Raw genomic sequence first — 144179 nt, forward strand, 5'->3', positions numbered from 1 at the left:
GTTCGAGATATGAAAGCTAGAATATGTGAGGTGGAAAATACCCTTCATGGCATGAAGAGCTGATCTGATGTTTTAGAAGAAAAATGAGTGAACTTAGGGAAACTACCCAAGGTAAAACACCGAGAAACAACAACAAAGAAAGAAAGAAAGAAAGAAAGAAAGAAAGAAAGAAAGAAAGAAAGAAAGAAAGAAAGAAATAGAAATGCAGTGTCACTGAGCTCCAGGGCACACTTGAAAGGCCCCAGATATGTGGAAATGGTGTCATGAAGAGGAAGGAGCAAAATAATATTTGAGGAAATATTGGCCAAAATATTTTCAAATGTAATAAAACTATAAACATAAGTTTAAAAAGGGTGATAAGCCTGAAATATTAAAAAAAAAAAAAGAAAAGAAAAAAATACAGCAAGGCCAAACATCAAATTTCAATAAACCACCAGTAAAAAGATAGTCCTAAAAGAGAAGGGGGGAAAAAACATAAATAGAAAAGGAATCATGCTATGTACAGAGAAACAGAGTTAAGGAACAGAAGCAGATTAATTATCGAAAGAATCCACACTAGAAAACAGTAGTGAAAGACCAAAAAAAAAAAAAAAAAAAGTCATCCAAAAATTTTAAATTCAGAAAAGTGTAAAAATATTCTTCAAAATCAAAGCTGAAATAAAAACTTTCATCTATACCAAAGCTGAAATATTCCATCATGGGAAGACTCGAATTATTAGAAATGTTAATGTCAGTCATTCAGACAAAAAGGAATGATGCAACATGGAAAGATAGGTTTGTAAAAATGAATGAAAGTACCAGAAATGATGACTACATGGGAAAAATATGCATATATAAGATTCAAATTATAAAAAGATATATATAAATATACTAAATATTTATTAAATATATGTCATATATTTAATTACATTATTAATAGAATAAATATGACATTTAATACTATATGTTATTTTAAAACATTCTTTAAAGTAAAATTGATGGCTAAACTAAAATAACATTTGTGAAACTATAAGTTAAATTTGTACTTTATAACCACAGAGTTAACCCCTAAAAGAACAAAATAAAAAAATTATACATAATAGGCAACAAAAGACAGAAAATAAATCATAAAAACACTCAATCCAAGAGAAAGTAGAAAAACTATAAAGAAGAAAAAAAGAATACATAATACAAGTTTTACGAAGTAGTAAAATAGGGGCCCCTGGCTGGCTCAGTTGGTAGAGCATGTGACCCTTGATCTAGGGGTCATAAGTTTGAGGCCCATGTTGGGTGTAGAGTCTCCTTAAAAAATAAACAAATAGATAAAAATAAAAAGTAGCAAGATAGATTTAAACCTTAACATTATAAATAATTCCATTTATTGTAAGTAGTATAAACACACCAATTAAATGTTAGATGTTATGAGATTGCATTAAAATATATATATATATATATAATGAAACAAATAGGTTAAAAATAAAATGATAGAAAAAGTATATCATGGTAACACTAGTAAACAAAATAGATTAGATTTAGATAAAGTAAATTTCTTATCAGAGAATATTACCAGGAATAAAAATGTGTATGCCAGAAGGATGATAGGATAAATCCAAAGGGAAAACATAAAAATTCTAAACATTCAGACAGTTAACAGCAGTTTTAATATATAAGAACTCAAAATGGATAGAACTGCAAAAAGAAATAGACAAATATACACAGCTAAAGTCAGCAATTTCATTGACCTTCCTTCAATAATCGATCAAAAAAGGGCACAAACAAATCAAAGGAGACAGACAAAATATAAACAACATAATTAAACAACTTGATCCAATTGGCATATAAAGCAGCCTGGTCAAAACATGTCTATATAGTTTTAAAGTAATTCCAATCATACAGAATATGTTCTCTAGCCAAAATGGAATAAAATTAGAAGTCAATAATAGGAAGGTCTGTAGAAAATATCCAAATATTTGATATTAAATAGTATACTCTAAAGAGCACATGGATCAAAAGAGAAAATAAAATGGAAATTATAAATCAATTTTAATTGAATGTAAAAATTAAAACACAAGATACTAAAACACTAGCTGTGGGATGCTAGTGAAGATGCATTTATGAAGAATGTTAAGCCCTGTACGATCAAATGAGTAAACAAGCAATCTCTCCAAACAATGACTTCATCTTCCACCTTAAGAACTAGTTAACTCTTTGAGGAACCTCCACACAGTTTTCCAGAGTGGCTGCACCAGTTCACATTCCCACCAACAGTGTAAGAGGGTTCCCTTTTCTCCGCATCCTCTCCAACATTTGTGGTTTCCTGCCTTGTTAATTTTCCCCATTCTCACTGGTGTGAGGTGGTATCTCATTGTGGTTTTGATTTGTATTTCCCTGATGGCAAGTGATGCAGAGCATTTTCTCATGTGCGTGTTGGCCATGTCTATGTCTTCCTCTGTGAGATTTCTCTTCATGTCTTTTGCCCATTTCATGATTGGATTGTTTGTTTCTTTGCTGTTGAGTTTAATAAGTTCTTTATAGATCTTGGAAACTAGCCCTTTATCTGATACGTCATTTGCAAATATCTTCTCCCATTCTGTAGGTTGTCTTTGAGTTTTGTTGACTGTATCCTTTGCTGTGCAAAAGCTTCTTATCTTGATGAAGTCCCAATAGTTCATTTTTGCTTTTGTTTCTTTTGCCTTCATGGATGTATCTTGCGAGAAGTTACTGTGGCCGAGTTCAAAAAGGGTGTTGCCTGTGTTCTCCTCTAGGATTTTGATGGAATCTTGTCTCACATTTAGATCTTTCATCCATTTTGAGTTTATCTTTGTGTCTGGTGCAAGAGAGTGGTCTAGTTTCATTCTTCTGCATGTGGATGTCCAATTTTCCCAGCACCATTTATTGAAGAGACTGTCTTTCTTCCAGTGGATAGTCCTTCCTCCTTTATCGAATATTAGTTGACCATAAAGTTGAGGGTCCACTTCTGGATTCTCTATTCTGTTCCATTGATCTATGTGTCTGTTTTTGTGCCAGTACCAAGAGTTAAAAATATACCTGCCCTACCACCCAGCAATTGCACTCTTGGGGATTTACCCAAAGATACAGATGCAATGAAACACCGGGACACCTGCACCCCAATGTTTCTAGCAGCAATGTCCACAATAGCCAAACTGTGGAAGGAGCCTCCGTGTCCATCAAAAGATGAATGGATGAAGAAGATGTGGTTTGTGTATACAATGGAATATTACTTAGCCATTAGAAATGACAAATACCCACCATTTGCTTCAAAGTGGATGGAACTGGAGGGTATTATGCTGAGTGAAATTAGTCAATCGGGGAAGGACAAACATTATATCTTCTCATTTATTTGGGGAATATAAATAATAGTGAAAGGGAATAGAAGGGAAGGGAGAAGAAATGGGTAGGAAATATCAGAAAGGGAGACAGAACATAAAGACTCCTAACTCTGGGAAATGAACTAGGGGTGGTGGAAGGGGAGGAGGGCGGGGGGTGAGGGTGAAAGGGTGATGGGCACTGAGGGGGGCACTTGACGGGATGAGCACTGGGTGTTATTCTGTATGTGGGCAAATTGAACACCAATAAAAAATAAATTCATTGTTAAAAAAATAAAAATAAAAGCAATTACATAAAAAAAAGAACTGAAGAAGAGTAAATGAAAAGAAAATTTAGAACAAGAGGAGATACCAGAGATTGGGTTGGAGATTCATCAACTGGAAAACAGAAAAGGAACAGAGAAAGCACATGGAATCAAAAGATGGTTCCCTTGGAAGATTAACAAACCAGATAAAACTCCAAGCAGACTGAATAGGAAAACAGAGAGACACAAAAAATATTATCAGGAAGGAAAAGCTGACATGGCTATGATTCTACAGATGGTAAAAGGATAACAAGGGACTATAATTAACAAGACTATGCAAATGATTACTACAACTTCTATGAAATGGATAAATTCCTCGAAATACTCAGGCCATTAAAACTCAATGAAGAGGAAATAAATAACCAAAAGAGCCCGATATAAATTGCACAAATTAACTTTGTGCTTAAAAAGATTTCCACAAAGAAAACTCCAGGCCCAAATGGCTTCAGTTTTGAATTATACCAAACATTTCAGAAAGATGTAATAGAAATTTTGTCTACACTTGTCCAGATCATTAAAAACTAAGAAATACATCAGAATGCATTTTATGGGACCAGCATTTCATGCTAACAATACTGGATAATGATATTATAAGAATGGCAAAATACAGACAAATATTCCTCATGAATGTAGATGTGAAATTCCCAACCAAAATTTAGCAAGCAGCTCCAACAGTATTTTAAAAAAGCAAATATCTCATGACCCTGGAGGGTTTATCCCCAGAATGCAAGGAAGGATGGAAACCTATGTGGCCATTTCAAGACACAGAGCAACCATTTGACAAAATCCAACAACCCTTTCTTATAAAAGACCCTCAGCAACCTAGGAAGAGAACTTTCTTACAGTGAGGGAGAAGGCCTATGAAAACTCTGCAACTAATATATCTAATGGCAAAAGACGGAGTACTTATCTCTGAGATCAGAAATGAGACATCTGGACACTTGAGTCTCTTCTGTAAAAATGGAAATAACAACAGCACCCATCTGGTGGGCTTGAGGCATGAATTTGATGAGAAGTTCCATACAAATCCCCCTGCACAGGTCCTGGCATAAAGCAAGTGTTCATGGAATGAAGGCTGTTGTCAGCTGGCACAATGGTGAGGAGAATAAGTTACACACACATGTATACACGCTCACAGTCCTTGGAGAAAGAAACATAAATAAAGCAAATACAGAAAAGTGTTAACAACTGGAGGTGAACATAATGTTTATTTTAATTTTTTTCTTTGTCTTTCAAATTTTCTGTATGATTGAAGTAAACCTCATAATAAATGTTTTGGGGGAAAATATTGGAATCCAGACTTAAACATATAAGGGCAACTGGTTTTTGGCAACATTAGGAATGTAAACCAGTATAGAAGAGAGTGCTTTCCACGAGTAGTGCAAGGAAAATTGGATGTCCATATGTAAATAATAAACTCCTGTTCTCTGTGGGACCATACATAAAAATTAATCCCAAATGTAACTGAGACCTAAATATAAAACCTATAATTATAAACATTCTGAAGGAAAAGTGAGGAGAGAATTCTTTGTGACCTTTGTTTATGCAATTATTAGCCATGACATCAAAAGCACAATCTCTTAAAAATGATATATTTAACTTTATCAAACATAAGGTTATTTCCTCATCTAAAGACATATGTAGGAGAAGAGACAACTCTAGATTGGGAGAAAAGTTTTAATTTTTTCATAATATAAAAAGAACTTCTATTTATAACATGTAAAACTTTTATTCGCAATATATGAAAATCAAAGAACACTCAATATTTAAAAAAAAAAAACAAAACCCTAAACTAAACAAAAACAACCACAAAACTTTGAACAGACAGTTCATTGACACAGAGTGCAAACCAAAAAAGCTTGTGGCAAATCAGTATGTGTAAAGGTTTACAAAAGTCATAAGGAAAAAGCAAATTAAAACTGAAATGAGGGACAGCAGGGTGGCTCAGCAGTTGGGCGGCTGCCTTCAGCTCAGGTCGAAATCCTGGGATCTGGATCGTGTCCCACATCAGGCTCCTGTGAAGAGCCTGCTTCTCCCTCTGCCTATGTCTTTGCCTCTTTCTCTCTCTGTGTCTCTCATGAATAAATAAATAAATCTTTAACAAAAACTGAAATGATTAATAATGAACACCTTTTAGAATGGAAAAGATATGGACACTTGGCACTCAGTCAACCAAACAACTGGTTTCACCACTGTTAATCCTCTCTTCTGAATGAAGGTCATCTCTAGGAACCGATGCCCTATGCATGTGTTTGCCTGGGTTGGTACCTGTGAGTTAATTCCTATTTGAAATTTGGTATACTATTTATATCCTTGCCTCAGTTTATTTTGAATTAACTTTATTTTTTTTTATGAATTTTTTTTATTGGTGTTCAATTTACTAACATACAGAATTAACTTTACTGTGGTATAATTTCACATAATAAAATGCATCCTATTTTAGTTGTAAAGCTCAGGGTACTTTGCTGAAAGTACACACTATCAAAGTGTAGTTGCATAATTTCCTTTATCTTAACAAGTCCAATTGCAGTCAATTGCATCAACCTGAGTTCCAGGAAACTCCTGATCTCATTTCTGTAACCATACATCAGCTTTGCTAGTTCCTTCTTTTCATGTAAATGGAATCAGATGGCATTACTGTAAGCGTGTTGATCAACAAAATATTTTTAAGAGTTTTCTACTTCGATGCATATAGAAGTAGGTAGTTCATGTTTTTAGGATATGAACATTATTCAACATTATGCTGTATCAACATGGATCAGTTTATCCATTCACATGGTGGTGGATATTTGGCAACTTGCAGATTTTAACTACTGTAATATTGTATCGTGGCTTCAATTTATATATTCCCAATAATTTAAATTGTGGAACATCATGTACATGGCCGTCTGTGTATCTTTGCTAGTGTCCACATCATCCCCCCACTTTTTTTACTGAGTAGTTTTCCTTACTGAGTTGTAAATATTCCTTAAATATTCTTGCTACAAAATCATAGCCAGATAGATGTACTATAAATACTTTCTTTCAAGCTATTGCTTGCTTTTTAATTTTCTGAATGGTATCTTGAGGAGCAAAGGTTTATAAAGTTATGATGAGTAAATCTTTTTTTTTTTTTTTTACATTCTTATGTGGGCTGTGATTTTGGTGTCCTGTGCCATGAGGTTGAGCTGTGTCTCACTTTCTGCTCTTAGACTGTATCATACTATAATCTTACATCTACAGTGTGTTTACTGTGTTTACTTTAAGCACCAAAGAATTGTGCTTTATTTTTTATAAAACCAGTCTAACAGTCTGTGTCTTTTATTCAGAAAGTACAGGTAAATTATAATTAATCATTTAAGTTACAAATTTAAATTATATTTAATATGGTTCAGTTCAAAACTGACATCTTGCTGGTTGTTTTCTACACGTCTTCTCTGTTCTTATTCTTTTTTTTAAGATTTTATTTATTTATTCATGAGAGACAGAGAGAGAGAGAAGCAGAGACACAGGCAGAGGGAGAAGCAGGCTCCATGCAGGGAGCCCAACGTGGGACTCAATCCCGGGTCTCCAGGACCACACCCTGGGCCGAAGCAGGTGCTAAACTGCTGAGCCACCCAGGGATCCCCTCTGTTCTTATTCTTGCTTCCTTTTGATTGTTTCTGTTTAGTATCTATTTTGCTTCTTACCAGCTATACCAGTATTTTTTAGAAATTGCTATAGACTTCACAATATGCACCTTTAGTTTATTACATTTTACTTTCAAATATTACTCTTATGTACATACAGTTTAAGTAGCTTACAAAGATATATTTATATAAGCACAAGCTTGGGGACCAGAAACCAGTATAAACACCTTGTACTCCTTACCTTTCCTGGACTAATACAGACATATCTGGAACTAACAGAGACATATTTGGGACATGACAATGCCAAAGCTATTCTTCATTATGGGAATTATGCCTGAGCAGCTAGGGCCACACCTAGCCACCTCTCCACTCTGCAGAAAATCACAGCAGAGTAGTCCTCATGTATCTATATCCTGGAGGGAATGTACCTGTCTAGCGTGATTCTTAAAATCATTTTGTATTCCAATAATTCTTGTTATTAAATTAACTGAGTATCTACTGCGTTATTTATTGTGAAAACCAGTTTCCCATAGGACTAGGATTAGGGTGGTCTGGAGAGCACAGGGGAAAAAGAGGAGCTGATGAATCTAGTTGAATAAACTGCAGTGCACTTATGCCACTATAGAGGTTCATCTGCTCCAAAGTCAGTAGCCTGGAGTTCTTCTAAGACATGCTACCATAGGTGTCATTCATTTCCTCCTCTAAACTCTAGATTCCCATTAGTTGCTTTCTTGTGGCTTTAATCTCAAGTAGCAGTCATGGCATGACTCATCTATAGGATAGTCCTGATCTAGTAGCCTTACCACATGCCCAACATTGAACAGTTTTTGAGAAACTACCCCCATTTTTAAGAATAAGCTTACAATTATCATTATGCAGCCCAGAGAATGGAATGAATAGTTTGTGTTATCTTAGTATAGAAAGTGTAAAATAATTTGCAAGTTAATCTTTGCGTAGTGATTTGTAATGACCTGGTCCCTTTGCCCTGGAGGATATCTCTTGGGACTCGCCCTTTGTGTTATACTCTCTTTTGTTCCAGGGAACATTCAACATGGAGAATTTGTTCCCATATTTTATTGCTCCCATATTGCTATACATATAGCAATAAAATATATCTATAGCAATAAAATATTTTATTGCTCTCTCTTTCTCTCTCTCTCTCTATATATATATATGTAGTTCCTTTTCTCAAAACCTATTATGCTAAATCAGCATTCTGTTTAGAATTGGAGAAAACATCTTTAGATATTTGTAGGAAAAAAAGAAGAAAAGGTGTTGCTAATGGTGTGTGTGTGTGTGTGTGTGTGTGTGTATAAGAGAGAGAAAGAGCAAAAATACAAAAACAAGATAAAATTAAGGAAATAAGGGGGTAAAGAAAAGAGGAATGACAAAATTAATAAGAAAGGACATAAAGGCTTATTTCCTATGGTTATAATCATCTGTGAGAAAACATATATGTATGAAGAACTCACAGTCACTAACTTCCTAACTCAGCAGTCTCTGGCTGTAGCCTTCCTAATCAGTCTAGATCCTGCTCATAAGCTCTAACACTAATTTTTGTCTGCCACTCACTATATTATGTAGTAATTATGCACCATTGTGTAACAAATTGCCCCCAAAATGCAGTGGCTAGACATAACGAGGAATTGTTATCTCACTATTTACATGTGATAGGAATCCGGGCAATATGTAGCAAATAAGATGTCACCCAAGGCTTTTATCTCATCTGAAGTTCAATAAGAGGGTCAGACCTGCTTCCAGACTCATGTGCATGGTGAGCTGAATCTTGCTCACCAACTGGCAGGGTTCAGTTCAGCACTGGTTGTTGGCCAGAAGCTCTGCTCAGTTCCATAGCATGTGAGTTTCTCCACAGGGCAGCTCACAATACGGCAGCCAGCTTCCATCACAGTGATTTAAGTGAGAATGAAGAGAAACGGGCACGATGGAAACCAGTCTTTTGGTCGCCTAATTTTGCAAAACACACCTCATCACATTTACTTTGCTCTGTTTATTAGACTCAAAATACTAGGTTCCGCCTACCCTCAAGGAGAAGGTATTACACAAGGGCACAACGCTGGGAAGTGTGCCATATTAGTGGCGGCCAGCTACATACAGCAATAAATCATTTCCTAGTTAAACCAGCTAAAGTAAAAAATAAATAAATAAATAAATGAAATAAACCAGCTAAAGTGGTTTCTGTTGTATGCAAATGAGCCATAACGAGAGCACTCACAAGCATCCTGAGGTTATATTCTGCACACTCCGTGACACCATAGAAGCCAGTTCCAGAATTCTTCATTCACAATTTCATGAGAAGAGAGGCACAAATGGACTTCTTACCATCCTATTCATAATCTGGATTAGACCAGCCTGGAAGATTTTTGAAAAATAGATCTCTGTCCTTTTCTTTTCTTTTTTCTTTTTTTAATCCTCTTCAAAGTGGGAACAATAATGTGCATCTCACAGGGGTGTTGTAAAGCATTGGCCTTCTTTGTGTTCATCACGCTTGAAGAAAGTTGCCTTCTCTAGCTGTGGGTCTGTATATTTCAGAACTCCAATATTCTGCACTCTGACATGATGCAGGAAACTTCTCTTTAGAAATCATCTCTTCCGGGCAGCCCAGGTGGCTCAGTGGTTTAGTGCTGCCTTCAGCCCAGGGTGTGGTCCTGGAGACCTGGGATCAAGTCCCACATCAGGCTCCTGTACGGAATGGAGCCTGCTTCTCCCTCTGCCTGTGTCTTTGCCTCTCTCTCTCTCTCTCTCTCTCTCTCTCTTTCTGTCTCTAATGAATAAATAAATTAAATCCTTTAAAAAAATCATCTCTTCTGGATGAGAGGTGATGAATTTTGGCCTCTACGATTTTTCACACCTTTGCATAACAATTGTGCATAAGTAATGTTACATAGCTATGAGTCTCAGTGGCTATAGTAACAGTGACTTAATAGTGACTGATGAATTGACTATAGGAAGACCATCCTGGATTATCTGACTGGGCCTAATGTAATCATATGAGTCCTTGACAGCAGAGAATTCTCTCTGGCTGGAAGCATAAGAGATATAGCAGAAGAAGCCAGAAAGATTCCAAGTTTCATAAGGTTTTGAAACACTATTGCTGTTTTTAGGCAGAGGACCATGCATGTGGGCCAGCGAGAGATCACAGGGAGCTAGGAGTATCTCCTAACCAACAGCCAGAAAGGACACACAATCTCAGTCCTACAACACAAGGAACTGCATTTACTAACAACCTGAATGAGCTTGGTGGTAGATTATTTCCATATATTGCAGTAAGAAACCCAGCCCTGCTGACAGCCTCGTTTTAGGCTAGTAAAACTTGTGTTAGAAATTTAAACCTATAGAACTGTGAAATAAATGTGTGTGTGTATGTGTATGTGTGTGTTAAAGATTTATTTATTCATGAGAGACACAGAGAGGCAGAGACATAGGCAGAGGGAGAAGCAGGCTCCCTGTGGGGAGCCAAATATGGGACTCAACCTCAGGACCTCGGGATCATGACCTGAGCCAAAAGTAGATACTCAACCACTGAGCCACTCAAGTGCCCTAAATGTGTGTTGTTTTAAGCCACTATGTCTGTAGTGATTTGTCATGGCAGCAACAGGCTACTGACATTGCTAATATACTAGGCTTTGTTATTCTAACCTACCTATCTCTTACTCTCTCCAGGAGTTTCCACCTCCTCATTTCTATTGCTGGATTCTGCAGAGCTTATATGCATTTATCTCACTGTTCAACAATCCATCATCAACTGTGTGTGTGTTTATGGATCTCACTCTTTCACCATTCTCTACATTAGTCATCTGTAGTTTTTATCTGAATATCCCAACATCTGGACTCCTTCTGACTCTAAATTCCTGATTTCTTGTTTCAGCTGACTTCCATTCATAGGACTTCTTTTCTAGAGTTGTTTCCCACCCTACTCCCCTGGTTCTCTGACTCTATGTTCTTAGACAAGAAGCTTTCGTTTCCCCATTGACAAAGCTGCCTGCACATGTCATGTTCCTGGTAGTGCTGGGCAGGTAAGAACAGAACAAATCCTTAGACCTACTTCTCCACCCTCCCTCAGTAATATTTAGATACCTACCTGCCTACAGGTTCTGGCAGCATGTCCTACCACCTATGTGAAAGCTTCCTGTCTGCTCCAGACTACATTCAATGCCACCTTCTCTGAGATCTTATTGCACTCTCAGCCTGCGTTCTTCTGTATTGCCATACAACAGTTCCCTGTGCTTATGCCTATCATCCTCAAATTATTTTGAGCTCCTTAAGAGTGTAGTCTGAGTTCTATGCTACCTGCAGATGTTTTCCATGTTTCCTACCAAGTGCTAGGCTGGGGAGCAAGTCACACATCACATAGGGGGCCCCTTCTGCTGAGCAAGTCTCTGAACCACTGAAACTTAGAATTCTTCCTCATAAAACAGAGATAGATTTATTTAACATAGAGAGGCATGTTAAAAAGAAAACATGGGAAGCCTGGGTGGCTCAGCAGTTGAGTGTCTGCCGTCGGTTCAGGCTGTGATACTGGGATCCGGGATTGAGTCCCATATTGGGCTCCTTGCGGGAAGCCTGCTTCTCCCTCTGCCTGTGTCTCTGCCTCTCTCTCTGTGTCTCTCATGAATAAATAAAATAAATAAAATAAAATAAAATAAAATAAAATAAAATAAAATAAAATAAAATAAAAAAGATTAAAAAGAAAGAAAGCATAATAAGGGATATGAGGACTTGTTAAGTACTTTATATGAATAAATACCTTCTTGCAAGACTATCACCGGTCTGATAGCAATCTCTTTCATTTGTAGCCAGCCAATGATTTTATAGATATTCTACTGAACTCCCAAACACAGATAAAGGAAATGATACAGATGAGGTAACTATATAGATAAGGCAACCGAGTCTTTGATGACTTACCTAACTCATTCAGTATCATACAACTGTAAAGTGTACTTGAAACAAGGATGATTTGACTCCAAATCTGGGGAAAGGGGACAAATTCTAGAAAAGAAAAAGTCTTATATTTGATTGATGCTCTGACTAAGATGTGTTCACTAGATCTAGCCTAGAAGGTCAATACCTAAGAATAGACAGAGGAATGACGGATGAAAGACTGGGTCTCTCCAAGAGTTATGGATGATTCAGATAGGTCTAGGGACCTTCTGTCTGCCCTAGAACAGCCGTTCCCTGCTCCCATACAAATCTGATCACAAATCTGAACTGTCAGCAGCAAATCAAACCCCAGAAATAGGATGTGGGCCTAGATTTAAATTTTCAGGTCATTCATTACCTGTCATTTAAAACACTGCTTATTGTTTACTCCATCATTCACTTATTGTATGATCATTACATCTGAATCCAAATTATACTCTGAATCCAAGTCTGTATCTAAACAGCGGTGGGTAATTCCAGTATCAGCCATTTACAGGAGCCCTGTCCTCTTCTTGTATAGTCTCACTGGACTTATTTATACATTCTTGAGTGGTCTCCAGAAAAATGAGGAAAAAAGATTCAAACATTATCATCATGGACATTTTTACTTGTAAAGCCAGGAATGGACTTTCATATCTAGTAGCACCCTACTAAGCTTTCAAAAAACTGAGAACCATGCCTGACTTTGGCAATCCTGGTGCCTATGGTTTTGCTTCCTGTTTAAGTACGATCTGACCACTGCGATGTAAGGACATCACCTGTGCTTCCAGTGTGGTGTGTTTTCCCAGCTGGATGGGACAAACTCATACACCTCTGACTCTTCTCCCAGTCTATGAGAAACTCTATTATTATGACAATATTATTCTTTTATGTTTTCCACAGTGCCATTCCGAGTATGCACATGCTCCTGCACCTTATCTTTCTCTGGATGCCAGTGTCTTCCTGGACATTACTAAATTCTGCTTTGCCACAGTATTCCCTATGACAAGAAGACACAGAGACTCCTACAAGTTTAGTTGAGGAAGTGGGAAGGGAAGAAAAAAATACTTTAAGAAAACCATCCATTAAAGGTCCCCAATTTTCTACTACACATTGCTGAGACAGAAGATCCTATTCCCAAAGAAAGCAAATGCCATTCTTTGCCAAGAGCACAAAAGACAAATGTGAACCACACACAAGCTTTTTTTCATCTGCATAGTGTTTTAAAACAACAGCAAACCAGCTGGATTTTTTAAATAACATATAGAATACACACAAATGTAAGATATAGTAAACTGGATTTTAATTCTCCTGGGAAAAATCAGTTGGGTCTAAGGAGTCTGGGCTCTTCAGAGAGGACAAGCCTCCTTAGGTGGACACAGACCTCCCCTCACCAATCTTTCCCACGTCAGGTGAGTACACTCCTCAGCTCACAGGCTGTGATCTGTGGCCCCTGGTACAGATTATAAGTACACATCAAATTATGTCATACATATAAGCTATTAGTGAAAAATGTAATTCCTTAAATCTTCTGAGATTCTTTTCCCTTTAACTGTTAAAACATCTATTAAGTGTTGGGAACTATCTGTATTAGCATCTAGATTGCACTCCAGCTTTCAACAAATATATTGATGAAACATATGACCACCCTGTGTTTATTTTTGAGATTCTTAATTAAAAGTGTAATAAAGGGATCCCTGGATGGCTCAGCAGTTTAGCGCCTGCCTTCAGCCCAGGGCGTGATCCTGGAGACCGGGGATCGAGTCCCACATCGGGCTCCCTGCATGGAGCCTGCTTCTCCCTCTGCCTGTGTCTCTGCCTCTCTCTGTCTCTCTCTCTGTCTCTCATGAATAAATAAATAAAATCTTAAAAATAAATAAATAAACGTGTAATAAAGATCACTGACTTTCTCCTTGCCACTTTCTCTGGTCTCTCAATACATCACCCAATCTCCCCAACATTCCCTACCTCCGTTTATTTTCTCCTCCTTACATGTAGCACTCTTAACACAGAGTATTTTGTGTGTGCTCAATGAGTATATTTGTCTCTCTCGTTAAAATGTACATTCTGTTGCAGCAGGATTTTTTGTCTGTTTTGGTCACTACTCTATCCTTAGCATTTATGATAGTGTCTGGCACATAAATTTGTCCTCAGTATATATGTCGGATTAATTAGTGAGATGAATAAGGGCTGTTACATGGACACACACAATATTTATCCAATGCTTCCTCTAAGCTAGGTACTATGTTAGTGACTTTTAAAATACTCATTAAATACAGAAACACTACAATATAGGAATTATCATGAAACCCATCTGTCAGATGGGGAAAGCAAACCACAGTTAAGTTCCTTGCCTATGATGAGCAGTGAAAATGTTATTTCAACCATTCTGGCTTCAGAACCCATGTTCTCAGTCTCTGCTATACAGTGTCCCTTAAAATGGAGCCCATCTGAAGAGCAAGAGCCTTAGATAAAAAGAAAAACCCATTTTCATTCCTAGAAGCCAAACAGCTTCTGAGGGACACACAGCCGGAGGTGGCCCTGAGCTTGAGTGAAGCACAGTACAAAGGAGTCATGATGTCTCTTCCACTTCACACAGGTTAATATGGGTGCAATCAAAACAAACAAAACCCCAGAAAACAGCGGGCCCTAGTGACAATGTGAGAAATAGGCAGGTGCTCTGCATCATTGGCAGAAATCTAAATGGTACAGCCACTATGGAAAATGGCAGTACAGTTCCTCAAAAAACTAAAAATACAATTACCCTATGATCTATGCAGCCACATGACACCAAAGCAGAATTTTCTTTTTTTTTTTTTTTTTTTCAAAGCAGAATTTTCAAGAGAAATTTGCACACCTGTGTTCATGGCAGCTTATTCACAATAGCGAAAGGTAGAAACAGCCCAAGTGCCCACTGATGGATACACGGATGAGCAAAATGCATTTGCGTACACACAGTATTACTCAAACTTAAAAGGGAAGGAGCTTCTACAACATGGGTGAGCCTGAACGGCATTATCCTGGGTGAAATGTCACTCACTAAAGGACAAATACTGTATTATTCCACTTAGCCGAGCTAGCTAGAGAGGTGGAATTCAGAGACAGAAGGGAAGCAGCTGCGAGTTGCCAGCAGCTGGTAGAAGGCAGACATGGGGAGTTGGTGTTTAGTGGCAGCTAACTTCAATTTTCTAGGATAGAAAGAATTCAAGAGGTGTGGTGGGGATGGTTACACAACACGTGGATGCACACACTCAATGCCACTGAAATTAACTGAGCATCCGGAGACGGTTAAGATGGAAAATTTTATGATTTAGTGTATTTTACCACAATTAAAGAGAGAGAGAGAGAGAAGTCCTAGTACTGGATTTAAGTGACAAAAATTCCAGACACTTTAGTTAACTGTCTAGTTAAACCTCAGTGACATGAAGATCCTTTAGTGCATATATTTAAGTGTGTGTGTGCCTTCTTATTTTTGTTCTCATTTCCTTGCAATGGTGAAGCAAATGTCTATGGGAACAATTCCTGCTACAATATAAAAGGTTCAGTGACCTGAAAACATCTTGGGAAGTGAGAATAATTTAAAACTTCTTAGTACATAATAATCATTAACACAGATATGTAGGTGTCATAGTTATTTCTCAGTCTGTGCTCATGCCCCACCTGAAAACATAGTGCCACCTTGATGCCATTTCAACCCCATGCCCAAGATGAGGGTGAGATGTCATGGCTGGCGAGTCTTGTTCAGCTTGGGAATGGGCTGCTGTCCTCATCAAGCTTGGTGAAGACTTATATAGGTGACCTTGGAGTGGAGGGGGAATAGAAGGAGGAAGGAAAAGAGCTCAGAGGGCCTTTTACAGTGTTTTTGAGATACACAGTATAGATCAAGAAGATTCTGAAGCTCCAGTGGTGTCCTGCTATTATTTTTCTAGTCCTACTTGAACTTGAAGCTATAAATCACCTGCAGATGAGAATAGGCACAGGAGGGTACCAGCAGCTTTGTTCCCAAAGGAAGCAGCCTGTCCAACCCTCCAGAATCCAGGAGACTGGGGTGTGTCAAAGAAGAGAAGAGTGGCCTGTGACCTTCAGGAGGCTATCGGAAAAATCAGGACGTGCAGCCTCCCGGTTCACCCAGTGAGCATACGCAGGTGATGCAAAGACCAGGAAGAATTATGGGCAGATGATGCCTCCACACCTTGCCTGCCAGAGTCCAAAGTAGTAGACCATTCCTCAAGACTGCTGACCCCACGGACATGAAAGTTTGGCTAAAAATGGTTAGAATGACTGCTCCCCTGTTGGCGAAATGAGAGGGAAGCTGAGCTGTGTTTAGTACTTGAAGTGTCTTCGTGCTTCCAACAGACAAGGTCCTGAGTAAGAGGGGGAGGTGAGAGCCCAGGAAATGCCCTGCTGCCCTGATGACCTAGTAGTGGATGGATGGATTTGCCAGGAAGAGGTGGATCAAGGGAGAGAGGAAAATGCCAGAGTCATGTCATGGATAAGGCTTGAGACTCCAGTGGTGCTGTGAGAGGAAAAGCATGCCATCTCTGCCGGAAACTCACCACACATGTCTGTGAAGCCCCTGATCATGCACAGGCCATGTGGCTGCCCTCAGGGAAGGTCCAAAGGCTTAGATCAGGGTTCTGGTCATCTCACCTTCAGACTCCATTATTTTATTATTACTTTTTAAAGATTTATGTATTTATATGTGTGTATGTGTGTGTGTGGTGAGAGAGAGAGAGAGAGAGAGAGAGAGAGAGAGAGAGAATAAGCAGAAGGTGCCACAACAGAGGGAGAAGGAGAGAGAATCTCAAGCAGACTCTGTGCTGAGTGCAGAGCCCAACCTGGGGCTTGAACCCATGACCCTGAGGTCACAACCTGAGCTGCAACCAAGAACTGGATGCTTAACTAACTGTGCCACCCAGGCACCCTTCACCCCATTCTTCTATGTGTGGCCCTAGTGTGTTCTCTTATCTCTACACTTCTGTGCCCTTATGCCTTTTCAGGGCTCCCAGGGCTGATCACAATTCACCAAGATAGCAGCTTGTCTCCTATAGTTCATTCACACAGTCTAGATGTCTTCATCCAGAAGCATTGATGCAGTGTATGACAACTGTCCTCCCTGAGCTCTAGGAACTCATGCATTTCCTAGAAGGGAAGATTTTGTACTCTTCTTCTGCCCACCTCCTGGCCTATAGCCGGTCTCCCTATTCATGTGCTTTTCAGAATATATAGTGACAGTGGAATTGTCAAAGAACAAGCCAAGTATGTACATAAAACTAAATATGAATAAACTAATTACATGTGCATTAAATCACACATGGTTTCTGTTTTCTAATCAACTCTTGCTTTTTATTTTGTGAAACATTGCCCACCAGCATAGAGCCAGTCTGTGGGTAGTTCTCTGAGGCCTACCACCTTTCCCTCTGATCCTCCTAAGAGCCCCAGTCTAGGTTCTGGTGTTTGAGCTGGCCCACATTGGTGGACTTTCTGCAGTTTTCCAAACCACTTCAAAGAAAGAAGGCATTAATGTAGGAGAAAAACAATCTGCTTCTGTGAAGCTGACAAATGTTTCCAGTGGTCATCTGCTTTGAATAAATCTCTCACTCTGGTAAGATGCTTGCTTCTCATCCTCCTGTCCCCCATCTAACTCCAACAACAACAGCGATGGCTCTGGATGACTGCATTCTCATTGAGAAAACTGCTCCCCCTTCTCTTTGCTCATTGTTCTGTTCTCTTTTAATCCAGCAGACATGCAAACAGCCTACTTTGTTGCTTTTAGCTCCTGTTTTAATGGGAAACAAAGTCTTCAGTCGGCCTTCAACAGCATCATCTCTTGGTAATACACTCACCTGTTTTGCTAGTTTTTCAGAGCCAAGTTTATGACAATTACCCAAGGTAATAAATATCACTTCCTTGCTAGGAGAGGACCAGAGAAAACCCATGGACAGGTACTCCATTGCCAGAAAGAAAGCTTCCTCAAACATGTTCATCAAAGTACTGATAATAAATATGTCTCTCAGGACCAAATGTGCAGGGTGGAACAAGATGTGGCTTGCTGCCTGAGGAATGAAGATTTGTAGAATCACCCCAGTGTGATGGCACGTCATGGCTCTGCACGCTTCAGAGCAGGGAAATGGTCACTAATTCCAAGCACGCAGCATTTTCCTTGTGCATATAGTAATAAATAATGAAGTATGGTCTTCCAGAAACCTTGGGAGGGTTTCTATTTTGTTATCTCATGCCACTAACTAAAATTTCTGACAAAGATTGTAGCAAAGGATGAAAGACCAGGAATTAGGACAAAAACATTTATTGAATTTTCCAGGTTTGTACACTTTTGAACTTTTGATGAGTTTCTTATAAAGCTAAACTAAAACTTCATGTGGTTCTTTTACTTCTAGAATTTGTTGGTCATAATTGCTGGGGAAAAAATATACTCTGGGTGGATGCCACATACAGCAGGTGAAGATTTAAATTGTCTCCTTCCCCTGAGGAGTATATGCCACTGATGGAAAGTGTGTATTTGTGAGACACCAGAGAGTGGGGTTAGGGTTCGTAAGTCCTATTTTCATATGTAATCAGAACCCATACCTTAATAAGTCCAAAAATGAAAGGAGTAGGAGGAGGCTTAACAATACACAGATCTTAGTGAAGACATTTAGGTAGCTGAAATGAGTGTATTGGTTTTTCCAGTGATTTTTGCATGTGTTTTATGTATTCCTCTTTCTACCATCTCAGCTACCACAGAACTTATCCATAGCAACCAAACCCGTGTATCCCTGCCACGTGCAGTTTACCTACCATTGATTGATCTCTGCAAAGAGCAGTGGAAAAATCAGAGAGAAAAATGTAGAGATTCCCTAGACAAACACAAAAGGAAACTCAAGCAACAAAAAGCTTGTAGTCTGCCTAGGAGAACAAGACAAAGACTTCAGGGATTATTCAGCAGCATGGTTTGCCTAAAGTTAGTGAATGAATATTGCAGACAGCTGTCGGGAGTAAGTGTGATAGGATGTATTAGTAACACAGTTTCAAGCTTTAAAAGCCAAAGCAAGAAGTTTGTACTAACCTAATCTGGATATGTATTCAAACCCACCTTTGTTTTCAAATGTGTGACTGCATAGTCCATTAATCTTGGCTATAAATTTTCACTGCTAATCCCACAGTGCAGTCGGGTTCCATGAGATGATTTACTAGGAAATGAAGCACAGCCCTTCCACACAGTAAATGCTCCACAAAGATGAGGATGAGGAGATTGACAACTGGGATGGGGACCCCAACGGTCTCAACTAAGATGCTCCTGAAAGCAGAGGTGGAGTCTGGGACTTGCATGCACACCTGGCTTATTTAGAAGAGGTTCCCAGGAAGCAGTAGGGGAGAAGGAAAATGCAAGGGAGAAAATTACCCAAGAAAAGTCTCATTAATGAATTTATTCTTATTCTGAGTAACCAGATTTCAATCCTCTTGAATTGCATAGAATCTACCTTAGCAGAAGGTGGGAAATTGGGAGACACTTATCAATAGCACCCAAATATCTGGGTACATGTACTCACAGCTGAGCAGCCCTTACCTTTCTGCTAACAGTCTCTAGGAAGCAGAGCAGAAAGAACCAGAGGCATGGAAACTTGCGGTGGGACACTGACTAGGTGCCAGGCTCTGCATTTCAGAGGTGCTCTGGCCACATGGGCTCCAGTTCTGAGTGTGTGATAGTGATTTTCTCAGATTCATTGCCCAAATCTGCTCCGCATACCACACTGCTTATGAGGCCTGTATTGTATTATGGATATCTTAAATTTCTTTTCTTTCTTAATCAACATAACCTCCATGCCACCTTCCCTCCACCCTTGAAGTGGCTATAATTGCTCAATCTTTGGAACTCCTTGCGGAAATACACTGTTTCTCTCTTATGAGAACTTTTCTCTTAAGACACTTGATATTCTACTAGCCTTCTAGATACTTGAAGAGTTATATGAAAGTAATAATTAACATTACTGGACACTTGCTGTTCAATAGGTGATATTGATTTTCACAAATTAAATTTAATACAACAACTTCTCCAAGGCAGGTAGTTTTCATGAAGGGAAATTGACACTTGAGTTGGATAATTATCCTGTCAATTGTGGCACCAGTTAAGAATGGCTCAGTCCAAAGTATGGCCTTTAATCTCCTCAGCAGAGGCCATAAATGCAAACACCCCACAGGCTTGGCAAGAGATATAAACTACATTCATCAAGTTATGTGGGGACAGACAAACTGAGAGAACATCTGAATATGAGAATGTAGCATATGGACTCAGTTCCAGGTACTTACTGTGCTGTGGAAATTCAGGCAAGGGAAGCCTGTAATCCAAGATTTTATTTAAAATCTCGTAATTTTTAACTTCTGATAAATAATCAACACCAAAAGAAACCAAATCTGTGAGGATCACAGAAAACACATTCATACTCACGATGGGAGTCTGGGGGTCACCGACATTTACCTTCTGTTCTAACTTGCAGTCTCAGCTCTGCTATTAAAGTACAGACCCTGGGGGCTGTGCCTGCTTCTCATCCACTCTCCCAAGGAGCGCATTGCTCTGAGGCTGTTTGCATAAACTTCATCTGTCAGTACAGTTCTTCTTTAGGTAGAAGATCTGGAGGCTGAACCTGGAAAAGAATTCCTTCTGCTTCTGCTTGAACACACCAGATGGAAGACCTTATTCATCCCTCCTCAAGGACTTGGCCACAAAGTTATTTTAAGGTCAGCCTTTCTACCTTATGGAGGTCCCATGTCAATATTTTAATAATGCTGTTGGTATACAGATCTGAAACATGGAGGACACACCTCTCCTGACTGTCTGCCAGCCCAGACAAGCTCATTGCTGCTCCACTCTGACTCACAACCTCTGCAGCTTCTTTTCTCAACCAATCCCAACTCCCATGTACTTCCATTTCATCTCTGGATGTCAAAGCCTTGGCCACTCAGGGGCTTGCTCCTGGTTCTTATGGGACCAGCAATGCCTCTAAGGACATGCCCTACTGAATCCCCATTGTTATGGTATGTGGGAGTCTCAGACAGCTTCTGCTTCCTCCTGACACTTTTTCGGACAGTCAGTAGGATCTTTAATAGAGAATATACATCACAAACACTTGGGATTATCTTTATGTATGTATAAACCTAAGCCTCGCCTTTGGAGATTCTCATTCAATAATCTGGAGTAAGCATAAATATCAATATTTTCAAAAGTTTCCACCAGCAGAACCAATGTAGATCAAGTGCAGTCATATCTCAGAGATATTGTAGGTTCAGCTCCAGACCACCACAATTAAGTGAACATCACAGTAAAGTGAGTTGAATGAATTTTCTGATTTCCTAGTGAATGTAAAAGAAGGGAGGGTAGGGTGAAGAAATTATTAGCAGAAGAAAAGAAAGGATTGTTCTAGGTTAGGTCATCTTCCCTCAGGGAGAAGGGAAGGGAGTCTAGGTAGATTACCTCAACTTCCTTTGGAGGAAGGAGAGGGAGTTTGTGACAGATTGCCTCATTGATGCTGATCAGAATATTCCTGACTGACCTGTTAAGAGAACATTTCTGGGGAAGGCTAGAACTGCAATCCAGTTAAGTATTAAACTCCAGTTTGGTGACTTGTCCTAAGTAATGCCATTGTGGGCTGGTAGTTTTTCTTTGTAACAATTTCCCCCCTTTTTTGAACATTTCATTTATTTGAGAGAGAGAGAACATAGCAGTGGCAGAAGCGGATTCCCCACTGAGCAGGGAGCCTGATGTGGAGCTCAATCCCAGGACCTGGGATCATGAGCCAAAGGCAGATGCTTCACTGACTGAGCCACCCACAGCACCCCAAATCTCCCACTTTTGGTCAGATTCTCTGTTTAACTGAGGAGGGTGATTAACAATTTAAGGCATTAGCACCACTTTCAGCTACTGCTCTGAAATTCTTGAAATGTTTGCTGTTCCTTCAGGGTGGCATCTATAGGTCATTCCATTTTTGCTTAACCCCTGTAATATAGGGATGTCTAGGTGGCTCATCGGTTGGGCGTCTGCCTTTGGCTCAAGGCGTGATCTTGGGATCCAGGATCAAGTCCCACATTGGGCTCCCTGTATGGAGCCTACTTCTCGCTCTGCCTGTGTCTCTGCCTCTCTCTGTGTGTGTCTCTGATGAATAAATAAATAAAATCTTAAAAAAAAAAAAAAACCTGTGATATATACAGGTCACAGTAGTCAGTCATTCTCTTTGCTTCTCCTCCAATATTCCAGTCTTAAGGAGATCATTGGTTTGGTAGTTAGTGGCCATAAACATGTACTAGAAGCTTTTAAGAGGACACAATGCAACAAGGAGAGCTTTATGATAACTATAAGCGGATATTTCCCAATGTTTATTGTACACTTCAGAGACATGGTCCCTAGGAGCCAAACCAGTTAAAGAAAGAGCCCATTGAAAGAGTCACTCTTTTAAGCCAAGTGATTTGCTCAGTGATCTTATATAAGAGAATTTCAATTTCGCCAGAAGTATTGATCTTAGTATAGAAGGTAGTGTTGGTCAAGCACAGATACCTCTTTGCTTATCTAAAGGATATCCTATTTTCAAGAACTTGGCCAGAGATATGAAGGATTTTTAATGGGCAACTATTGCTTTAGCAGTGGATTCTGAAATCACAGGAATTTAGAAGATCCTGATCATTGATTGACTCATTTACATCCATCCCTAATCAGGGAAGTAGGGACCTACCAAAAGAGTGAATCCTGGATCATGAGAGCCTCTTTGGTAGGTCTTCTCTAACTGGACAAGGCAAGGTCAGAGGAGTTGACCAATAAGATGTCTTACTTTGCTTTTGAAAGATGGGGGGACACAGATTGTTCCCTAGCCTGAAATCTAAATTCCAAGTGCCACTTCCTTAGCAGTAGTTTGAGATATAGATGAAGGTGTTATCTTTCCAGAACAATGCCAGAGTAAAGGAGATAAAAAGGAGAAGGGTTTAATGATCAGTTAAAGTATGAAGTCTTGAGCAGAGGCAGTTTACCTGGTTATCAGCTACTTCCCTTCCTCCACAATTTGATTCTGATGTCTGCAGCATCTTGTAGTTTTTAGCAGCATCAGTGGCCAGGAGCACTTGGTAAGGTCCTTTCTAATGGGACTTGAGAGCTGTCTTCCTCTCTCATCATCTCATTCCTGACATTTCCAGAATACTCAGTTCACCCGGCTCTAGACTGGGACCAACAAGGTCCTTTGAATTGAGATCTGGGAAAACTTCTTTAGCCTGTTGATGAAACACTTGAGTGTAAGGCATTAGAGATTTACAGGAGCTGGTCATTATCGCAAAAGACAACAGGGATCAGCAGAAAGTTGTATACCATTAGATACTGGTCTACAGGTGCCTATCTCATTGTGGAATGAGTTTGTGTTTCCCAATAGGGGACTGTGAACAGTCAGCAAGATCAAAGGCAATGCCCTAGACCAGGGAAGCCCAGTAGTTTTGGCAAGTTTAAAAATTTTAAGTTGGAAGATCCCATAAGTCCTCTCAACCTTGTCTGATGATGGAAGTGATTGGTATCGTGGTAATTCTAAGAAGCTGGTGGGGTTTTCATCATATTCATATCATTTGCCCAGTGAAGTGGGTACTTCGATCATTGGAGATGATGGAAAACAAGCCCGAAGTGGGAAACAGATTTTCTAACAGTTTCTCTGCCACATAAGCACAGCAGCCTCACAGAAGGGGAAAGCTTCAGTCTGTCCAGAAAACACATACACAATGAGAACATACTGAAAACTCATCCTGAGTGGCAGCCAGATGAAGTCTAGTGGCAGGTGTTCAAAGGGTCCAGAGAGGTAGGAGATGTGAATGACAGACAAAACAGATCAGATATTGCTGGTTATCAGTTTTCACAACTTTACAGAAGTCTCCTCACCCACATTTGTACACAATATGAGTCATCTTAAATGTACTACACATTTAATGCGAAGGATTACAAAAAAAAAAAAAAAAAAAAGGAGGTCTGCCAAAAAGCCAGGAAGAATCAAGTGGCCATCCCAGTTTTCCCACAGCCCTGTCTGTTTAATTTATAGGCCTTTCTGTCCACTTTAATTTCTCTGGTGCAGAAGCAGACTGTTACCATGTTGCAAGAATATCAGAATAGCAAAAGCCTGGTACTTAGGGACTGCTTTTTGCAGAAGCAGAATGGATTTCATCCACATATGCCACAATCTTTATAAACTCTGCACAAAAGTCAGCAGGAGCATTCCTTAAGACTCAGGTTCAGTCCTTTCACTGTGAGCCTCAATTTTGATGACAGCAGTTTGAGAAGGTAAGGGCATAATTACAAATCATTACACTATACCAGGACATATCAAATTTCCAGGAATTTCACAGAATTTCTAGAACACTTATAGACCTGTGCAAATACAACATAAAGAGGATCTACTATCAGTTCTTATTTTTCAAAACCTCCCATGTAATTTAACATATCCAAGAAGCCTAGTTAGTTTAACAAATCCTTTGAAATGTCCCAAGGACACTCTGGAAAAAAATCAGGTCAAATGATGTAATTTAGATTTTGGTTTGATAAGTGCATCAAAAATACCAAAAAATTAAAAAAAAAAAAAAAAAGAAAGAAAGAACGAACACTTAGTCAAAAACGATCATAGGTCACTGAAACAATAAGTTATCTACTTAACCATAGTGACAGTTAAAGATTTTTCAGGCAAATACAGGAAGTTAAATAGGTGAAAAAGCAAACAAAAAACATAAAACCTGCACTTTTCTTAACAGATTTCAACTTTCTTAAAGAGCCAAAGACCTGGTAAAAACATGAAAAATCAACTTGACAAAATCCAGAAATTTTGTTTTCAAGGCATATTATTAAAAAGAAAACAACAAACAAAAAATGTTTGCAATCTCTTATCAAAAGCAGGCCAAGAGTCCAAGAAAACTTTGTCCTCCTGGAAAGGAAACCAAGTATTAATTTTGTAGCAACCTACATTTGATATTTAAATTTATTTTAATCTTAGCTTGCTTGACTACACATTAAAATTCCTTTTCAAAAAATCCTTTCCCACCAACCTTCTACAGCTTTCACTTTGCACTCAGATTTTCCCCTTTAATACAGTAACTACTATTTCATTATTTTATCTTATTTGGAAGTGATCTAAATATTCAATAAATTTCCATCTTTAATTCACAAGGCTCTAAAGTTCTTTACCAAAAGTTTTGGAAAGCCGTATATAAGCACATGTATGAAAAAATTAAATTGTTGCTAAAAAGTTTATCTTTATACTTTTACTCCACTCATAGCCAAATCATTTGCTCTCAGAAATATGTTTAGATTACCCAGGAAAACTTCACGAGACATCAGACAAAATCAGCCATTGTTCTAGTATTTTTGCTGGTAAATTATAACAGGAAACATGAATGTAACTAGTAAATTCAGGTAGAATAAAACTTGTTTAACTGCAATATATTCAATGTTGATAACTCTAAAGACATGACTATTTTAATTAAACCAACAAATGAAATTGACTTTAATTTACCTAAGATTATCCCAGGACGTGTGAACTTGGAAAACATTTGGGTTAGTTTCTGTGATATCTTTGAGAAAATTTATAAATACTGATTTATATAAGTGCCTTTGTGTTTAAGACCATTAAAGAGAGCCCTTTTACAAGATGTTGGCAATACTGTCTGGAGGTAGAAAACACCACACATCTATAACACATATTTATAGGAACATATGAACATACAGATAAATAGAAATCGAGATCTCATAGCTTCTGTTTTAAAGTCACTGCCATGAACAAAACTCACTCATTATAAAATTTGGATCTAAATGTGTTTTTCCAGTAGATAGAAAAAGTTATAATTACCTGCCTAGATGGCTAAACTTTTTTCTACTAATATTTGTGGAGAAGACACAAGATCTGCTAAAACCAGATAGATCATTTACATTTCAAAGGCACAGGAGAAAAATAGGAGCCCTTCCTAGAAGGACCTGTGTTCCAGTAAGGCCAGAGTTTTTACAAGGCTTGCAAGCCTTGTGAGATTGCATAGGGAAGCTTGGGATTGGTAAAAAATTATTGGTGGACTTTGAATTGTTTCTGGGGCCACACCCCTGGTGCTGCAAAGATGGGAATTGTAAAATAGCAGTCTTACGGTATTTGTATTTTTTCTCTCTTAAGTTTTTCATTAGACTTTTGCAATAAATATTTCAATGAAAGTATTTTGGAATTATGAAGCCTTTGGAGCCATCTACGTGCCAATTTAAATAAGTATCCCATTCTACCTGCTTGGGAACCCTTGTTTTCAAGGGCATTTCTTAAAGGACCTTATTTAATTTGAGTGTTCTCCGCAACTGGCCTTTGTAATTCTAGGTTACCTTTGGTAAAATTTTTCCATCTTGCTGGATGTTGGCAACTTTCTAGACGATAGTTCTTATGCATAAATAAGCAGGTGTGCGACAAGGATATAAATCACTGCATTATCTTCTCATTGGGGCTTTGGGTTTCTCAGAGCCAAACTAAGACCTAAGAGGGCCATGTCATTAGGGCTGGGGACAGGGTATTTTACAGGGTACCTCTTTGGTCTCAAGAAAACCGAGGTTTTCTTGATTGGCAGGTAACTTAGTGCTGGTCTAACCCGTTCCATGACCAACTCGTCCTATCACAATACTCTTGAGATGGCGAGTGCTCTAACCGCCTTTAAATGCTGACCTGGTCCAATCAGTGTTTGTGGCTTTATTTTTGGCTTCCAGGATTCCCTTTAGCAGCAAGTGGCCTTTATATAAAATAATACCAGAGGCCTCGCACCGGCCCCAGTCTGGCTAAAATCAAACCCAGTCTGATCCCAGGCCACAGAGAGTTCTGAGGTAAGACCCAGACCAGTTCTTACTTCTGACCCCATCCAGTCTTCTGGTAACTATGAGCAATTCTCAGTGTGGACTAAACCAGCAGACTTCAGGAAATGCAGACCACAGACTAAGACTGAGGACAGGACCAAGCCAGGAAACCCTTGTTCAAGGAGACAGAATACAAGTGCAGAAGGTTCCAAGGCGGCACCATGGACCGAACTAAGGGCTGAGGGCTGGCGCTCCGCTAGAGCCTCCTGCTACTCTACCCTGCCCTGGTAACCCTGGGCTACAAAGCCAATTCAAGCTGGAGCTCAGATACAAAAAGACTAGAGCTCAAACTGACAGGAACTCAGCAATGGCCCTTGGAAATGGCAAAAAAGACCGTGAACTTGAAACTTGTTTGTAGGCCACCGTGTCTGTTTCTCACTGTACCCAAAAGCTGACAGGGGTTGGCTTTGGATCCTAACACCGCCACCAAATCTGTTAAAGAAAAAAGTTCAATTGAGTGAATCTGAGGATCTAACTACCTTTATTAAGCAATTCATGAAGCAGATAGTATCCCATCTGGCCAGTGGAGGGGAGCTCTGAGGAGGTGCACAAAATGGAAGGTGTTTATGGGAGGAAGCTCAAGACAGTCATCAGCAAAAGAAAAGAAAGAATTGCTCAAGGCAAGGTCACCTTCCCTAAAGGGGAAGGCCAGGGATCTTCTCAGGTGGACTACCTCAGCTCCCTTTGCGGGGATGGAGAGGGTCCATGTGACAGATCACATCATTGAAGCAGCAAGTTCTTTGCTGACCAGTTAAGACAATATTTCTGAACTTGGTTTAAACTGCAATTAGGTTAGGGGTGAAACCTTAGTTTATTGGCATGTCCTACATGACACTATGTTGGGCCTGTGATTTTCTTTTTAGCAGTTCACAATTTGGCTAACTATGTGGTCAAGAGGCTTAGCTCTCAACCTGTCTTGGCTTTTGACAGGCTTCTTCTCTGAGCTTAATCATCTCTAGCTTCTAGTTGAAAGTGAGAGAACTGTCACTTGAACTGTCAGAGGTCACTGAGGGTTATGCTGATTGGTTATGAGGTTGGGCTGATTTCAATATTGCTATCTCTCAGAGAAGAGGCTGGGGGCCAGAGAGACAGGGGCATAGCTGGCTGTTGGAGCAGTGAAAACACACACAGCATTTACTGATTCACATTGTGGTCTGTTATGAGCATAGTTTGTGGTGCCCAAAACTATTATAATAGTAACATTAAAAATCACTCATTACAGATCACCATGACAAATATAATGAATAATAATAAAAAAAATCTGAAATATTGTGAGAATTAACAAAATGTGACAGAGACACAAAGTGAAAATGGGGAAAATGGTGCCCATGGACTTGCTTGATGCAGGGTTGCCACAGACCCTCAGTCTGCAGAAAACATAGTATCTGTAAAGGTAACCAGACAAGATATGCCTCTACTCATCCCAGGGCCTAGTTCTTGTTAAGCACTCAACAAAAAAATAGCTATTTTGGAGCCATGTTCATATGACTCTTCTACTCAGGAAACCACATTGGTTCCCCATTACCTGTCACATCAATTTATATTTTAAATTCTTCACTGAGGCTCACTGTTGTACATCCCCACAATCTAGACCTAATCGGTGCCTCAAAACTCACCTCCTCCTGATCCCAAACACCCTTTAATTCAGGCAATTGTGTTTTTCCCTCCTTCTTATGATTCTGGCCTCAGCATTTTGTTTATATTATTCTCCTCATTGGGTGGTTATGGTTGCACATTTTTACTTTTTGTAGATGATAGATAGATAGATAGATAGATAGATAGATAGATAGATAGATGATAGATGACAGACAGTAGACTTTAGAGTAAAGCAATCCACTGACACCATGGACTCATGGGCTCTGCGATTGAGAAGACTTGTCCACTCTGAGCCTCACTGTTTTGATCTTTAAAATTAAGCTACTAGTAATAATTTAGCATTCTGAGTGGGTGAAAGAACCTAGTTCAGTACCTAGAACACAGAACTGTGTCTTCTCCTTCCTCCATTGCCAATCCCCAAACCATCCCTCCTGTAGCTATAGGGTATGTCCTGTCAGCCTCTGCAGACTTCTTTAATTATTCCAGGTCATATTTAATTGCCTTTCTCCTGCTGGCTTGCAGCACTTCTATCTATGCGTTCAATTATTGCTATTTTAGTTCTTCTCAATGCTTACGATTTATCTCTTCAAATGATCTACAGAGACCAATCCTTCTACTCCCCAGAGCAGAGAGGCTGGGAGTAACATGCCACCTGAGCAGGTAAAATGGGAGGAGATCTGTCTTCCCATTCAAGCTCCATGGTGCTTGCTGAGTCTCTGAACCAACTGTTTACTTTGGTCTTATCATTCATAAAATGGAATCCATGCTTATGGAACTTGTCTACTGTACACAATTGCTGTGACAGGCCATGAGATTAAAAAAATAATAGAAGCATTTTCCAAAACAGTTATTTTGACATGACCTACCTTCTGGGATATAGTTCATGATTACTGTTAGATGGGAGGCACTGGGGTCTGATCTGTACTCATGCCATTCCCTCCTGGAAAGTAAGAAAAAAAGCCTTCTCTCCCCATGCAGGTAAGAAAACGGAAGCTTAGAGATGTTAAATAAGTTTTCCAAGGTCTACAGCTGGAAGTTAATCCCAGGGCTATTGGACCTCAAAGTCCATGATGATAGGATGCAGAAAAGGAAAGGTTTTAGATAAAGAGAAAATAACATTTTATATTTGTTCCGCACTCTTACTGAGATGTATTAATCCTGATGTCCCAACAGCTCTAAAAATATAAAGAACACATGATGGATAAACTGAGGGAGAAGTGGCTAGTGTTGAAAATGGCATGGACGGTATATAAGCACAGGGATCCTCTGCCTTCTGTGTAGGAGCTTTCCACATGTACTATTCTTAGAAATGGTAGTGTTATGGTCTGTACATATCTAATGGTAGGTACATATCTGTACATATCTGTACATATCTAATGGTAGGTACATATCTTGGTCTTCAAACTAATCATCTCTATAAATTATCTCCATTCTGTCTACAAACCCACATTCAACTGTGGGTGACTCTGCTTTGGTCACTAATGGAACCTCTTTTCTTACCACTTTTGATGACTTTGTGAAGGCTTGAGTGCATCCAGATAAAAGGGAAGAAAATCCTTTCCAAACCAAGCTATTGTCATAGCCACTGATTTTAGTTTTTAAAAATCAATGCTGTCATGGTATAATTTACAGGAAATAGAATGTATCCCTTTTAAAGGTACAATTTAGTCATTAATGATAAAGGTGTGTTGTAGTATAAAATCATCCCACTCGGGATGCAGAACACTTCTGTCATGCCAGAAGGTACCCTTGTGCCCTTGACGTCCTCTTCGGGCCATTAATAATCTGATTTCCAACTCACTAGATTAGGTTTTCCTATTCTATGACTTTATATAAGTGAAATTGTAAGGTAATCATTCTACCACACATGGCTTCTTTGAAATGCAATGGAAACATAATGTTTTCATCTGTGTTACTGGGTGTGTCAGTAATTTGCTCCTTGTTTACTGCTGAATAGTATTCCAGTGTATGCATGTAGCATGCTTTGTTTACTCATGCATGCATCTATAATGGATATTTGGGATGTTTCCAGTGTTTGATCTCTTCATTTCTGAGGAAACAATGGGCCCTTGCTGTGGAATGGCTCTCTACTCAGGTTCTGGGGATGGATGATTCCAGTTCTACATCCCTAGGTGTATCGCTGAGCCTCCTTCCTGTGGTCTGGATACCACCCTAGCAGGCTTACACTCAGTGGTATGTAGCACTGGCTGGTGGAGAGACTCTTACACAAAATCCTCAAGGTGTTTCAAAATTAAATAAATATAAAAGTAGAAGGGAAGCAAGGCACATTTCTGCTTTCTTCCCTGCAATGTCTCTCTGTGTGGCAAGGAGCAAAAGATGATGCTGCAAAATGTGTGGGGTAAGTAGCTGTGTAAAATCAAATCACCCTGAGAAAAATCTCAGGTTGGAATCTACAGAGTGCATTTTATTCTAATTAATAGAAATTTAACACTTATCCTAGAAAACAAGAAGCTAAACTGCCTGACTCACATGTCAAAAGGCAAGTTTGTTTTTTATTGTACGGGGTTTTAGAACAACAGTAGTACAGCTATGAATAGTTAACATATGTGCACATAGCCACACACCCACACATGCACAGGATACTTTAATAGCTCTGGGTCCTTATTCTCTTAAGAGAATAAGGCAATAATCCCAGGAGTGTTTTTAGGATATAAAGAAGTATGAAGGATTAATATCTGCATTTTTTGTTAGTCTCATTATTAGCCCACCTTCCACCAACTATAGCTATAAGATAAATTGGCTAGATTGAGTTTGTTTCTGGGACAAGCAATTGAATATGTGCTTATAAAAAGCAGTGGCATCTCTGGGTCTTCTTCCCAGGCTCCTTATTTTGAAGAGTCCTCCATTATTTTACAATCCACTTCTCCAATAAACTTTTGCTGGCACTCCCCACACTCTGACATTCTGAATATCCTGGTTACAGGTTGTTTTTCACATTTGTTTCCTTCTCTAGGATCTGAGACCATGGGAGCGAGGGACCATCCTCTGGTTCACCTGAAGCCCTGGCATCTAGAAACAGTGTCAGATGGAGTAGGTCATCCATGTATATTTTGTAAATGAGTGGAGGAGATGCAAGAGGAGTCCCACCAAAAGTACATGTAACTCAACAGGAGGAATAGGCACTGCATGGGGAATATGGTCAGTGGTGCTGAGGTAGCGCTGTGTGGGGATAGACAGCAGGACACTTGTCGACAGCACAGCGTGATGTGTAGAGACATGGAGTCACTGTATTGTACACCTGAAACTAACAATGGTGTCATCTATATGCAGATAAAAAAAGTTAAAAAGATAAGCTCAACTGGCTAAGCTGACAATAATTAACCTTCTCTATTTTTCTAGTGTCAAACATCTCTATTTAAAACAATAATACTGCTTATTGTATGCTTACAACATGCCAGGCAGTGTTCTCCACAGTGTCTACATTTTCACTGACTTAATGCTCAGAACTCTTATGGAATTATTTTACAGGTAGAAGGACCAAAGCTTGAGAAAGTTCAATGTCTTGCCTGAGAATCAATGGTTAAAATGCCATATCAGATATTCTGAATCTGAGCCTGCCTTTTAGTCTTTATGGGGTCCCTAAAAACAGAGCCACCTGACATGGGAGAGCAATAGAAAAGAAAACTTTTGATGCAGGTGCAAAATGTTCCCATTCCTAAAAGCAACACAGCTTCACAAGAGCTCAGAGCTGTGGCATGGGATACAGGACGCAGGCCTTCAGCTTCTGAAATGCTGTAGACCTACATCTGTTTCCCCCCAGAATCTGGGTGCCAGAAACCTGTTGCCCAAGGGGAAAGCAGTAGGGGGTGAGGTCTTTGGAAGCTGATTAGATCCAAGGGCAGAACCGAATGAGAGTCTCACCCTTAGAAAAGAGGCTCCAGGCAGACTCTTTGCCTTCTCCACGATGTGAGGACACAATGGACACAATGATCTGTCAGCAGCCTGCAATCCAGGGAGGGGCCCACACCACAGCCCCACCAGAGCTGTGATGAGTAGGCCCCTCTCCTTCACAAGCATCGGTCTGGGGTATTTTGTTTTAATGGCCAGAACAAAGATGCCAAAGCAGGAGTGACTTTTCCAGATGACACTTCCTAATTGCTCATGAACGGGAGAGTCAACATGGTGTAAGTTGGACCCTATGTGGACATTCCCACTTCTCACATATTCTCCAATCTTTCCTCACTTCCTACTCTGATGTCACTCAAGTGCCAATAAAGGCAACTTTGGAAAATACATTCCCAGCGCAGACTAGGCTTCAGAGAACTGAGTATTTCTTGGTTGGTGTTGGGGAACAGGATGTGTAGGCACCAACTGTGGGTATTTCTCAATCAGTGTACACGCCCTGCTGAAAAGGAAGGTGGAATATGCTTTCGGTTTCATAGCACACATCAAGGCTGACAGAGACAAATCATGGCCGGTGAGTTCTTGCTGACTATAAGGGAATGTCTTGGGGAAAAGCTGGTTCTGGTTGGCCTTGAGTTATGTGACTGTTCAGGGGAGCAGACATGAGGGCTAGGGCTGAGGAACAGGCAGGGGGGCAGGGGAAAGGAGAGGGCTTGGGAGATTTCCACAGCCTGCAGAAAGATGAGGCTGGACCAGGAGGGAATGGGCTTTGCTTGTCAATGTTTTGCAATCCTAATTCAATTTGAAAGGCCCTGGTCTGACAGGGGATGCCTAACTGGCACAGGACAGGTACCAACAGTTCATGTCCCCAAAGGAAATTGGACATAACTGCACAACTCTCTGATGCAGAATTGAACACCCGTGGGGCTGTAGGGCTGGTCGGCGTGACCCCTGGTTTCCACATGCAAATGGCAGGAGTGCACATGGTCCTCAGGCTGCGGGGCCAGAGCTGCAGGAACAGAGTGACAGTAGGGTCTCAGGACTCCTGTGCCACCTGCAGAGGGTTGGCCTCCTGACTGCATGTAGAGCAGGTGACTCCTTGTTGCTGACCTGAGAGGGAAAGAGGCTGTTTTCATGACTTGAGGAATCCTTATCTTCACCAGACAAGGTCCTGAAGGACAAGAGAAGGCTGTTTGTCCGGTCAGTAGACATGGGGACCATCAATGGTTTGCTGGATGAACTCTTTGAGAAAAGAGTGCTGAACCACGAGGAGATGGAGCGAGTGCGGTGTGCACACTCTACAGTTATGGATCAGGCCCGAGTTCTGATTGACTCCGTCCTTCGGAAAGGGCCAAATGCATGCCAGATTTTTATTTCTAATATTTGCAATGAGGACATTCACCTGGCACAGACGCTGGGGCTCTCCTCAGGTAAGGATCAGGGGGTCTAACTGCAGTCCAGGGAGAACCATGTCCTTGTGCCCAATGCTGGATTTCCTCCTTGGTTGGTTTAGTTTGCAGACACCTACCTTGTTCCTGGCTCCAGGGCCCCATTTCTGTACCCCAGCTCTACTGAATGGTTCCTGTTTCTTTCTTCTACTTTCTGGTCCTTTGGCCTCAGGAGCCTCCTTTGATTAAAGTTCATTCTCCATCCTGAATATGTGGTGGCTCCTTTGTAGAAGTTCATGAGGACAGTCTGAAAATCTTCATACTATGCTCTCCACTCATCCTAGCAAAGCCCTCACTCAGTGTCTCTCTTTTTTCATTTATCATATCCCCCCCCAAATTAAAGACAATCAATAGCCAAAGACCACATCTTTGCCCCATTCCTCTCCAAGCACAATCCTGGAGCTCTGGAGGCACTTGTACAACCCACTGAGAAACCCTCAAGCTGTCACATGATGCTCTTTGTCAGGGCTGTCATGGCTTTGTCTCTCCCTCTTCCATCTGCCAATTTTTATATGTCCATAGATTATGACAATGAGATGTAGTATCTGGATGCACTTGAAGGGGAGAGACCTTCCTAAAAGAAAGTTCTTGGTCAGAAGAAGACCTATTGCAGATGCCATAGATAGGTCTCCTCCAGAAAATGTTCTTGAATTCACTGCTGGTTAATTTATTGCAGCAGTCTTGATGGAAATGATGGGCCAAACAGTGGTATGCTGCCTTTGGCTTGAAGCTTTGACTCCCCTCCATGTAGAAAAGGGAAATGGACCATATTTTGTCTATGGATATCCTGTCTTCAATAAGTACTGTGAAATGAAGATTCAGGAGTATTTCTCATTTGTTAGCTTATGCCAATTCCAGAGGCTTCCAGAATAAGCTTCTTGGGTTTTGTCATACTGAGATCCTCATAAAACAAGAAACAAATTGATTCCATTTTTGTCTTTAAAACTGACAATCATAAAAGTGAGCCAGGAGGATCTATTAAAAGGTTTGAGTAACTCTATGCAACTAAACACTGTAACTGTGGCTTCCCATTGTTTTTCTCTTCTGTGTGAGGCTTCTTCCACCTAGTAGGGCAAGAGTGATGGTCAGGGGTCTTGGCACATGTGTAATGAGACCAGGCCGTTTGTAGGATGGAGGCGTAACATACTGATTAGGAGCCCATGGATGATTGTGGGGACAGTTTGCATTTGTATCTTGGCTTGACCACCTTCCTGTCCCATGACACTTGGGAAACTGACTTATCACTGCTGAGAGTGGACCAGGTGGGCCACCTCACCCTCATTCTCTGCTGTCATAAGTCTTAGCAGAGCTTAAGTGCACATGTGGCACACACCTGATGGCAGTAGTGTTCATCCCAGGAGCCACCTTGAAACATGAGAATTAAGAGGCTTTTTGGTTCCATGTCTGATGCTGTCTCAATTCCCCTTCATCATAGAAAGCAGAAATAAGGAGACTTCCAGATACTCCTTTGCTTTGCCTCCAGTGTGAAAGTTCAATTACTCAGGCATAGTCACTTTGGCTTCCCTGTGATGGCTGTAATGCTAAGCCTTGAACAGGCCTGCAGGTGTGTTCAGGAGGGTTGTCCAATACAGCAGGTGAGAGTCTTCAGAGATGATAAGTGACTATTTTAATGTCCTGAATCTTTCCTCAGGTTCACCATCTGGAAATGATCATACCAAACTAGACTCTCAAGTAGAAGTTCCTTCTTTACCAGGTAATGGTATTTTCCAAATAAGAACATTTTTTTGAACTTCATCTTTTTTGACATTAATTCTAGGTTCACGGGATGACCCCAGGGTGAGAGGGCAATGGGTTATTCTCATGGATTGATCCTATGTCTTTTTCTGTTAATCTATGTGTTATAGCAGAGGCCATCCCTGCAGCTTTACTACCATGTTCATACTCACAAATCTAAATGTGCCCCAAACCTGACTACCCACTTTAACACCACACTTCACTATTCTAGTGCCTTCTAAACATATGCACTCATGTCTCCTTTAGAGAGTTTTATCTCTATGTACCAGAGAGCTGAGCTTGTCAACCTTCCCCTACCTTGCTTCTTCTCCATTTTTCCCCGTCCTCGTTAATGTCCACTATTACCCAGTTATTCAAACCAGAAATCTGGATTATCTTGGGGTTTCTTTTCCTTACTTCCAACATTCAAGCAGTGGCCAAGTTTACTGATTGATTCCTCTTTCAGATCCAGATCCTTCTTTCCACTTCTATTTTTTGCTACTATATTTCAGAATCCCTACTCTTACAGTGGCCTATGATTCTTCCAGCCATAACTCTTACTATACTTTTCTTGTCATTAAAAAAATAAATAAATCTATCCTTTTCCCCCACTGGACTTTAATCTTTATGGGGAAATGAGACATGTCTGAATTATTCATAGGTAAGTTCCCATCACAGTGGTTGTTGACTCAGTATGCATGCAATAAATGTTTGTTAAAATACTATTTAACTGAATAATTTCATCAAAATTGCTAATATCTAGGCCATGTGAAAAATATTTGACACATACCAACTGTGTTATAGATCTTGCTCTATGGACTGTTCAGAGATTAATGGACAAACAAGGTTCCTGCCTTTATTCATCTTATAAAGATACACAAATATGAAAGATTAGGTATTTAAGAATTTCCACCATCAAATTAAAGCTAGCCAAAAATTTGGGGGTAGAAATGACACTTATATAACCATATCTGCTAAGATGATATGGAATGCTATCCCAGATAGTAGTAAATTAACCAAGTGTCAAGTTAATCTACCTTACTGAAAGAACTCTAGATGTACTAATTCATGTATTCATTAGTTTATGCATTCAACAAATATGTAAGTGTTTGTAAGTATTTTAAGCACAAAGATATGGGAATGAGATGTGGGTACAAAGATATGAATTCAAAGACATCATGCTTTTACCAAGAAAATTAAATACAGGCAAAAGAAAAGATCCTCACAGTCTAGTGGGAAAAATGTACAGTTCTAGGCAACAGCATGGACTTTCTTTGGAACATATATTAAAAATAGGACCATCATCATCACTATGAGAAAGAGAAATAGGGAAGCAGTAGGTGGCCAGGAAGTTAGCATTAGGCCTAGCGTCACAGAAGAAAGATGAGAAGCTCCTCCCAAAAATCGTAAGTGGGGATGAATCATTAAACACAGCCAAAAAAACAAAAACAAACAAACAAACAAACAAACACACAGCCCAGTATGAACAGGATGGGCCAAGAGAACTCCATGAGTACGAGAGAGGACATATTTTACAGGGCAGATGATGAAAGAGAAGGTGTTTTTAGGGGTATTTCCCATAATGGGGAAATTGCTAGAGACGGCAAAACTTACGTAGTACCCATAGTTGAAGGAGTCTTTGTATTTCTGACAGAAGACAAACACGACAAAAATCCATTTAAGATTTTGGAAACTGTGGGCAAAGAACTCATTACTGGTGTTTTGCATGGCTTGTTGGAAAAAGATATCCTGAAATTGGAGGATGCAGAAAAGAAAACATTTTATGATGCCAAACCTGAAGACAAGCCCTGGGTCATTCTGAACTCTGTGCGACAGAAACGCCAGGAGGCAGGTCAAGCCCTTGTCCATACTTTCATTAATACGGACAAATATTCCACCAGTGTAGAAGGTAAACTGAAAGGACTTACAATGGGTGTCTCAAATTTTCCAGAAATTACTTAACTCCAAGGTCCCTCTAGGATCCTCCATAATCCCACCATCCTTCCAGTACTAAAGTGTAATTTTCACTAACTCTGTCATCATCGTTTGAGAGTCCACCTTGTCTTTTATAGAAGGAGATCCAATTTCCAATTAGCTAAGAAGCTGAGTCCTCGTGCTTAGATTGCTCACAGAAAGAGCTGACTGTGTGAACTGTGCAGTAAGGCATACGCACATGTGAGTCCAGGTTCTATCACTGTGGATGCTCTATGATTTCATTCTAGCTTCCTAACCTCCCTGAGCATCAGTTTCAGCATCTGTGATATGGTCACAATTTTGGTAACTTCTTCACAGGGTAGGTACATCGTGGCAGGCACAGGCTAACAACCTCTAAGACAGTAGGAGCTCTTACCCAGAATTCTCCTCTGGGCTCCAGATACACTTAGCACCAGAGGCACATTCAACATTTTTGCCCCAATACTCCACTGACATCACAAAACTACATCTACAGAGTTAAACGCTTAATTCCTCCCATCAGATTTGTTCCGCTTCTAATCTCTTTCTATCATATTAGGCAGGACTACATGCCACCAAGCTTCTTCATCCAGAGCACAAGTGTTCTCTTCATGAGTGAATAGTAGCTCTCAGCACAGTGCCCGCCACCACAGGCATGTAATAAATATAGGATAAATACGACAGTGGAAGGACAGGCATGCAGTAAATATTAGTTATCATAATTATTATGATAAACCTTTCTAGGGCTTATGTATTTCTGTAAGTTACGAAATATGGTCAGGGGCACACCTGTAAAGTGTCCAATCTATTGAAACATTTTAAAACTTCTGACCTAGATTAAATTCTAAGTATTACTAAGGCATAAATATATACACTCTTGCCCAAGTTCATCAGTGACAGACTTAATTCATCGTAGAAGTTAACCTCAAAACCCAGCCCTGAGATCTCAGGGTTTATTAATAAGAACAATGGCAATAATAAACAAAAGGCAACTGTAGGGACCTCACTATAGCATATATGCTTTTTCAAAAAGTTCTGCATGGAGAAGGGACACTCTGCCCAGCCGGGCATACATACTAATCTGATGGGTGTTCAGTACCGTGGCCTAAGCTGTGTTCTCCTTAATATTTAAGTTTGTCCTTACGCAGTTTTATTACTTTCTCTTAAATCTGAGGTAGAATGGAAACAATTTGGATTAAAAAATTTTCAGAGATAATTCAGCAAATGGGAATCAAAACTGAAGTCATGGGAGCTTCAAAATAATTTCAGCAACCCCAGGAATCACGATGAGCATCAAACTGAGATAACAGCGGGCCATTGACAGAGTCTCGCAGTCAGAAGGCAGGTGGAGGTCCTCTCATCATGTGTCCAGTGGCTCCCTGGGCTCTCTCTGCACACAAGATCTCTGGGGGAATCCCAGGGCACCCGCAGGCAGGGAAGCTGGGTGAGCTGGGCTACTGGTGAACGTAAAGACCTGGCCTTCTGAACATGGATATGATTCTGATTTATTTCATTTAACAAACTCCTATATGTGCATGCTATGTGACAGTCACTTAGTCTGAGGAGTAACTACTCAGATTCCTACCTGCCAAGGAAGACGGCTTGGTCTTACCATGTACAAGTCTCTTCCTTTTCGTGTCAGTTTAAGGGGCTTCCTGCGTATTTCATTAAGTAACAGATAAGACAAACGTTAACATTTCTATCTAAACTCCTAATTCTCTCATTTATTTCTGTGTGCTGCCAGATGAACAGAACCCTCTTTGGGCAGCAAGCTGCCCTGTAATATTTATTATGTTGTAATGAAAGGATTCATTTTCATGCTTACTATTAAATGTGAGATAGAAATCCTATCTAACCCCCAATTTTATCTGCAAACATGGTATCTGTACACAGATAGAAAATGGTCATTAGGAGCTGATGTTTATTAAGTTGGAGGGTTCACCAAACCTGGACACAACCTGGAAACAGAGACTTTTGAAGCGAAAACATATCTTCTGATCAGAGACTAGCCCAGGACCCTGGATGTCCTCACATTGGTAAAATGTTCTGGAATAAAAAGAAAGAGCATGGGTCTCTTTTTAAGAAATGTCTGGAAAACTTGGTTTCCTTCATCTCCAGAAGTCAGGTTTTTAGCATTCAGTTTAGAAAGACATTTTAAAAAAATGTTATTTAAAAATGAATGGTAACAAATGAGTAAAATAGGGAAAAAATATAAAATACAAAAACTGAAAAGTTTATACAGGATAACATTGCTTTTCTCACTTAGATAAAAGAAAACCAGAGCAGTCTTGGTTGGTTTGTGTCACTGAACACAAAGGTTAATTCCTTTCATGAACAAAATCCTTGTTATATTAGCTCTTGGCAAACTGCTAAATTCTGTTTATGAATTCCTCTTCCTCATTTCTCCAAGGGCAGGCTCAGAGCTTTCCAAGCTTCTTACGCAATCTCAGTTAAGTGAGAGCATGAAGGGTCGGAGAGTTCTCCATTTCTCTAGGGATTAGGTCAGGGTGAGTTAGACAAACTTCTCCAAGTTGGGAGAGGTATTTCTTCATATTTGAAAACGTGGGTTGAAAACTTAGTACCAATTGTTTCACACTTTGGGGAAAGGAGACCCGGGGCATGTGAAAATCCCTGACAGACAACTGTCCCTTTGACCTTGGACGCAGGATATCATTTCTCCTTTAAGTTGCAACTCTGTTAGGAGCCACTGCGGCCTATCTCCTCTGCAAAGGTCAAGTGTACCAGCTGAGAAATACCTGGATGGTACACAATTCAAATTTTTGTGATGTGTCTGGTATGTGCGTGTGTGTCTATATGCACTATATGAAATAGGAGTGGACTCAGGATTGTACAATGTCCTACAGGGTAGCTGTTGGCCACACCGGGCTACTCAGAGCTTGAGTTGTGATTAGAATACATGTTGAGAGGATGCGATTTCAGATATATCATGCAAAAATATATTAGTAATATTAACTAATTTCACCTGCTTCCTTTTAGTTTTTTAACAAGGACATTTTGAATTGCATATGTGGATCAATTATATTTCTAAGGGATAGCAATTCAATAACATTAACCTAGGATGTTCGTGCTCAGAGACAATGGAAAGTCCACATGGATGAGTGAGGACTCAAGAGTAAAACCATTGGAAAAATCTAACTTTTTGCTGAAAATGTAAAAGCTAAATTTGACCCCAAATCATCAAGGTGTTTTCCTAAAAATTATCAGAAATCTACTCTTGCATTTTCGGGTATATCTGCTTTGTCTACTAACGGTCTCCCCCTTCTTTCCTACTCAAAATACATTTCCTCACATTACAGGTTAAATACAATTATAACCCCTACATGTTGAAAAATCTTCTTCCCATGACTTCCCTTTTCTGTCAATATTCTTAAGAGATAATTGGGTCACAAAGGCAGATATCCTAATTTCTATACCACAATATATCCCACAGCCTTCGTGGAAAACATGCCTGGGCCAACCATTCCTGACTCAGAAGAATCTACAGATACTCTCAAGCTTTGTCCTCCTGAAACATTTGTGAAAATGTATAAAGAGAAGGCTGAAGAGGTGCTGTGCTCCATCCATGAAATTGAGAATAAGAGAGAAACAACTGCTTTCACTATCTACATGATTTCCTAAAGCACTAATTGCAGAGTTGGGGAGCAAAGACAGTGGTAACCTTACCCATTGATGCCCTGAGCAAGGAAGAAATCATGTGGCCTCACACAGACTTTGATTCTCTTTCAACCCCATGATAAATACAGATCTCTCATTTTGATTTATTTGTTGTTGAATCTATTTGTGATTTATGGCAATTTTAGTTGTAGTCCTAGAAGAAAAATATTTATAAGAGACTATGACTGAGTAATAATTGTTTGCATTCTAGTTGAAAAGCCTAGATGTAAAGTGTATTTTTAAAATACAATTAAAGCCTGCATAGCATTGTATGTTGATATGTTTTCAAAAAAAAAAAAAAAAAAACAGTGCCAAAATAATAATGTCACCAAAGAAAAAGGATCATTGATGTATTTATTTTTGGCTGGAGCCAGTGGCAAGTGTCTTCTGGCTTTTACGAAATTGGATTTGAATCTTGAATGCTAAGAAAGATTTGACCAGGTAGAGAAGAGAGAGGAGGAGACAGTAGGAAACATTCTAGTCTCCTTAAGATTCTTAAGTAACCATTCCAGTGACATACTGGGTCCTGTTCTAGGCTCTTAAGAGATAACTTACTTCCAATTTGTACTTCTTGCTACTGCCAACTCAATCCATCATCAAGAGTTAGGGGGGGCAATGTCTTCTGGTACAGGACAGGGCAGCTAAACGAGTCCTTAGCACAGTAACAATGACTGGTAGATGAGGGTTTAAAAGGAGATTTAGGTAAATCCAACTCACTGTCTATATCCATTTCCTGTAGATCTACCCAATAAAGGAGAGAAAGGATCGTACTCGTCTGGCTCTCATCATATGCAATATAGAGTTTGATCATCTTTCTACCAGGGATGGAGCTGAACTTGACATTGCAGGAATGGAGAGTCTGCTGGAGGGCCTGGGCTACAGTGTAGTTGTGAAACGGAAACTCACTGCTAAGGTAGGAGACCCTCATGTGCCCCAAACATGTATATATGCAACACGCATCCTACTACTAACATGTTAGCTTTAGCATATTAGGCAAATACTTTGATATTTGGCCGTGTGTGTGTGTGTGTGTGTGTGTGTGTGTGTGTATGTGTGTTTAAGAAATGAAAGTAAGAGACAGGGAAAATCTGTGTCTCTTTTGAGCCTTAATATCCTCAGTTCCATAACTAGACAAAGTGATTGGCATGTGTATTTAGATAATCCTTAGTTCCAAAGTGGGATGATAAGAACTCAGCCCCAACATTCTCCAGAAAACTCTAGAGTAATGTTTATTTAGTAGGAGTGTACTCATCACGTAAGGACTGAGTCCCCGCTTTGTCCCAGGCCTCTTCCTAGTGTTGGGCATAGGTCTGTACACACAATGGGAAGCACCCAGTTGCAGTGCCATAGGCTTGTTTGGTGCAGGATAATTGTACCATACGCCAAGCAGAAAATTTCACAGACTCGGTGTGTCTCTGTAAGAGTAGAAAGAACATTTAAAGTAAGTGAAAAGAGAAAGGAAAAATGAAATATGAGAGTGAACTAGTGAGTGGGGAGCAATGATGTTAGATGGGATGGTCAAAAGAGACTTGTTTTGGGAGTTAACACAGGAGCAGGCACATGACTATAGGGAGCAAGACAGCTCTGGAAAGTTGTGGATGAACTACATTCCAGGCAGGAGGACCAGAAGGGGGAAATCTGAATGGAATGGGAAACCTGAGCAGGGTGACCAGAGCCCAGGGGAGGATGAGACAGGGTGAGAGAGAAATATTCGTACATCAGAAGTTTAACTTTATTCTAAGCACACTGGGAAGAATTTTACAAGGCTAGTGGCAGGAAGTATTTATGACCCAAGGCTTTTGTCAAGTAATGAAAGGAAAGACAGAAATGAAGAGGAAAAATGGACAGTTTATATACTGTCACCTAGAGCAGAAAGTTCAACCCACTGCTCCATTATAGAAAGAAAAATCAAAAGACATTAGGGAGCAAACACTGCATGAAGGCATAGCAAGTGCAATCTTAAACTGCTGGTGATAAGCAGGAGGTGAGACCAACTGAAATGCTTGTCATATCAAACTAAGACCTGGTGGTCTTTTGCAGGGTATGGAATCAGTGCTACGGGAATTTGCCGCCCGCCCAGAGCATAAGTCCTCAGACAGCACATTCTTGGTGTTAATGTCTCACGGCATCCTGAATGGAATCTGTGGGACCGCACACAGCGTGGAAAATCCAGATGTACTAGCTTATGACACCATCTTCCAGATTTTCAACAACCGTCACTGCCTCAACCTCAAGGACAAACCGAAGGTCATCATCATCCAGGCCTGCAGAGGTGGTGAGTTCTGAGATAGAAACCCCAAAGGCCATGAAGGTGTCTGCAGAGAACTGCGCTGAGTGCTTTGTTTCTAGAGATGATCTTAGAGTCCATTCAGTGCAAATAAACTGGACTGAATTCAGGAAACACTAGTGCCTAGCGGGCTGGTATCACAAGCATTTGTCCTGTCAGCTAACACATTTCTGTTCAACTTAATCCAGGGTAAGTGGTGAAGAAGACTACCAGAATCCCTAAATCAAAGTGAAACACAAATATTCAGATCTTAGAGCAAAATGACTTTAATGATGGTTTTCCTTATTCATGCTTTACAGTCATTTTGACAATCTCTGGCTTGAGAATAATTTTCTTTGAAAGTGAGCATATTATGTAAGAGCACCATGCTTTTCTCTCAGGCATGTTGAATGGGAAATGAGTAGGAAAGTGAGGGAACTTGGGATGGCAGTCAAAAACAATTCTTTTATCCTGACTTTCAATTGTCCTTGAGCTTTGTTGGAGCAATGTTTGGGGGAGAAGGAAACAAAAACAATTTAGCTAAAAAATTTAAGTGTGCTCCCTGAGATGAAGCTAATAAGCCTTTAACTTCTATGCTCTTCCTAGCAAATGGCTTCTTCTTGTTTTATGATGTTATCATTGTTAATCAACACATGGCTGTAGGGACCCCAGAGAAAGGCAGAGTGCTGTGTGTGTGTGTGTGTGTGTGTGTGAAACTGGTGAGAATAAATTCTTAAAAACAAAGAAGGGGGCAATTCTACTAGTCATACTGAGAGATACAGTGTATAGAAAATTGATATCTCCATAGAAAATCCTGGGGAACTGTGGGTCAGCGACTCTCCAAAAGCCTCGACAGACAGCTGGACACATCAACCTCTGATGCTCAAGAGCGATGCCATTCACAAGGTCCACGTGGAGAAGGACTTCATTGCTTTCTGCTCCTCAACCCCACGTATGTGTCTCTCCATTGCATACAGGGATTTGTGGGCCTGGGGACACCGCTGAATGATTCTAGAAAATCAAGATAGCCTCTGTGCAGCCAGGATCCTAAGTGAATTTTAAGTGTTGTCAATCTATTTTAAATCTTATCTAGTCTGTTCTGTGGAGACAAATATTCTTTTTTTCCCTTAATTTCTAAAACTGTGCTTTTATTATAAGTGTTGTGCTTTACAGTAAAAGGTACACCAAACATGAAAACAATCTAATGCAAGGAACCCCCTTTACAATATACCATTTTAAAACAGGTGATTGATTCTTTTCTATTAAATCATTCAACATTTTGAGAAGAGTTCTTACGGATCCTGGGACTGGCTGCCCTCTCTCAAATGATCAAGTGCAAGCTTTTTGCTCCATACTACCCACCTGATGTTGTCTGGAGTGTTGCCATTGGATGCCTCAGCAGGAAGTAGACGCCCCTTTAACAGAAGTAGAAAAGGATCCTAAGGGGCTTATTAAAACTACTAACAGTATAGCAGTGTTTAGTTCTTGATTTCCATATAATCATCTGAAGAAGTCTTACATTTAGGTATTTATAATTTGCGAATTTTTATCTTTAGTCTTTTTAAACCACTCTATGCAATTAGGATTGACTTACAAAATGCTATGCATATTTACCGTGTATGAATTGATGAGTTTGGAGATGAGTATATATCTGTGGAACTATCACCACAATCCATGCCATAAACATATCCATCTCCCCCAAAAGTTTTCTTTGGGCCTGTTCATCTATTTTGTTTATTATATCATGAAAGACAGCACCGCACACAATTTGTAAATGGCCACCTGTGTAAACATGGGGACATTCTTGAATCCTTCTGAACTTCTAGTTTTTCCTCTGTAAAACGGGATAATTCCAGTTATCTCTCAGCCTCTTTGAAAGCCAAGAAGATGAACATAGGGCACAGAGTAAAAAGTCAGTCAGTGCTAAGTAGACAGTGCAATTGCTATGCCATCTTCTGAAGCTTTGATGAGCTGCCCCGTTACTTGGACCTCTGTTACTTTCTTTGTTTCCTCTCTGTGGAAAATGAGTTAATGTAAGGTTATAAGTGCGTTTCCTAAACACATTCAGATAATTACTAAGCTATGCTTTAGAAAAAAATGTAAATAAAATAAGGCCACAGCCCCAAGCTTACCACTTCCTGTCTTCACAGATAATGTGTCCTGGAGACATATCACGAAGGGATCTCTTTTCATTGCACAACTCATCACATGCTTCCAAAAATATTCCTGGTGCTGTCACCTAGAAGGAGTATTCCGGAAGGTAAGCTTGTCTTTCCTTTTCTAATCATTTGTTTGTTCAGGAAGGCTTTGCCAGGTGACAATGGCAGACTGTGTAAGGCAAACACAAGTAGAGTGGGACCTGGTTTCTGTCATCTAGGTATTTAAAACCTGATGTAGAAAAAAAATGTCAATGCACTGTAGCAGGAGATAAAAATATTATCAAAAAATATATAAAATATAAGCTGTGTGTCATGGGGTGTAAGTTCTTAAATTTCAAAGAGTGGGAGGTTTTTGCATTAGTTTTCGTTGTTTGCTTTATTAAGTAAATATAGACGAGGTGGTAAGTTGTGGGCTCTATCCCGGTGACAAAGGGGTGAATGAGATACATAAGACTACATAGCACATACATGTTTATGAGACAGATGGTCACTGAACAAGTAGGCCAACAAACAATGTGTGATTACAGATTATGATAGGGTCTGTAAAGAAAGAGACTGACCACATGTGGAAGTGAAGACAGGAGAAGACATTCTGTGTCCAGCTCTGAACACTCCTTAGTCCCTCCTCCTTCCTAGTTTTCTTTCCTCTGCGGATCTCTCCTCCATGCACTAAGTATATGTATTTATATGTTCATTTTTCATCTGTATTTACTCACTCAAATATGAATTTACGAAGGCAGGAATTTGCTAAATATCTCAACGTTCAAGCGCATAGGAATTATTATTCATTGAATAAATACATAGATATGCCCCCTTTTTCATGGAGCAAGGGATTGGTATTAAGAATGTGAAAAAAAAAAAAAGAATGTGGAAAAATATGGTTGTGTTTTTATTCAAAAACACAGAGAGAGGCAGCCCGGGTGGCTCAGAGGTTTAGCACCGCCTTCAGCCCAGGGCCTGATCCTGGAGCCCCAGGATCGAGTCCCACATTGGGCTCCCTGCATGGAGCCTGCTTCTCCTTCTGCCTGTGTCTCTGCCTCTGTGTGTGTGTGTCTCTCATGAATAAATAAATAAAATCTTAAAAAAAAAAAACACACAGAGAACAGTTGCACTTTTCTGGAAAAAGAAGGCTATACCACTAGTAAATTAGAGAAGACAGCAGAGTGACATGTGTTGGGGTCTCTGTGAATAGGAACTCAGGAAGATAAGTCCTGTTGAATGAATAGGATTTTGACATTGCACTTGGAAAGGATTTCCAGGAAAGGCTAGAAATAATTGATCTAGGTTAAGTAGGATCTCATTGATCAGTCTGTGGCAAAAGACTTCAGGTAAGCTGGTGGTGGGGACGTGAAAGTTGGTCAGTGTTATGTATTTAAGAACAAAATCCCAGAATTTGAGTCTCTTTGAATTGGAGACTTAGCACTGGTGGACATAGAAAGTTGAGAATTCTCAAGATCCAGTTCTCATGAACAGACCTGTTCATGGAACAGGGGAACATGGAACAAGGGAAAATTGATCATCAAATCTATAGATCAGAAACAAAACAGGAAATGGAGTTTGAAAGGGTTTGGATTAGACATAAAGGGTTTGAGATAAAGAGCATATTCTGACATGGGCATCACTTTTTTTAAAGATTTTTTTTTATTTATTCATGAGAGACACACACAGAGAGAGAGAGAGAGAGGCAGAGACACAGGCAGAGAGAGAAGCAGGCTCCATGCAGGGAGCCCAACGTGGGACTCGATCCCAGATTTCCAGGATTACACCCTAGGCCAAAGTCAGCACTAAACCGCTGAGCCACCAGGGCTGCCCATGGGGCATCACTTTTAAGAAATAGGACAGCAGTGGCAGAGAGTTTGAGTGTCCATTGGGCTGGCTCCATCAACCTTAGAAGCACTCTGCATTCCCAGAATTTTCTGGCTCATAGTGGAAAATATTTTCTGAGAATTCATAAGAGGCATGTCTCATCTAGCCCATCTTTTTGTTTTTAGGTACAACAATCATTTGAAAAACCAGATGTGAAAGCCCAGATGCCGACCATTGAACGAGTATCCATGACAAGATATTTCTATCTCTTCCCTGGCAATTGAAAAGAATAAGTATCAAGAGCTGTTAGCAGGTGAAGTAAACGGGAAAGTAACATTGGTGGTGAGGCCCAATGACCAAATGGCAGCTGACAGCTTAGGTGGTCACATTAGTGTTTCTTGTTGATATAGTTTAGCAATTAGCTGCTATTTTCACTCTGCTTATGTGCATCCGGATCCTATATTCGCCTCCACAATCAACCCTTCAGTGAGGTAAATGAAACCAAGAGAGAAGTAATAAAGTGTGAAGGACACAGGGTAACAATTATTAAAACAGAAATGTCCTCATCCCTCCATTATTACTTATATTCACCTCTCGCATTCTCTCCCGGCCTGCTCTCCCACATGCCAAGTTACCACATATTACCTCTGATCCCCAAAACACAGAAAACAGAGGGGTTGATCATGGAGAAGGAAGGACTTTGGTCCTCTAAGTACATGCACTACATCATGTCTGTGAGCTACCATCACCAGACAGCATAAAACCTACCTTGTACAGGGGCAGACTCTGGTTCTGCACTGTTCTCACAGTGTGGATCTCAGAACACTCAGAGTGTGTGTTCACATTTGCACATACTGCTCAGAAACTCCTTTAGTATCCATCTTAACACTTATTATTGTTATTATTATTTTTGGTCAAAATATTTTAGAATGAGTATATCAAGGTTAGATCCCACAACTATTTTACTCACTCAGAGCAGCTTTATATCATTCTAAATCACTCATAAGCAATTATGAATCTCCCTCTTAGAAACATAATTTAAATTCTATTTAATAGTGAGGTTTATCTCAGTATTTTAAATATGTGCCCATGCCATCTCCTACCCTGGGTTTCTAACACATAGATTGCATAATTGCTCAGATATTTCAGTATAACAGCTTTTAAGACCAAATTAGTCCAATAGAACAACACTTGGGGATTGAATCACTTATGGGACAAGCACATCAAGCACATACTATGTTCTAGGTTCTTTTCTAGGTACCGGTACCAGGGAACAAAATAAGTGGAGTCCTTGCTCTGAGAAAGCCCACACACGAGTGAGGGGAGATAGACACTAACCACACAAGGAAATCTATCCTGGGTCAGAAAGGGACAAGAGCTGCAAAAAATAAAGGAGAAAAAGAATAAAAAATAAGAGGCTAAAGAGACACACAAAGTGGATATTGTTGTGCCACAGATAGATTATTCAGGCAAAATTTCCTCCAAGTGATAAAATGGTGAAGTCAAAACAAAGAGTGGACATACTGGTGGGGGGCGGGAGTGAATCTTGTGGTACCTGTGAGGGGAAAGGTGTCCCAGCTCAGGGAATAGTAAATACAATCACCCTGAGGCAGAGACATGTCTCATGTGTTTACAGAAGTGCAAAAAGGGTGTAGCCTGGAGGAGAATGAAATTGGGAAAAATGGCAGACAAAATCAGAAAAGTGGTAGGAAACCTGATCACATGGACCTTAGTGGTCACATGGTAAAGACTTTAAATTTTTTATCCCCAGTGAGACAGAATCTTTTAAGTGCTTTTGCACAGAGAAATGATATAATCTAGTAACTGAAGTTTTGCAAAGATCCCCTGGAGTATTTTTCGGCAAACAGACTATAAAGGTCACAAATATAAACCAAAGGAAATGGCAAAATGCACCTGGAGAAGGATGGCAAAGGAATCATGACAAGGGATGGACTGAAGGCTTCCAGGGATTACTATCTTGACATTCTGCTCTCTTTCTCTCCGTCAGGCAATCATGGGCAGTCCAGCTCTTCTTGACCAACTTCAAAAAATACCTTTGCAAAAAAAAAAAAAAAAGAAAAAAAAAAAAAATACCTTTGCTACCATAGCACACTCATGTAACCTTTCGTATTTCAATAAAAACAAAAGCAAATGAACTGTGTCCTTTACGTCCTTTAACAGAGAATATTATTTCAGCTAAAATGTGACAGAATGGAAATGGCATGGAAGAAGCTAGCCGGACTTTCCAGCTTTGTGACTCATACAGCGTCAGCACTTCTGGCTGAACATAACAGGCCATGACTTGCCCTCAGCAAAGGGTGACAGGAGAATGTCCCTATCTGGAGACAAGAACTGTAAACTGGTTAGATCCTCATTTATATACTTATCAAACCCTGGACCTATAGGATGATCTAGAGAAGTCTTCTAATTGATTATTTAACCAACATTATAGGTTGACCTCATTTTTTTCCTTCAGTAAACTATGATTTCAGCAAATTAATATACCTGTCCAAACACAGTTAGCAGGTGATTGCTCTGGACTTGCTCTGGATTATGAGCTATTAACCACTGTGCTGTGTTACCTCTTCAAAGCAAGAAAGGACTAAAATTGTAGGGATTCTGAATTGTAGGAATTAACAGAATTTTTAACTGCTAGGGTTAACTCACACTACAAAGATTCATGACAGTTTTATTTCTGGACTTTGCCTTCCCATGTAGACATATAAGTCACATCACAAAGATCCAAAAATACATAGCACAGATGCCTTATTCTCTGACTACTGAGTGGTAATATTAGAAAGCCAATAACAGAAAGACTACCTTGCAACTGCATGTAGTTCAAAATGGGGATACAGGGGCAGCCTGGGTGGCTCGGCGGTTTGGCACTGCCTTCAGTCTAGGGCAGGATCCTGGAGAGCCGGCATCGAATCCCACATCGGGCTCCCTGAATGGAGACTGCTTCTCCCTCTGCCTGTGTCTCTGCCTCTCTCTCTCTCTCTCCCTCTCTCTCTCTTTCTCTTTCTCTTTCATAAATAAATAAAATATTTTTTACAAAATGGAGATACACACATACAAGCACATACATATTCTATATACACATGTACATATACACACATACAAAAACAAGAAAGAAAAAAACAAATGAACTAAGCATTCAACTTAAGGAGTCAGAAATATACTAAACCAATACATAAAGAGAAGTAAGTAGATAATACAAATGAATAAGAATGCATGAATGAAATGGTAATGAAACAAAGGACTGAGCAGGTTACTGAAGCAAATGCTGGCCCTTTAAAAGAACTAATGAAATCGCAGGCATTCAGCAAGACAGAATGTGAGAAAACAGAATTAGCACAAAAACAATATCTGAGATTAAAAGGTACAGTGAATATAGTTAAGAATAAATACGGGGGAGAAAAGTTAGAGAATATCATACATAATACAGAGGAAATATACAGAAAATTTTCTAGAAAAGGCAAATTAATAAAATTTAAACACGATAAAATAAAAAGCTGAATGGATCCATAGACATTAAACAAATTAATTTTTCTTTTCATATTTATCTGCAAAAAAATTCGTAGACCCAAATGGTTGGAAAGGCATGTATTTCAAAACTTCTAAGAAACTGATGAGCTCTACTTTCAATAAACACTTCCCCATAAAAAAGAGAAGCAGGCTTTTTAAATTCTTTAACAGGGCTTATACAAAACTGAAACAAAATTAGAGAAGGAAGAGTTAGAAAAATACTGGCTGATTTCTCACAAACACTCATGTAAAGATTCTAAAAAACATGTTAGCAAAGCAAATCTAGCCATATCTGAAATAATATATTTATTAATTAGTATGTAAAGATACTAGTGTTTAAAAATGTGGTTACGGTTGATTAACTGACATGTTTATGACAGCTTTCTTCAAAATAAAAGATTAAAAAGTAGGAGTGCTTGAACACAATTCAATAGGAGTGCATTGAACACAATCTAAAGTTTATCAGTCTGTTAAGCATCTGCTTTGGGCTCAGTTCATGATGCCAGGGTAGTGGGATGGAGTCCCATATCCAGCTCCCTGCTCAAGGGAAGTGTGCCTCTCCTACTCCTCCTAGCTGATGCTCACTGTCACTATCTCTGTCTCCCTCTTTCTCAAATAAATAAATAAAATCTTTAAACAGAAAAGATTAAAAAGTAGATGTAAAAATTTAAGAGGTTTATAAAGGCATTCAATAGTATTGAGGGTTCATTTACAGTTAAAAATAATTAAAACCCTAGAAAATCAAGGTGAAAAGCAATTCCTTAATCTAATGCATGTATTTAATTTTTTTTTAAATTTATTTATGATAGTCACACAGAGAGAGAGAGGCAGAGACATAGGCAGAGGGAGAAGCAGGCTCCATGCACCGGGAGCCCGACGTGGGACTCGATTCTGGGTCTCCACGATCACACCCTGGGCCAAAGGGAGGCGCTAAACCGCTGCACCACCCAGGCATCCCTAATGCATGTATTTAATAAAGAGCATATCAACAAAATAGAAATAGCGGGGAAACACTTAACATGAGAAAATCTATAGCCTTCTTATGCAGAAATATTTGCATATTGCCTTTAAATAATATATAAGTAAAAATATTTCTATTTAATTTTGCAATGGATTTCCAATAAAGCCAAAAGTAAAAAGTATGGAACACAAGAAATAAAATCATCACTGTTCTTGAAAAATGGGATTTTACTCACTAAAAATCTCTTCAAATTAATAAGTTTCCTGGATTTGCAAGAATTCAGATCAATATACAAAATTTAACAGCATTCTTATATTTAAAAGATGATAGGAAGTGTTTGCTTTTTAAAGCCTCTTCTTGCAATAGCAAGGAACATCATAAGATATTTGAAGGTAATTGCAAACCAATTTTGCAAGTTATATATGGAAAAATATTTTTAAAAAAATCATTGAGTAACATAAAGGAAAGATTTAACTACTGTGAAGGATATCACCATCATTGACCAAAAGTCAAATGTAAACGTTTCAGTTTCCCACCCAAATTAATATATACCTAACAGAATAACAAAGAAAACAAAGAAAACCTAACATGGTATTTTCTTGACCTTAATAGCTTGTTTATACACTTTGTTTAGAAGGAAAAGTACTAAGAATAGCTAAGAAAACAGCCTATGGAATGGGAGAAGATATTTTCAAATGACATATTTGATAAAGGGTTAGTATCCAAAATCTATAAAGAACTTTTCAAACTCAACACCAAAAAAACAAATAATCTAGTTAAGAAATGGGCAGAAGACATGAATAGATACTTTTCCAAAGAAGACATACAGATGGCCAACAGATGCATAAAAATATGCTATCACTTATTATCAGGAAAATACAAATCATAACCACAATGAGAGATGCCTGGGTGGCTCAGCATTTGAGAGTCTGCCTTCTGCTCAGGGAGTGATCCTGGGGTCCCAGGGTTGAGTCCCACATCGGGCTCCCTGCATGGAGCCTGCTTCTCCCTCTGCCTATGTCTCTGTCTCTCTATCTCTCTGTGTCTCTCATGAATAAATAAATTTAAAAAAACACAATGAGATAGCACCTCACACCTGTCAGAATGGCTAAAATTAACAAGTCAGTAAACAACAGATGTTGGCAAAGAAGCAGAGAAGAGAGGGAGCTCTCTTACACTGTAGGTGGGAATGCAAGCTGACACTGCCATTCTGGAAAACAGTATGGAGGTTCCTCAAAAAATTGAAATAGACTTATCCTATGGTTCAGCATTTACACTATGAGGTATTTACCTAAAAGATACAAAAACACTTATTTGAAGGGGCATATGAACCCCAATGTTTATAGCAGCATTATCAACAATAGCTAAATTATGGAAAGAGCACAAATGTCCATGGACTGATGAATGGATAAAGAAGATGTGACAATGGAACATCATTCAGCCATAAAAAAGAATGAAATCTTGCCATTTGCATTGATGTGGAGGGAGCTAAAGTGTATTTTGCCAAGTGAAATAAGTCAGTCAGAGAAAGATATACCATATGATTTTACTCATATGTGGAATTTAAGGACAAAAACAGACTAACATACAAAAAAAAGGGGAAAAAAGAGAGGCAAACCACAAGAGACTCTTAACTATGGAGAACAATCTGAGAGTTGATGAAGGGAGGTGGATGGGGATGAGCTAATTGTGTGATGCATATTAAGAAGGGTACTTGTTATGATGAACACTGGGTGTTATTTGTAAGTGATAAATCGCTAAATTCTACTCCCGAAAGCAATATTACACCATATGTTAAGTAGAATTTAATAAATTTTAGAATAGAATTTAAGTAGAATTTAAGTAGAATTTAATAAAAATTCTAAGTAGAATTTAATAAGTAGAATTTAATAAAAATTAGGGAAAAAAGCTCTATCAGTTGGCATATGTAACAAAACAGAGACATAGAAGAGAATATAAAGGATAAAAATGAGCAATATAGGCTATGTCATGTTGCAGAGGTAAAATAAAAATAAGACAAGAAATCAGTTTGCAGAAAAGTACATAATCTCACATACATAATTATTCTACCTCAAGCCTACACAAAAGAGTACATACCTCAGGAAGTAAAGATCTCAATATGAAAACCAAAACTTTTAAGTTATTAGGAGGAGAAAAATAGAGGATAATATCTTCATGAAATTTAAATATTAGGAAATTTCCAAGATTCAGAAAGTATGTCACATAAAGGAAAAGAGTAATAAATTAATACAATAAAATTTAAGAACACTATATACAATGCTACACCTTCATTGTAGTGGTGGTATCCTGGTGGATATGTGTGTCTAAACTCATCAAAATGTCTACGTTAAACAAATGCAGTGTTTTGTATATAAATTATATTTCAACAGAGCTGAAAAAAAAATGAAAATAAAAGTGAATTACAGATGATAAAAAGGTGTAGAAACCATAAGAAATACTTTTTAAAATGCACAAAATCCATAAAATATCCATTCACTCAGTAAACCTATAAATAATGAATAATGACTATGTCAAGCATTAGGCATTAAATAGAAAATCCTCATGGATCTTGCAATTTATTTTTTTTAATATTTTATTTATTTCTTCATGAGAATACACAGAGTGGAGAGAGAGAGAGAGAGAGAGAGAGGCAGAGGTAGAAGCAGGCTCCATGCAGGGAGCCAGATGCAGGACTCAATCCTGGGTCTCCAGGATCACACCCCAGGCTGAAGGCAGCGCTAAACCTCTGAGCCACCCGGGATGCCCGGATCTTGCAATTTAGTGAGGAAAAGAGAGAAATAGAAGCTAAATAAATACATAATTTATCAGCAGAATAAGACCTGATAAAAGAGAGGAAGCCAGATGTGAGAAAGAAGGAAGAGCATTCCAGACAGAGGGAAAAGCAAAGAGAAATGGCCGAGACAGGAATGTAGTTGGTGTGTTTGAGGAGGAGCAAGGAGGTTTGTGTGGCTGGAATCCACAGACAAAGAGACTAGGACATGAGATCATGGAATTGCCCAAGGTCCAGATAGTATAGGTGTCATGGCTATAAAAGACCTTATAGTTTACTGTGAGATAGTAAACTATTAGAGAATTTGGAGCAGATAAATGAATCGAGTTACCCGAATTACATTTTATCAAGATCACTCTAGCTACTGGGTGGAGATGACAATGAGAAGGATGGGGCCAAGGAAGACCCAGAAAGAGGGTTCAGAAGACTACTGCAGAAATTCAGAGTTGATGGTAGTCTGGATCTGTATGAAATATGTAAAGACAGGGAGCAATCTTCACGTTTGGAGGGTAAAGCCAACAGAAGTGGAGAAAATTATATAAAGGACATAATAATTAAGTGTTCTACTCTGAAAAACCAGAGAATAACATGGAAAACACCCTAACACGTGGTAGATTTGGGGGGACTGAAATGTCTACCAGGCATTCAAATAGATGTCCATTTGATACGGGCTATATGAGTGTGACATTCAGGGGACGGGCATAGGCTGGAGGATAAAATTTTGTGCTGCCTTCCTATATATCAACAGTTTTTGAAACCAAGATACTGACTGGATCACACTGCCAACTAAGTGAGGACACATGGAACAGTGGCCTTGTGATATGAATTAACCAGCAAAGCTCACCAAGAGAAGCAGCCAGTGAAGTAACAGGAGACATAAGACAAGGTTGTGATATGGAAGGCAGATGAATGAAGTGTTTCCAGAAGAGGTGCAAATATCACTATGAAATGCTTCTAACTGGTCAAAACAGTGATTGAGGATTAATAATTTAATTTGTCAATGTGAATGACACTAATTACATTAATAAGAATTGTTTTGATACAAGGATACAGACAAAAGAGTGATTGGAACTGGTTTGAGAGAATAAAAGGAGCTTGGAGAGCTTTTGAGGAGTTGTGGGGAAGAGAGAGGTCTACGTGTGTGTGTTTAATAGGTTCATTATAATGTGTTTTATGGTTATAGCAATGATATCATTCAGTGGGAAAATGATACAGGAGAGCAATGGGACTATTATCAAACACTGTCCTCAAAAGGTGAGAGTGAAGGAGTCAAGTGTGAAGGCATGCCTTAGACTTGAGCAAGAGACAAGTCTAAGGCATCTCTTAGCAAGTACAACCAGGTAATAACAAAGTGATAGATCTTGAGGCTGGAAATATTCTTTGAATGTACAATTACAGGAGGCATCAGCTCCAAAGAGAAGGAAATGTAGTTCCAACACAGCACTTGGCCAGAGAGTATATACATAGCCAGTATATTTATAGCCAGTATGAATGATTTTCATTGTTTTTTAACATTTACAGTTATTGTATTAACAAAGCATGGAACATTTGGTTATGGATGCAGAAGTCAATGAAAATCTTTGGATATTTACACAATGAAAATAAAAATACAGGTTAAAAATAATAGTTTAGGGGCACCTGAGTTGCTCAGTGGCTAAGCATCTGCCTTCAACTCAGGTCATGATCCTGGAATCCTGGGATCAAGCCCCAGGTTGTGTGTGGGGGGGGGGGGGGCGGGGCTGGTCAGTGGAGAGTCTGCTTCTCCCTCTCTCTTGCTCACTTTCTCTCTCTCAAATAAATAAAATATTTAAAAAATAAAAATAAACATTAAAATAATAGTTTAATTGTGGATGGAGGAGATTGTACAGGCATGACTATTATCAACTTCTATACAGAGAATTACATAGGGAGAATTAAGTACTGAGCAACATTTATGATAGGGATTGCATTAAATGTGTCAATTGCTTTGGATGGTATAGAAAGTTTAACAATGTTTGTTCTTCCAATCCATTAACATTAAATACTTTTCCATTTCTCTGTGTCCTCTTTAATATCTTTCATACGTGTTCTATAGTTTTCAAAGTACAGATCCTTTACTTCTTTGATTAGATTTATTTCCAGGTATCTAATGATTTTTGGTGCAATTTTAAGTGGGATAAATTCCTTGATTTCTCTTTCTGCTGCTCCATTATTGGTATATAGAAATGCAACAGATTTATGCATGTTGATGTTATAGCCTGTGACTTTGTTGAATTCTTGTATCAGTTTTATTAATTTTTCAATGCAATATTTATATTTTCTACAGAGTATCTTGTCTGTGAAGAGTGAAAGTTTGACTCCTTGCCAATTTGGAAGACTTTCATTTCTTTTTTTAACTAATTTCTGAGACTAGGACTTCTTCCAGCACCATGTTAAATAAGAGTTATGAGACTGGACTTCCCTGTCTTGCTCCTGACCATGGAAGAAAAGCTCTCAGTTTTTCCCCACTGAAGATGATATTACCTATAGGTTTTTCGTAAATGGACTTTATCATGTTGAGCTATGTTCTTACTAACCCTACTTTGTTGAGGGTATTTATTAAGAATGGATTCTGTACTTCGTATAACGCTTTTTCTGCATCTATTGATAGAATCATATGATTCTTATCCTTTCTTATATTAATATAGTGTATTATATTGATTGATTTGTGACTACCAATCCACCCCTGCAGACCAGGAATAAATCCCACATGATCATGGTGAAATAATTATTTTAATGCTATGTTGGATTTGATTTTCAAGTATCTTCTTGAGAACTTTTGCATCCATGTTCATCAGGAACATCGGTCTGTAATTCTCCATTTTAGTGAGGTCTTTGTCTGCTTTGTCATCAAGGTAATTCTGGCCTTGTAGAATGAATTTGGAAGTTTTCCTTCCATTTCTATATTTTGTAACAGTTTCAGAAGAATAGGCATTCTCTCCTACTTAAAAGTCTGGTAGAATTCCCCTGAGAGTTCATTTGGGAAGGCATTTATTTGGCCCTGGACTTTTATTTGCTGGGAGATTTTAGATTAGTAATTCAGTTTCTTTGCTACTTATGGGTATGTTCAAATTTTCTATTTCTTCCTGATTCAGTTTTGGTAGTTTATGTTTCTAGGAATATATCTATTTCTTCTAGATTGCCCAAATTGTTGGCATATTAATTTTCATAATATTCTCTTATAATCGTTCACATTTCTGGTGTTGGCTATGCTCTCTCCTCTTTCATTTCTGATTTTATTTATTTGTATTTCTCTCTCTCTGTCTTTTTTTTTTAATAATCCTGGCTATAGGTTTATCAATTTTGTTATTCTTTCAAAGACTTAGCTCTTAGTTTTGTTGATCTGTTCTATCTTTTTCATTTGTTTTTATATCATATATTTCTCTGTTCTTAATTATTCTTCTTCTGCTGCTGGTCTTAGGCTTTATTTGATGTTCTTTTTCCAGCTCTTTTAGGTGTAAGGTCAGGTTGTATATGTGAGACTTTTCTGGTTTCTTGAGGAAGGCTATATTGCTATACACTTCCATCTTATGGCTGCCTTTGCTGCATCCCAAAAATTTTGGACCATCATGTTTTCATTTTCATCAACTTACATGTATATATTTTATTTCTTCTTTAATTTACTGATTAACCCATTCATTCTTTAGTAATATGTTCTTTAACTTCCATGCATTTGTGTCCTTTCCTTTATTTTTTTTCTTGTGCTTGATAATAAGTTTCATAGCATTGTTCTTTGAAAGTATGCATGGTACGATCTCTCTTTTTGTACTTGTTGAAACCTGATTTGTGAGAGTATTGAATCTTTTCTGGACAATGTTCCATGTGTACTTGAAAAGAATATACATTCTGCTGCTTTAGGATGAGATGTTCTGTATATGTCAGTTAGGTCCACATGGTCCAGTGTGTCATTCAAAGTCATTGTTTCTTTGTGGCTTTTCTGCTTAGTTGTTCTGTCTATTGCTGTAAGTGTAGTGTTGAAGTCCCCTACTACTATTGTATTATTATCAATGAGTTACTTTATGTTTGCTATTAATTGACTTCAATATTTGGCTCCTCCCAAACAGTAGCATAAATATTTACAATTGTTAGATTTCCTTGTTAGATAGACCCCTTATTGATTATATAGTGCCCTTCTTCATCTCTTATTACAGTTTTTCATTTAAAATCTAGTTTGTCTGATAAAAGTATGGGTACTCCAGCTTTCTTTTGACATCCATTAGCATGATAGATGGTTCTCCATTCTCTCACTTTCAATCTGCAGGTCTTTAGATCTAAAATGAGTCTCTTATAGGCAGCATATAGATGGGTCTTGTCTTTTTTATCCATTCTGATACCCCATGGCTTTTAATTGGAGTATTTAGTCCATTTACATTCAGAGTGCTTTTTTAAAAAAAATATATATTTGAGAGAGAGAGAGAGAGAGAGAGAGAGAGGAGAAACAGAGAGAGAGGGAGAGCCTCAAGTAGACCCCATGCTAAGCATGGAGTCCCACACAGGGCTCAATCTCACGACCTCAAGATCATGACCTGAGCCAAAACCAAGAGTCAGATGCTTAAGTACTGAACTACCCAGGTACCCCCATTCAGAGTGATTACTGAGAGATATGATTTCAATATCATTGTATTACTTGTAAAGTTGGTGTTTCTGGAGAATTTCTCTGATCCCTTCTAGTCTTCACTGCTTTTGGTTTTCTTTCCCACTCAAAGAAATGCCTGTAATATTTCTCTCAGGGCTATTTAAGTTGCCTTTAGTTTTTGTTTGTCTAGGAAACTCTATATCTCCTATTCTGAATGACATCCTTGAAGAATAAAGTATTCTTGGCTGCAGATTTTCCCATTCAGCACATTGAATATATCATGGCACTTTCTTCTGCCCTGCCAAATTTCTGCAGAGAGATCTACTGTCAGCCTTATTTGTCTTCCTTTGTAGGTAAGGATTTTTTTCCCCCTTTGCTGCTTTCAGGATTATTTCTTTATTTGTGCATTTTGCAAATTTTTAAATATATTACTTAATACTTTAAAATTAATCAAGAAAAGAATTGAAAATCATGATGTCTTTAAATATTAGGTAGCACAGGGAGCAGAGCAGTGTTAGTGAACTAGATCTTATTTTTCATATGAAGTAGCCAATAGTATTGTTTGTATTTGGTTTATCAAAAAATCAAAGGATAAAATAGGGATATTATTGAGAGTTCTGAAAATTAGCACAAGAAAATAAAAAAATAATAATTTAGGGAAATTGTATGTAGAATGTTGGACTGAATATAGGAGAGCTGTATTGGAGAATATGGTTTTTATTAACCTCTTTTCTGTACAACTGGATCAGATACCTTCTGCATTAATTGGTACAACATTTAAAAATTATAATTTATCAACATTGCTAATACTAAATGGTCATCAAAAAATGAGATAGTTCCTAATGTTTTTACTCTTATAAATGTCTGCCATACATTGCAAAGTTATGCAAAGCAAATTGTAGGTGTTTCTTGGTGAGTAACAAACTATCCCCAAAACACAATGGTTTAAAACAATAAGCCTTCACTAATGATCACAAATTGATCAGTCAACTGTGTGGTTCTTCTTATCTCCATGTGTCTGAGTTCACCTGCACACAGGGTAGCCATCTCCACATATCTCTTATCCTCCAGCAATCTAGCTCAGGCTTGTTCACATGGAAGGTCAGGGGTCCAAGAGGGAGAAGTAGACCATGCATCTGCATAGCTGGCACAGTACTGCATAGGATCCATTTCCTGCATCATGATGGCAAAACCAAGTCAGAAGTGAAGTGAGTTTATAGTCAGAGCAAAGGATACAAAGAGACTCTTGATGGTGGCCAGCAGTAACAGTATTGTTCTCAGTTCTTTTTAAAAACATAAGACAGAAATTCTCAATGGTGAGCATATAACTCTGGTTAGTTTGTAATATGAGATTAAAGAAGTAAATGATCTTACTTCATCTCATAACATTTTATTATGTATTGATTATTTAATTTGATAGAAAACATCTGTTGTTTAAAAAAATAATTTTAAGTAAGAGAGTCAACAAACAGAAATATATACATTTTCCCAGAACTGACAAGTACACAGATGAGGAAAGAGAGAAGAAAAGAGATCACTTATTTGGGTTTTTAAAAACAGTGACAGAAGTATCAGTTTGTCTGGTTCCAGTTGACTTCCTGCTCCCCTTAAGCCTTGCAAGATCATGCCTCGCTTCATGGGTGGAGTAGGCATCCCTGTAGTGAGGTGTCCCTTCTATTTTGCGGCTTAGGGGTGGCACAGAAACAAATGAGGGTCAATTTGACTTATTAACGGTGTCAAAATAGACTGCAAAACAGAACACAGAAACTGTGTGGCAGTAAAGAGAAAAGACAGATTTTACTTCTTGTTACCAAAGGAACTAAGGTACATATCAGAAGAAGAGTCAAATTCTGTCTCTGCAAAGACAAGAGAATTTGAAAGGCTATGGTTTCCCATTTAGGCAATACTAGCATGCCAATCCTCTGAGAGCAAAGGAAGAAGGTTGCTTTCATTTTCACTACTATTCCTGCCCAGAGAGCCCAAGCAGTGATGGCTGGTGAGTGCCTCCGGTTTTCTGTCCTTCATGCCTGTGTTTTGAGGGAGTTACAGCTCAGGAGGAAGGAGTCGGGGACTTGAGGAGCCACAAAGGGGGCTCTAACAAGACAGAACTGTTTTACTGTGAGAATGGGAGGGCTGGGAGCTCAGGGCAAGTAGCAAGTGTGCTAACAGACAAAGTATTTCAGTTGAGAAGTTACAGCTTCTTGGGGGGAAAAAGGGAAATGTAAAAATCTGGACCTACATTCTTAGAACCTTCTGGTGATTTTGATCTTTTCTTTGAATTCATACTGACTGAGAATTCTAACCATTTTTAAACATTCTTATCAGGGTGAGGGGCCATCAGTTGAGTATATTTCATTTCCTCCATATTTCAGCTCTCTATATGACCTTCGTTTACAGCAGTGAGCAAGCCAGCTACAATGTGTGCTCTCAATCTCTGAATACAGAGCCACCATGGCACCTCTGCCCAGGGAACAAACATGCATTCTTTCCTAAGTGGCAATACTTACTTATGCTTTACTGCTACACATCTTAACTATAGTATATTTTTAAATAAGGTATGATGAAAATGACAGGAAGTGAAGAGATAACAGGTGATACCAAGCTGAATGTGGTCATCACTAAGGTACTTAAGAAGCTGCTATCCTTCCCTGAGTGTCAATTTCTCTACCTGTAAAAATAGCATAGGATTGGGGAAGACTGGTGCTACTCTAGTGTGGTCCTCAGAATACTAGCTTTGACATAACGTGAGATATTGGTAGAACTAAAGATTCATTCACTCCACCCTAACCTACTTCTCAGATTTCTGGGAATGGGTTATACCTGGGTGCTTCAGGGATTGAGCGTTTGCCTTTGGTTTAGGTCATGATCCTGGGATCCTGAGGTCCCGGGAACAAATCCCGCATGAAGCTCCCCACATGGAGCCTGCTTGCCCTTCCACCTTTATCTCTGCCTCTTTCTGTCCGTCATGAATAAATAAATAAAATCTTAAAAAAAATTTTTGGGGAATGGGTACAGGAAGTTCTGCTTGCCAAATTCTCTGATACTTTTCTATGTTAAATATGAGAACCATGGGCCTAGAATCAGAGATCTCAAGTCCTGTCCATCCCTCAAATCCTATCGTTCTCACAGGCAAGAGACAATCACAAGATCCTGTCAACGCAATAAAGGTGGTTGCCAGCACCATGCTTAATAGCTTTTTGGAAGACTTGAAGGAAAAGAATGTGTTAAATAAGCAAGAGTTACAAACAATGGGGCAAACAGTGAATGTCATCACAAAGAAGACTGAAAACCTGGTTGGTGATCTCACTGAGAAAACTCAGGTAGTAGGCAAAATATTTAAGGACCATTTCCTCAATTCCGGGAGCCTGCTGAGTTTAAGTGAGTATCTCTGGCCAAAGGACTAGTGATTTATTCTTTATCTGTTCTGCTTATGCAATCTCTGTCTTCTTATTTCTATTTGCAAGTGGAGAATAAACCATCCACATCTCCAGTACCTCCTTGCCTGAAGGCCCCGGACCTCCAAGGCCCTGGGTCAGCATCTGTAATCACTTTATACTACTGCACATCTTCTTTATTCATCAGCAACTGTCATCTTCCATCATCCCATAACACTCTTTATTCACTGTGTTATATCTCCCCCTTGCTAAAATGGAAATTCCATGAGGCATGGAGCTGTGTCTACTGTGTTCATTAATATAGCCCCAAATCATGGAAATAACACCTGATATATAATAGGTGCTGAGTAAATACTTGTGAAATGCATAAATGGTGCTGGAGCTCTACTAAACTCAGGGACAGTCTTAGCTAATCCGTGCTATTCTGGCCACATGCTATAGACAAAAGAGTCATTCCCACGTGTACAAAGCACTATGGAAAAAAAATCCACTATCTTCTGCTTTGCTGTGGCTTGGCCCAAAAGATAAATCCCTGAGAACCTGATTGTCTTTGTTAAGGGAGTACCTAGGGAATTTGAGGGTTACCGGAACTAAGTATGCCTTTCTCTCTGAAGCATGGGCTGGCACACTCTCTTTGAAGGGTCAAGATAGTCAATGGTTTAAGTTGTTTTTTTTTTTTTTTAAATTTTTAATTTCTTAAAATTTTTTAAGTTTTTTTTTGACTAAATGTTCTCTGTCCCAGTGACTCAAATCTGATGTTGTGGCATAAAATTAGTAATAAGTACAAAATGATTGTGGATGTGTTCCCAATAAAACTTTACTGACAAATAGTGGTATTGAACTGACCTTGACCTGTAGGCCAAATTTGCTGACTCCTACTGTCAAGTACCATATATACATGAGTATAATACCACTTCCTGGAACATCCTTCTGGGATTATTTTGTTGTTGCTGAAAGACTACCTAACCTTATAGAGATGTGTACTTTCTTTCCTCAGAATGAAAAATGCTATCGCAGAGAAGCCTTGATTAAATATTTTGATTACTCCTTGAATCATATAAACAAGAACATAACAAGTTCTTTGTTCCATGGAAACTCTGCCTCCTCCTTCACTTGGCAGAAAGTCATTGTCCTTTAAGACAAACCTGGAGCTTAGAAAATGGGCCAAACTTCCAGCCTTTATAGGGTAACCCCATGCCAAACATAGTCACTTCCTTGTGAGTGTAAGGGAGTTTTAGATGTGGAGGTTCTGGAAACTTAACAGCAAATCTCCTTTTCCTATTCTTTCAGAATCCCATGCTGAAAATGAGGATGAGTGTAGTGAGTCATCTTCTGCAGGTGAGTGCCTTCAAATCCCACATCACAAATGAAAACTCTCAGACTTCTAGTGTTGTCAGAATGCACTGTAGTAAAGACCTAGAAAGTGTGTTTTTAGTCCATTTCCCATCTCTGGAAATAATCTTCAGAGTAGAATATTGATCCTAAACCTTTGTTCATTCCACCTCAGAATCTGAAGATGAAAGTGAAGAAATTGAAGAAGATGAAAAATGTTGAGTCATCCCAGGCACTGGCTCTTCCTCTAGCAAGTGCCACCAAACCCAGTGGCTCATGTAGACCCTCGTACCTCACTCAGGGTAAGGCCCTAATAGCAGGGGCCCTAAGTTACAGTAGAAAGACCACTGACATGGGTTCAGAAACCCTGGGTTATTTCTTCCTTTCTACACCTAACCAAGTCAAAGTAAGGTCAATATTTATACTCCTACTTTCCCATCTTCTAAGAATCTGGAAGTGAAAGTGAAGATCACTAAATTGGGGAGAAGGCTGGAGGCCACAAGCATGGCTTCTCTCTATGAGAGGCAGTGTCATGGACCCCTGGTGACATTCTGTGAGCTAAGGTAGACAGAGGCTTATGGTATAGTGGAAAGAAAACTGGCATAAAACCCAAGCAATCTCTATACTGAGCTCATCACTGCCACTGTGTGATCATGCTCTCTGGTATAAATAACCCAACCTTTCTGAGACTCATAGCTCTCAATGAGATTAACAACATCTTTAAAAGATTCATAAAACATCAGAGTTAAGCAACTGTAGAAACAGAACAAGGATGTGGTTAAGGAGAGTACCTCAAAAAATAAAACACAACAGGATGAGTCACACATACTGTTGATCACTAAAGAAACGGATGACTTATTGAACCACATTAAAGAATCACAGTGTCTAGAAAGGATTAGTGGTAGTGCTGTGTTCTGAATACCATATTTTCAAAAGTTCTGGACAAGCTTACAAAGGCATAAACACTTTGTAATCTTTACTCACTGTTACATCCATTCATATATATTTATGAATATACATGAAGTGATATATATATGTATATATATATACATATATATATAAATTGAAAACCTATTATAAAGATCCTGCTTTCATAGAGTTAACAGAGTAGTGAAGATACATATATGATAAACATGAAGGAAATAACCAGTACAACTCAGGCAACAGATAAAAGGAAAGAGGTGAGTCACATGGGCCAGGGTGAACAATTATGAGAAGTGAGTTGGGGTCATATTTCAGTACATATCTGACCAACAGAGAGGGGGTTGTGCCACACTCTGAAGTGAAAGCAACCCATGGAGGAGAACCAAGCCGAAGGGCACTGAGTAAGAAATGGACTTGCCACAACACAAGGCCAATCTGATGGGAAACTAGGAAATTAGGAGGGACATAGTGAGACGAGATGTTATGGACTCAGGCTGGAGCTACCATACTGTTTGCAGCCTTTTAGAAATTGAGAAAGACTTTGAATTTTATTTGCAATCTAAAGTCTGGGATTTTGGGCAGCCCTGGTGGCCCAGAGGTTTAGCGCCGCCTTCAGCCCAGGGTGTGATCCTGGAGGCCCCGGTTCAAGTCCCACGTCGGACTCCCTGCATGGAGCCTGCTTCTCCCTATGCCTGTTCTCTCTCTCTCTCTCTCTCTCTCTCTCTCTCTCTCCCCTTCTCTCTCTCTCTCTCTCATGAATAAATTTAAAAAATCTTTTTTTATAAATTTATTTTTTATTGGTGTTCAATTAGCCAACATATGGAATAACACCCAGTGCTCATCCCATCAAGTGCCCCCCTCAGTGCTCGTCACCCAGTCACCCCCACCCCGCACCCACCTCCCTTTCTACCACCCCTAGTTCGTTTCCTGGAGTTAGGAGTCTCTCATGTTCTGTCTCCCTTTCTGATAATTCCCACTCATTTTTTCTCCTTTCATATTTATTCCCTTTCACTATTTTTTATATTTCCCAAATGAATGAGGCCATATAATGTTTGTCCTTCTCGCAAGATACATCCATGAAGGCAAGAGAAACAAAAGCAAAAATGAACTATTGGGACTTCATCAAGATAAAAAATCTTTAAATTAAAAAAAAAAAAAAAGCCTGGAAGTTTTAAGTGGAACAATGATAAAAGTGCATGGCACCAGAAAGTCCAAGGGTGTTCAAATATTTCATTTAAGAGATTATTGCTTTTAGGTTTGAGGTGTAGTAATGGAGACAATTGATTATATCTGGACCTCTTTTGGAGGTAGAGTCAACAAAAGTTATTAAAAATAAAAATAATACACTACATCCAAACCTATCAAATCAGATTTCTCGAATGGGTGCGGGAAGTTCTGCTTGCCAAATTCTCTGATACTTTTCTATGTTAAATATGAGAACCATGGGCCTAGAATCAGAGATCTCAAGTCCTGTCCATCCCTTAAATCCTATCGTTCTCACAGGCAAGAGACAATCACAAGATCCTGTCAACGCAATAAAGGTGGTTGCCAGCACCATGCTTAATAGCTTTTTGGAAGACTTGAAGGAAAAGAATGTGTTAAATAAGCAAGAGTTACAAACAATGGGGCAAACAGTGAATGTCATCACAAAGAAGACTGAAAACCTGGTTGGTGATCTCACTGAGAAAACTCAGGTAGTAGGCAAAATATTTAAGGACCATTTCCTCAATTCCGGGAGCCTGCTGAGTTTAAGTGAGTATCTCTAGCCAAAGGACTAGTGATTTATTCTTTATCTGTTCTGCTTATGCAATCTCTGTCTTCTTATTTCTATTTGCAAGTGGAGAATAAACCATCCACATCTCCAGTACCTCCTTGCCTGAAGGCCCCGGACCTCCAAGGCCCTGGGTCAGCATCTGTAATCACTTTATACTACTGCACATCTTCTTTATTCATCAGCAACTGTCATCTTCCATCATCCCATAACACTCTTTATTCACTGTGTTATATCTCCCCCTTGCTAAAATGGAAATTCCATGAGGCATGGAGCTGTGTCTACTGTGTTCATTAATATAGCCCCAAATCATGGAAATAACACCTGATATATAATAGGTGCTGAGTAAATACTTGTGAAATGCATAAATGGTGCTGGAGCTCTAGTAAACTCAGGGACAGTCTTAGCTAATCCGTGCTATTCTGGCCACATGCTACAGACAAAAGAGTCATTCCCACGTGTACAAAGCACTATAGAAAAAAAAAATCCACTATCTTCTGCTTTGCTGTGGCTTGGCCCAAGAGATAAATCCCTGAGAACCTGATTGTCTTTGTTAAGGGAGTACCTAGGGAATTTGAGGGTTACCGAACTAAGTATGCCTTTCTCTCTGAAGCATGGGCTGGCACACTCTCTTTGAAGGGTCAAGATAGTCAATGGTTTAAGTTGTTTTTTTTTTTTTTTTTTTAATTTTTAATTTCTTAAAATTTTTTAAGTTTTTTTTTGACTAAACGTTCTCTGTCCCAGTGACTCAAATCTGATGTTGTGGCATAAAATTAGTAATAAGTACAAAATGATTGTGGATGTGTTCCCAATAAAACTTTACTGACAAATAGTGGTATTGAACTGACTTTGACCTGTAGGCCAAATTTGCTGACTCCTACTGTCAAGTACCATATATACATGAGTATAATACCACTTCCTGCAACATCCTTCTGGGATTATTTTGTTGTTGCTGAAAGACTACCTAACCTTATAGAGATGTGTACTTTCTTTCCTCAGAATGAAAAATGCTATCGCAGAGAAGCCTTGATTAAATATTTTGATTACTCCTTGAATCATATAAACAAGAACATAACAAGTTCTTTGTTCCATGGAAACTCTGCCTCCTCCTTCACTTGGCAGAAAGTCATTGTCCTTTAAGACAAACCTGGAGCTTAGAAAATGGGCCAAACTTCCAGCCTTTATAGGGTAACCCCATGCCAAACATAGTCACTTCCTTGTGAGTGTAAGGGAGTTTTAGATGTGGAGGTTCTGGAAACTTAACAGCAAATCTCCTTTTCCTATTCTTTCAGAATCCCATGCTGAAAATGAGGATGAGTGTAGTGAGTCATCTTCTGCAGGTGAGTGCCTTCAAATCCCACATCACAAATGAAAACTCTCAGACTTCTAGTGTTGTCAGAATGCACTGTAGTAAAGACCTAGAAAGTGTGTTTTTAGTCCATTTCCCATCTCTGGAAATAATCTTCAGAGTAGAATATTGATCCTAAACCTTTGTTCATTCCACCTCAGAATCTGAAGATGAAAGTGAAGAAATTGAAGAAGATGAAAAATGTTGAGTCATCCCAGGCACTGGCTCTTCCTCTAGCAAGTGCCACCAAACCCAGTGGCTCATGTAGACCCTCGTACCTCACTCAGGGTAAGGCCCTAATAGCAGGGGCCCTAAGTTACAGTAGAAAGACCACTGACATGGGTTCAGAAACCCTGGGTTATTTCTTCCTTTCTACACCTAACCAAGTCAAAGTAAGGTCAATATTTATGCTCCTACTTTCCCATCTTCTAAGAATCTGGAAGTGAAAGTGAAGATCACTAAATTGGGGAGAAGGCTGGAGGCCACAGGCATGGCTTCTCTCTATGAGAGGCAGTGTCATGGACCCCTGGTGACATTCTGTGAGCTAAGGTAGACAGAGGCTTATGGTATAGTGGAAAGAAAACTGGCATAAAACCCAAGCAATCTCTATACTGAGCTCATCACTGCCACTGTGTGATCATGCTCTCTGGTATAAATAACCCAACCTTTCTGAGACTCATAGCTCTCAATGAGATTAACAACATCTTTAAAAGATTCATAAAACATCAGAGTTAAGCAACTGTAGAAACAGAACAAGGATGTGGTTAAGGAGAGTACCTCAAAAAATAAAACACAACAGGATGAGTCACACATACTGTTGATCACTAAAGAAACGGATGACTTATTGAACCACATTAAAGAATCACAGTGTCTAGAAAGGATTAGTGGTAGTGCTGTGTTCTGAATGCCATATTTTCAAAAGTTCTGGACAAGCTTACAAAGGCATAAACACTTTGTAATCTTTACTCACTGTTACATCCATTCATATATATTTATGAATATACATGAAGTTTTATATATATATATATATGTATATATAGAAAACCTATTATAAAGATCCTGCTTTCATAGAGTTAATAGAGTAGTGAAGATACGTATATGATCAACATGAAGGAAATAACCAGTACAACTCATGAGTTTGAGGTGTAGTAATGGAGAGGGTGATAAGTGATTATATCTGGACCTCTTTTGGAGGTAGAGTCAACAAACCTATGAATGGATAGATGGCTGTGGGTTAATGTAGGAGGAAGAGGAATCAGGTTTAATCTAGGTTTTCGTTGGCAACTAGGTAAGATTCCACTAACTAAGGTAGAAGAAAACTTCTAGTTGAGGGAAAACTTAGAAGAAACAGATGTATGGGAGTGGACAAATATTAAGTCCTTCTCTGTGCCTGTTTACTTTGGTATATGTATCGTATCCTAAGAATGTTGAATACACAGGTGGATCTGAGTTGTTTTTGGAAGAACTAGGCATGAGGAAGCAGTCTCAGGATGCAGGAACACATCGATGGTGTGTAAGATGATGTGCTTAGAGAGGCAGCCTGGGGAGAGAGGCTCACAGAGGATAGCAGAGGGTCTGATATAGAAAGATGAAACTTTTACAGGTGTGGCAGGAAAGCAAGATCCAGCAAAGGGCAACCAGCCTGGGGAAGAAGCATAGAGAACACTGTTCAAGGAAGAGGGAGACACATATGAGACAGGGCCAAATCAAGGTCTGAGCCAGGTTCTTTTTGGCCAGAGGAAGTGGAGCTCAGGGCACAGGGACAGTCAGTGCCCTTCGACAGGAGGAAGAGTATTTCTTCTTTTGATTAGGAGAGGAAGGACAGTAAGATGGGGAAAGAGACATGCAAATTAACAGATTGGTGGGTTAAAAAGATGTAATCATTCTTACGCAAAAGTTTTGGATGGAGCAGAAGGCATGATTCCCTATGGGAATACAAAAGGTGGCGGAGGGAGGATACTTGATAGCTGTTTTCAAGTATTTGAGGTAATGATTCACCAACAAGCAGTGATAGACTTTTCATCTGTGCCAGATGATCATTCCAGATGCTGGAAATACAAAAATTAAACATACCTTCCCTGTCCCAATTAAGTTTACCATACAGTAAATACAATTAGGATAAAATATAATCATTGTTTTTATAAGGCATTTACATAAAATAATTGAAACACCAGGTAATTACATATTGAAGCCATAGAAGTATTCATGAACTTTCACAGGAAAGGAATTAGATATTTTTCTGGATGGTCCCAATAGAGGAAATACATACCAATGCTTACGAGGTTTGGACTTTGTGATCCTCAGAACTGTTCAGAACACTGTAGAACGCTGAAAGTTCTCCGTTAGTGGAGACGTTTCACTAGTGATAATAACACAGTAGGGATGTTGGGAGTGGAGTTCAGGTATCGGAATAATGATTTGCCCCAGCCAGAGGAGCATGAGGCCTCCTTCCAAATCTTAGGTACTGTGTTTATGTGAGTCTAACTGGTTGGGTCTGAAAGATTAGTCAGTGTCTTGACCACTGATAAAAACAGAAAGACAGTGGGGTCAGCAAGAAGCAGAAAGAAAGAGGAGGTACCCAAGATTTTAGTTTTTGTCATTTTTTTATATAAAATGGTTTTCTTATTACAGTAAGCTTTTTGAAGGAATGGCAGTAAGTGTCCCCGAAAAGTGAGATTCCACTGAAAAGATCTCCATGGCCACAAGGCAGGGGGTGCTACTCCCTAAGGGTTATTTTTTCTCTCATAGTTCTTCAGGAAATCCAGGCCTCCCAAGTCAAAGTGCGGAAGCTTTGTCCCTGTGACCATTCTCATGAACCAAAGATAACAAACGTGCACGAGGTAACTAACATGCCTTGGAATAGGAGCACAGGAGACTGGCCACTCAGATGACACACTGGGAGCTCACTGGGAACTTTTGTTCTTGTTGGGGAAGCCTTGGATCAGCTCAAAAGATGTGGGATGATATTTAGCCATGTCATCTAATTAAGTGGCCCCCACATCAGGTTTTCTATCTGTTTCAGCCCATCCCTCCCACACACATGCAACTCCTCCCCACCCCTGCCAGGCAAACATGGGGAACCGGGTGCAACTCGCTCTGTGTCTGTTATTTGCAGATATATCCAGTGATGGAGAAGGAGGGCCGAACACGCCTGGCCCTCATCATTTGCAACAGTGAATTTGATTATCTTTCTAAGCGACAAGGCTCTGAAATTGACATTTTGGGGATGCAAGACCTGCTGGAAAACCTGGGATATTCAGTGGTTGTAAAGGAAAATCTCTCAGCTCTGGTAATAGCCCAGGATAGTGAGACAAGCTTCTTTTCTTCTCTTTCCTTCCTGGATTTCTTCTTTCACAGTGGGAAGAACATAATGTAGGTTTCTCCAGAATACGCATTCCTGGATTTCAGCCTCTTCCAACAATGCACATTTTTATAGCAAAGATTTATAGATTAGTGTTTCACTAAAAATGTTGGATATTTCTACTGCTTTCAATTTGGGAGGCACTGATGATTTGAATGTCTAAGCGTGACACAACTGCAAGGACTTTATAATTTCAATATTATGTGTCTAAATGTAAAGCCAAGAATGTACTTAAAAAAAAAAGTTGTGCACACACACACATAGAAAATGTTGTGATCCTGGCTCTGCCAAAAAATACTGCAGATGACTTTGGATAAACCGTCTTAAACTTATAAAGGAATTTCTTAAATGTCTTACTTCATGTCACTAGAAAACTGTCCGTCAGTCTCTGTCTCACTTTTTTTTTAAGATTTTATTTATTATTCATGAGAGACTCAGAAAGAGAGAGAGACAGACAGACACAGGCAAAGGGAGAAGCAGGATCTTCACAAGGAGCCCCATGTGGGACTTGATCCCGGGTCCCCAGGATCACGCCCTGGGCTGAAGGTGGCACTAAACCGCTGAGCCACCTGGGCTGCCCCCAATGTCTCACTGTTTTTTAATGAAAACTTAGGGGAACTTCAACATGTAGCACATATGAAAGCAGAGCCTTCAGGTGGGAGACCTGTCACCTCACATGTCCCTCCTTATCCTCCACCTCCCAACACCTCCTGCAACCTAAGGTTCTACTGAAAACCACCTGGCTACACAGTATATGAAAAATCCACTAGGTGCAGTGAGTTGACCATACAACTCTTGCTTTCAGTTCAGGTCATGATCTTAGCATCCTGAAAACGAGCCCAGTGTTGGGCTCTGTGCTAAGTGGGGAATCTGCTTGAGATTCCCTCTTCCTCCCCTTCTGTCCCTCCCCCTCACACACACACTCTCTCTCTTTCTCTCTGTCTCTCAAATAAAGAAATATATCTTTAAAAAAAAAAACCTCTGCTAACCTTTACATTTTATATGTCTAATTTTCTGGTTTTATGTCAAAATGAAATTTCTCTTACAATTCCCTTCTGTCCAAATCATCTGATTTCTTAATGCCTACCCCATCTATTACTTGAGTACAAACTATATATGAAGAGATCGTAGGTAGTAACTCTGGAGACTCTTTCAGGAAATGAAAACAGAGTTGAAGAACTTTGCAGCCCGCCAAGAGCATAAATTCTCAGACAGCACGTTTCTGGTGTTCATGTCACATGGCACCCTGGATGGAATCTGTGGCACAAAGCACAGAAATGAAGAGCCAGATATTCTTCATGATGACACCATCTTCCAGATTTTCAACAACCGTAACTGCCGGAGTCTTAAAGACAAACCCAAGGTCATCATCATGCAGGCCTGCAGAGGCAGTGAGTCAGGGTTGGGGGACCCAGGGAGGGGCCATACACCTTTTTCTATTCTTCTGGCATCTACCCTTCATTTTTCCGGGGATGAGTAAGAGAGACATTTTAGAACTGCATTCAGGTCCAATCCAGAAAGAAATTAAGTCTGTATCATCTTTTAAGAAGTGTGAAGAACTAGGATAATCACAAATGTCCCAATCCTTTGAGACTAGGTCATTCTAAATATAAGTGGGCTTTGTATGATTCCTAGTCAGTGAGGCAGTTGCTCTAGTAGGGAGGTAGTTTCTCTAGTTGTAAGGTACTTGCATTTTTAATAAATTCCATATTGAAATGTACTGAAGTAAGGGTATAATGGTAAAGAGATTTTGTATGTGTGTCTGTGTGTGAAACATCTTTCATAAGACAAGGGTGTCTCTCCCAGGAGGTGACGGGGCCGTCTGGGTGACTGATGTGGGAGAAGCGTCTGCATGGACATGTGACCAGCCCTTGCAGTGCTACATCTTCAACGATGCTATAGAAAAGACCCATGTGGAGAAAGATTTCATTGCTTTCAAATCTTCGACTCCACGTAAGTGACTTCAGAGAGAATTCTCTCAATCTCCTATCAGTTTCCAGATTACAGGCTTGGCTATGAGTCTACATCATCACTAATATAAAAACATTTCTTCTCTACTGATATATTTTATGTAGAGAAGAGGTTTAAAATATTGAGTTTTTTATATCTAGAAATATATAATTCTTGATTTTGGAGGAAACCCTCAAAATAAAGCAGATTTTCATGAAGATCCCAATATAAATAAGTGAAGAATTGTTTTTGTTAGTTAAATTTGTTTAATGTAGCAATGGCACAGAAGTGTATTTTAGTCTTATGGTTTGGTCCATCCAATGATCTACTAGCAATTGAACTAGACAATCAATAACACTATAACACTTGTGTCACACATTTTAGAACCTCTTGGTTGGTTATTTGAATTTAGTCTTTAAAAAATTAGTTAACATTAAAATGCCTGACTTCAGTATAATGTAGCCAACGACTGATTATCCTTCTTTGGCAGGAAAGACATAGCAGAAAATAGAAAGAGAAGATATGCTGAGTCACTCACAGTCAAACCCACAGGAAATCTATTTAGCAGTCGTCCATGATGTTGTTTTATTAGTAATTTACAGAACTAGGGCAATTTCCAGAATCTAGTTGACACAAATCACTGTTCTAAGTGCTCTGGTGTAGTGATTACAAACATTGATGTGCACAGAATGTCACCATGTAGAGTTCTGATTCTAGGTCTGGGGGGTGGGCCTGAGATTCTGCTGGCTCGTGGCCACATGCAAGGAGCAAGGGACTGAAGGATACTCTGAATCTAGTGTGGGGAAACAGGGAACAGGCTGTGCAGGGAACACCCATTCCATACCTGCAACAGTGCTGAGACGGAGCTGGCGTACCAAGGGGGAAGTGGGAGGGGTAGGTAGGGGCCGTATAATTTGAGGGCTCATTTGAGGAAGGATTTGGCCTTTTATGCTAACATACTTTATTACTAATATTACTTTATACTAATAGTAATAGGAGATTTTGGTGAAACACAAGCCATGAAATGGTAAGATTGACCTTTTTAGATAACCGCTCTGGGGATTTTGTGGGGAATGGATTATGATACAGCAAGACATACAGGAAGGCAGGTTGAAATGTTACTGCAGTATTATAGGCTACAGGTGATAATGACAGTCTCAGGAAGACATAGCTGTTGAATCCAGAAATAAGTACCCTATAATATTTGTGTGACCTGATATTTAGTGGATATGGCAAGTGAATAAGAAGGAATGACACAGGTGACTCGACGTTGCAAGGGATGATTATGATGCCTTCATTAAGATGTGAATCCTGCAAGATAGCGTGAGGTGCCTTCAGCATATTTCAAGAGGAAAGGAAGAGAGTTACAAAGCTGTATTTTTCAGAAGAGATTGGCATTAGGATTTGAGGAGATGCTTGCCTAAGAATTATCTTTAATGTTCTAAAAATGGATGAAATTATCTGGGAACAGAGAACAGGCTGAGAAGGCATCCCAAAGTGGAGGCTTGGAGAACTGTAGAGACAGAAGCTTTAGTCAGCAAAGTGGACACAGAAAGTATGGTTGGAGGATAAGAAAGACAAGTAGGAGTATGTGTTGTCAGAGTTACCAGGAAAGCATCAGACCAGTGTCTGATTTAAATGGGTGATCAGGGGATCCCTGGGTGGCGCAGCGGTTTAGCGCCTGCCTTTGGCTCAGGACGCGATCCTGGAGACCCGGGATCGAATCCCACGTCAGGCTCCCGGTGTATGGAGCCTGCTTCTCCCTCTGCCTATGTCTCTGCCTCTCTCGCTCTCTCTGTGTGTGACTACCATAAATAAATAAAAATTAAAAAAATAAATAAATAAGTGGGTGATCAGGGGATCCCTGGGTGGCACAGCGGTTTGGCGCCTGCCTTTGGCCCAGGGCGTGATCCTGGAGACCCGGGATCGAATCCCACATCGGGCTCCGGGTGCATGGAGCCTGCTTCTCCCTCTGCCTGTGTCTCTGCCTCTCTTTCTCTCTCTCTCTGTGACTATCATAAATAAAAAAAAAAAAAAAAGTAAAAAAAAATAAAAAATAAAAAATAAATAAAAATGGGTGATCAGGTAAAGGTAAGGCCCAGTAAAGTAAGTGTGAGATCTCATGTCAGGGATGACAGCGGGAGAGCCCATTGGTGAAGTTGGTGTGGTAGGGACACACCACACCAGATGGGCAAGCTAGGAGAATGGGAACATGGTGAGGAAGACAAGCCTGAGAGACATAACTACAAAAAGGAAGACGAAAGAGGAAGTAGCTGCAAGTAAAGGGACAGGTAGGAGACTGTTGACTTTGTGATGATGGGACAGATCTGATCTCATTGCAACGGTAATAAGAGGCAGTCGCTCAAAAGATGTTTGCAATAAAAAAGTAAGGGTAAGATATTACAGTAGGAAACAGTACAGATGAAGAGGAGGTCCAGACTCAAGGATTGTCAAGATCTAGATTTTTTTTTTTGGGGGGGGGGGGGATTATGTAGTAAGTAGCTAAAGGAATTATGTTAGTGGAAAAAGAACATAATTCCCCCAGAGCCATGGGGAACAACTGTGGGTCTGCCTACGAACATGCAGGGGCGCTTATGATTGACAGCCCAGGACAGTTTTCTCCAGGCTTGCTATGGAAACCCGAGGTCCCAGCTTTATCCAAATTTGCCTTTCTCTCTCCTCCAAAGCATCAAAATCAAACCACGTCCAAGAGATATGGCTCTAAGAGTCTTCCACACTTACACAAAGGCCACATCTCCCAATATTTTAATATCTCCCTTTTATTTGCAGATAATGTTTCTTGGAGGTTGAACACAGATGGCTCTCTCTTCATTTCCCACCTTATCCACTATTTCAGAGAGTTTTCTTGTTGTCATCATTTGGAGGAGATTTTCCGAAAGGTAGGGGTCTTCTTGTCTTTTCACTGTTCTGTCCTGGAAAACCATGCAACCATTTTCAAACCTTTATTTGAGAACCCTGAAATCTGGTGACACTCTTCCCCACACTGCAGGTTTACTTAAAGAGGAGGGTTTTTTGAAGTGCTGCAGAAACCAGTGTGAGTTTTTCTGATTCTGATAGCCTTGCTTATTCAGAAAATGCTTTCGAGGATGCTATTTTATTCATGTATTCACTATAGCCAAAGGAAAAACGAAAAATTTCTTGTGTTTACTACCTGGCCACAGCCTTAATAGACTCCATAAATTTTCTCACTTCTAAGGGAGAAGTCCAGATTTCCCTCTTAGGAAATCTCTAAAGATTTTCTTTACTACCTTAGGTTCAAAATTCATTTGAGACGCCGAATACAATGATCCAGATGCCCACGATTGAAAGAGTATCCATGACACGCTATTTCTACCTCTTCCCTGGGAATTAAAACTCATATGAAACATCTCAGGTAAATGTCTCCAAGAAACAGACTTGGGTGCTCCCGGCTCATAGTCTTACATAGGGTGGAAAGCAGGGATGGAGAACAGATGTCCACTAGTCAGAGCCTCCTCTGCATTTTCTTAATGGCCCTGGTTTCATTTGAAATTGTAAAGAATTATAAGTCTAATGGTAGCCAGCTAGAAAATCCTTCAATCTTCATTTCTCTCAAGGACCTAAGGGGATGGAAAATATTTAGTTCTGATGCATGCACAAAACAAAATAATTGGCCATGCATAAACAGCTGCATGTGGCTTCCTCCTCAAGAAGTCACTTTAGCTGAGTTTCATTCCTTCTCTGTTTGTGATGTTTGTGCCTGGACCACAGTCATCTGATGGCTGCTGGGTCCATGCTGAGGCAAAGAGGCCCCGTGCAGATCCTCCCATTTAGGGATGATAGGCCCATAGGCCTTACGTGAAGGCCCACCTCATAGCAGAGATTAATTCTATTTGTATCTTACCTTCAATAACACCTTAACTCGTTTTTTCTCTCTAATTTTTCCAGGAAAATTGAGCCATTTTGTTCTCTGTGAACCTACTATTTTAAAAGGTGAATGTTTGGTCATGAATATTTTTATACTAAACTTCCCAGTTGCCCACCCTCAACCAACACCAAGCTAAAATCTGTGTCATATTGCTGCTGAGTTAGTGCTGAATAAATTTTTTAATTACATTTGTTTTCTCATTTTATCTTAAAAGTAAATCATTTTCACTACAAAACAAAGTTTAAGTATAGAAAAACAAAAAACTGCTTAATGAATAAATAATATTATTACATTAATAGGTGTCCTGATATTAAGCAATGATTATATTCTTGGGATGAAATCTTTGTCATAGAGGATCATTCATTTCTTCTCCATTTGAAATAATATTCCTAATATCTGACTTAGAACTCCCAATTTATATTTATAGATTGAGTTATCATTTATTTTGATTTATTTCTAACTTGGCCATCAGGTATTTTTAATGAACTAAAAGTAGTATTTTTTGTGAACCCTAGAAAGTCAAAAATCTTTTATCCCCGAGTTCACTTATAACCTAAAAACACATATAAAGATCAGTGTGAATTTATTCCTTAGTAGTAATTTTTAAAAACTATCAAAATGTTGATTTTTTTAAAAAAATTACCAATATATATCTGCATCTGTATGTTCATTATTTTAACATTCAAACTGCAAATGAAGGCCAATTTGTAAAGCACACACAAAAAAGCTTTACTTTGTTTTAATCTTGAGAACAAAAGATTATGTAAAAATATCCCTTTAGAATTGAAAGTTATAAAGAGGGAAGTAAAAATCCTTTGTTTAGCGAAATGATTTGTGTTCTCTCTCCTCCATCCTGTTGTCTTTCTCTCCGTATATACAAACTCACAGATGCATTTAGAAACATAACTGTATAAAATACTCTATGACCTGCACTTTCCTTTTTTCAAAATAACTGCTGAGGATCATGGTGAGTAACACAAACAGCCAGCCTGTGGAGTAAACCATCTAGGGCTGAGTTGGGGGTGGGGAGTCTCTGAGGTGTCCTCAGACTGTCCCTTCTGTCCTCTTCACTGAGCACTTTAGATCCTGGAGGTCAGGTCTTGGTTAGAGATTGGCTGTGGGAGCCGCAGCTCTTACTGGCACCAGGAACACAGCCCTCCAGCCACCAAGAAAGAGGAAGAGACAAGACACAGGCCCCTCCCTTTCAGGGAGCCTTCTCTTCCATCATGAGTCACAAAGTAACTCAAGGCAGCCCAGGAGCTAAGTGAAGCCTTTGTTCCATGTGGCCAAATGTCTAGCTAAAAACACTGGTGTTCCTATTAGGAAAGGGAGAAAAAACAGATTCTCAAGTCTCTTCCATGGTCTCTGCAAGAGACGACCTCCACATTTGATGGCTGCCTGGTATTCTGTTTAATGGCTGTATCAGAATGCATTTTACAAAGTTATGAGGTTTCCAAATTTGTTATTACTTACACAGTTTTATAATAAAAATGTCCTCATAGACATATCTTTAAATCTCTCTCTGTTAATATTACTGGAATATACTCTCAAAACTAAAATGACAAGGGCAAAAACATTAAAATTAAAATTTTCTAAGTAGGTAGTACTTGAAAAATTATCCAAAAATTATCCAAAAATTATCCAAATTATCCACTCCCCTTGAACTGAATGTAATATGGCCCATTTTTCTATATCTTCACTAGCATGATGCATCATCTATTCTGTTAATTTATCAGGAAGAGGACCTTTCCTCTTACCTGAATGACATGTTCTTACTTGAGAATTTGCTAACCCCTTTGCCTGAACCAATCACCCCCCTCATCCCTGTAACTACATGACTTGCTGCTACCCTACTTGGAGTATTCTCTGGATTAACACACCTTATGAGCAACCTTACTGCTCTACATGAAGTAGCAGGCCTTCTCCTGCTTCTGATACTCCGTACATCCTTGATTATTTTTCCACAGTACTGATAACTTATGACACACCACACAATTTCTTTACTCTTTATATGTTTATCTCATCCCATGAGAATATAAGCACCACAAGGGCAGTGAATTTGTTCCTTTTCTTATGGGATTCACAGAATTTAGAGCAGTGCCTGGCAGAGAGCAGACACTCAAACTTTGACTAGATGAATGAATCCATCTACAAAATATTATGTTGTGGAGGTACAGAAATAAAATTTATATTTTTGCAAGTGCCTTTGCAAAACAAACTATTTTATTGGCAGTAAAAAATTTAAGGCTTTTTTGTGATTTTGTTTTATGTTTCTCTTTTGTTTGTTTTTTAGTTAGGGATTTTTTTTCCCTCCTATTTTATCAAATCTTCTTATTTCTTTATAGATTCTCCTTTTGGGGGGATCCCTGGGTGGCGCAGTGGTTTAGCGCCTGCCTTTGGCCCAGGGCGCGATCCTGGAGACTCGGGATCGAATCCCACGTCGGGCTCCCGGAGCATGGAGCCTGTTTCTCCCTCTGCCTGTGTCTCTGCCTCTCTCTCTCTCTCCCTCTGTGACTATCATAAATAAATAAAAATACCTTAAAAAAAAAAAAAGATTCTCCTTTTGGAACATCTATTATTTCTGTGCTAAAATTTTATAATACATTTTTTTCTTCACATAATCTTTTGCATAAACACTGTTCCTATGATTGTTCTCTGCCTGATGTAATACCTGTCAGGCAGGAAACAGTGAACAAGACAGGTATGTTTGCTACATCTACAGAGCTTGCTTAATATCTATATCTAAAACATGCTGCTAATGTCTGAATGCTTGTGTCCCCACAATATTCGTATGTTGAAATCTTAATGCCCAGTGGGATGGTATTAGAAGGTCTCTGCAGGGGCGGGGGCACCTGAGTGGCTGAGTGGTTGAGTGTCTTCCTTCAGTTCAGGGCATGATCCTGGGGTCCTGGGATCGAGTTCCACATCGGGCTCCCTGCAGGGAGCCTGCTTCTCCCTCTGCCTATGTCTCTGTCTCTTTCTGTGTGTCTCTCATGAATAAATAAATAAAATCTTAAAAAAAAAAAAAGGTCTCTGGGGTTTCCTGGAAGTCATGGGATGGGGCCCTCATGATTGGGATTAGTATCTTTTAAAAGAGGCTCCAGAAAGATCTCTGACCCCTCCCCCCATGTGATATTCAAGGAGATGTCTATAAGGGCCTTCACCTGACTGTGCCGCCACCTTGATCTCAGAGTTCCGGCCTCCAGAACTGTGAGCAGTACACTTCTCCTGTTTACAAGCCACCCCATCTATAGCATTTTGCAGCCCAGATGGACTCAGACACATGTCAGATTTTAGAGTGAACTAAAAATCTTAGTCCAGATCTGTCTTTCTAGAACCATTGCGTTGATGGCTGGCACTTCCATGTGCACTCTTGTCCTTGCTGGAAACCTTGCTTTACAAATGAATTTCTTATTTTTCTCCTTTTACATCAAATCTATCACCAACACTGCTAATTCTACTTCCTGATTTCCAAATCAATTCCGTCCTCCCCATACCCACTTTCGCCGTTTCATGTCAAACAGCCTTTACCTTCATCAGAAACAGTGCATAGACTCTTCCCTGGTCAACTGCAACCCACCTGTGTCTGCTTTGGAAATGTGACTGGACTTCCATTAGAGAGACTGCTCAGTAAGGAATGTCAGCCATCAGTTTACTCGTTCCCTGTCCTTCTCAGAACGAATGCAAACCTATTCTCACAATTCACAAACTCTGTTGCGTCCTTAGTTCCTTCAGCTCTTCCTCTTCCATCTGGAAGCCCATCTACACTGAAGGACTTGCCCTGTGCTATGCTTACCTGCATCTCCATGTTCTATGGGCCCTTTTATGTACTCATTTCATGTTCTGGAATGATCACATTCCCCATTTCCAAAACCCTTTCAGCTGTCTAATCCCTGATTATTCCTCATAATAGTAGGGTTAATAATAACCAAAAATTTCAGTAACAATGATAATATGTACAAATGGGAAAAAATTCATCTTGAATGTTTTTATTTGTGCTAGGAACTTGGTAAAACATCCTATAAACATTTCCTCACTGAATTCAGGTCAGATACTGGCTTCTCAAAGAAATTTTCTTTGATAGTTTTCTTCCATATATTCAGAATTCCTCCAACGTTTTTTCATGTGGTTTAAGAGACAGTATTTACCAGACAGGGTCCATGCAAGACAAGAGACATCAATCCGTATAGATAAAGAGAGTAAACTTAATATTGAGATTTTGCAGTCTGGGGTTCAAACACTGACAACAAGAAAAGAGAATACAGAGGAAACGCTAAGCTGTATCTGAAGCCCAAGGAAGCATCTAACAGCCGATTCTAAGGTGGTAGAGTAGTAAAAGAAGGAGCTGAAGTCATCAAAGCCAAAATGTTGCAAAATTGGGATGCGGACCTCTGAGGCAGGGGCTTGGCGGAGGAGCTGTTGGTGTTCTATAGCCTGGACATGGAAGTGCCAGTTCCTCAGGGGGTGGGGCGAGGTAGGCTCTAGGAGTGATGGGATCAGCTGGATCTGAAACTAACCACTGCTTCTGGGGGGAAGGGCCACTGCTGACAGGAATGGAGAAATGAGTAATTTCTCCTCTTGCCCCTAAGTTTTCTTATACCCTTCTTTGCTCCTTAATGGCAGAACATAATGAGAGGTAGGCTGACCATAGTAAAGTGGAGTTTCTAGAATTCCAGTCCCAGTACATAGAGAAGAGAACCATGCCTGGCATTGTCCTCTATAGCTTGTCAAGTTCATTCTGCTCTTTTCTTGATGCTACAGTAGCATTGCGGCCCCACCACCACCACAACAACAAAATAATAAAGAGAAAAGTTGTCCATACCTGTATCACTCAGGATTCAATCAAAAGACAGAAGCATTTGGAAGTTGGTAAAATGGTCTATGTGAGGTTGATGCTTCTTAATTTATGGCTGGAGCCAGAGCTCCACTGAGAAGTAAGAGGTGACTGAAGATGGATTTAAAGTGAAGGGAGCAGGATGAGCTAAAACCTCTAAGGATCAGATAGAAACCAAGGTAACAGTCATCAGCCTCTCATTGTTTCCAAGCCTCCAACTTAGAAATGGATGTGTCTCTTGCAGGAGAGACTCACACTAAACTCATACCTGGAGTTAAATATTCATCTGAACAAAGAGTTGCAAAACCTAAAGAAGAAACTCTGGCTGGACCCAGAGCAGTTAGTGCCTGGCTATTTTTCCAAGCCACACATGTGAGTGGTACTGCACCTGAGCTCTAAGGAGGCTTGTGTCCTTCACTGACATTCTACATTTAAAAAGCACATGGTTGCTGCTTCCAAATCTTCCAGATTTCATGAAAAATCTGGAAAAAAATACATTATGTGCATACATTATGTGCATTAAACTAAACTTTCATTTTCATGAAAGGAAATTTTAAGAAACCCAGTTCTAACTTAGCTATAGTTAGTTTTATATTGCATCAGTATAAAACTAAAAATATGACCTGCATATCGTGCACTACAAATATGTATGCATATATGCTTATAATATCAATTCCTTGAATTTCTCTTCCCTTCTACATTCTTTTCCTAGATGATATCCCATTCAATTTCATGGTATTTAGTATCATCTATATGTAGAAATATTCTCACTGCATATACTCGACAGATTTGTCTTCTGAGTTTCACAGTAATATTTAACTAATTACCAACTCAGCATCTCCCTTGGAGCATAATTCCAAAATTGAATTTGCATATATTACAGACAGACTTAGGAGACATTGTGGGTTCAGTTCCAGACCATTGCAATAAAGCAAGTATCGCAATAAAGTGAATCAAATGATTTTTTTGGTCTCCTAATGCAGACAAAAGTTATGTTTAACACTATATTGCAGTCTATCAAGTGTGCAGAAGCATTATGTCTAAAAAATGTGCATACTTCAGTTTAAAAATGCTTTATTGTGACAAAATACCTTCTGAGCCTTCAGTGAGTCATAATCACTGATCACAGATCACAGTAGCAAAAATTATATTGGAAAAGTTTGAAATATTGCAAGAATTACCAAAATGTGACACAGAGACAGAAGTGAGCACATGCTCTTGTAAAAATGGTGCTGAAATATTTTCTCAATGCAGAATGGCCACAAGCCACCCTCAATTTACTCCTAGTTTTCATACATGCTTCTAGTAAATGATACATATATAGGTACAGAAAGTGGAGAGTTGACTTTGATATCTTTGTCTCCTTGCAAACTCCACTTAATTCTTGTTACTTAGATCTGTTGACTCCCTCTTAATTTCATCCGTCTCTCAACATCCTGTACTTTCAGCCCAAGCTGAGACACCATCATGTCTCACCTGAACTACCACAGCATCTCTTAATGTTCTTAAAATTAGCAAATTCACTTTTTTTGTTAGAGGAAATAGTGGGGAAAAGAAAGAATAGATTTTGTGATTGTGACACTAATCAAATTAGATGGTTCAGCTAATGGCATTCAGTAATGGGCATTTTCTGTACTGTTGATAATTCAATTCTGCTATAGAAGATAGAAAAACAAATAGGATGGATGGAATTCATAAGAAGTATTAAGCACATATGTAATATGCTAGAAAGTAAACATATGGGTTGTAGGTAAAACTCATAGGAGGGATTTAGTATATATAATGAGTAAGAAGTAAATTGTGAGACATAGAAGTCATCTGATATAGTAATTACAGATATTAAGTTAGTAATATGTGAGACATGCCAAAGGGAGAAAACAATAGAAGATGCATTAGAGCAAACATAGGCTGCTTCAAGATACAAAGGGATGGAAAGACCCACACCATGATCATGCCACCTTCAGACAAGAACTTTTTCACTCGAAATTGGCCACCGTTTGTTGACACCCATATGCTTCCATTTTGATCCTACATATGTTCTACTCAAGAAACAAAAATAAGATGAGAGGCTGTTCAACAAGCCAACTGGCAGCTACTCTTGAATCAAGTACACTTCCCCTGCAACTCTCAGGCAGGTAGGTATGTGTCAGTAGATGAAGGCTTTTTCTTCAGTCGCTGTCCCTTGTTCTGACTACAAGTCTGGTCCTCATAGTCAAGCCATCTGTCATGAAGGGTGACACAGCAAGAGGGAAGCAGGATTCATGAATAATGTCAACATGAAGACTCAAGGAGTGCAGCCCTTTTACCCTTCTTGCACTAAGTGTATTAACTTACCTCTTTTCATTCTTGCTTCTTGCTCAGTATTTTAATTAATCTAATAAGCTATGTTATTTGGCCATTTTAATTTGGTCTAAAAGCCTTTTTGTTCTATGACCTCTGGGACAGCTTGGTGGTTAGTGTACTTGACAGCTACCACTGCATTAAGATAACTCCACAAAACTAAGCCTCAGCTAATTCAGTGGCCTTTTGTCTTGGAAGGAGACATGGGAAGGAGGCAAATGCTTTTCTGCACAATAATGACAAGGCTGTTATCTTTAAAGTCAGGTCAAAGTCAAATTAATAAAATACATTTATAATTCATAATGAAAGTAAACTGTGTATTCTTTAGAGAAAATTTAATACATTTGGAACTAGTATATTTGCCCTCATGTAACTGGAAAGGAAACCTATCTTTAACATTTACCATTGGATGGTAGGAGGAAGATTCCCCCACCTTAAGAGAGTGGAGCCCCCAGTTCTTATCGGAGTTAGCAAAGCCCAGACAGAAGAAAGCCTCCACTGGCCTCAGCCCAATGTGTGAGACACCTGACTTTGGAAGATCCAAGGAGGAAAAAGAAGCCTGGAACTCACAGGGGACTTTAAGTTTCTGAAGAAAGGCAAGTGGAAAAAAATACCTATTACAAGTGGGCTTTGGAAAGGAGATATGGATTTTGAAGATAAGAAGAAATCAAAAAAAAAAAAAAAAAGAAATCATATCAGTACCCAACACTTAGCATAGAGTACAGGTGGGAATTCCTAAGCTAGTGCACCCAAGTGTGCGCACACGCATTTGCACACACACACACACACACACACACACGCCCTGAGGTGAAAGAGCAGGAAAGCAAGCCTCTCTCACTTCCACTCTGACATGCTTACATGGACTGCTGGTTCCACAAATATTTAATGCTTTCCTGGAACTCAGTGTAATTTTGGTCTGATATGACGATTTTCAGGAAAAACACACCCTTGTTTTCTAATAACTTTAGAACTGGAAAAAGAGGGTTTGACTTCTTCCCTATCTGAAGAAAAATATCAAAGAGAAGATATCCCCTGAGCATAAGGAAACTGTAAACTCATTTTTCATAAGGTGACAGGTGATATTCTCATCAGCCACCCAGTGACAGGAAGGAGAGGCTACCCCACTGAACTCCTACTAGATGTTCCTTCTCTTGCTTGCATTTGATCCCTGATCATGCCCCTGCCTCTAATTAGTTCTTCAAACAACAGCTGGAGGGATCTAGGATCAAATACAAAATCTGCAACAGGCCCTCCTGACCTCTTTAACTTCATTTTATACCACTTGTGCTCTCTGAACCACACTCAGCCAAGCAATTTCTCATCTCAGGGCTCCACACACTAACATGTAGTTCCCTCTGCTTAATATTATATTCCTATCACTGTCCATGGGGCAAGCTCATGTGCCCTTCTTCAACCGCCATCTTAATGAGTACTTCTGCACAGAGGCTTCTCTGACCCCTAATATAAACTAGATGCCTTGTTATCGACTTGCATTAAAATTGGTGATTTCTTTCGTCTCCAATGCACTTATCACAATCTGTAATGACACATTTTCCAATGTTTGGAATAAGCTCCTTTAGAATCAGTACCATGCCTACCTTATTCCCATGGGCACAGCTCCTACATGAGTATGTGAAACAGAGCTGGTGCTCAGAAATATTTACAAGATGAGAAAAATCCTCAACTAATATATATGTTCCCCCAAATTATGTGGATTCACCAATGCCAAATAGACTGGAGATTATTCTAGATGGGAAGGAAATAAAATTATGTGTAGATAAGAATCTGAATATACTTTTTGACTCAAGTTCAAAATGTTTTCTTTACACCAAGATATGAGAAGCCCATCATTAGATACATGTCCTTCATGATTCTTTTAAGAGTGTTAGATACTGATAAGGACTCCCATAACAATAAAAGAGCTGTGATTTGAAAGATTCATTCATTCCACTTCTATTCAATTCTATTTGAACAAAAGAAAATCTTCTGAACAAAGAGATTTGTCCCTTTCAGAATGGATTTCCAAACATAATGCTTGAAATATTCATTTCCATTCAGATCAACCCTCGTTGGAAGAGGAGATGCTGATAACACAGAGAAACTTTCCCGATGTGTGACTTACACAGTGATGGGTTCTAGGTTATGCTTACCAATGAGGGCATCATCTTGGCCATGGCAGGTATAATGTTACCTCATGAAAAATTCAGAAATATTGTCCAGTTATTATTTCTAAGAGTATAATATAGCTAGTTGTGATGGTCTCAACTTTATTATGTTGCTCTTGGCTTCTGAAATGCAAATCAGCCCATGACCCCAGATCATGATCCATTATGCTCAAGACATAAACACATCTTATGCACAAAGTAGGGATTATTTGTATCCTTTATTAATTTTTCAGTTGTTGTTGCTATTGTTTTTAAATCCAAAACTAATATAAAGTGATATTATGTTATGTGTACTTAAGGTTTTTAGTTGTTGGTCTGCTGTGATCTATGTAAGGGATAAACTTAGGTAAAGCATACTGACTACTGTTGGGATTTGAGAATGATAGCTAATTATATTCTTCTGCCTTCCACTGAATTCTGGACCAACTAAGAAGCACACACTCTATTCAGAGAGATAGAAATAAAAATAGCTGCTTTGTTACTCATAAAACTGGTGTCTTCATTGGATTTTGAACACCTCTACCCTGAAAGCTAAGTAGTGAGTGTCCCATCCCAGCAGCCTCCTTCCTGAGGCTTGCATAGACCCTGCTGTGGTAAATTCACTTCATGTGAGAAAAAAGAATGAGTATTTTCTAAGAATGCACCCCTCAAAAATCGGCAGGGAAGAGATCAGACGGTACATGCCACTTCACCTTCCAATCCCACAGATTAGATAGATCGCTTTGCTTCCCACAGTAAGAGGAGAACAGAAAGAGCAAAGTTCCTTCTCAGTGTTCTTCCTTCCAGGTTTGCAGAACACACCCCTTGTAGGTCAAGAGAGAAATCGAGGAAGAAAGAGACCATGGTTCTAGGTAACAACTTTCCTAGTTCTCTAGCTTAATTTAAACACCTCTTTCTTTCTTTCTTTCTTTCTTTCTTTCTTTCTTTCTTTCTTTCTTTCTTTCTTGATTTATTTATTTATTTATGATAGACAGAGAGAGAGAGGCAGAGACACAGGAGGAGGGAGAAGCAGGCTCCATGCCGGGAGCCTGACGTGGGACTCGGTAAAAAGCAATGCAAGCAATGTTTGTTACAAAGAAGAAAGTTAAAAAAAAAAAAATAGCCCAAGTTTACCTGCCTACAGTGGATACTGAGAAGCAAATTAGTATTCTATTCCTTTTCCAACTATATAGCCCATAGTTAAAATAATTCTTGTTTTCCCAGTTATTAATGGTTTGAAAGTAGCTATCTGTGGGTCTGAACCAGTGCCAAATTCCTTCTTTGGATTTGTATCTGCATTTGCGTCTTAGGCAGGCAGGTGTCCAGTCAAAGGATTAAGCTGTGATAGAAAACAGATAAGAGCAATGACTGATTCACAAATTCACATGAAGACTGATAGATGTAAGTATGGTTATGGTAAAACCTGAAATAGCCACATCTTGACTGAGAAAGAAGTGAGGGAGGAGTCAGGGCCTGGTGGCCATAGGACCCTACACTTCTTGACTTCTGCAGGTGCTAATTTCCTCCCCAGGTACATGGCCCCCGCAAGACTCAAGTGATTGTCTTTTATTAGTCAAATTCTGTTATAAAACAACCAAAGAAGACTCATTCTCACTGATGAAGATATAATGCAGAAATTAAATTCAAAATTTTCTGTTCTATTTTCTCTCCCACTTTAGTCACATTTAATGGACATTTGCTAGCAGAAACTAGATGTGTGGTACTGTGCCAGGTGCTGGAGCTACAAAGAAGGGTAAAATGTGGTCCCTGACCTCAAGCACAGACTGTCTAGTGGGGAGGCATCTCGTGGACAGGCATTTAACCTTCAAGGTGTGCCCCTGGAACCAATGGGTACACAGAGCATACACAGGCAGAACAGCTAACCAGGATGTGGGCTAGCAAGAATGGCTCTGGAAGAGGAGTATTGCATAATGTATAAGTGCTGGACCAGAAAGGATGGAGAGGATAATTTCAGGTTAAAAAAAAAAGTCTCAACATAAGTATAAACACAGACAAAAGGTGACAAGTGGTGTTAATGGGGGATCATATTTCTTTTGAGTTGTTGGTTCCTAAAATGTATGCTCTAATCATTTCTGTTTGCCTGGGACTCAGTCAGTATCTTTGGTGAAAAGGAAGGATAGTTTTCATAGCTGGGATCTTAGGTACTGTACACAGATTATTGCCTAGGTTTGTTCCTTCATTTTATTTTTTTAAAGATTTGTTTACTTATTGACAGAGCGAGCACAAGTGGGGAAAAGCACAGAGGGAAAGACTCTCCAGCTGACTCCTCCTAAGCATGTGGCCCCATGCAGGGGTCTATCTCACAAGCCATGAGATCAGGACCTGAGCCGAAACCAAGAATCAGAGGCTTAATGGACCGAGCTACCCAGGCACCCTGCTCCTTTATTTTTTTTTCAATATACAATATGCTTGAATCTCTCACCCTCTGCATTCCCCTCCTCCAGCCCCCAACTCTACCTGTTGACTGGTGGTTGTGCCCATGAACTTCTCCATCCTGTCCCTTTCTTTACCACAGTGAAGTTCCCACTCTCCTGCTACCTTTATTTACCTAGTCTCATGGGTACATGAATCCCTTCCTGGGCTGTCACATTGCTCCTCTATGACAATTCTGCCTTTATGAATCTCTACGGAGTTGAACTCCTGGTCCAAACTCTTCCTTTGGGCTCCACTTTTGACTGCCAAGGATGCAAGTGATCTGTAACTGCAGAAAAAAAACATCAGATTGTAACTAAAGTGTATAACCTCAGGTCAGAAATGGTTTGAAAAAATGTAGAAGAAAAAGCACCGGACCAAATAGGCAAAATGGAATTTACTCCAGACTCTTACAGTAGGGGACAGAGACTCATCTCTTCACTGGGGCACTGGGAGGAAGCACTTTTAGGCACTGAGGGAAGCTAGATCCTGGAAGATACCGGTGGAGAGGCTGCACAGTGCTTGAGGCCCTCTGTGTTTGCTGATTGGAGCCTATAGAAGTCAGATTCCTGCCTCCTCACAGAGACCAGAGAACAGGGGCTCTATCTTTCTTGATCACTTTATTTTAAAGATATAGCTCTCGGGATCCCTGGGTGGCGCAGGGGTTTGGTGCCTGCCTTTGGCCCAGGGCGCGATCCTGAAGACCCGGGATCGAATCCCACGTCGGGCTCCTGGTGCATGGAGCCTGCTTTCCCCTCTGCCTGTGTTTCTGCCTCTCTCTCTTTCTCTCTCTGTGACTATCATAAATAAATAAACATTTTTAAAAAATTTTTAAATAAAAAAAAAAAAAGATACAGCTCTTTTTGAACAAAGACACCTCCCCTCCATGGTAAAACTGACAAAAGATTAGAAAATTTACATCTCAAGGATCAGGGAGGGAATTTACAATTTCAAGTCTTCTAAATTAAATGCTCAAAGGAAAGAGAGACTGGGGCCTGGAGTCAGAAAGAAGTCTGCTTAAAATTCAGTCAAGCCATGGGGAATGTCAAGTCTGTCTTGGTCAGATACCAAGTTCATTACGTGCAGTCCCAAGTCCTTAATTCTAAGCACTGAACTGATTTCTTTAAAGGCCATGTTTGCTCAAAATATTCATGGTAGGCTCAAGATCATATTGGCTATTGCCTCTATATTTTAGAAAATAAGAGAAGCCTCTAACAGAGCTTCCCAACAAACTGATTAATTACCATTGAATCTTAAAGTCTTACCATGCATCTATCTTCAAACAGATTTATACCAATGCAATTTCAAATCCTTACATCATGATTACTCTTGGCAGGGGGCAACTGGGTGAAAGGCACGTAGGATCTCTGTACATTTTCCCCCTCCTGTTTTATATCCCTTTATTCGGTGAGCCCTTGTTTAGAATCTGATGTGGGAACCTAGTGTCCAATAGCTTGGATGAGACTTCCGTGTGGTAGGTAAGGACAGAAATGAAATAACCACATTCATCAATGCCAAACAAGCAAAGGTCGGGTGAAGGGGCTTTGTCTGCTGCTACAGACTCAGGGAAAGATCTTGGGGACCTCAGTGCTCCTATCACCCCAGAATACAGTTGAAGAGTCATGGTCTGAACAGCTTGCACTTCTACCCATGGCCCAGAGCCACTTTGGTGTGTATGTGTGCAAGCATGCATAAGTCATAAAATTCACATAAAATGAAATTCATTCTTTTAACCATTTTTAAGTGTACAACTTGAAAGATTTCAGTATATCCATAGTGTTTGGCACCTTTCATCCGTACCTAATATCAGAATATTTTCCTCACCCTAAAAGGAAACTCTATGTCCATGAAAGAGTCACCCCCCCCAGCCATATAATTTCTCCATTTCTATGGAGTTCTTTATTCTACACATCTTCAAGGTTTATCCATGTTATAGTATGTATCAGTCCTTCTTTTTTTTTTTTTTTAATTTATTGAGCAAGAGACAGAGCACAAGCAGGGGGAGCTGCAGAGGCAGAGAGAGAAGCCAACTCCCCACTGAGCAGGGAGCCCCACATGGGGCTCAATTCCAGGACACCAAGATCACAACCTGAGACAAAAGCGGATGCTCAACCGACTGAGCCAACCAGACCCCTTCTTCTTCTTTTTTTTTTTTTTTAAATGACAAAATAATATTTCATTGTGTGGATATACCACTTTTGTCTGTCCATCAGTCAGATCATGGGCATCTGGGTTGCTTCCACTGTTTGCATATTATTAATAATGCTGTTATAAATATTCATGAACAGGTGTTTTGTTTAACATATGTTTTCAGATCTTTTCAGAATACTCAGGAGTGGAAAAGCTGGGTAATTCTACGTTCAACTTTTTGATTAGACTATTGCTTACTCCAACTATTATCCACTGCTCCAAGCAGTAGCAAGGAATACATATTCCTTTAAATGATTTCAACAAATATTACTGGGTCAGATAGGCTCCTTAGCCCTAGGAGGGTTCTGAGTTAGGCAAAATAGAGACAAGCCCTGTGGGCCAAGCCTTGGGGAGCCACCACAAGGGGCAGAGTAAGCAACCATAATTCTTTGAAGGTAAGGTCCATTCTACTCCCTCTGATATCACACACTTGTAGTCAGAATGCAGACTAGTGTTTTCAAGACCACTAACAAATCAAGGATCAGAGGACTAAGTGAAAATGCTATGAAGTTCTCTTATTGATATTCAGCTGCTTTGTTCTTTTTTAATTAAGCATTCCTCTTGTTGCTGTAAGCTTTTGAGCAATATCCAGAATTTCAAGAAATTTAATTCTGATACTTTTTGCCAGTTGATTCACTGCTACTGTTAGTGAGACAGACTTTTGGAGTTTCCTACTATGCCATTTTCATTAATGTCTACTCTGTGTACACATTTTTGCAACTCCCTATGAATCGATAAGTATTTCAAAATAAAAGTAAAAATAAAACCCTATATTTTCCACATATATTTGATGAATTAAAAAATGAACAAAGGGTAATAAGAAATAAAATACTAATAGCTGAGAAATCAAGTCTTATTTGAAGTGTATTTATTTAACACATTCAAAATGGATTAAAAACCTAAATGTGAGACCTGCAAGCATAAAATCCTAGAAAACACAGGAAGTAACCTCTTTGACATTAGCTATAGAACCTTTTTTTCTAGATATGTCTTCTGAGGCAAAGGAAACAAAAGCAAAAATAAACTACTGGAACTACATCAAAATAAAAGGCTTCTGCACAGTAAAAGAAACAATCAACAAAACTAAAAGGCAGCCTACTGCATGGGAGAAGATATTTGTAAAGAAGTGTCTGATAAAGGGTTAATATCCAAAATATAAAAATAATTTATAAAACACAACACCCAAAAAATAAATAATCCAATTATAAATGGGCAGGAAACAAGAATAGACATTTCTCCAAAGAAAATGACTAACACAGTTGAAAAGATGCTCAACATCAATCATTATCAGGGATATATATATATATATATATATATATATATATATGTATATATATATATACAGGATATCATATATATCAAGGATATATATATACACACAAGGATATCATATATATCAAAGATATATATATATATACACAATATATCAGGGATATATATATACACACACACACACACACACATATATATATATACACACATATATTACCTCACAGCTGTGAGAATGGCTAAAATCAACAACAAAAGAAACAACAGGTGTTGGTGAGACCAGAGAGAAAGGGGAACCCTTGTGCACTGTTGGTGGGAATGGAAACTGCCACTCTACAAAACAGTATGGAATTTTCTCAAAAACTTAAAAAAAAAACTATCCAATATAGAGGTTTCTCAAAAAGTTAAAAATAGAACTATCCAACAATCTAGCAATCACACTACTGTGTATTTATCTAAAGAATACAAAAATATTAATTCAAAAAGGTACATGCTTCTCCAAGTTTATAGCACATTATCTACATTAGCCAAATTATGGAAAGAGCCTAGATGTCCATCAACCAATAAAAGGATAAAGAAGATGTGGTATTTATAGACAATGGAATATTATCCAGCCCTCAAAGGAATGAAATCTTGCCATTTGCAAAGACATGGAAGGAGCTAGAGAGTATGATGCTAAGGGAAATGTCAGTCATAGAAAGATAATTATCACATGATTTCACTCATATGTGAAATTTAAAAAACAACAAACGAGTAAAGGGGTGAAAAAAAAGAAACAAAGAGACAAACCAAGAAAACAGACTCTGAACTACAGAGAAGATACTGATGGTCACCAGAGGGGAGGTCATGAGGGGATAGGGGAAATACATGATGAGAATGAAGGAGGGCACCTATTGTGGTTAGCAACAGGATGTATGGAAGTGTTGATTCACTGTAGTGTACACCTGAAACAATATTACACTGTATGTTAACTAACTGGAATTTAAATAAAAACTTTAGGGATGCCTGGGTGGCTCAGCAGTTGAGCCTTTGGCTCGTGGGCATGGTCCCAGAGTCCTGGGATCGAGTCCCATATCAGGCTCCCTACATGGAGCCTACTTCTCCCTCTGCCTATGTCTCTGCTTCTCTCCCTGTGTCTCTCATGAATGAATAAATAAAATATTAAAAATAAATAAATAAAAACTTTAAAAATATAAAAAACAGTCAAAATGTTAAAATATATATATATAGTCCAATTTGTTAAAAAAATTGGTAGAGAATTTATGAGAACAAATACATTAATTATGTTAAATTATTGCTAATTTAATGTGGATTTCTACTCTTTCCCCAATATTATGAGACATTAAGTATCTGTTACTATCTTCGATGAAGCATTGCTATTGAACCATGGCCTCAATCCAGAAAGCAAAATATACGTATTTTTCCATCTCTGGAGATAAGAATAGAAAAGTAGGGCATATGCTTTTTAATGTGAAAACAGACAAGATAACTTGAATGCAGCAATTACCTCAGCTGCCAATCAGCATGTTTTTATTTTATTTCCTTTTGAAGCAGTGTTGTTTTCTATATTTGTATAAGAAATATTTAAATTGTAGTTTCTCTAAAGAGGCATTTATTTCAAGTGTATGGTAAGTGCTGATTCTGCAATTATTGCTAATTGGAGAATTTCCAACTCGCTTGCTGTGTTGAGAGCCTCATGATTTTGCCATATCCCTTTCTCCTTTATACTTCAAATTTGTGGAATGAAAAATATACCAAACTAAAATTACACTTTCAAATACATCATACTATAACTAAACTACTTTCTATGCCTTACAGATGGCACAAGCTCGAAAGTGACAAGTCCTGCATACCAATGACTCCTCTGTGCCAGTGAGTCAGAATCATGTAAAGGTAATTTGTGATACAAAATTTTACTCTATTCAAATAATAAAAAAATATTGTTTAATTTTCAGTATGAATCTACAACATATGTTTGAAAATGAAACCACAATACAATTTTTATTTATTTTTACTTTTAATAAATATGTATATATTTAAGGTGTACAACATGTTCTGTTATACATATAGTGAAATGATTACTACATTCAAGCAAATTAACATATTTATCTCATCACATAACTATCAGTTTTGAATGTGTGGGGAGAGCACCTGAAATCTACTTTCTTAGCAAATTTTTGGTATAAATATAGTATATTTAACTATAGTCATCATAATCTACATTAGATCTCTAGAGTTATCCATCCTACATAGTTGCAACTTTTTACCTGTTAACCAACATCTCCCTACCCTTGCAACTACCATTCTTTTTTTTTTAAGATTTTATTTATTTAAAAAAAAGATTTTATTTATTTATTCATGAGAGACAGACAGAGAGGCAGAGACATAGGCAGAGGAGAAGCAGACTCCCTGTGGGGAGCCCGATGTGGGACTCAATCCCAGGACTCCGGGATCACAACCTGAGCCGAAGGCAGATGCTCAACCACTGAGCCACCCAGGTACCCCTTGAATTACCATTCTAATCTACACTTCCACATATACAACTTTCTCAGATTTCACATATAACTGAGACCATTCAATATTTTCTTTCTGTGTCTGGCTTATTTCACTTAGCATAATGTCTTCCAGTTTCATCCATGTTGTCATTAATGCAGAATCATTTTATTTTATTTTATTTTATTTTATTTTATTTATTTTATTTATTCATCTGAGAATGAGAGAGAGAGAGAGCAGAGAGAGAGCATGCACACAAGTGGGGAGGGGCACAGGAAGAGGAGAAAAGAATCCGGAGCAGACTCCAAACTGAGGACAGAGCCCCACTCTGGGCTCAATCCCACAATGGGAAGATCATGACCCAAGCCAAGGCAAGAGTTGGACACTTAATCAGCTGAGCCACCCATGTACCCTATAAGGATGATCTTCCTTTTTAAGGCTGAAATATATATATATATATATATATATATATATATATATATATATATACACACACACACACTTAAAGTTTCTATATCAATTCATTCATTGACAGAAATTAGGTTATTTTCATATCTTGGCTCTTGTGAACACAGTTCCCAATGAACATGGGAATGCATATATCTCTTACAGATATTGACTTCATTTCCTTTGGGTATATACCAAGAAGACCAATTACTAAATCATGTGGTAGTTTTATTTTTAAAATTTTCGAGAAGTTCTATACTGTTTTCAATTATGGCTGTACCAGTTTGCATTCCCACCAACAGTGTACAAGCCTTGCATTCCACAGGCTCACCAGTCCTTACTATCTCTTGTCATTTTGATACTAGCCATTCTAACAAATGTGAGGTGATATGTCATTGTGATTGTGATTTGAATTTCCCTGATGATTAGTATTATTAAGTACCTTTTCATATAGCTGTCTTTCATGTGAATATCTTTGGGAAACTGTTGATTCAGTTCCTCTGCCCATTTTTAATTGACTTCTTTTTTTTTCTCTCTCTTTTTTGTTTTTTGTTTTTGTTTTTGTTTTTTCTTTGGCTATTGAGTTGAATGAGCTCTTTATATATTTTGGATACTAACCCCTTTAATTCATATGGAACCACAAAAGACTCTGAATAGAGTCTCAAGAAATCTTGAGAAAGAAGAACAATGCTGGAGGCTTCACATTTTCTGAGAAGAATATGTATTCTGTTGTTTGTTGGATGGCATATGTTATAAATGTCTATGAAATCCACCCGGTATAATGTGTAGTTTAAGTCCAATGTCCCCTTATTTATCTTTTGTATGGATGATCTAGTCATTGCTGAAAATGGTTTAGTGAAGTCTCTACTGTTATTATATTGCTATGTATTCCTCTCTTCAAGTCTGTTAATATTTGTTTTGTATGTTTGCATGCTTCTATGGTGGGTGCATGCATGTTTACAAATGTTACATCTTCTTGCTAAATTGGCACCTTTATCATTGTATACTGATCTCCTTTGTCTCTTATTACAGTCTTTACTTAAAGTCTCATATGTATACATATACATACAAATATCTTCCTTGTTTTCTTTTGGTTTCCATTTGCATGGAATATTTTTTTTATACATCCTGTCACTTCTAGTCTTAAGGCTCACTTAAGTATGAGTCCTTAAGGTGAAGTGAACCTTTTGTAGTCAATATATAGTTTACTCTTTTATAAAAATATTTATTTATTTATTTATTTATTTATTTATTTATTTATTTATGAGAGAGGCAGGGGAGAGAGAGTGAGCGATTGAGGGGACAGATGGGGAGAGAGAAGAGAAGGAGAGAATCCCAAGCATACTCCCCACTGAGTGTGGAGCTTGACTTGGAGCTCCAAATCATGAGCCTGAGATCATGATCAAGAGTTGGATGTTTAACCAACTGATCCACCCAGGTGTCTACTCATAACTCTTGTTTTTTAATCCATTCGACTACTACTCTACGGCTTCTGACTGGAGAATTTATTTCATTTACATTTAAAGTAATTATCAATAAATATGGCCTTACTATTGCTATTTTATTGTTTACTGGCTGTTTTGTCATTCCTTTGTTCCTTTCTTCTCTTACTATCTTCCTTTATGATTTGATGATTTTCTGTAGTGGTGTACTTAGATTTCTTTCCTCTTACCTTTTGTGTATCTACTCTAACTTTTCACTTGGTCATTACGATGAGACCTACACAAAACACCTTATTTTTATAGCAGTCTGTTCTGAACCAGTAACAATGTAAGTTCAAATGAATATTAAAGCTCTACATTTTTACTCTCCCCTTCAATGTTTTAGGTTTTTTTTTTCTTTTTTTTAAATTTTTTATTTATTTATGATAGTCACACAGAGAGAGAGAGAGGCAGAGACACAGGCAGAGGGAGAAGCAGGCTCCATGCACCCGGAGCCCGACGTGGGATTCGATCCCGGGTCTCCAGGATCGCGTCCTGGGCCAAAGGCAGGCGCCAAACCGCTGCGCCACCCAGGGATCCCTGTTTTAGGTTTTGATGTCACAATTTACATCTCTTTCCCTTATGGATTAACAAACTATTATAGTTACTGTTATTTTTAATACTTTGCTTTCTGAACTCTTTATCAGGTAAGTCACTTATTGTTATTTCATTAAGATCTGTTTCTGGAGTGGAACGCCTGGGTGGCTCAGTGGTTGAGTGTCTGCCTTTGGCTCAGAGCATGATCCCAGAGTCCCAGGATGGAGTCCAACATCAGGCTCCCCGCAGGGAGCCTGCTTCTCCCTCTGCCTGTGTCTCTGCCTCTCTCTCTGTGTCTCCCATGAATAAATAAATAAAATCTTATAAAAAAAATGTTTCTGGAGTTTTCTTATCTTCTTTTTGAGGGGAACATCTTCTTTTTCTTCATTTTCCTTGATTCTCTGTGTTGGTTTCTATGCCTTAGGTGTTAACAGCCATCTCTCCCACTCTTGACAGACCAGTTTCATTCACCCTGGCCCAAGCTCTTGATTCATTTTCAAACCTTTGTGATTGCCCAAACTACCTTCTTTGTTCTTAGTGGCTCCTAGTAGTTGAGGGAATGCCAAGGCCTATCAGTGTTCCATTCCAGCAGGGAAAATCCTAGTTAGTAACTTGATTCAAGTTAATTAGAAGCCATATACTCAGGCGGTGGCTTTTAAAGTATGCAAACAGGCTTCTTCCAAGGAAAAACTGGAAGACAGACACTTTTTTTGTCAGTTCCCTCTGTGCTGAGCTCTGGGAGATAGTGGAGATAGCTGGTTAAGAACTCTCTTGGTCTGCTATAGTCCTGTGGGATCAGAGAATGGAAGCTTTGCTGTCAATCCAGAGGTGCTTCCCCTGGGTGGCGACCACAAAAGCTGGAGCACCAGACATGTGCACAAACTCTTTCAAGGGATATTCTAGCCACATGGAGGAAACCAGAGGAAGAACAAGGGGACTGCACTCATAAGCCTCTCAGGTGTCTGGAGAGGATCATGTTCATCTTGACCTTTAGGCAGCAGCTTTTAAATTATGGAAATAGGCCTCTTCCAAACCGAGATTGGGAGATTAGTTTCTGTCAGTTCTGTTCATGCTGAGCCCTGGGAAGAACTGTTAACTTGGCTTACTATAGTCTTGTCATTCTCATGGATGCAAGTTCCATTGCTTTTTAAGCTATCCTTTTTTGAGGGCTATCCTTCAGGGGGAAGTGTTAAAAGGTAGGTGCTAGATATTAGGTCTAAATCTTCTGCTCCTTAGGTTGCAGCTGGGAATTGTGAGGTCCCTCTGGATGGTATGTCACTGTGCCAGGGGTGAAGTTTATGGCAAGAGAGCATCTTTCCTAACCAGTTCAGTGTGGATGGTGTGAGTATTTTCTATTGTTGTCTGCTTGATGTGTAGGAGTTGCTTGTTTCATTTCTGGTTTCTTCCAGAAGAAATTCCTCTGTGCCTAGTGTAGATTCAGTAGGTCTGGATCCTCTGAATGAGGTGAGTTCATGATCCTCCCATGTAGCCATTTTAAACTAGAACCTCTTGTTGTTGTTGTCGCTGTTGTTTTTCATATTTTATTTCTTTCTATATCTCCAGTGTTTTATATCTAATAGGCACTCAATACCTGTTTGTTTAATGAATGAGGTACGAGGGAGGGAAGAGCTAATTGTGTGCATTTTGATTTCTAAAAGACTATCAGATAAAGGTCTAATTTCTCTTTCGTTTTATATGATGAGATTTCAGCCCCTCCACCCCACCCCCTGGCCAAAAAAAAAAAAAAAAAAAAAAAGAGAAGGCTGGTCAGTAATAAGGGGAAACATACTCCTATATTCATAAATAAGAACAAAAAGAATCAGAGAGGATGAATGCAATGTGACTTGTTTTGGACACAATGGAAAGCCATAAGAGTTTCTGAACATAAAGTGGTATCCTGCATTTTTCCGTGTCTTCTACTTAGACTCACATGGTCCTACTATAATTCTTAACATATGCATCCTGTATTAAAGGCAGCTTTCCTCTTCTGTGGATATCTTCTGACTGTGGTTGCATTTATTTCAACTTAAAAATCTAAAATCCCTGAACAACAGTACCATTCAATAGCTTTTTGCTATTGACATTTCTTACTTTTTTCAAGATTTTGCATTTCTAAAGCTTCTGCAGTCTGACTCCTTTAACAACTATTTCTCAGAAAATACTCTTGCCAGGGTCATCAATTATTTCTAAACTCAAAATAAAAATTTTTAATTACTTGATTTCGCTCTAGCAAATGTCATGGCTGATTTCTAACCTCCTATACTCTTTGGATTCTATGGCATTTCTCTCTTGCTTTTCTTGAAAGCAGGCTCTTCTTTTATAGCTGATATTATTTTTGATATTCTCATTTTTTTTCATTTCTAGTTCTTGTTTTACATGTTTTACCTAGAAAATCATATTTACTTCTAAGGATTCAATGGTCATATATATAGACATGGCCCTAAAATCTATATTTCCTGAGCTCTAGATCCATAAATTCAACCCTTCATTCAATCTCTCCAGTGGATATGTTTCAAAAACAACTGTTCAGGGGCACCTGGCTGGCTTGGTCAGAAAAGCATGTGACCTTTGATCTGAGTCATGAGTTTGAGCCTCATGTATGGGGTAGAGATTACTTAAATAAATAAAACTTTAAAAAATTAAACAAAAACATGAAATTCCAATATGATGTCATCCTATCCCTGCATAACTAACATGCTCTACATCTTAATTTCTCTGTTGAGGTTAATGGTACCAGTTACAAAACCAGAAAGAAGGCACCCTCCTTGTCTTCTTCCTGTCTCTCCATCCACATCAATTCAATCTAAATCCTATGTCTCTCAAAGCCACCCATTATTTCCATTTCCCTTGCCAAAGTTTTCATTAAGACCAATATTATCTCTCATATGGATAATTTTTTCATAACTCCTTACTGGACTCCTTGCTTCTATGATATTTTTACATGTATTTCCTATCCACAAGACCTAAACAAGTACACTATTCAAGGGAATGCATATTCCCATCCAATTATGATTCACACACAATATTATATCAATCAAGGAATCACTACAGAAAAGCAAGTGTGAGGATGAGCATGGTATTGATCATGGAAGCTACCATTTAGAAATGGTATATATATTGGTATATATACCATATATACCAATATATATAAATGGTATATATTGCCATTATATATACCAATATAAATGGTATATATTGCATATACTGCAATACACAAAGGCCAGTCTGAAGAATGATGATAGGTCCTTTTGAAGGTTTAGCAGAGGTGCCACTTTGGATATCATACTCTCTAAAAAATGTCACACCAATCTCCGGGATGCAGGATATACCACCAAATCAATACTATTTATGGTGCAATGTGCCCAGTAGATAAAATACAGGAGTCCTGGAACTACAGGTGGAAGTAAAAAGTGGCTCCATTCCCTGATGCTCTTAATAGCTCAGTAAGTAGAGTTTGTGCTCCTTTGTCTTACAACACAGAGACCTGCTTCTAGAAGCCTCCAAAGGGCATATATTTCTCTCAGAGCACCCATTTATAGTTTAGCTATGACTACTGCCTCATCATTTTGGGCTTCTTGTGCCAAGAGATGAACAGACAAGGAATCGAGTCAACTTCCAGGTATGAGCAAATGACCCTGATCTTCCCAAGATAGGGTTGAATCTATACATTGAGAGTGGGGGACACAGCAAGCACACTTGGCATCCAGGTGCTCACTGGGGGCATGTCATGGTACTCCCCTCCTTAACTGAGATGATACAGAGAAATATAGTAACCAGAAACTTAGAAAGATATTGGTTGAACTGGATCTTGGCTCACTTAGTGATGTGGGTCTGGGCTATGTCAGCAGATAATACTCCAAAACTAGCTGAAGCTAGCTGAGTGTGAAGGAAAAATAGAAAGGAGAGAAGGCAGAGATGATAAATTTCAAGTGTAGCCCTGGGAGCAGCTGCTGCAGCTGGAGCTATCTTTCCTCCCAGTCTATCTAAATTTCCTTACAAAAAACCCCACATCATTTGAAATCCTGAAGGAGCTGTTCCTAGAAGGGATAAATGTATTTTTACAAAGCAAGTGTATCTGAAAGGCTTAATGGGATGCTCTTTTATGCACCTCGGATCCCCCTCCATGACTAAAACACTCTCCCCCAAATGCAAAGAATGCTGGTTGCCGAGGACTCCCCTCTAAGCCTATCCCCAAGAATTAACCTATGTTGTCTTCATCAAACCAAGTGCATGTCTTTTCCCCGGTGGAGGCCACATTTATTTGCTAATTGGAGTCAAGTACAAAGGTACAAGCCCATTATACTACATATCCCTAAAGTTTTATCCCAGCTCAGGTATGTGTCCCATGAGACTGGCTGAGAGGCCTCAAGTGAAAATGCATTGCACTTCACCTCCCTAAGTCCAGTCCTGTTTTCTTCATTTTTACAAATCTTGTTTCAGGAGAATATTCACTGGCAAACTTCCTCCATGTCAATCTTCATATGAGAATATGTCTTCCAGATGCTTCAGCATATGTGAGGCTAAAAGTATATATATACTATAAGGTAGCAAGCATATCATTAATGAAAAAAATGAGCCACAAAATATTTTTTGTAGTAACATGGAGAATGCTTGGATTTTAAGTATTTTGCTGTACATAAGGGAGATAAAACATAATGTAACTTTAGGAAAGATCATCCAGTACCTTTTTTTTAATTTTATTTATTTATTCATGAGAGATATAGATGGAGAAGCAGAGACACAGGCACAGGGAGAAGCAGGCTCCCTGTGGAGAGTTGGATGCAGGACTCAATCCCAGGACTCGGGGATCATGCCTTGAGCCAAAGGCAGATGCTCAACCACTGAACCACCCAGGCATCCTCGTCCAGTACTTTTCATAGTGAGAGTGAAAAGCAAAGACAAGAACAAAACAAATCCCAGATGAACCAACATAGATTGACTAAAACCCACAGGGCCAAGAATGACCACTTTAAAGGCAGATTCTATGGGAATAGTAGAGATGAATATGAGAAGATTGACTCATAAATTTAAGTAGGCAGCATTATCTTTTTTTTTTTTCTTTAATTTCAGCCATTTCACAAATTACTCTTTGGAACATAGTATCTGCATATGTCACACTTTAAAAGACTTTAAAGTCTTTAAACTATATTGTAAACTTACTGCAGTGAAGATTAAAAATCCAAGATCCAAGATATTTCAAATCAGATGGGACTAGACACTCAGTTAACATAAATATTTTAATAATTCCAAATTTAAAGACACCTTAAATCATTAATATTTAGTATCCATCATCTAAGTCAAAGGAATTGGCCAATAGGATTTTTGGAGGGGAGAAGTGCTGGTTTCTAACAGCAGATCCATTAAAGCTAGTAAATTGCTTTATGAATATGGAAAAATGATTTTTGAGTTTATTATTTTCCTTACCTTCTTCCATTCCTTCCATTCTAGCAAGGAGGCAGACATCTTGTTCCATATATGCTTAAGAAGTTAGTAGCAGGGTTTCTTGGATTTATTTTCCAAAATCTGGAGAAAATGTATGAAGGAAGAGGGATATGTAATATTCAAATACTATTACTGGAAGTAGGAGAAAAGAGATGAAGGTCTGGGGACCCGTGAGCTGCAGAGGGTTTGAGTTGCAGGCTCTAAGACAATCACCAAGGAATCAGCAGTGTGGTGTGCCAGGACTCCTGGTTGCAGGCCTGGGACTCCCAGCCTCATCAGAGAGCCTTGTGTCTCCACATACTAGAAGTAGAACAGTGCCAGCTTGGATGTTTCTAAATGGACCAGGACAATGGGATTCCTAGCAACAATCAGTGTCAACAGAGACTAATCGCAAAACAAGCTAAACAACTTGGCTCCAAGTAAGACCTCCAAGTTAAGCAGACCTCAAAAGCTGGGACAGGGAGTACAATCCAAAGAGTATGAACTACAGTTGAATTCCCATCCAATTCTGGGGGCTGTGCTCAGAGTAGAAATTAAGGAAGTTCACAGAAAAAGAAAAAAGTGGAAATACATGTTCACCTGGGTTCATAGAACAAGACTCACATCTGCTGCAGGCACATGAAAATAACTGAGTAATGAGTGATGCATTCCCATTTCTAAACCAAAGAGATTAAATATTAAAGTCACTTTTAAATTTCATGTTTTATATTTCAAACTGCATTTTATAGCATTTTTATAGGATTCACACAATGGAAACTCTTCTCAAAATGAAAGAAATTCCTCTAGTTACATCAATTACAAGTACTATTCAATGCATATATTCCCACTCTGTGATGGCACTTATTTTCTGCAGCTGAGCTTTAAGTTAATTAAATATGAAGCCCCAGTCCCTATTCATAAAATCTGCTCTCTTACATATAAATTATTTTCCCAGATAAGATCTTAATGCATAAAATGTCATTCTTGATCTTGAACTAAAAATGTAGAGATGACTTTATCTGTTTAAATTAAAAGTAGAATAACTGCAAATGAAAAAAAAAATCTTCTTTCCCGCTTAGGTTGATATAATGCTTTATTTAGGATTATTACTTAGATGTAACATGCTGATATGATGCTTAGTGAAGCCTTGGATCTTAAATGCTGAGTTTTCAATTTCTTTAATTTTTTTTATTTCTTGAAATAATAAAACCACCAATCCTCAAAGAAAAAATGTTTATGTGTTACATCATTCATATGATAGTGAAGTTCTAACACTGTCAACTGATTATAACATAGTCTAGTATCGCTAGGTTAGGCCGATATTCCTAAGTAATTCTGATGGTCCTTTTGAAGAGTTAGCTTCATATTGTTTTTATCTTATTTTATTTTATTTTATTTTATTTTATTTGAGCAGGGTGGAGGGAGGGGCAGAGGAAAAGAGAATTTCAAGCAGACTTCCTGCTGGGCTCAGAAGCCAAGGTGGGGTTTGATCTCAGGTCCTGAGATCATGACCTGAGCTGAAATCAAGAGTCGGACACTTAACCAACTGAGCCAGCAGGTGCCCCTTCATATCGTTTTTTGAAAGGAAAAAAAGAAGGAAGGAAGGAAGGAAGGAAGGAAGGAAGGAAGGAAGGAAGGAAGGAAAGAAAGAAAGAAAGAAAGAAGAAAGAAAGAAAGAAAGAAAGAAAGAAAGAAGAAAGAAAGAAAAGAAAGAAAGAAAGAAAGAAAAAGAAAGAAAAGGAAGAAAGAAAGAGAAAGAAAGAAAGAAGAAAGAAAGAGAAAGAAAGAAAGAAAGAAAGAAGAAAGAAAGAAAGAAAGAAAGAAAGAAAGAAAGAAAGAAAGAAAGAAAGAAGAAAGATAAGCTTTTTGTATCTAAATAGGTCAGTTGGACCTCTTTGAAATCAACTCAGAATTCAATTCTAAAGCAGGGTAGTGTCTGCGTTCAGTTCAGAGTAACCCGTTCATTTGTCTGGAGTTCTCTTTCACTTGTAGACTTTCATAAGCAAACATTCTGTCTTTCTGTTACGAGTCACTGACTCCTCATTTCCTGAACAGAGACCACTGACCAAGGTGGTGTCTGCTTATACACTAATGCTTGCTAGCTTTCAGCCAGGTCAGATTTTGAGGCATCCTGTTCTCTCTGCCATTTTAAGAGAGATCCGAAATTGCCTGAACTTGCTGAATATTTCAGCTCCATAGAGTTTTTCTTTAACAATAGCCAATTTTTCTGGATAAGGACAGAAAGCATGAATCTTTGAAATTGAAGAGATGACATGCATACTTTAATAGTGTTTTGGTAAAACACTCTAACTCATTTTCATTGTGTCTACGTGACAGGCTTACCTTGAAAAGAAGTTCACAGACTTACATTTTGCTCTGCTTGTCCACTAAAATTTAATAAAATCTTGGAATAAAGTTGGTTTTTCTTTTCTTTAAAGACAAATCCATATCTAAAGCAGTGATCCCTAATGAAGGCATTACCTCATATCTAACCAGATTTCCTTTGAGGTAGTTTGTCCATTTTTTTTTTTTTTGGTCTAGTTCATACTTATTCTATTGTGATCTGACCCCCAAATCCCATCATCAAACAAGAAGTGACTTCCCTCCCCTACATGCTCAAATCTTCCATACAGACTTCTCAGAGTGATTTCTTGTCTTTGTTTATATGCTTTTCTCACTAAACTTGGAATTGCAGAAAGAAGAAAAGAAATCATTTTCTATTTATTTTTGTTTTCATGGTCTCCATCATATTTTTGTTGAATCAGTGGTTTAAATAATACTTATTTTATGCTAGCATATACAATGGCCACTTAGTTCTGTAGCTTTGGACTACGTATTTATATTAAAGCTCAGCTTCCTCATTGTAAATGAAGACAATAATTCCTCCTTAGCATACCTCAAAGAATTTGAGGGTTAACTGAAATGAAACAAGGGGAGATGCCTTGTAAATTGTAAAATACTATACAAATGTGAGTAATATAAGAAATTAATCGTCATGCAAACAGATCCAAATTACCTATCTTGCTATTTATTTTTCTTTGCCAGAGTATATTTTTTCCACTAAAGCACTAAAATTAAAAACAAAAACTTTGAGATCTACTAAAACATGGCTTAAAAATTTTGGTTAGAGGGCACCTGGGTGACTCAGTGGTTGAGCATCTGCCTTTGGCTCAAATCATGATCCCAGGGTCCTAGGATGGAATCTCACACCAGGCTCCCCACAGGGGCCGTGCTTTTCCTCTGCCTGTGTCTCTGCCTCTCTTTGTGTGTCTCTCATGAATAGATAAATAAAATCTTTTAAAAAATTAGGTTAGAGACTTAAAAGTAGGGAGATGGATTTTGATCCTACTTATATTAAATCTTGTCCACTTAGAGGAACATATAGAAAGATGTTCAAAAAGTGTCAGTGTGTTTTCAGGTGGGTTTTGCATTAATTTTTAAACATTTTATGGATTATGTATTTTTGATAGGGCCTGTTTATAATTTTTATGGTTACAGAATAAGGGTCAAAAGACAAAATGTCAGGAAAAGATTGTCTCCCTTTACGGCTTTCCTTTTTCATATTCATTCCTCAGAACTCTGCCCTGTACTTAATGAAAATACACTTGGAGAGATACCAGTGATCACTCAGTTGCCAAGTGCAATACTCTTCAACTCCTTCAACTTACAAGACAGCCCTGGAGCTGTGTGGATACTCCCTCATTCCCCAAACCTTTTCCTCCCTTGATCTCAGGAACATCTTATTCTGCATGTCCTTTTGCTTCTCTGAATAATCATTCAATTGCCCTCTTTTCAGCTGACTTTTCTTCTGGTCTTTTAAAAAATATAATTTTCAGTAAAGGATAAGATTATGACTTTAAAGCCCATATAAAAATGAACATATTTTAAAGATCTACTAATTTAGTGAGGGATTCAAACAAATGTTATAACTGGTTCAAAAAATAATTTAAAAACGGGCACATTTATAGATCAAGAGTATGGAAATAGATATGTAAATGGTGGCAGGACTGGTTTTTCCACAGGGTAGAAGTGAAGATAATTAAACCTCTACCAGACAAGACATAATTTGCATGTATATCAGTGACCCACAATTTACAAAGAGTTGTAAAATAGACCAAAGTCAATGAAAGGTTAGAAATTAATAATTCCTAGAAGTCTGTGCTATATGTAGACAGTTCACAGCATTTTGTGAAACTTATTCTATTGAAAGTTATTGAAACTTACTTTTTTTATACCTCCTCCTATTAATATCCTATTAATATCATTGTTTTTCTATACCCTGATTCTTTCTTTTCCCATTCTACACATTCCTTCTGCTTCCATACTAAATTTAGGTATATGGACAAAGAGCACGGGTGGTTTTTTTTTTTTCCTCCATAAGCATGTAGGTACTTGTTTAGTGATCACTTAACGACTTATGTTAATTTTAATCATAATAAATCCCAGTTGATCATGGTGCATGATCTTTTTAATGTATTGTTGAACTTGATTGGCTGATAATACATTAAGAATTCTCGCATCTATACTCAGGAGGGATACTAGCCTGAAGTTCTCGTTTCTTGTCGTTTCCTTGCCTGGCTTTGGTAACATTGGCCTTGTGAAGTAAGTTTGAAACTACTCCCTCCTCTACTTTTTGGTACAGTCTAAGAAAGATTAGAATTCTTCTTTAAGTGTTTGGTAAAATTCACCAGTGAAACCTTCTGGTTCTCGACTTATTTTCATTACGAGGATTTTGACTACTGACTCAATCTCTCTCCTCTGTCCTGTTCAGATTTTTTATTTCTTCCTGATTTCAAACTTCAGTATGTTTCTAAGAATTTATCCACTTATAGGTTGTTCAACTTATTGGCATAAAATTATTCATAGTAACCTCTAATTATCCTTCGTATTTCTGCAGTGTCAGTTTTAGCATCTCTTCCATTTATACTGTTATTTGTTGGAGGCCTCTCTCCTTCTTGATGATTCCAGTTAAAGATTGGTGCATTTTGCTTATCTTCTCCAAAAGCCAACTCTTAGTTTCATTGATCATTGATACTGTTTTTTTAGTCTCCAGTTCATTTATTCTCATTCTGATCTTTGTTATTTCCTTCCTTCTAGTAACTGTGAGCTTAATTTAGTCTTCTCTTTCTTGTTCCTTGAGGCATAAAGTTAGATTGCTTACCTGAGATCTTTGTTTCTTTTTAATGTACTTATGACTATGAATTTCCATCTTAGATATGCTTTTGACATATCTCATAGTTTTTGATCTGCTGTATTTCCATTTTCATTTGTCTCAAGATATTTTTTAATTGATTTTTTGAGTTCCTCTTTGACTCACTGGTTGTTCAGAAGCACATTGTTTAATCTCCACAATATTTGTGAATTTTCCGGTTTTCTTCTTGTAATTAATTTCCAGTTTCATATGATTGGGGTCAGGAAAGATATATGATATGATTTCAATCTCCTTAAATTTAATAAGACTTATTTAATGGCCTAATATGTGATCTATCCTGGAGAATGTCCTATGTGCTCAAGAAGAATGTGCATACTACTGCTATTTATTGGGATGTTCTGTATATGTCTCTTAGGTCATCTGGTCTAACAGAGCCTAATTCCAGTGTTTCTGTATTCATTTTCTGCCTCGATAATCTATGCATTGTTGAAAGTGGGATATCAAAATTCCCTATTATTACTCTATTGCTATCTATGTTTTCCTTTCATGTGTGTTAATATTTCCTTTATGTATTTAAGTGCTCTTATGTTGGGCCAAAAGTATTTACAAATATTATATTCTCTTGATAAATTGACTTTTTTATCACTAGATGATGGATTTTTTCACCTCTTGTTACAATCTTTGGTATAAAATCCATTTTGTCAAAGGATATTTATTGCAGAGATGCAAGAATGGTTTAACAGCCCCACATCAATCAGTATGATATACTATATTAACAGAATGAAGGATAAAAATCATAAGATCACTTCAACAAATGCAGAAAAAAACTTTAAAAATATTTAACATACTCTTATTATAAAAAGTCTCAACAAACTGGGTATAAAAGGAATGTATCTCTACATAGTAAAAGCCAGAGATGACAAACCCACAGCTAACATCATACTCAATAATAAAAAGCTGAAAACTTTGCTTTTTTTTTATAATAAATTTATTTTTTATTGGTGTTCAATTTGCCAACATACAGAATAACACCCAGTGCTCATCCTGTCAAGTGCCTCCCTCAGTGCCCGTCACCCATTCACTCCCACCCCCCGCCCTCCTCCCCTTCCACCACCCCTAGTTCATTTCCTAGAGTTAGGAGTCTTTATGTTCTGTCTCCCTTTCTGATATTTCCCACTTATTTTTCCTCCTTTCCCCTTTATTCCCTTTCACTATTATTTATATTCCCCAAATGAATGAGACCATATAATGTTTGTCCTTCTCCGATTGACTTATTTCACTCAGCATAATACCCTCCAGTTCCATCCATGTCGAAGCAAATGGTGGGTATTTGTCGTTTCTAATGGCTGAGGAATATTCCATTGTATACATAAACCACATCTTCTTTATCCATTCATCTTTCGATGGACACTGAGGCTCCTTCCACAGTTTGGCTATTGTGGACATTGCTGCTAGAAACATCCGGATGCAGGTGTCTCAGCGTTTCATTGCATCTGAATCTTTGGGGTAAATCCCCAATAGTGCAATTGCTGGGTCATAGGGCAGGTCTATTTTTAACTCTTTAAGGAACCTCCACACAGTTTTCCAGAGTGGCTGCACCAGTTCACATTCCCACCAACAGTGCAAGAGGGTTCCCCTTTCTCCACATCCTTTCCAACATTTGTGGCTTTGGCTTCCTGCCTTGTTAATTTTCCCCATTCTCACTGGTGTGAGGTGGTATCACATTGTGGTTTTGATTTGTATTTCCCTGATGGCAAGTGATGCAGAGCATTTTCTCATGTGCATGTTGGCCATGTCTATGTCTTCTTCTAAAACTTTGCTTTTAAGATCAGGGATAAGATAAGGATACCTACTATTGCCATTTTGATACCAAATAATACTGAAAGTCCTAATTAACTAGGCAAGAAATTTAAAAAAAAAAAAAAAGAAAAAGAAAGGCATTTGAATTGGAAAGGAAGAAGTAAACTTGCCTCTTTTTGCAGAAAAATGATATTAGATATTTTTAAAAAGAACCTGAAGATGCCACCAAAGGCTTATTAGAACTAGTAAACAAATTTGGTAAAGTTACAGGATACAAGTCTCTACAAAAGTCAGTTGTCTTTCTATACACCAATGACAAACTATCAGAAAGAGAAATAAAGAAAATAATCCCTTTAAAATCACATCAAAAGGAATAAAATATAAAGGAATAAATTTAACCTATGGGATAAAAGACCTGTATGCTAGAAACTAGAAGACAATGATAAAAGAAAGTGAAGAATACACAAATAAATGAAATAGTATCTTGTGTTCATGGATTGCAAGAATTAATATTATCAAAATGTCCATTCTACTCAAAGCAATCTATAGATTCAATTCAATCTCTATTAATGTTCCAATGGCAGTTTTTACAGATGTAGAAAATAACAATCATAAAATTTACATGGAACCACAAAACTCCCTGAATAGCCAAAGCCATCTTCTTTAGAAAGAAGAACAAAGCTTAAGGCATCATACTTCCTGATTTCAAACTACACTGTAAAGCAATAATAACAAAACAGTGTGATATTGGCATGAGAATAGACACATAGATCAATAGATCAGAAGAGAGAACCCAGAAATAAATGCATGAATATATGCTCAATTAATTTACCACAAAGGATCCAAGAATATACAATGGGAGAAAGGATAGTCTCTGATAAACACTTTTGGAAAATTAAATAACCACATTAAGAATCATGAAAGCGGACTCCTATCTTTTCCATACACAAAAATCAACCAAAATGGATCAAAGAATTGACTGTAAGACCTGAAACTAAAACTTCTAGAAGAAAACAGAAGGGGTAAACTTTTTGACACTGGTCTAGTAAATATTTTTTTTTTTTAGATTTGACCCCAAAATCAAATGCAACTAAAGCCAAATTAAAGTGGGACTATTTCAAACTATAAAAGTTTCTGCACAGCAAAGGAAACCATTAACAAAGTGAAAAGGCAACCTATAGAATGGGAGAAAACACTTGCAAATCATAAATCTATAAGACATCAATGTCCTAAATATATAATGATATCACACCCCTCACAGCAAAAAACAAAACAAAACAAAACAAAAAAACCTATGAATAATCTGATTAAAAATGGGCAAATGATCTGAATAGACATTTTTCCAAAATAAAGACACACAAATGGCTCACCAGTACATGAAAAAAGGACTTGACATCACTAATCATCAGGAAAATGCAAATCAAAGCCAAAATGAGTTATCACCTTACACCCGTTAAGATGTCTGTTAGCAAAATACAAGAGATGAATGATGCTGGTAAGAATATAGAAAAAAGAGAACCTGCACTGTTGGTGAGAATGTTAAATGATATAGCCATAATGGAAAACAGTCTGGAGTGTCCTCAAATAATTAAAAATGGGACTTCCTCATGATCTAGCAGTATCAGGTTTGGGTATATATCCCAAGCAAATGAAACCATTATTTCAAAGAGATATATGTATTCCCATATTCATTGCAGCATTATTTAAAATAGCCAAGGTATGGAAATAACCTAAATATCTACCTACAGATAAAAGGATAAAAAAAGGATAAAGAAAATGTGGCATATATTATATAGAATATTATTTAGCCTTAAAAAGAGAAGAACATACTATCATATGAATGGAATAACCCGGAGAACAAAATGCTATGTGAAAAAGCCAGACAGGGAAAAAAAGACAAATACTATAGTATATCACTTAAGTGTGGAACAAAAGAAGAAGAAAAAGAAGAAGACGGAGCAGGACGAGGAGGAGGAGGAAGAGGAGGAGAAAGAGAAGGAGAAAGAATAGGTCAGGAGGAGGAGGAGAAGAAGAAGAAGGAGGAGGAGGAGGAGAAGGAGGAGGAGGAGGAGGAGAGGAATTAGATAAATTGAATTCATTCATAGACACAGAGAATAGAAATATGGTTGTGAATGCCTAAGGTATGGGGGAAATAGGGAAAGATTGGTGCAGAGCACAAACTTTCATTTGTAAGATTTATAAGGTCTGATAATCTAATGTAAAACATAGTCACTAGAGTTATTAGCACTGTATTGTATACTTGAAATTTGCTAACAAAGTAGAAGTTAAATGTTCTCAACATAAAGAAAAAAAGATAAAAATACCAAGTGATGGGTGATTAATTCTATCTTTTCATAGTGTGTATGTGTATACATTGTACACTTTATTTTTTTAAGATTTTATTTATTTATTCATGAGAGACACAGAGAAAGAGAGAGAGGGGCAGAGACACAGGAAGAAGGAGAAGTAGGCTCCATGCAAGCCTGATGTGGGACTCCATCCTGGGTCTCCAGGATCACGTCCTGGGCCAAAGGCAGGCACTAAACCGCTGAGCCACACCCAGGGATCCCACATTCTACACTTTAAATATCTTACAATTTTATCAATTATACCTCAGTAAAGAAATTTAAACACCTAATAGAAATTAGCACTACTGAACTATATCCTTTAAAATGATTAAGGTAGGTGCACCAGGGGGTTCAGATGGTTGGTTAAGTGGCTGCCGTCTGTTCAGGTCATGATCCTGAGGACTTGGGATGGAGCCCCATATCAGGCTCCTTGCCCAATGGAGAGCCTGCTTCTCCCTCTGTCGCTCCGTCTCATTTGTTTTTTCTCTTTCTTTTTCTCTCTCTCTCGTGTGCGCATGTGCGTGAGCCCAAATAAATAAAATCTCTAAAAAAATAAATGAAGTTATTAAGATGGTAAAAAAAATAGATCTATGGAGTAAAGCATTTAAAAATTTTAAGTTACCATAAAACTTTACACTTGTATGGCATTTTCTGCATTTTGAAACCCTATGACATCCCTTATCTCAATTAATGTTTGTGTAAACCCGCAACCCCATAAGAATGCATTATTTTGCATTAAGGGAACCTGTTTTACAGGTGACTATGTGTGCTCAGGAGATTGACTCACCTAATGTATTAGTGACTGGAATATTGAGGTCTAAAAGTCTGATCTTATTTCTCTTTGTGTATTTTGTTTTCTAATATTTCAGGAAGAGAAAGTTAAGTGGAATTGGGCTTTCCAGATTATTCTAATGTGGTTGGCAGCTCTGACTGAGAGCTACTTTTCATAAAGTCTTGAGAATTGAGAGCTCCTGTGGAGTGAGCTATTTCCTAACAATCTGAAATTCATACTAGTCTTTTGCAGCATTGCACAGAGACCTAGAAAGACACACTGTCACTCACAAGAAAGAAAACTTTGTGGTTGTCTCACTGGGAAACATTCACTTTATGTCATAGCCAATGCCTGCTCTATCATCTCATTTAAATCTCTACAAGGACATCAGTATTTCCTGTTTTCAAGAGTCTATGCCCTTGCACTTGAGGAAGAGAAAAGAAACAACCTTATTTTGCATCTGCGATTTATAACAATGCAATGTAGTTTTATTGGTGTTTTTTTTTTAAGAAGTATGTGTGTGGGTCTGCCTTTCCTATCTGTATTCTTCAAGGCAGCACAAAGCTATATGCATATGAAAACGATACTGCTTATGAATCATCTATATTCTTAATCACTTCTGTTAATGCATTTGTGTACAGATGGTAGTCATTAGCCCTACATATGATTTATATAAACAGTATTTAAACAAGAAAAATCAATACCAGAAAAAGAAACCTTTCTACATGTGTAATGAAAAAAAACAAAAAAACAAGAAAACAAAACCCAGTAATCTTCCATTTGGTGTCCCATCTCTCCTGATATCTCTCTACAAGATACGTATGCTTTCCTTCATCATTTCAACTGTTTAACATATTACATATTAATCTTGAAAATTCCATTACTATCCTTTATTACAGATTAAAGGGATCTTTCAAATACTACTTGAATATACATGAGTAAGAGACATGACCTTTGTCCAGCTGCTATTATCGTGCTACATACACATTTTGTTTTATTTTTTGGCAGTATAAAAATACACTATATTCAATATTAAAACAATCATAAGTCTCCCCTTTTCCACTTTGTAGGCATGTAAAGCCATACTCTTTTTTTCTACAACAGTGGTATCAAAATGTGACATCTTTTCTCTGAGAAGACATGGGAGCCAAAAATAGCGTGAACACAGTTTAGAAAAATACCATGCCACAGAGAGCCTCTCGTTCTAGCATCCAAACTATATAACAGGATGCTGCCTGTTTACCTCAGGCCAAAATTGTCATTTGCACCAAACTGGGCCTCCACATTTCCTCCGGCTAGTAGTCTATCATACATGTACTAGGGGCTTCTCTGAGCACTAGTGTTCATATTTACTCTACACTGAATTGGATTTTTGCCATCTATTAGGGGATTAGATGCACTACATCTCCTTACTTTTGTCTTTGTTGCCCAGTCATTCTAATCTGAACTGAAATAACTCAGCACTGGCATGTGTGGAGTTCACTTTGCAATTAGATACAAATATTGATATGAGAAATTTAATGCCAGGTCACAAATTAATAAATTCAAAGGAATTCAAGGTCAATAAAAGATTCATATCTACATTAACTGCATTGTCCTTTGGAACTAAAGCAGCTTCACATTTATTTTTGCTGCTAAAACTGTACCTATAGGCTTGCTGATCACACGGTGGCTGGAGAAAGTTGGACGGGGCAGCATGCACTTGGCAAAGTGGAGCCTTCCAGGCCCTCACCCTCAACTTCCTTTAGCAGACACGCTCAGGGTAAGTACTGGGGATGACACACAGCAGCCAGGCCATGGCTAAGACCAGAATTCCCATTCCAGACTCTCTTCTTCAAAAGGAAAGGGTTTAATTGAGTCCAAATGAAGACCATTTCTTCAAGTGTAAAATGTGAATTCAAATTCAAAGAACTTGCTCACCTTTAGAGTCTGTTTTTATGATTATCTCCAGAATGATTAAAAGTAAATTGTGGTGGATTATAATTAATCAATAGCCATCTACAACTCTTAATCGTCCTCTTTAACAGGGCTGAGTGACTCGTGCAAAGGCATTTGTTTTCCAGGAGAAGGAAGAGTGGAAGAATTTGAAAACTCCTCCGTCTCCCCACCAGGTATAGTTTCTCAAACCTGACTTATAAACCGAGATACAGGATGAGATTTCACGTGGGGCTAATTAAGGTCTTTGGTAGGACATGGGCTAACTACTATTTCTGAGATTTTATTTTATTTTATTTTTTAAAATATTTTATTTATTTATTCATGAGAGACACAGAGAGAGAGAAAGAGAGAGGCAGAGACAGATGGAGAAGCAGGCTCCATGCAGGGAGGCCGACGTGGGACTCGATCCCTGATCTCCAGGATCAGGGCTGAAGGTGGTGCTAAACCGCTGAGCCACCCAGGCTGCCCTATTCCTGAGATTTTAATAAAGTAAGAGACCTACCTAAATGCTGGACTTATTCACATTTAATAACCAAATGACTAGAAGGTGATTTTTCCTGGGGAGGTAAACGCTACTATTGAATGAATGTGGATACAGACAGGCCCCTGTTCTAAATGTTCTATTGGGATTAACTCATTGATCTCCAAAACAATCTAGTAAGATGGATGCTATTATTGGTCTCATTTTTCATATGTTAGAAGTGTGGCCCAGAAAGGTAAATTCCCCAAAATTTCATAATGAGGGAGCCGGGCATTACCTACAGGTTCATACCTTGAGTGGAACCCTAGCATCTCAAAGGCAGCCTGATGTCCTTTCTAGGGCCCAGCATCTGGTGGAAAGTGCAGATCACTTCAGTGAATGCAGTTTTATTCCTCGCTGCTGCCTGTAGTATAGAACAGAAAGAAACTTGCCTGGAGGCTTTCTTCCAGAGACAGTAGAAGTTTCTCACCCGTAAAGAGTCACTTGTAAACTACTGGCTGTGAGGATGAGAAAACATGAATTTTAGCTTCTGCCACGAACCATAAAGGATAATCCAAGAGCCAAAGTTGTGAGAAAAATGACCTTGAGCATCAGCAGTAACCAACCTTTATCTTCATTCTGGAACGTGTCAAGCTGTTTGTCTAATTGTCCTTCACACTTTCTACTACTTTCCTCCTCTTCCATGGGAGCTCAACTGTCTGTGTTCTCTGGAGGGAAAAATCAAACTGTAAGAGCAGCCAGGACAGCAGGCCCCAGACCCGCCCATGGACTTCCTGGAAGTGCTGACTCATTTAGAGTGCACTCCCAGACACGCAGCAGGGTCACCGCTTCATGGGTCCTGGCAGCAGCTGACTTCCTCCTCTTTTTTTTTTTTTTTTTTTTTTGACTTCCTCTTCTTAACTCATCTCAAGTGCCCACCATTTGAATTCTACCCGAGGATCCACAATGAAGTTCTACTCTGTTGAAAAGTATACTTATCAGGCACTAACTGAGAGAGATACAGATGTGAACAAGTAAAAACAGGTCCTTGATAAACATATAGCATGGGGTCTTACCTGCAGCCTGCCACGGGAGCTGTGCCCTACTACTCAGAGGCCATGACACCAGCAACTACAACCATATCATAGCACCTGCTAACTATTAAGTGTTCTCTGTACACCTGACATTATGATAAACACTTTGCCAACTTGATCTTAATGAATCTTTGTAATTGCCTAATAAAAAAAAAGCTGCATTAATCTTATTTTATTAATGAAGAAACTTGGAAACACAAAACTTGGTAATTTTGCCAAGATCACACAGCCCAAACTCCTAGCCACTAAGGACAATGAAGACAAGGACGGGGAAGGGGAGATCTTTCTTTAATCTTATAATAACCTGGAAATCACAACTGTGTTCTTAAACTAGTTCTTGCTCTGGGAATTACAAAGGGTTGGTGTAGAGGAGTAGGGGTTCTTGAGCCTTGACAATTGGAGCAGGAGTGAACCACACAGCACAATGAAAATGTGTCTGCAAGCCCAAGTGGAATGAATACCCTCTCTAACTCTCTGGATACTTAGAAGCATGAGAGGAGCCAAGGATGGAGATATTCTTTCTGGGGTAGCTAACATGTTAGCTCCTTTGGAATGCCTTCAGTTATGTTTTTGTACTAGAAGACTTTTTGTGATTATTTTTAAAATTTAGGTCATAAAGCAAATTTGCAGTGAACTGCCCTATGACCTCTGCCTGTTGCTTCTTTCTTTAGCATCCTTGAGTTTGCTGGGGTTTTGAGTGGGATGGTTGTTGAGCCCATGGTCTCACCATGCAGCCTGGATCAGCATATATGCAGGGAAAAAAAATGTTCAGCTCTGCTAAGCAGTGGCGTAGTTTGGGCTGTGTTTATCTTCTTATGCAGGAATCAGGTGAGTCTGTACTTACCTACGAGGATGGGAATCACTCTTGGAAATTTGAGATAAATGGCATCGTGGCCTTGACTTGCCTTCAGTGGCGCCTCGGCAGCTACCTAATGTCTTCATCCCACTCCTTGCTCTTCAGGCTCCTAATGAGGCCTAATTTTATCAAGGTTCCATGTGCTCTTCTTCATATAACATACATGGAAAATAGTTGTTCATTCTTCAAGCAAATTAATTAATCAAGTTTTGAGAAGATGGAATTCAGAAAGCAACATGACTATCATATGGAAGCAGTCATGTGGTTCATTAGGAAATGAGGGAATCATGTCACTTTACTGAATCTTTTTTTTTTTTTTTTTTGGTGTTCCCATTATGTCACTGTAATACAGTGAAAAACCAAACATCACCTTAAAAAACTAATTTTTAAAATACGTATACACAGTTAGCTATTATTTTCTATCAACTGTGGCTCACAATTTCTCAAATTTCCCAGTATTCACTGGAAATGCGACTGTGGAATTTTAGTAGATTTACTAGATGAAGCATTTTATTAGTTAAAAATGTTTTCTAGAATCCAGGGCAGATGTAATTTTAGGTTTGAAATGAGAATGATGCTGAAGACAGCATTCTTCCTCCTTGACCTTCTTCTCAAAACACATTGCTTCAGGGCTTTGCAGAAGAAAATGTGAAAGAAAAAATGATGTGTCAATTTCCACAAGACAAGCAAGGATATTAAATGTAGCCTGATTTGACTGATAAATCATTCTTGTACTCTTATCAAAATGCATCTTGCTTATTATAATTCTTAGACTTTTCTCTAAGCCATTTCCTAAGCCTACTTCTTAAAATGTATGATCTGAAATGTTGAAATCTCCAACCAGACCATCAAAAACATACATTTATAATAAATAAGTTGGGGCATCCCAGGTGGCTCAGCGGTTTAGCTCTGCCTACAGTCCAGGGTGTGATCCTGGAGTCCTGGGATGGAGTCCCACGTCAGGCTTCCTGTGTGGAGCCTGTTTCTCCCTCTGCCTGTGTCTCTGCCTCTCTCTCTCTCTCTCTGTCTTTCATGAATAAATAAATAAAATATAAAATATAAAATAAAATAAAATAGTCTAAAGCATTAAATTAAGACATTAGTACCCCATGGTATGTTAAACTATTCCTTAGATCTTCACATTGTTTTTGGTGAAAGGTCACATACAGAACTTGATTATGGTGACAGATAAGCATTGGAACAACACAATGAAAAGCAGTGAGATGAACAGTTAAGACATCCTGTATTTGCATGTCTCTATAAACAGACTGTAAATTTGCTAAATCACAGAAATGACCTCAAGTTGAGGTCAGAGAATATTATATTCTAACACCATGATACACAGGAAAACATTATTAGAAACTGCCAAGATTAAACTTTTTAAATTGTATTATCTATAGTTTTCCTGTGAACTAGAATTCAAAGGAATAGTGTTTCCAAATTGCCATTTTTAAGGACTTACTTTGTTGCCTAAACTTGTTATTTCTCAGATAGATTATTTGCAATAGAAATTCACTGTTAACCCAGAAAGGGACCATAAACACATACCTATAACACTGGACACAAGTAAGCCTGGCCAATGAGGTCATGATCACATCTCTCCTACTTGAGAATCAGCATCCTTAACTGTGGACTCTGTGTGTCAGCTTGTCTTCCTTCAAACCAGTGATGCCTCTACATTGATTTAAGCTGTAATTCATGCAAAATAATCACTTTCCTGACTTCTCAACTAATTTTTTCTTGATCTCCAAGATCCAGAAAAATAAAATACAAATTTCCTCAAACATACAGGTAAAGAAGTATATATGGAAACACTAGAAGTCAATTTAAAAAGATATAATATAAGATTATGGGTTTTGCTATTATTTAGTTTTTAATGGATATTACATCATCTTTTCAATAGTAATATTGAAATATCTCCATCCTTGGCTCCTCTTATGCTTCTAAGTGTCCAGAGAGTTAGAGAGGGTATTCATTCCACTTGGGCTTGCAGACACATTTTCATTGTGCTGTGTGGTTCACTCCTGCTCCAATTATCAAACAATCCTTCCAGCTACTGTTGTCCTTCACAAATAAAACCTATTTATCTTTTAAGAACTGTCTTAAAGTCCATGTTTGTGAAGATTTTATTTACTGCCTGCCCAAAGCTGTAGTGATTTTCTACTCTAAATCTATATTCTTTTGTGAATTTTATCCTTAAATGTTGAAAAAAAAAAAGTCATTTGCATTGTGCCCACCATGACTTACCAAATAGTAGGAAGCTAAATTAATTTCTACTGTGTTTACAGCATTTACTACAGTATCTAATAAAAGTTTACCCTAATAGCTCAATAAAAATCGGTTGATAGAATTTGAGCCTCTGAGAGGCCATCGTTTTCTTTTTAATTCGCAGTCTTTTTAAAGATTTTACATAATTTTAACAAAAACAGGCAAAAATATGGATGCTGCTTATTGAATTAGAATCTCAAGATACGTGTTTGTCCATCCTCCTCATCATTTTCCTTCTAATATGTAAGTCATACCAAAGTTTTCTTAAATGTGCTCTTTTTCCCCAAAATCTGTATGCCTCCACATTTACACTGGATACTTTGAAAAAAGGCCCTCCATTCTCAGTTCTTATAATTTTGTAAAAATTTAAAAGTATCTGGGTTGTCTTTACATTAAAGTAAAATATAAATTTTATGATGTAGGGCCATTCAGAAATGACAGCCATTTAGTTGTTTGTAAGCTCTGTCAGTGTACAAGGAGCTGGCTCACACTGTATCTCAATGAGTTATGTAGGCTTCACTTTTATTATGTATGATTGACTGCGGAGCTTAATATTGAATAAAATAGCTGCCACAGCTGCTCAAAATGGGTATAAATCAAGAATTTCACTCTAGGTGGCATGTTGCAGTGTGAGAACCTAATTTACACTGGAAGGCAGTGTGTCCTTGTGGAGAAAGATCTGCCCCAGGTAAAAAGTGGAAACAACACAAATGGATCTATACAATAGCTCTTGCCATAAGCATTTTCCTCCCATCTTTAGCATCAAGGCCCATCAGAGTTTAAAATGAGTGAGTTGTCAATTTATGTTCCCTAAAATAATTACTCTTTCTCAAACACAATCACTAAAAAGAGAGAGAGAGAGAGAGAGCAAAAACAAAAAACACCCAAGGCCATAATGACCAGAGTTGTTTGTTTTGTTTTGCTTTAACAGCTTTAATGCAAATAATTTGCATATATAAAATTCACCTCTGGTGAGTGTACAACATAATTTTATAGGGAGAGCTAGAAGACCATTTGGTGGGAGAAAGATCTTGGAGCAAAAACTCAAGATAATGCCCTTCAAACGGCATCCCCAACAGATCTCCCTGAGCTGCTCACAGATGAAGCTTTCCACTGCATATTTGCTAAACCATACACCTTCATTCAGATTTTTAAAACTTTCACAGGCAGAGGGAGAAGCAGGCTTCTCGCAGGGAGCCCAATGTGGGACTCGATCCCAGGACCCCAGGATCACACGTTGGGCCGAAGGCAGATGCTCAACCGCTGAGCCACCTAGGTACCCCAATTTTTAAAACATTCTGTAACTAAATAGCTACTGGAGTAGTTACACTATTTTCTTCACATTGTTGTTAGAAACAAATCACTTAATCATATGGAGATTCTTTAAAGAATAGTGCCACCCAAACGTATCCTGATAACAAATAACACGTTTACATGTTTTCTGCAAGACAGCAGATAAACTAAAAACCTCTGCAAACACAGGAAATATAGCATCTCATGTAAAACTTTCAGAACCAGGTGAAGAGGAGATGGGAGGAGTGTATGCTTCTGAGAATGAAACAGGGCTACTAAGCAGGACAAGTTTCAATGCACAGGCTCAGATACATAAACTCTCTATGAAACACCTCAAAACAGCACTGTTCTCCATCTGTGAGCTCAGCCTGCCCTTCTCTCCAGCCAGGCAGCAGGGGCTCTCCTGGCTGACAGAAACACTCATTTCCGGAGGTTCATTGTTGGAAAGTTTGCTCCAAGTACAGCGGGATAGGGAGCTGTCACCAAATCTGTGATCCCCGTGGAGACATAGGGAGTCTACTCTGCACGTGGTGTTCAAAAGCCACCCCAATTCTGAGAAATTGAAACAGAAATTAAGAAGGCAGAGTTTAAGATTCAGTAATTTGAACTTCCCCTCTTGACTCCATCTAGTGAGTCATACGGAAATGATTCAACATTTTCCAACTTACAAATACCTTCAGACATACCCATATGATTTTAAACATGAGCTTTCTGTCTTCAAAACAAATGAAAGAAAAATTTATCATCCTATATAAACTGACAATAACCTGTTTATAAATCTCACCACTGGAATACTTCAAGGAAGGGAAGAACAGGAATGTTTAAGGACCAAACAGCCAAGAGTCTGAGGAAACTACTTACTTAGTGAAAATTACTTGTATCTGCTGATAGCATGGCAAACAAAGCTGAGAAATCCTGAGGCCTCATCGTCTGGAAGTTGACTCCCACACGCTAAGTAGGAGACAGGCACACATGCATAAGCAAGCCTCCCTTTCCTTCAGTGATCTGTGAGATGAAGTCTTTTCTGATGTTCTTAAGCAAAGTTAAGTGGGTCTTCCTTTGTTGATTATGCCTTTGCTTGTACCCTTACAAAGGTTTTTTGCCACACTAAGATAATTAATAGATATTAACATCAAACCAAGATATCTATTTTATGATTTAACGTGCTAACAAATCTAGAGGCTTGCAAGGTGTCATAAGTGAAAATCTATATAGTTCCCATCAGAATTTCTGAAAGGAATCCCCAAATATATTCAGTTCTATAATACTGCTCATGCATGAAAACAAAGTACTAATCAAAATAGACCTACATCTACTGAATGGTAAAATTCAGGAACATTGTAACAGAAAATTCTACTAGGGATTAGGTAGAATGTCAAAGACTGATGAATCATTCATAAAGAGTGAGGAAAAACACACATTAAAATACAGCTATATTTGAGTTTCATGCTCCTATGTTATGCTGTCCAAAATATGATCACTGGGACACTTGGGTGGCTCAGCGGTTGAGCATCTGCCTTCAGCTCAGGGCGTGATCCTGGAGTCCCAGGATCGAGTCCCACATCCGGCTCCCTGCATGGAGCCTGTTTCTCCCTCTGCCTGTCTCTCTCTCTCTCTTTCTCTCTTCTCTCTATCATGAATAAATAAATAAAATCTTTAAAAAAATTATGACCACCTTCAGCCTATAATTTAAAAATGATTGCTATCCAGTGTGCCTGTATAGTATTAGATAGCTGTAAGCCTTTGAAATCATGTGTTTTATAAGTTAGTGTTCTAGTTTCCCTAAGAACATGTATTTGAAAGTGTTAACTCATGGTTTATTTCTTTTTGATTAATTTTTATTTTGAGAAACTGGTCTCTAAAGTAAAGAATTATTCATTGTACATTTTATTTATTTGTTTTTCTTTTGTGAGTGTTGGATATACAGGAAATAGGTTTCTTTCCAGGTCCTGGCTATGGACTCAAGAACTCTGGAGAGACATTTCAGAAATACTGTAATAGCTTAAAAGGATGCAGGATCATTGACCATCATCATTTCTGCATGGTAGACCTTTAAACATTTTAGTCTGACCTCAAGACACTACATAGAAACCATTTTTTATATAGTTTTAAGCAAGATTTAAATACAATCTTTTCTTTCTTGTTTTTAATAAGAAACACTATAAAATTTAAGAACAAAATAAAGCATTTCCTTCTTTTAAAATGTCTCAATAAAATATTTTTTTTGTGATTATTAGGTGACATCTTATGCTAATACTATTCCATAGATATTACTGCCCAAAGTCATAAAGGGTCATATGAGAGCACAAATTATTTGGAAAGAACTTAGCTCCATCTCTTGAATCACAAACTCTCCTTGGGATCACTGTTGGGTAGTTAATACAGTAATAACCTTTCTCTATAAAGATCTATGATAATTAGATAGTAGGCAGACTGCACTAAAATAACCATGGTAGCATTAAAGCACTACCAAGTTTCTCTAAAACAAATGAACTATTTTGTAGCTAACAAAATGATAATAGCCAGACATTTTTGCGTGCTATTTAAGTACTTTTCTAAGAGCTGTACATGTATCAAATCAATGAATATTCACAATGATTCCATTGTGGGACCCAGGAAATTTAACAAAAATCCCCTACCCCTGGACAAGCAGAGCAGGACTAACTCCATTTTGTGCTACACCTGCCACCTCCTGTATCACCCCCACGTGACCTGCTTCTTGCTTAAGGCGCTGCCCCACCCTAGTCAACCGCTGGGCACATCCGAATGGGAAATCGGCTCATAACAATGTAACTCTGCCTTGTGCCCACCAAAACTGCGGGCCAATTCTGACCAAAGTAATAGGCCAGCTCAAGTGGATACTATAGGGTAAGGTGTAATTCAATCGGCCACCTGCGTGTGGACCGACATGACTGTGCAACTTTCTACGTATGTTACAATCCCATTGGCCACTGGCCCCTAGAAAGCTGCCAAGCGTCTCAGCCCGGGCTCCCTCCGAGTTCCTGCTCTGCTGTGTGGGGTACACTTGGACCCACGCCCGGGCTTGGAAATAAACCCTCGTTTGCATCGGTGTAGGCTCGTTGGTGGTTTCTCGGATTCGCATGCAATCTTGGGCACAACACCATGAGATAAGTCGTAATGGTACCTACAATTTGTGGATAAAGAATTGAAGCACACAGGAATTATTAGCAGGTCTGAGTTTCCAAAGCTAGCATGAAAAAGTCCAGATTTGAATTTAGGCAGCATGACTCCAAGATTCCACTCTTAGCCACTCACTATGCCACCTGTAAAAAAATAAATCTCTTCGTGTTCTTCACTTAAACCACATCTTCAAATGAAAGTAATAGAAACATCACTATGGTGTGTGGCTCAGCACCACCTGTCTTAGGATGCAGAGACAATTCCAACTTTGAACATGAGACTTAAATAGGCAACCTGGTATATTCTTGTAGGGTTCTCAAAATGTATTTCAAAATGAAAGAGAATTAAGGCAAATTATTAAGAGAAACAAAGTAAATGAGGGAGTAAGATGAGTAAGCAACTTTCAAAAATTTCTTTCCTCAAAAGTTCTTGATTAAACCTGTACATCAGGGAAACCCAAATGAGGACAGTCACTACACCAACACAGTTCTGTGTAACTTCTTAAAATAAGCTTCAATTTTTATCATTCCTACCTTTTCCATTCCCGCTTCCATTGAACTGCTTCAAAAGTATTGTAAACTTAGAATTTACAATACTATGTAGTTATTTGAATTATGAATTTATGATAAATATGTAATTTGCATAACAAATGTCATCTCTCTCAAATCTAGATTAGAAAATGCCAAATGACTTTTAAAATACATAAAAATATTTAAAAATACATCTGAGTATATTGTAAAAGGGTTTTCATTGGTTCTTGATACAGCTAAGGTATATTCTATATACATTGACATGGTATAAAAAGATTTTCGGCATGTTATAAAACTAAGCATAAATGACTTCCACATCTAGCCAATGTGGAACAACAGGGATTGGATTTGCCCTTCTGTCCAAAACAACCAAAAATAAAAACCATGAAAAAATACAAAACAACGGTTTTCATGATATTACATAGCAGGTAATAAAGAACAGATGTTTCTGAGAGAGGAGAAACGGACTAGGTGAATCCTAGAAAGCCCCAATCTTCTTTCTTTGGGGAGTGAGCTCAGGCTAGAGTGCAATGTTGAAAAATCTGAGTGGTGAGTTTAGTGTTCACCCTGAGCCAAGGAGAAAAAGCCCTGTGAAACAGGGAGGAAAAAGGATCTGGACTTTGAGGGGAGAGGACCAGAGAGGAGGCAGCTACAGATAGAGAGGAGCAAAGGGCAGGTGAGATAGAGAGAAAGGGAGAGAAATCTGGAGATGTGCAGCTTAGTACTGATTAGTTCATGCATGCAAGGTGACTACCAGAGACCAAGGGAAAAGCCTCCAAAAGAATTAGAGGGAGCAGTAAGGAGAACTCACACTGGCCCAGGAATGTAGTGCCTGTTCCAACAGCAAGAATGGAGACTCTTGTAATTCAAGAATGTACCTGGGTATACAGGTACAGAGTGAAATATGGGGATTACTCTGTAAATGCAATAAAATTAACTGAAGAGTAAAAGCAGAGCTCCTGCTTAAAAAATCTTTAAAAAGCAGTCCAAAAGGATCAAATAATTTTCATATGAATTAACTGTTCATGAATATATGGAGAAGTACCAAAATACCCAGCACCCAAGGAGATAAAAAAAAAGTAGTTGCTGGCATCCAGTACAGAATTACCAGGCATGAAAAGAAATAAAAAATACATGATGACAGTCAATTGGAACTAGCCTTGAGAAAAATACAGATAATAGAATTAATAGATAAAGACATCACCATAATTATTAAAGTTTATTCCGTATGTGAAGCTAAATTGCACACGATAAGCAGAGAAGTGGAAAGAGCTGAAATTCATATTTGCAGAGCTGAAAGCAATGCCTCAGGTAAAAAATAAACTGGATGGTATTAACAGTACCTTAAACATTACAGAAGTAAAGATCAGGGATAGAGTAATAGAGACATCCAAAACAAGACACAGAACATTAACAAAGATTCCGTGAGCCACGGGACAATTTCTAAAAGTCTGATGTATGTGTAATCTGAGGGCCTTAAGAGGAGGAAACAGAGAGACAAAAGGTAAATTTTCAAAGAATGATGTCAACTTTTTCCCAAATATGATAAAAACTAGAAGCACAAAGATTTAAGAGTCTCAGTGAACCTCAAGCAGAAGGAAAAATTTTAAAAACGATATCAAGTCATATTATAACAACCGGCTTACCAAGGATGAGAAATTCTTAAAAACAGAGAGAAAGGCATAAGTACATTTAGGAGAAAAAAGACTAAAATGATACAGGACTTCTTGTTAGAAAACTGTGAGCCAGAGACAGAGGAGGAATCTCTTCAATGTAGTGAAACGAACAATTCGACCAAGCTAGAAAAGATCTCTGGCACAGGCAGGTGTAATCCTCCCTGCGCACACAGAAGCTCAAGCAAAGGTTCATGAGCACACCTGCAGGGGGAGACCTGGGGAGCATGGCCACAGGGCAAGGAGGGTAAGCACTGGCAAGTGGAAAAGACCGTCTTTATTACTAAAAACTTTAGGGGCGCCTTGGAGCTCCCTCATTAAGCGTGGGACTGGTTTCAGTTGAGGTCTTGCTCTCAGGTATTGGGATGCTCTCCCTCCCCTCCCCCCTCCCTGCCCCTGCATGCAGCCCGCCTCACTGCTCCCTCCCTACACGTCTGCAGGGCTTGGCCAGAGTCTGGGCCTCCTAACCTGAGGGCACACACGCTGCTAAAAGCCTTGCAAACCCAGCTAACTACTGGGCAGAAATAGTGCAGGAGAGTCAGGATGGAGGTTACACCTGCACATCCTGGGTCCTCGTGGGATGAGGGTGACCTGGGGCTGGGTGGCTGGGACTTGGAAGCAGCACCGGGAGTGCTGCAGGACTTCCGGGAACCCCAGTTCCCAGCAGGGCCCTCAGGGATCCGCACAGGTGATGGGGCTCAGTTCCACCAGGGTCCAGCACTCACCCCACGCAGTAACGTGGAGGGGAGACCCTAGGGAGGAGGCCCTGAGCACCGATTCCTGGGGGTGGGGGTGGGGGTGGGGGCGGGAGGAGAGGCGGAATACATGGTGCTGAGGGTTCAAGGGTGCCTTCTGAGGGAAGCCTCTCTGCACACACAGGTTTTCCAAACCTGGAACAAGTGCAAGACCTGTAGGCACTGCTTCTACCTTTAAGAGGCTTTGCCAGGCTTGTTTCCAGAAAACGAAGTCCACCGATCAATAGATCAATGTATGGAGAGAGAAAAAGAAACGTTTTGAAGAACACAAGTCATGCAATGAACTGAGGTAGCCGGTCCCCCAGGGAGCGGTGGTGACAGCAGGTCCTCTGAGGGGAAGACCCTGCGCGATCCTGCCACCAGCCTGCAGGCCTCTGCCCTGTCAGCAACTGCCACCAACACCAAGTTTTCAGCTGCTGCCAGAGATACTGAGCGTAAGTTCACGGAGCGACTCCAGCCAGAAAGTGTCCACATGCTGCTGCCTCTGGGAATGCCCCAAAAGGCCAGGCGGTGCTGGGGACATCTAACCTAGAGACCAGCAAGGGGGGTGCCACTCCTGCTGTCACCCCAGTCAGATGGGTGGCCGAGGTAGCAGGACTCCAGCCTCCAGCAGGACACCAGGGTCTGACCTGTGCGCCCCACCCCCACCCCGCCCCCACCAGCTATGCCGGGAAAGCCAGAACAATGGGGTCAATCTAAAGAGGAGAATCGGGGGATCCCTGGGTGGCGCAGCGGTTTAGCGCCTGCCTTTGGCCCGGCCAGGGCGATCCTGGAGACCCGGGATCGAATCCCGCGTCGGGCTCCCTGCATGGAGCCTGCTCCTCCCTCTGCCTGTGTCTCTGCCTCTCTCTCTCTCTCTCTCTCTGTGACTATCAAAAAAAAAAAAAAATTAAAGAGGAGAATCGGGTTGCCCCAGTGGTTCAGCGGTTTAGCGCCGCCTTCAGCCCAGGGCACGATCCTGGAGACCCCGGATCGAATCCCGCATCGGGCTCCCTGCATGGAGCCTGCTTCTCCCTCTGCCTGTGTCTCTGCCTCTCTCTGTGTGTCTCTCATGAATAAATAAATAAAATATTTAAAAAAAATAAATGAAGAGAAGAATCCTCTGAAGGAGCAAGTAAACAGAGTCACCTTCCACAGGAGGACTTACAAACCACTTCTTCTCCAGACCAGGGGGGAGCAAAAACTAGCAGAGAAGAAAGCAAAGGTTTGGGAGTTTTAAGAGGCCTCACTGTGGCTGAAGAGTAATGTTTTTAACATCCTGTGTTAGGTTTTTTCCAAAATGAACAGCGGAGAAATAAAAATTAAAAAAAAAAAAAAAAAAAAAAAAACAGCAGAGCCAGGCAGTAGGTTCGAGAGTACTTTAATGGGGGGTGCTCCCAGGTGAGGTTCCATGACCCGAAGAGGTGGCCCGAGTCAGGGAAGTCGCGCCGGGGTTGGGGGGTGTGGGGGGTTTTAGGCCTTATTGGTTCCAGGTCTGGATCCAGGTGGGTCCCTTGCCAAATTAGGCAAGGGAACACCGTGTCCCTAGGTGAGGCTGGGGGTGGGGATAGTACAGACGATGGGGGGTGGTCCCTGGCTGGAAAGTCCTGCTGGATGGAAAGTTTTGGTTTCCCCTCTAGGCTTTGATTTACTGGAGAAGATGTGGTGGCCATGGCTGCTTTGGGGGGAAGATCAGCTATTTTGGGTCCCCCTGTCTCTCAGTCAGCCCAACATCCTGTAAATTTACTTTATTTTGAACCCTTTCCTTTAGGGTAAATATTTTCCTACTGTCTTCTCCAGTTTAGTCTTAAGACCTTTTTCTGCTCTTTGTTCATGACCTATGTCATGTTGGTGGGTTCTTTACATACTGTATCTCTGAAAACACATTATTAACCTTAAAGCTCATAAATGATTTATGAAAATGATTTTGACCTAAGTCTCTGTACAATTCAGTTTTCTAATGAGACTCATCCTACAGATTTTTGATGTAGATTTTTTTAATATCAAGTTCCCTCTGCTGATGCTAACATGAACAGAACGGCAATCTTCTTACAGACAAAAACATTTACTGATGGTAGGTGGTTCTCCCACGAGCTGTAGTAGAACACAGGCCAATAACAAGCTATGAATAGGGCAAGGTGGGAAAAGCCGCCTTGCCCTCCTCTAGAGACTCGCACAGTCCTAATGAAACAGGGAGCCATATGGGTTGGTAATAGCATCAATAGTCCACCTATGTGAAGGGCTTTGTTCAGATCACTTGATATGATTGCCATCTGTCACTCAATGTACTCCTAAAAACTCTATAGCTCACACGAATGTTGGAGAGGATGTGGAGAAAAGGGAACCCTCTTGCACTGTTGGTGGGAATGTGAACTGGTACAGCCACTCTGGAAAACTGTGTGGAGGTTCCTCAAACAGTTAAAAATAGACCTGCCCTATGACCCAGCAATTGCACTGTTGGGGATTTACCCCAAAGATACAGATGCAATGAAACGCTGAGACACCTGCACCCGGATGTTTATAGCAACAATGGCCACAATAGCCAAGCTGTGGAAGGAGCCTCGGTGTCCATCGAAAGATGAATGGATAAAGAAGATGTGGTCTATGTATACAATGGAATATTACTCAGCTATTAGAAATGACAAATACCCACCATTTGCTTCGACATGGATGGAACTGGAGGGTATTATGCTGAGTGAAGTAAGTCAATCGGAGAAGGACAAACATATGTTCTCATTCATTTGGGGAATATAAATAATAGTGAAAGGGAATAGAAGGGAAGGGAGAAGAAATGTGTGGGAAATATCAGAAAGGGAGACAGAACGTAAAGACTGCTAACTCTGGGAAACGAACTAGGGGTGGTAGAAGGGGAGGAGGGTGGGGGGTGGGAGTGAATGGGTGACGGGCACTGGGGGTTATTCTGTATGGTGGTAAATTGAACACCAATAAAAAATAAATTAAAAAAAAACTCTATAGCTCATTCTGCCCCTGCTTATTTCAAAACATGTAGGGCCATACTGAAATCTGAAGATCGCTGTTTCAATATGCTCTGCCAAATGTACATCTTACTCACTTTATGGAAGAGACTAGAGTTGCTTTAGCATCATAGTTATGTTTGTCATACCTGGAGCTTCTGAGCTTCATACTAAGATTTTCATAAATGTTTTCTCATGATGATGGAGTCTTTGTAAATAAACTGGCTTCCAGGATTGAGTTGACCAGCTTATTATTTTTTTTATTGAAGTTTGTTTTGCCAACATATAGTATAACACCCAAGTGCTCATCCCATCAAGTGCCCTACCATAGAGGAAATGTCTAATATCAGTTGAAGATAAAATATGATCAAGTAAAGATATATGGTATAAACATTAAATTGACAAGTACAATAACACCACAAGAAGTTATAGCTAATAAACCAACAAAGGCGATAAAAGAAAACATATAGAATAATCCAATAATCCAAAAGAAGGCAGAAGGAAAAAATAAACTTAAAAAACAGAACATACAGGAAAGAGACAGTAAGATAATATATTTAAATTCTATCATTAATATTTCTAAATATAAATTACTTAAATGCTCCAATTAAAAGGCAGGCAGGGATTGTAAATGCTTCACTGAGTAAGGCATTTTTAACTTAGTCTAAAAACAAAAATCAGTGGTTGTTAACTAAACAAAGTGTGTCTCTCTGGTGGGAGGTGCCATGCTTTGGCACTCTAGTAAGGCATGTCAGAGCATAAGTAGAGTGTTGATGGGTTGTGAAGCCCCAAAGTGAGGAGGGGAGTGCCGAAAGGGAGTTGAATATAGGATGTTAGAGTCCAAGTGGGGTCAGTAAAGTTTCCATATATGAGCGTGACAGTGGTGGGACAGCGTGGGGTGTCACAGGCTAAGCATGGTTAAGGGGGCACGGTGGGTGCCCTGATACGTGGTGTTGACATGCAGCCAAAATGAGGAAGGCAACCAAATGGAGAGCTGTGGCACCACATAGGGCATCTGCACTGGAGTAGGCTAAGGATTGTGTTGATATAGCAATAGGATTAGTTAATAACATCTGAACTGGTCAATTAAATAAATGTATTCAGGCTAATGAAGGGCAGATTTCACATTGTTGGAGAAGAAAGAGAAAATTATAGAAAGGGAAAAAAAGTAGCATGGATCCTATGGTGACTGAATTGAAGATTAGGTGAACATGTGGTTTTTAATGGATAAATGATATTGATAGATGGATATAGATATAGATGTAGCCCAGCTCTGTCATATAAGAGGTCTGGGAAAAACTACACCTTCATGGTAATAAGCAAATATAGTTTCCAGATTTTTTCCTTCTGAATGTCATTACTAAGTGAGCCAGAACTCTTTGGAGAAATGGCTGATCCTGGCCCTTGGAAAGAGAAAGCACAAATGATGAAACCTACACAATTTCTTATTCTAGACATCAAGGTGGTGTACAAAAGACCATAGAGACACTTTGCAGAAGGCTGGTCAATACCTTTATCAAGTGATCAAAGTTATTACCACAAGTAGTAAAACAAATTGAAATCATATGCCATCTTCTGTGCAATATAAAGATGAATATATACAGAACACATCAATAGTTTTGTGATATCCCTGCCAAAGATGACAACCTGATCATAGGAACTATTAGGGAAACCCAAATTGAGGAGCAGTCTACAGAATAAATGTCTTCCAATCCTCAAAAGTATTAAAAACCTAAGAGTCGAAGAAAGATTCAGGTAGTGTTCAGATTTTAGTTGAATAGAGAGAAGCTAACCAAATGCAGCGTGTGATTCGGGAGTGGAATTGTATGCGATAAAGGGCTTCAGTGGGACAACTGGTGAAAGTTATATGAAGTCTAAGAATTGCATGTATGAAGTATCAATGTTCTTTTGCTGACTTTGGTTGACACAAGGACACGTATCGCTGGTTGTATTGTGCATAAGGACATTAGAATAATACCCTTGCTTACAGGAAGTACTCTTGTGTTCAGTTCAAAGGAGACATCAGTTTAGCTGTTTATCTCAAATGCTTCAGCTCAAAAAATTATGTTTGTACTTTGTGTGCAACAATCTTGTATTTTTGAGAATTTTTTAAACAATGAAGGTTTAATAAAAAAAGATGTGCTAAGTTTTTACATATGTAAAAACAAAACTTTCTTGAGATTCTGAAAACTAAAAAGGTAAAAAATAAAATAGGGATCATTTGAGGAAAATATTAGTATGTCAGTAGGATTTATATAGGGTAATATAAACATAAGATTTAATATAAGCAAGGCAGTATAGTATGAGGCATTTGAGGCACTGGGGGTGTCAGAGTCAGGGCTGACAAGGTTTCAGAAATCAGGAAGTTTAGAGAGCACCAGATACCACACTCTATAATATCAGTTGTCTATAGAACTCAAGTGGGCAATTGGTACAAGGATGTTCATATGCCTTTGGTCATCCTGCCTACCTGTAGCCTGGTGGATGTGCCTATTACGATACTGCAGCAGAAGCAACAGTAGTTTTTCTTTCTGCTCCATCTCACAAATTTTTTGTGAATGTTTCACATTGCTATTTCAAACCCAATAACATGTTGTGAGGGATTCTGGGAAATACAGTTCCCAGGCTTTCAACCCCTGATACTCAGAGTCCGTAGAAGGGAGAAGATGACACCTCACTAGCAGTAAATAACAGAACACACAATAGCATTACTATAAAAATATCTCATTTAATTAATTAGCCAATTTTTAAAATACCTAATTTAATTAATTATTAATTAATTGAAATAAATAAACCTCCAGTTGAAATCTGGTTGTAAGATATAAACAGAAAAGCCAGAGGAAAAATATAAATTAATAAAAATCACAAATACCTAGGGAGTGCTCTTCACATTCATTAAGCAATTAAATTTATGTACAGCTTTTTTATTTGTTTCATATTTTTCCTTTATTTTCAAAATATGTGCAGAGTTTATTGTTTCTCCCAAAAACAATGTGGGATTTTTAGAAATCTTACTATTTAATTTTTTCCTACATCATGCATATTTCATGCACATTATTTGAAATGGCTTTTTCAACATGCATAATTCATGTAAAATGTTTTTCTAAGTAGGTTCTCAGCAAATTGGAGAATACAGAAAATGAAAGAATAAGCATACATTAAATAAATGATTAAGTGTTATCATTGCACACCATGTAGGAGAAATTCTTGAACAAAAATTAGAAAAGGGAGTTGTCCTTCCCCCGGCCCTAAATTACTTAATTTGTTCATTTTACTTATTTTTCCCCTTTCTTTTTTTTTAATTTTTTTCAAAGTTTTATGTAAATTCCAATTAGTTAACATACAGTGTAACATTAGTTTCAGGAGTACAATATAGTGATTCAACAATTCCATAGATGACACAGTGCTCATCACAACACATGTGTGCAGCTTTTATAAGGAAGGATATGGGGGAGTCTGGGGAGTTCAATCAATTAAGTGTCTGCTTTCAGCTCAAGTCCCGATCCCAGGATCCTGGGATCGAGCCTCACATCAGCTCCCTGCTCAGTGGAGAGTCAGCTTCTCCCTCTCCCTCTGCCCTCTGCCCCTCTGCCATTCATATGCTCTCTCTCACTCTTCTGCTAATAAATAAACAAAATATTTTTTCTTAAAGGAAGGATGTTGTGACTTGGGCAATCTTGTATATAAATGATAGCAGTAACTACTATGAATAAATTTAAGATAAGGCATTTACAAAATGTATAAAGTGGCTTAAAATATACAGTCTGAAACAGTAATTGCATTTATTGGACAGCAATTGAATTATTGGATTACTTTGAAAATCTCCAAGTCACAAGGATTTATGAATGTAATACCTCTTCTTTATTAAAGAATTGTAATCAATATAAAAGTCTAATAATAGGGAAATTCTTACACAAATTATGATAAATCCCTAAGTTGGAACATTATGTAACCATTAAAAATCATGATAAATTTCATAACATTTGTTTTAAAAAATATGGCAAAGAATGGTATCATGACAAAATATGGTTATACAGAAGGAAAGACTGACAGACATTACTAATATTATATTTTCTCTCTTCTTTAGTCTATTTTGCAGGTATTCTACAATGGGTTTATCGCAAATAAAATTTTTAAAAATAATATAAATATATTTTTTAAAGATTTTATTTATTTATTCATGAGAGACAGAGAGAGAGAGAGAGAGGCAGAGACACAGGCAGAGGGAGAAGCAGCCTCCATGCAGGGAGCCCGACACAGGACTCGATCCCAGGTCTCCAGGATCAGGCCCTGGGCTGAAGGCAGCATTAAGCCACTGAGCCACCCGGGCTGCCCCTAATACAAATATTTTTATATAAAAAGTTACCATAGCCCTTTTGAGAAACTAAAGATTGGTCAGGGGAAGAGATTTAGAAGCTCAGTTGTGGCTGGCATGTGGGGACAGGCAAAGCTCTGGAAGTGCACAACGGAAAGAAGAGGTTGAATAAGAGACTTTTTTCTATTAAAGATTTATTTATTCATGAGAGACAGAGAGAGAAAGGCAGAGACATAGGCAGAGGGAGAAGCAGGCTCCATGTAGGAAGCCCAATGTGGGACTGAGCCAAAGGCAGACATTCAACTGCTGAGCTACCCAGGCGTCTTGAATAAGAGACTTGAGGAAGACACCACACTGTAGCTCTTGTCCTGTTGCAAATCTTCTCTGGATATCCTGATTTGAAACCAACGACAAAATACATATACTGCATATACTGACTGTTGCACCTCAACTCTGTAACCATTAATAATCAATCCAACTGTAATGTATAAGTAGAATTTGTGTTTTACTATTTCATAACTTTTTTTTTTTCTAATTACCAAAGAGCACAATTTATTTCTATTTCAGTGACAAGGTCAAGGTCAGTGAGCTAGGCCATCTGTCTACTGCCCTAGCAGTTAAATAAATGCCTGTACATAGATCATGAATGTCAAAAATTAGAGGAAAAAAACGTTGAATCCAGTATTGAGCCTTGGGAGGCTTTCCTTTGATCTGTACCAGCATTCTTGCTTGCGATTTGGCAATCAGAATGGTTTCATGAGACCCGCAGGCCGTCGGTGCTCGCCCTCGCTCTCCTCCCCGCGCCCCCATGGAGAAGACGGAGCTGATCCAGAAGGCGAAGCTGGCCGAGCAGGCCGAGCAGGCCGAGCGCTACGACGACAGGGCCACCTGCGTGATGGCCGGGCCGGAGCAGGGCGCCGAGCTGTCCAACGAGGAGCGCAGCCTGCTCTCCGTGGCCTACAAGAACGTGGTCGGGGGCCGCAGGTCCGCCTGGCGGGTCAGCTCGAGCATCGAGCAGAAAACCGACACCTCGGACAAGAAGTTGCAGCTGATTAAGGACTGTCGGGAGAAAGTGGAGTCCGAGCTGAGGTCCATCTGCACCACGACGCTGGAATTGTTGGATAAGTATTTGATAGCCAACGCAACTAATCCAGAGAGTAAGGTCTTCTTTTTTTTAAGATTTTATTTTTTTAATTTTTATTTGTTTATGATAGTCACAGAGAGAGAGAGAGAGACAGGCAGAGACACAGGCAGAGGGAGAAGCAGGCTCCATGCACCGGGAGCCCGATGTGGGATTCGATCCCGGGTCTCCAGGACCGCGCCCTGGGCCAAAGGCAGACGCCAAACCGCTGCGCCACCCAGGGATCCCGAGAGTAAGGTCTTCTATCTGAAAATGAAGGGAGATTATTTTCGGTACCTTGCTGAAGTTGCCAGGGGTGATGATCGAAAACAAACGATAGATAATTCCCAAGGAGCTTACCAAGAGGCTTTTGATATAAGCAAAAAAGAGATGCAACCCACACACCCCATCCTCCTGGGGCTGGCTCTTAACTTTTCTGTATTTTACTACGAGATCCTTAATAACCCAGAGCTTGTCTGCACTCTGGCCAAAACAGCTTTTGATGAGGCCATTGCAGAACTTGGTACACTGAATGAAGATTCATACAAAGACAGCACCCTCATCATGCAGTTGCTTAGAGACAACCTAACACGGACATCAGACAGTGCAGGAGAAGAATGTGATGCAGCAGAAGGGGCAGAAAACTAAATGCATACAGGGTGGCCATCCTTCTTCCTCTCGAGAAACCTTTTTACTCATCTCCATTCTTTATTCCATTTGGATTTCCTATAGCAAAGAAACCCATTCGTGTGTATGGAATCAACTGTTTATAGTCTTTTCACACCACAGCTTTGGGAAAACTCCATTCCTTGATTTGTGTTTGTCTTGGCCTTCCTGGTGTGCAGTTACTGCTGTAGAAAAGTATTAATAGCTTCATTTCATATAAACATAAGTAACTTCCACTTATGTAGAGGACTAAAAATGTATCTGGTATTTAAGTAATCTGAACCAGTTCTGCAAGTGACTGTGTTTTGTATTACTGTGAAGATATGAAAATGTAGTTATTACAATTTAAAAGTGTTCCATATAACTTCTTAATTTCTACATTCCCTCCCCTACTCTTCTTCGGGGGTTTCCTTTCAGTAAGCAACTTTTCATGCTCTTAATGTATTCCTTTATGGTAGGAATCCAGAAGTATTAGATTGAGTGGAAAAGCGTTTGGCATTTCTGCGCTGGGGGTCACAAATTGAAATGCCTCCCGTATCATACATGATGGAGGTCTTGTGTATCTGTGACAATAGGAAGTTTCCTTACTCATTCTTCATTTGCTGCTGTTTGAGTTGACAACTTCCCTTCCCAATAAAAATTCACTTACACCTCCTGCCTTTGTGAATACCTCCTGGTATTCACTTTACTATGTAATAGAAGTAGCATGTTGCTGCCAGAATACAAGCATTGCTTTTGGCAAATTAAAGTGCATGTCATTTCTTACTACACTAGAAAGGGGGAAATAAAGTACACAAATCCAAGGTTGAATTGCAAATTGCAAATTTGCTCATTTGCAAATGAGCTTCAAGCTTCAAATCCAAACGTTAGTACTTTTCCATGCAGATGTGTACACATGTGAGAGGGTGTCCAGTTTGTCTAGTGATTGTCATGTAGAGTTGGACCACTATCGTGTGTTGCTAATCATTGACTGTAGTCCCAAAAAAGCCTTGTGAAAATGTTCCCTATGTAACAGCAGAGTAACATAAAACTACATTTTATAAACCAAAAAAAATAAAAAGGTTTCATGAGGTACACACACACACACACACACGCGTGCACGCCTTTGTCAAAAGGGCTTCCATTATAAACAAAGGAAGTGTACCACAGCGAGCACCATCTAAGTAAAGGCCATGCCTATGAGTATCAGGATGAAGGGTACATGGTGCATGAGGTCTACTGCTGTAGTTTCAGGCAGTGTTCCCTTAAACAAATGCTGGTATTAGTGACCACGCTAATAAGGAAAGTCTTTCCTCTATGGCTTTGTCTCTATTACTTGGCTCTGCAAAGAGCTGGGTAGACAAGTCTTTAGTCCATATATTCAAAAGTCTCCAGGTAGGGTCAAATGTATATCATTTCTAACTGTACCTGATAGAGGAGGTCATCAAGAAGGTGTGAGCACCAGTTTACTCATAAGCTGAACCTGAGCAAATGGAAGCCCTTCCTCCACTTGTCTTGTAGTATGTATGTGTTCCGCAGGCCTTCCCCACACCCAGATGCTGCTCCAAAGATACATCCTGGAGATAAAAGTGTAGCATTGAGGCTCTCTGGACCAGGTACATTACTGAACCTAGTTAAGGCCTCTGTAAACTCTTAACTTGACAAGCAGGTGCAGAAACCCACTCATCTTGCAGCTGCCCCAAGCAAGCCTCCTTCGTAAGTTCCCTTGTTTATCAAACCTGCCACCTGCGAATCTGGAGAGGCCTGCCTCTGCCTCTGGTCTCTCTCTCTATGCTTGCTCCTTGAATGGCGCTGGTTTCAGGTTACAGCAGCAATCTTCCTCCTGGTCCCTCTCAATCTTGTTCCTCACACATAAGACTCATCTCTCCCTTCTGAACTTTTGAAATTTTGGCATTTACAGTCTGTCTATCATGAATTTTATTACCTGATTTTGCTCACATAAAATACTTTTAGGAGTAGAAAAAGATGTTGCAATAGTCATATACACCATCAGGACAGCTCTGCTATCTCAGACTAAATACCTCAGACAGTAGTGTTTTTGAGTGTATTTTCTGTGTTTTTGCTTTTGTTTTGTAAAGCTGTTTGGGATACAACTAATTGTATGAATAAATTATAAAAACTCAAAATTGTAATTTTCCCTAAATAGAAAGTGCCACTGAGATATACAGTAATTATTGAACCATCTATGCACACTTTTCTAGGCCCTAGGTATAGAATGTTGATTAAGACACAATTCCTATCTTCATGAAGTTTAAAATCTAGTGAGATGGACTTATTAGTCAGCAGCTACTACTCGATCTGTGAAGCCGTGAATGGAGTTCTGTGGCAATACACAGGTAGATTTCCTAGAGACTTATAGCCCCTGCAGTAATTTTTAGATTAAGACCAGAAAGGACAGAATGTGAGTAATCCAAGAGAAGAGATAAGAGGACATTTTTATCAGACAGGAGGAAAATCATGTACAAAAATTGAGAGTGAGAGTAAATAAGAAAACTTTAAAAACATGTTTGCATGGTTGGAAAGGAAAGGATGAGGCATTAGTTGAAAAGATTAGATGTCCTGGTGAAATGCATCAGGGTTATTTACCCCAAGGATAATGGAAAACCATGTAAGAATACTAACCAGGGGAGTTATGTTGTCAGCTTTGATTAAGAAAGAAGGCGTACTAAATGGATAGAAGATTGAACAGCATGTATGAAATCAGAATTGCCCACATCACCAAGTGTTTGTCAAAATTTCTAAATCTGAGAGGGGAAGCAGGTGGAATTCAGTTAGGAATCAAATGCAAATGAGCTTCAAGTGACATCAGTTCTTTCCTTTGTCTTGCCCTTTCCCTTCCCATCAAAGTCTCTTCCCTCTATCAGGACACTAATTTTTGTGTGACCATCTTCCAATGGAGGGGAGGACAGTCAGTAATGCAACCCAGAAAGAAAGGAAGAATTAGACTCAAGGGAGAAAAACACTTTCTTAGCTGCCCACGAAAAGCCTGCATTTCCAGGAATAAAGAACATAATTTAGGTAAAATATGTTCCTTTTCTCAGAAGGAAGATCCATCCTGTTCCCTGTTTCCCTAACCATCCAGTTAAGGATATATCAATAGTCTTAATACACAGTCACATCAACAAGTCCTTACAAATGTTTCACAAGCACTTGAAGACATAATTCCTATAATCTTCAATTTTATAATCTTGTCATTATCAGGGGAGGGGCAGATATGTGCAACAACAGGGCAGATATTTTGAATATCATAGGCAGGATACAAGTAGAAAATAGGGAAATACTTGAAAAGATTAAAAACCGTGTCCCTCCTCATAATCAAACAATACTTCTTTCTTTTCTGGCCCATATGACAAATTACTTTTATTTTTTTAAAGATTGATTAAATAATTGATTGCTTTTTAGGGATTTTATTTATTTGAGAGGGAGAGAGAGAGTGAGCATGAGCAGGAAAGAAGAGCAGAGGGGAGTAAGAAGCAGACTCCCCACTGAGCAGGGAGCCCAACACAGAGCTCGACCCCAGGACCCTGAGATCATGACCTGAACTGAAATCCAGAGTCAAAAATATCTGAAATATTCAGATATAATGGGAAACTACTTTCTACTGAAAGTTAAATTTAAAATACTTCATAAAATGTAAACGTACAAAGGTATGAAATGTGATAATAAGGAAGAAGTGCCATAGGGCAGGTGGCAGTACGCATTTCTCTATGTCCTATAAAAGGAAGCCTTAGCTAAATGATAACATAGTATTTAGTGAAGATGCAAGGGTGCAAAGGGTTGCAATCAGTGGTCTTTGAATACAGTAACCCATTAATGAGAATATTTCTTTTGTGAAGTGAAATTGTTAGCTTGATGCCATTATACTTGTATTTATCTATTTTCCCTTATTTAATTATGTTTTGACTGAGCAATTGTTTGGTTTGAGTTTGGGCCAAATAAACAAAATGGTCTTGCACAAGCATTCTGTTTCTTATAAAAGTTATATTTCCCATGAGGAAGTTGATATTTTAGGTTTACATAATGGTCTCAAGCTTAGTAAACATCTCCACGGATAATGTGCGTGCCTTAAACGATGCCCCGAGTAGGGAAACTAATGCTTTTATGGTTATAGACTTCTTTGAAAGCTATAACAAATAAAAACACATATACAGCAAAATAAAACTAGAACTTTTGTATTTGTTGAATATTTTGGCTAAGATAGTTTTCTCCTTGATTCCCTGACCAGACAGACAGCCTTTCACAGTGATGTTCTTATTACTGTATTCATACTTTTCCTATCACATTTCCTAAGTCATATATAAACTCATATACATTAAAATATATATAAATCCATATATATATATCAGATACATTATATAATATATATAATATATTTAAGTCTTTAAGATTCAAGACTTAAAAGGACAGAGATAGCTTTTTTTCTTGATCACTTTTATAACTCTTACCATGTAACCTTCAATTTTATAATCTTGTCATTATCGGGGGAGGGGCACCATGTAGGTGGATTGTGCCTGACACATAAGGTACCAAATAAACACTTGCTGAATAAATAATGAATTTTTACAAATCCTAGGATAGTATTTTTAACTTTCCAAGAGTAATTTTTATGTTTATGCACACACACAAAATAATGTGGTTAATAATGTGATTAATAAATATTTAATGATTGACCATGACATGCCAGAGACAGTGCAAGACGTTGGAAATAATAGCAGTTGAGAGAGAGAGAGAGAGAATGAGGACCCTGCCATCCCAAAGCTTATACTGCAGAAGGTAACAGATGGTTGATGGAACATCCCCAACTCTACTATGGAAGAGAGTACAGGCCAACACAAATTATTATAATATGGCCCTAATCTAATTTTGATAGCTAGGGAAGGCATCCCTGAGGAAAGATCCTTTAGACTGGCAAATAAGGAGTGAATAGGTATTAGCCAGAAGAACTGGCTTTTCCCATGGAGGAGAGAGATGCTTAGGGGTTGGATGTGGGAGAGAAGAGAGTCTGTGAAGAACTGAGAGGATGAGGGGCCAGGACAAAATAATGAGCAAGAGAGAGAAAGTGAGGTGAGACACGGCCAGGGTCCCAACTCTATTAAACCTCATAGGCTTTCTTAAAGAATTGAGACTTTGTCCTTACAGTGTCCTCTTAAGCCAGAAAAAAAGGAGGGGGACAAGAAAAGACAGAAAACTTTCAGACAATAATTGCTCAACGTGAGCTAAGCCTCATGGACATGACTATGGCTTCAACAGCACCGATGCCAGTCAAGGTCCAGCGGTTAGCCCAGACTTCTGTACTCAAAAGGATACAATAAGACATCCCAAACTCCCCAAGAAGTAATGTTAGAGAAGACCACATGGGGAGCTTGGATGTTCATTCCTGTCAGATTATAAATAACACCTCCCATGATCTTAGTGTAAACCGTGCAGGGAATCAGAACGGCGGGGGGGGGGGGGGGGGGGCGGGGAGCCCCCTGCATGCAGATGTCAACAGAAGCCAGCTAAAACAGAAAGATGAAATAGGATCTAGAGTCTCATGATCCAAATGGTTAGTATCAAGAATGAAACGGGCTACATTTAGCTTTCCCACATCAAAGCGATAATAAGGGAATACTACAAGTAACTTTACACATATAATTTGACAACTCAGACGAACAGTACTGCTTTCTAGAAAAACACAAACTACCACAATTCATTTGATACAGAATTTATTTGATACGGAGTCCCACCCAGGGCACCAACCCATGACCCTGAGATCACGACCTGAGAAGAAACCAAGAGTCAGAGGGTTGGCTGGCTGTGCCACCTAGGCACCCGAAATTCATAATTTAAGTACTTCTGGAAAAGAAATGTTCTGTATCCTGACTGTATCCTGTTGTACCAATGTCAACATCCAGCATACGATACCATATTACAATTTTGCAAGATGTTAACATTTGAGAAATAGTAAAGGGTACCTAGAATTTCTGTGTTATTTCTTAGAAATAGATACAAATCAAGTAACACATTAATTCTCATTCAAACGAAGGAAGAATTAAAATTTTAAGTGAATAGCATGTATTTTACTATTTATCCTCATATTATATAATACCAGTTTTAAATACAAATACAAAAGCATTTTCCTTACATGCAGAATCACCAGGATTCTTTAGCTTACACATGAATATGTATTTAATTTTAGTGGAACACTATAAACACTGTACACAATTGTTTTTTATTGAGCTTCTCATAAATACACATTCTAAATACTCTATCCTTCAGCTACTGGGGAGTAAGAAAGGATCAAAAGAAAATGAAATTATGAATTGCTCTATTTTCACTTTTCTTTGTATGTTATTTAATTTAATGTAGTAGTAACACCTATGAGTTACCCTCTGAAAAAAATTGTAATTGTATGTTAACTATAGATACAACGTTGCACAAGAGGTCTCTAGGGCTCATCCATATAGTTTCACCGACACTATGCTCCTTGATTTGTTCCTCTCTAACTCCTCCTTTCCTAACCCCAACAACCACCGTTCCACTGTGGTTCTATGGGTTTATTTTAGACACATCATTTAAGTGGGATCATGCAGTATTTGCCTTTCTGTGATTGGCTTATTTCACTTATTAAAATGCCCTCAGGGGCACTTGGTGGGATGAGCACTGGGTGTTATGCTATATGTTGGCAAATTGAACTCCAATAAAAATAAATAAATAAATAAATAAATAAATAAATAAATAAATAAATAAATAAAATGCCCTCAAAGTTCATCTATGTTGCCACACATTGAAGAATCATCTTATTTTTAAACACTGAATAGCATTCCATTGTGCACATATACTATGTTTTCTTTACCCATTCATCTATTGATGGATACTCAGAAAGTTTCCACATATTGCCTATTGTAAATATTGCCACAACAAGAGGGCAGATATCTCTTTGAGATCCTAATTTCGATTCTTTGGATAAATACCCAAACGTGGGATTGCTAGATCATATGGCAGTTTTATTTTTAATTTTTGAGGAACCTCCATACAATATATGAAAAAATGTTCAGCCTCACTAATCATCAAGGATGTTCAAATCAAAACCATAATGAGATATCATATCATATATGTCAAGAATGGTTAGTACAAGTAACTAACTAAATAAATAAATATCACCAAAAGAAAATGACAAGAGTAAGCAAGGGTGCAGACAAATGGGAATACTGCTGATAAGAATGCAAAATGGCACAGCTGCTATGGATTAGTGTGTGCTATCATTTTCAGTGTTAGTGTGTGGCTGATACAGGAAAGGGTTTAGAAAGGACATTTGTGACAGTATTCCTTAGGCCTTTCAGTTTGTTAGATCATTATTACCCTTTCTGCACTTTGCTTCCAAAGCAAGATCCAGTTTCAATATATACAGTTACAATTATGAGTTCTCCACTAATCCATCAGAGACATATGGTTTTGGAACATGAGCACAGAACTCCAATGGGCCCACTGTCTGTGAGGGTTCAAGGAGACAACAAAATCCATTAGGATCCACTGGGTATCATTTTTTTGTATTTCAACTACAAAGGACTGATGAAAAGACAGAGGAGTGTTCTCAGGAGTTGTAAACCTGTTCAGAAACCAAGAGAAAGAAAAAGGATCAGCTTGTGGAAGTTATAAAGAGCCTTTCTTTCAATTCAAGAACATTTGTACTGGTCAGAGCTGTCCACAGCTAGAACGTGCATTTCATAATACTGACATTTTCATATCCTATATCCATATGTAGTAAATGTCTGTATTTTATAACATATAGATATTACGTATATAATGTAATATATAACTATTAATTTTATTATATACATATTATAAAAAAAGAAAGAACTCAAGACATGAATTGGAGGTTGTAAAAATTCACAGCTCCAAATTGTTAATTATTGTCATTCTGACATTCCAACGCCATCTAAGATGCATAATAAATACATAAATTTCCAAATCCATTTGATACTCATTGTGTAGCTTGAGGTGTAGAATTCATGACTCTGAATTTTTTAAAACACTGGAAGTGATTCTTATATATCCTGTCTATGGAGCTGCTGACCTAAA

The 144179-nt window shown here is 38.8% G+C and overlaps 3 protein-coding genes and 2 long non-coding RNA genes across 9 annotated transcripts; 3 read left to right on the top strand and 2 right to left on the bottom strand.

The window, feature by feature from the left end:
- The first annotated feature begins 32881 nt into the window (after window positions 1–32881).
- CASP4 (caspase 4) lies at window positions 32882–49691 on the top strand. Of its 2 annotated transcripts, XM_035716227.2 has the most exons (11): window positions 32882–33068; window positions 33658–33924; window positions 35594–35656; window positions 37331–37585; window positions 41081–41196; window positions 42044–42217; window positions 43345–43579; window positions 44379–44522; window positions 45721–45830; window positions 47721–47848; window positions 49544–49691. In XM_035716227.2, the coding sequence occupies exons 1-10, from the start codon at window positions 33062–33064 to the stop codon at window positions 47817–47819; spliced, it is 1470 nt and encodes a 489-aa protein (XP_035572120.2). In that variant the 5' UTR covers window positions 32882–33061; the 3' UTR covers window positions 47820–47848; window positions 49544–49691. The 2 variants fall into 2 exon arrangements, with proteins under 2 accessions (XP_035572120.2, XP_035572121.2); XM_035716228.2 differs by lacking the exon at window positions 37331–37585 and having other exon boundaries at window positions 32885–33068.
- LOC112671424 (uncharacterized) lies at window positions 43842–45811 on the bottom strand. The gene is made up of 3 exons (XR_003143621.3): window positions 45703–45811; window positions 44933–44985; window positions 43842–44581 (listed from the first exon to the last, which is right to left on the bottom strand). It is a non-coding gene; the product is annotated as an uncharacterized LOC112671424 (long non-coding RNA).
- An 11402-nt stretch (window positions 49692–61093) lies between the features above and the next one.
- LOC112671425 (caspase-12) lies at window positions 61094–77582 on the top strand. Of its 2 annotated transcripts, XM_025465697.3 has the most exons (12): window positions 61100–61402; window positions 62536–62784; window positions 64092–64139; window positions 66561–66809; window positions 68121–68168; window positions 70925–71016; window positions 71292–71465; window positions 72694–72928; window positions 73344–73490; window positions 76278–76387; window positions 76762–76881; window positions 77415–77582. In XM_025465697.3, the coding sequence occupies exons 1-11, from the start codon at window positions 61396–61398 to the stop codon at window positions 76858–76860; spliced, it is 1458 nt and encodes a 485-aa protein (XP_025321482.1). In that variant the 5' UTR covers window positions 61100–61395; the 3' UTR covers window positions 76861–76881; window positions 77415–77582. The 2 variants fall into 2 exon arrangements, with proteins under 2 accessions (XP_048965991.1, XP_025321482.1); XM_049110034.1 differs by lacking the exons at window positions 62536–62784; window positions 64092–64139 and having other exon boundaries at window positions 61094–61402.
- On the bottom strand, window positions 76250–116248 carry LOC112671426 (uncharacterized). Of its 3 annotated transcripts, none has more exons than XR_003143622.3 (4): window positions 116080–116247; window positions 115766–115877; window positions 102987–103085; window positions 76250–76420 (listed from the first exon to the last, which is right to left on the bottom strand). It is a non-coding gene; the product is annotated as an uncharacterized LOC112671426 (long non-coding RNA). The 3 variants fall into 3 exon arrangements; XR_004815771.2 differs by lacking the exon at window positions 76250–76420 and adding an exon at window positions 89080–89434 and having other exon boundaries at window positions 116080–116248; XR_003143623.3 differs by lacking the exon at window positions 76250–76420 and adding an exon at window positions 102284–102432.
- An 18892-nt stretch (window positions 116249–135140) lies between these two features.
- Window positions 135141–136439, top strand: LOC112671427 (14-3-3 protein theta-like). The gene is made up of 2 exons (XM_025465698.3): window positions 135141–135494; window positions 135711–136439. Exons 1-2 carry the CDS (start codon window positions 135141–135143, stop codon window positions 136098–136100), a joined length of 744 nt encoding a protein of 247 aa, XP_025321483.1. The 3' UTR covers window positions 136101–136439.
- Window positions 136440–144179: the final 7740 nt, after the last annotated feature.

The sequence above is a fragment of the Canis lupus genome, chromosome 5 (assembly GCF_003254725.2).
Source record: "Canis lupus dingo isolate Sandy chromosome 5, ASM325472v2, whole genome shotgun sequence".
Classification (NCBI taxonomy): Eukaryota; Metazoa; Chordata; class Mammalia; order Carnivora; family Canidae; genus Canis; species Canis lupus.

What these genes read in the sequence shown, in the direction of transcription:
- CASP4 (XM_035716227.2), top strand. An exon ending in GACGCTGGGGCTCTCCTCAG is followed by an intron (nt 33,925 to 35,593) that starts GTAAGGATCAGG and finishes ATCTTTCCTCAG; the next exon opens with GTTCACCATCTGGAAATGAT. An exon ending in CATCCAGGCCTGCAGAGGTG is followed by an intron (nt 43,580 to 44,378) that starts GTGAGTTCTGAG and finishes ATATCTCCATAG; the next exon opens with AAAATCCTGGGGAACTGTGG.
- LOC112671425 (XM_025465697.3), top strand. An exon ending in TAGTGAGTCATCTTCTGCAG is followed by an intron (nt 64,140 to 66,560) that starts GTGAGTGCCTTC and finishes TCGTTCTCACAG; the next exon opens with GCAAGAGACAATCACAAGAT. An exon ending in AGATAACAAACGTGCACGAG is followed by an intron (nt 71,017 to 71,291) that starts GTAACTAACATG and finishes TGTTATTTGCAG; the next exon opens with ATATATCCAGTGATGGAGAA.
- LOC112671427 (XM_025465698.3), top strand. Translation starts at nt 135,141, where the DNA reads ATGGAGAAGACGGAGCTGATCCAGAAGGCGAAGCTGGCCGAGCAGGCC. An exon ending in CAACTAATCCAGAGAGTAAG is followed by an intron (nt 135,495 to 135,710) that starts GTCTTCTTTTTT and finishes CCCGAGAGTAAG; the next exon opens with GTCTTCTATCTGAAAATGAA.